Source organism: Gopherus evgoodei, chromosome 2, assembly GCF_007399415.2.
Source record: "Gopherus evgoodei ecotype Sinaloan lineage chromosome 2, rGopEvg1_v1.p, whole genome shotgun sequence".
Taxonomy (NCBI): Eukaryota; Metazoa; Chordata; order Testudines; family Testudinidae; genus Gopherus; species Gopherus evgoodei.
The window spans coordinates 215,784,271-215,928,449 of NC_044323.1; the positions used below are offsets into that span (position 1 = coordinate 215,784,271).

The window sequence follows — 144,179 nt, forward strand, 5'->3', positions numbered from 1 at the left end:
GTTCAGGTAAACTATTGCTTTACAGCACTATACAATGATATGTGGCACCAAATCTTGTCTGGACCCACCCAGATGACCAAGTAGGCACTCATGCACAGTGTGTCTGTCTGTGTAACCTCACTATATTCCCACTCATGTTGTGTCTTCATTCAGATTGTAAACCATTCGAGGCCAAGAAAAACTGGACAAATGCCAAGTTTTGCCAAAAAAAAAGTTGACACATCTGGGACAGAGCTTAAAAAGGGGACTGTCTTGGCCAAAATGGATGTATGGTCACCCTATCTTTATTTACTGCCCGTGAAGTGGCTTGCATGCTTTGAGCACCATCGCAGACACATTGGCATAGGCAGTGCTCTGGTATTACTGTCGTGATGCATTAGTGGTCACAATGGTATAAATTCCTAAGTCCTGTCTACACTACTGTATCCATCGTTGCTACCATGGTGAATTATGGGTAATTTTTATTGTTCATGTTGTGATCTTGACACTTCCTTGTTCAGATTGTCACTGATTAGCTATCACCAAGCGATATACCTCATAGTCAGTGAGCACCATTAAAAACTAGACCCTTCCCACTCAGGGTCATTTACCACAATACTTTTCATTTTAAGATTAGGGAATGCCACCTCTTGTCTATGGAGGGCCTAGCACAATTGGGTCTTCTGTAATACAAATCGAGTAAAGCTAAACAGTGAGGTGTGGTAAATATCCAGTTTTTAATGAAACTCACTATAAGAGGCAATGTGTCATTTATTGGAGCTGTTGTCATGCCATTGTAAAGAAAATATTCAGCCTAAGATATGGCGGACACTGTGTACTAAAGAAAAGAACAACACTGTCAATTATGCGACCAAAAGGGCAGACAGGTCAGGGGATTCCAGAAAATGGGAAAAGGTAACAAAGCAGTACTCACCTACCTGTAGGTGCAGAAACATCTCACTTCACACCTCCTGGCCACAGCACAGACTCGGGTAGGTGTGTAACACTCTCCCTCAAAGGAGATAGTAAGAGGCCTATACAACATAGAATGGGAAAGATACATTTCCTAAGCATTTTACTAAAAACACTTATTTTCCATCAAAATCTGAAATATTCCAGTCCCTTTGATATATCATCTCAGCAGCACTCTTATGCTCGATGGACACATTAACATTAAAAATGTGAGGGCTTAAAATAATTTAATATACAATTTACAGCAAAGTACTAGAACAGATCAATTTATGTTACAGTATCTTGAAAAAGTCAGCAATGTTCTGTTCACTTTATACAAAATTCCAGCGTGTTTAAATGCATCAGTGATAAAGTGTGAAGAAAACAGAAGTGAGTGGATCTCATTATTTAAACTAGTGCAAGGAACAATTTAACCCAATTAGCTTGGACATACAAAGATTGTCAGTGCTCTTGGGAATGAATACTGATTTGCTCACAGAAAAGAGACATGGGTCTTTTTTTTAAAATGTTTCTCCAACAAAGGGGAAGATCAGTCAGAAACAAACATGAATGGATCAGACATGTTAAAAACCTAAGTTATATGGAATATACTTGATTTTTCCTAAACATTGTTTCTTTGTACTTCCCTATTAGCCTTCAAAGTACTCAAAGTCCACTGCTCATGCAGTATCTGGCAAACAGCATGGCAGTTTGCCTGAGTTGAAGAAACATTATTGAAGTCTGTATTCACAGGCGACTTTAACATTCTAAGGAAAGTGCTTGGGTTTTTTTTAGCCTGAAAGGTTGTCACAAACAGGAATAGAATTATAGGCTTGCTCTCCCTAGCCCTCTTTACCTTAGGATAAAATTATACACTTCCAATTACAGGGCCAGTTAAAATCAATACAAAGGTGGGAAAAAATAGATCATTTTTCTTATGGAAGTAACTGTTTTCATTAATTTTTCATTAGTCCTGCTTTTGTTTTGCTATCCATCACTGAAGGAGCTGGTATGAAGTAGATTACATTTAGGTTATCTTACTTGCTTCCAGGATTTAGTAGATATTGCCTGATAAAGCTGCAAGTTTTATGGCATTAACTTATATTTATCAGTAATGCATCAGAAGAGTATTTTTGGCAGTACTGTTATCTCTGAGCCAACCAGTAGAGTATTTTAAAGTTGCATTGGCTAAGGTTATTAATATGGTACTCTTTTTAAGCTACACATCCAAACACAGTACTATTGTGAGAAAGATAAGCAGATACTGAAGGACCATGTTAATGTAGAAGTTTAAACCTCATCTTTTTTATTTCACAATTTCAAATTTTGGATTTTTTTTAAGCTAAAATCAAGCCATGCCTGGAACAAACATATCTATTAGCACCTGTAGCTTGAAAAGACTCCTGTCATTGACAAAAATCAAAACTGAACTGTAATCCCTTTAAGCGGGTATATTTTCCTGGATTTTTTTTTCAGATGGCTAATATGAATTACCAGAATGCTTTCACTTATTATACAGCTTTTTTTCCCCCAATGCCACCTTAGTTCTATGGAAGGGAATTAAAATATCATAAATAGAAGATTATAGATACTAATGAAAGAACTGACCGAGAGGACAAAGATACAGAACCAAATAAAGGTTATTTAAACACTTGGATTTTTTCTTGTTCCAGTTATAAAACAAAAAAACAAAGTGAATATGCAAGATTAACACAGTAATTATTTTAAAAATTGAGACCGAAAGGCAGTGGCTATAAAGCATCTATGCCACATTTGAGCTAACCATAAAGGAATACATCATAGTATATCAATGTTCCCAAAGTGGTTTTGTATTGCAAATGTAACTGAGAAGGAAACTGAAAGGACAGTGATGGCATGGTGGGTCAGTGCCAGGAACACCCGAGTGTGAATTCTAGCACTGCTAACTGCTTTGCTTGCAGCTTCGCACAAATCATTGCTCTCTAATAATTCAGCTTTCCCATCTGTAAGACGAGCATGCTACCACTTACCTCCCTCACAGGCGCGGAGACGTTTAATTAAAGATTTGTACAATCTTCTGAGTAGGTTAAGTACTACTATGGAGCTACCCAAATACACCCAAGCAGAACAAATGCAATACGGAGGAAAAGGCAAATAGATTCACAACCATTTATCTGGCAATAACTGTATTCAATGCAAGACACCAAATACAAATCTGAAATATGTTATTTATTAGGAAATTGTAAGGATTAGTGAAACAGCTGCTACAGATCGAACTAGCATCCCATGTGCTGATTTGTATATCAAGTGTAATTTCTTCTGGATTAATCAATTGAAGCATCAAACATCAATTTATTTGATCCTCACTAATCCATAAATTTGAATGTAATAGAATGGAAAATCAGAACAAATACAACTAACAGTACATTAAGCTAGAGTGTCAATGTAGACTTTATGTATAGATTAAAAAAAGGTTGACACCCAGATTGAGGTGCGTACTTAACATGTTGCATACCTATAAATTAAAGGCTGCTTAATAGTGGTGACTAGGCAAGGTCAGGCATCCAATATTACATATTTTCCTCAGAAAAAAAAAATACTGACAAGCTACATAGTAGAACAGAAACAGAAAGACTATTTGGTCTTATAGATGAACTCATTTATCAGTCCCAACTCAGAGTACAGAGACAAATCACATGGATCTCTCTTTCCTCCTCCACCATCCATCCAAGAAAGCTAATCAAAGCTGTACTCTTAAATGCAAGAGCTGACCAGTGTAGCTCTGCACATGCTCAGCATGACTTGCACGTACAGACACAGGAGCTGGTCACTTCAGGGCAAATTTTTCATACTAATGGGGAAATAGGAGGCATTGTCAGGAATGCAATGTTTAAACTTTGCTGTGAGAGAAGGTGCGTTTCTCTCACTCTTGATCTGATATTAAAATGTAAACTTTAAAAAAAAAAATTTAAATACAGGATTGTGGTCAATTGATCATTTTGGCCCAGATTTTGACCTCCTACTCCCATTACATAGCACCTTACCCCATGAAATAGTCTAATGAAATCCAAAAGAGATTAATTAAAGTGTAAACTGCTATTCAAATGTGAGGAATGGGGAGCAGAATCTGGTTCTTAATAGCTAACTTCAGATTTTCTTTTGATAATTTCTCTTATTTCATGGACATATGGCACAACAACAATAACGTAGTAAACTGCAGGCCAAGAAAGTTATAAAAATATATATATTTACAGAAAACAAAAAGGTATCCAGAATCTCCCATGGGACATTTCTACTTTTGCAAACAAGTGTCTTATCCAAAAGAGGGACAATTTCAAGTGCTAATATTAACATAAAACACTAAAGTTAGTCATTGGCTAATATGAAAACATTGCTCTAGCTCAAGTTACAGCTATAAAATGTTGGGAGGAAACTTTTGTACTATCAATTCAACTATATATCTTGCATCTGTGTTGGAAGAAGGGTGGTGATTTGATTTCAACAGCTTCTATCTCAAATACACAACATCTGACCCAACATACTCAAGTTTATTTCTGGGGGCTTGAATAACCAGCTCAGTGAGGTAATAGCCAAAGACAACACAGAGACTTAATGCAAAGTATTGATTTTGGTGCTGGTGATCCCTGCAGCCCCTCAAGAAATAATAAACCATTCAAACTGAAGTCTGAGAAAAATCAACTGGTCTAAAGGCCCTGAGGGTTTCTTGGTTTCATTTCCACTGTAAATAAACCACAGGCAACAAGAATGCCTGCATTCAAATATCAGTTGTCCACTAGAAATGATTCATAATATAGAATTCCTCAGTAAAGAAGTGACAGATTCGAGTAAATTATTTTATTTCTCTAAAAAATAAACATTGGTCAATAGAATTGCAAGTTCTCTTTTTTTAAAAATGTGGACTTTAAAGTGATAAGTCACTCATGGGAATGCAAAATCTTGTAATTAAAGCATAAATCAATTTGAAAAGGTCTATGGAAAATATGCAGGGTCCACGAACAAGTTATTTCTTTGTAAATTAAAAATCAGCTCATGTTTAGCATAATAATAGGAGCAAGAATAATTGAATGGCTTGCTCAACTTCTATACCTTCAGATGGTCCTCTGTAGCCAGTCAGGCTCCACTGACGTCCCTTCTGCCTTTTATTACATCTTCAGTCATAGGACTTTTCAGCCTATGGATTAACTTCACTGTGCAGCATGACCAACTTAGTCAAATGTCAGTGTGATACAGCCCTCCCTTCCTCCCCCACAAATTGCTTCCCAATTATTCATGCCCCTGCTAGCCAACAATTGAAAATACGAGCCTACTGACTAGTGCAGTTTAAAAGAGACAATTCAGCTTTCTCCTAGATTCATGGCAATGAATTGGGAAAAAAACTGCAGAGTGGACCTGGGCAAAACTCCTGTTATAAGAGGAGTGGGGAACAGAATTACCAAGTACTTTTTGATATGTAGCAATTCTACAAATGTGACTAAAATAGGGACTTAATTGTTTTCCCACCTGACCAAAGGGAGAGAGGATTGATTAGTTCAGTTTAGGGGCTCATCAGATCTGGGACTTTCAAGAGTCACTATATATAAAGACTTGTATTACACAGTGTATATTAAGGTTGAATTTGGGAAAGAACTGTACTAGGCTTCAGAAGTGAAACCTTTGAGAGCTACTTGTAAAAATCCATTGTTAACTTTTCAAAAAGCAACAATGCCGTCACAGTTCTTTGGAAGTCAGAGTTTTTCCTCCCCCTAAGTTTTATTTTAAGGAAGAGTGTGTCACATGGCATTTTCAGAGTACATGCACAGCAGTCCCTTTGATAGTTGCTTAATCAACCTGCCAGACATGTAGAGTTGGAAGCTGGCATTCATTGCAATTTTTCCATTCGGTATAGCTAAATAAAACACACATTGATGGCATAAAATACAGTCATACTAAAAAAATAGATAAATAAACTTATTGTACACGTAAAAATTATTAGCCTCCAGAAACGAGCTGTCCTTATACTCGTCCTTTCTGTTTCTCTTACTGGATATGTCACTCATGTGTCTACTGATCACATTTTCTAAGCAACATTTTAAAGACATTGTTACAAGTGTGACCTTCGTTGCACAAAACTAATCTGTTTCCTCTCTAAAATCTATGTTTTGTTTATTCCTGCATCTCATTATTTTGTCTGTGACCTCTTACTCCATAACTACAACATAATTGCAGTGACATTTACATTCAGGGTCTCAGAATGATTTATGACTCAATTTTAAATGAATGAGCATTCAGTGAAAGCATATCTGGCCATTCAGGGATTTGGAAAGAGCAGGAAGTTATCTCCAGCTTCAGGGAGCTGAACAGGTATGTTGTACAAAGAGCCACAAAACTTCCATCTGAACGAAACCCAGAAACTTGAAAACACAGTAACAAAAATGTTTTGTAGTAGAATTTAAGAGGAAAGATAAAGTGAATTCTTTTGATGCCTGTTTCCCATCCACCCCAATGATCTCTGTGCTTACACAGACCAGAGGATAGGCAGGTGTATTGTAATAAGCCAGAGGCCTCAGCAGCAACACTACACTCACACAGCCTGGCAGAGTTTCCATAACGTATATTCAAGTTTTTCAGATTCACTCTCAACCATTTCAGACTACTTTGCACAAATACAAATATCAATCCCTGGGATGTTTCCTTTCCCACCTCTGTGCAAACTAACAACTAATTTTTTGGAGGGCGGGAGAGAGAAGTACACGCAATTTATTTATTTTGTAAGAGGAGTACTTATTATTAATCGAAAACAAGCATTTAAAATTGATACAGCTATTTCAAGCTTTTCATAAATGTATACCTACAGATCAGCAGGAAACTAAAACCTTATAACTGTCTACCCAACTTAGATTTCCGGAGTTCCTCTCCCCCACTGCTCCACCTCTCCAGTTCCATGACCTGCTCATTTCAAATCACAAAGGGATGCACTGCCAAGAAGATATTAAATATCCCTCCCTCTCCTAAACGTTAATAAAAAACAGAAAAAATGGTTTACTTTTTTCAGTTATCAGAACTATATTAAAAATCTTGTTACATGGAGTATTTACTTTTCACAATGTTTTTTAAATAAATAGCAAGATCTCACTGAAATGAATGGAATGCCTGCACCATTGATTCAATAGGATTTTCCATAGTAATATACAGTCATATAGTGTAATATTGCATAAAGACATACTTTGGATGAAAGATAATGTGGTTGCTGGTGCATCTTATGTGATAAAATCATCAACCCATGAACAGTTTGTGCAGTAGTGTCATTTACGCGTTATGTTTACTTTGCAAAGTCTAACTGACATCAACTGGGCACGTGCACAATTGATTTCAATGAAATGTTGCACAATAAGAATAACTTGCAAGATAACTGTGTACAAAGTTACTGCCTAGTAATAAGAATAATAAGGTTGATGGTGTAGCCAAAGGGTCTCACTTCTAGGCAGAAGCTTATTAGCCCTAAACAAGGGAAATTAACAACATTAAAAACAAACATTCTGAACGAGTCATCAAGGTAATTCAGAGTTACAGCTGCCAACTCCATGTTTAAAAAGGAATGATGTGACTATTATTAGTTATAGGTTTCAAAACATTTACCTGGCATTATTTTCATGACTGAGTTCTCTGGGCCAAACTTATTATTATTATTAAGTTTGACCAGTACTGAAAATGGTCCCCTCACAAGAGCCTCTTTTCAAACTCAAAGCTTAAAAAACTAGTGTTGAATGTAAACCAGCAATGTGGGGTGCACCAGACAGGTTTTCCAATATAGGCCAATGAGAGCATCTATTTCCTGTAACTCACTCTACCATGCCTGGGGATTGCAGCTTGCTTACTGTATGCAAGATAACTTACTATTCTGCAACCTAATAGGACTAGGGGAAGCATAACAGAGTGAGCTACTGACTGATTATTTTAGTTCCATTTCTTTTGCGTTTGTTGGTTTAATCCACACCTTCATTATTTTAAACAGTGTTTATTGTATCCAATATATTATAAAATTTAAAAAATTGTAGGAAAGCAGCAGATTCAAACTAGAGCAACTCTACTGTAAAGTGTTAATTCTGGTCCCATTGCAAAAAACCCAAAAAACTCAACTCATTTAAAACCAAAAAAAATAACTTTTCACATCTGTGAAGGCAGACAAAAGTGTGTGACATCTGTACAGACTATGTTTAAAATCTCAGTCAACTAGCTTTCACTGCAATGGATGGATGTTTCCTGAAGTCCTCCTGCCAGGTTACCTCTAAAAAGACACAAACATAAACCCTCAAACACAAAGAAACTTGAATCAAGATGTACACATGGGAAAGTGGATGGATCTCTGGTAATGGAAAATGTATAGGAGTACTTTGTCTCCCCCCGATGGTAATGGCTTGTTTACCGTTAAGTGGGCCTAAAGAAGGTCTAGGATACTTAACGGCTATCACAGCACCAGCCTTACCTACCCATTTTCCCCCCTTCCTTTGTTTGCATGTCCTATCTTTTGACATATAATTACACCTTGAGGTTATTATTATTACTATTCCAAATGCTCCCACATGAATTCAGGTGTGGTCTCTATATTTCATACAAAGGCGTCTTTATTCAATTTTAGTTCCAGGACTTGTTTGGTGTCCAAACTGCACATGTAACGTCCCTTTTTTGCATAAAGAAACATGTCCATTTAGTCCAGAGGCTCTTGCTTTATTCGAATGACGGAGGGTGCACGAGATGTCCTTCTGAGTTCTCGCCTCAGTACGTATTCACTGAATTGGGAAGAGTCCACCCCCCCTCCACATGAGCCAACAATCTCAAATCCTCTTTGCTGCAACCTCTCAAGTACCTGCAGAGAGAGTAAATAAAGGTAAAAATAAACAACAAAAAAACCCAAGACTGCTACTACTGGTGAAGGATGATCAACTTGCAGTAGCCAAACTGTGACCTCTTGTAAACTATGATCCAGGTGAAGAACAAATAATGCACAGCGCTGCTAACAGGCTTTGCTAGAATGTCTTAATTAGACTTCCTTTAAATACCATTACATCCCCCCCCAACTTTCTAATACCTTTTTTAAAAAAGAGGCTACTTACCTTCCAGTAACTCGAGCTCTTCAATTTGTTTTGGCCCTATGGGTGCTCCACCATAGAACGTGCGCGCCCACGCACAATCAAACAGAGATTTGAATCAACAGTGTCCGCGGGTCTGCATCTGAGCACCTATGCGTCCTTGTGCTTCAGGGTGAAGATATATAGGGAGGAGTGAACCCACTGCTGCTACAGTTCCTTTTCAACTACAGAGTCAGAGAGGTGAAGCAGGAGGTGAAGCATGACCTCCGGAGCTAAACACCCCTTGGGAAGCCAATAGTACTGAGAGAACCTTCATGAAGACCTGTGGGGCCATGGAGAATTAGAAGGGAAGGACATGGTATTGATAGTGTTCTAAGCTGACGATGTAATGTAGAAAATGTTTTTGGGAAGGGTGCATAGCAATGTGAAAAATACATGTCTTGAATGTCAAGGGAAGTAAACCATCCCCCCAGATTCAAGGATGGGATTATGATAGCCAGAGTCACCATTCTCAAGTGCTGCAAAAGAATATAGGTGATTAGTGGGCTTTGGAAATGAGGGCCTGTTACTGCTCCCTCTTGTCTTGTGGCAAGTGATCAATAAAAATGAGTAAATTTTGAATAGTTGTTGAAGTCATATTTTGGCATCAGGGTGCGACAATTTGTTACTCAAAACTGAAGAGCAGCGGACAAGTGACTTCCTGTTGAGGAGGTCTAGGCATTGAGCCTCTTTGTCAGAGGCTGTTAATCTTGAGTGACTTTGGCGGTTTTTCTTGTTGACTGCATCCACCACAAGGGACCTGAGGGGGTGGGGTGAGGGAAGAAATACTCCAGCCCTTTCACTCATACATAATATTTTTGTCTGTCCATTTGAAGGTATGTGCAAGAGTGGCAGGGATCTGCCATAATTTACAGGCTAGAAACAAGAGCGCCTTATTAACAGGCAGAACTCTCTTACTTGAGGGTCGGGGTGGGGGACGCATAGAATGTCCAGAGAGGGCTAAGATATTGTACCTCCTCTGAGGAGATTTGAAGAGTCTGCAGGTGGCTTCATTAGGTCCCGGAATACCGTAAAATTGTCTGCATAGGACGGTGTTGGTGGTGGCAGCATCACCGCACCATCGGGGAGGAGGATTTGTGTGAGGAAGTGTCTCCTCTTCTGCAGGTAGCTCCTGAATGTCCTCCAATATTGAGGAGAAATGTGGTACCAGGGACTGTAGCTGCCATGCCAATGGTTGTTGCAGCACCTGTGGGAAGCCCAAACACGGCTTTTTCTGGGTAGGAACCCTATAGAATTGGTGCCCTTAAAAGGTCCAGGGATTCCAATAAGGTGGGTAAGGTGAGAGTCCCCAGGGATATTCATGTTCAAGAAGCCCAGAGTGCCTTCTGGGCTCTGGTGATTTCTTGCTAGGGTACACTTGCTAGGGTACACTTCAAGCAGCGTAGGATGGTAAGTTAAGGACGAGCCCTGCCCAGACATTTCAGAGTCTGAGGCAGCATCCTATGTCCAGAACAGGAGCTCCTGCTCCTGTGTGTTGCTGCTGGAAACAGTGCTGGGGGCTATCAAGGCACTGAAAGATGGGTGAGTTCTGGGAGCCTGACTCCTAGCGTGAGATGAAAGGAGGAAATAACTGGTGGACATATCGATATCAGCAGGTAACTTCTCTCAGTGCCCCTTAAGAGGTAGGGAATCCAGTTCCTCTGAGATAAGCAGATCCTTCTGCAAGAAGAACTGCTAGGGTGCCAGAGGCCTCTGGCAATGGGCAGTCGGGACTGGGAGAGATAACGAAGCTCTAGCTGGGGACGAGAAGTGAGGGCTGTTGATGTTGGTGGCCACTGGAATGTTCTCTATGCTCCAAGTGCACGCCATTGGTATTGGAGAGGGAGCAGAGGCTTGAAAGGGCTCTATATGGACTTCTTGGAGGGCTTTAGTACCAGTGCCTCAGATTATCCTGAGTCTTTGGATTTAGAGGAGTCCCGATGTCAAGATGGTGCTGGGGAAGGTGCTTATCAGAACTGTCTGCTGGCAGGCTAATCTGAACAGGATCTCTGCTTAGGTGGTACCAAGGCCTCAATGCCAATGTCTGTTCGAGCCTTGGAGGTACTTATTATGGGACATGAGGTCTCCCTGGGATCCATTCTAAGGAGGTGAACTATCCTTTTTTTCTGGAGGTTCTCTCAGAAGAAAGGCTCTCTTTTCTTACAATACTTCATTTCTGAAACAACCTCAGTCACGTCTGAAGTACTGGGGGGAGGGGAGGAAGGACTCGGACCTCACAGACCTTAAGGAGTCTGCCATGAGGAGAACTTCAATCTTGCCTCCCTTTCTTTGTGAAACATGCTTTTAATCCCTGTGCATCTTTGCACTTGGATGGGATGGGAGAGTCTTTGAGACACCAAAGACTCCTAAGAATGCTTGTGAGTCTGATGAAAATTCTATTACAGGTCTGGCAGGATTTGAATACTGGAGCCACTGGCATGCCCCAGAGGTAAAGCCAATGAGAACGGCCAAGGAAACAATGCCAAGGAACCCGGGGTGGAGGTGGTCACAAACACACATAAATTTGTGCAAAATTTAAAAAGGAAAGCAAATATTGAAGCAAAACCAAAACAAATACTGAGTAAATAAAACAACAGGGATAGCTTCCAGGAAGCAGTGGACACTTCAGTTGTTCCGTCTCAAGTGGTTGGCATTTGGGAAGGAAGTGGAATGGTGGTGGTTCTGCTCCTCCCTACATACCATTGTTCTGAAGCACAAGATTGTGTAGTGTGCAGGCACGGACACATAGAACACTGCTGATTCAAATCTCTGGTTGAGAGTGCAGGGGTGTGCGCACATCTTACAGCGGAGCATCTATAGGGACATATACTTGAAGAAGAAGAAGAAAAATTACTTCAGAAAAATTATTCCTAATCTGTCTTTAGCTGGACTGACCTCATCTGACATGGTCACTGAGTGTTACATAGGTAGCATAGTGATGGGTAAATGAGAGAGGAAAATTTGTAGGCCTAATTTAGAATTTTTTGCAGATACAAAGTATCTGTGTCTAAAGCATTGCACGGGTGCATCTAAATAAAATAACAACAAAGGTATTGATAAAAATTCCAGAACTGAAAGGTACTTTACCTCCAAACACTTGTTGAATATGGTGCAGTTGTTAAAAGAAGAAAATTCCTTACTGTCACCAATCCAGGGGATGAGGGAGATAACACTGCAACTGACTGGTTTATTACAAATTTCCTCTAGATCTGCTAAAATTCATCTCCCAGGGTTCCTCAGCCATTTCATGACAGATATATTTTACAATAAGGCTACTCACTTTATGTACTATTGCTTCTCATTATTTCATAATAAAGTGGAAGAAATATGCAAAGAAGAACAGGAAGAAATCAGCATGTTTCCATGGACCCTGAAATAAATATGCCCATTTTCTCAGAAGCAGACACATATCCTCATTTATGTTTCTTCACAGAGCAGGAAGAAAGAATAGATCTCACCATCCAACACAAAGCATATATGGCAACACAACATATGCACCAGGGTGTTCCCGATCAAACACAAAAGACTTGACTAACACTGGAGAAGTTGCATAGTTTTCAAAGTAATTTGTTTCAGCAATGTTTGTTCCTTTGCAAGGATGTTTGGAAAAGATACATGTGAAATAATTAGAGGAAGTCAGCCCTAACTTGTGGAACTAAACTTAATCTTACTAGCCTCTAGTCAAAGTCTCCAATTGCTTTTGCCCACTGAAACCTTCTAGAGTTAAGGTAAAGAGAGTCAGTCCATTGGCACAAAATCAATCATTGGTCTACTTTTAAAATGATGTACTCATGACTTCGTACCTGAACTGAGTTGAGGTGACAGTATCCATTCAATGGAAACCTGATGACATGGGTGGAGTCGTGATTCCAGCCAGCATTGACGGAATTACACATCACGTCGCCAATTTCTGGAAAAACTTCTTCTATCAAAGATTTATCGCCACTCAGTGTAATCCTCTCTCCAAGATCTGGGGCAACACGCACCACCAAGCACTCACAGGACCTTGAAAAACGGCTAGTCTCCCGATCCTGTTTCCACCTTTCCATTTCACCTAGCATGGGCTGGAGCTGAAAATACTTTGCCTCTTCATATAGCAAACTGTAGTCCTGAAAGATATATATTTTACTGTGCACAACTAAATAAGATGCATTGTGAATATACAGTAACTGCTTATGTGTACGGTTATTCTGGCAAAGAGGCTAGGATAGGTCGAGAGTTGAAACCCCTTCTGCATGTTTCATAATTACTACATACACAGTTAAGGAACAAGCAAAAACAAACAGTCTCTTAAAATCTACTGACTGAAATAATACCTAGAAAAAAGCTTTTTACCTTCATTTTTTTCTGAAGTGTGTATTATGGACCACATCAGATTGTCACAGTCCACCTTTCTCTAAATTTTTATCCCCATAGTGATGTCATAAAATGACCTCATTGAACAGATGGAACAGAACTAAATCAGGATTCAGAAAATCCATCATTAGGATCCATCATGTCTTACAGCAATACTAGCAGGGACAGTAACAGGTATAAGCATGTAAATGAGGATGACGGCAATGTTTTTAAAAGTAAAATGATTCTGATATTTACATAATGATTTGCATATATTACTGCATTTTAAAAATTAAGTATTTTGAATATATCCCTTTTTGTCTACAGTATTGTTTCTGCTATGTTGCCTCAAACACAATAGAAAATGCATTCTGAACCATATCAAGTATATGATGCTCTTAAGTTTACTTGCTTCCAAATTTTATATTTCTATTTTGTTGTTGGGTTTTTTTTTTTGGTTTATTTTTTTTGTTTAACGCATGTATTTGGGAAGAAAAGAGTGTCTGTATGAAGAAAACCAATGTGAGAATCAGGGAAGATAGAGGACTGTAATGACAACAAAGGAGCAATAGTAACAAGGTCAATATTGCACTGAAATTGAGCAATAGACTTACTGCTTAATAGGAACGTGATAAATGGATAATTGTCCAGCTGCGTTTATAATTAAAAGAGAGTCATCAACTAACCTGAACATCTGTCTTGAAGAGGGAGAGGTATTCCTTTTAAACATGCATCTTTGCAGAAGACTCAAAATGTGACTGGAAGGGACCTTCTGAACACCACAGTGAATGTGCTGTCAAGAGCTTTTTTTTTTTTTTTTTAAATTTTCAGCAGAGTTATAATATAATTATGTATTAAACTACTCTGCAAGAGTGAACTACTAATGTTATGAAGAAGGCACCTTTAGACATCTATGTTACTTAGGTGGGTCTATATTAGTCATGAAGAAAAATGGATGTGTGTGTTGATACCAGAGATTATTCAAAAGGTTGCTGCAATACAGCTCTTAAACTGAAACTAATGTTCATTTCACCAGTCAGGAAAATTAATTTTCCTGCTACATAGACAATTAGGGCCAGATTTTCAAAAGAGCTCAATATATTACATGCTTTAAAGATGAACAAAAGGTTACAGAACATTCTAAACTGCTTTCCATGTCACCTTTCCTATCCCATCCTAATGTCATGCCTCCTTATGTAAGCTAATGGCGAGACACACTGCATACTCAGCTGTACATTCACAGGGAGAAAGGATGATAAAGATCCCTTCTGAGCCGATCTATGGCCTCCAGCTTGCATTTCACTGACAACCCTCCTCCCACACAGGAAGTTCTAAGATTTTCAAAATTTTTATTAAAAGCGCTCTCTCTCTCTCAAAAAGCTTAGTCCAGACTGATAAATATCTGGTTTAGATAATGAGGCTGAAGAACTCACCCTTGATTTCTCAGGTAAGACACTAAGAATGAGTCACATGTGTGTCTGTCAGGGGTTAAGGGAAAGTGAAACTCTGCAGTTCACCCATTATACACATTTTAACGTTATTTACTTTTGGCTGTCAGGACTCACACATCACTCTTCCAGTGTCAGCCTGTGACCACAGGACAGAGTCCTTTTAACTGAAGGAGAAGGAGAATTGATAGGGAACCCTCTGTAGAGATCATATAGTTTAATGCATAAGCATGCATACTATGCTACGGTCAGGAAGGCAAAGTTTAGCATTAATACCATTCAAGAAAAGGCCAACAGATGTCACTTTAGTGAGACAAAGCTTACTTCTGCCAAGTGACTAAAAGCATTGTCAAATGCTCCAAAACCCACTCCTGCCTCGTAGACTATTTAAATTACACTCCCAAATTATCTCCTCTGAGGAGGCGAGACATTTGCAGAATAATTTCAAACACACGTAAGTCACTTAAAATCTCACCTTGAAATCATCAGGAATTAGGAGTTTTGATGTACGTAGAAAATTCAAGATATATCTGAACATTTGCCCATCTCTGTCAATGAAATAGTGCTGCTTGAGACTGTCCAAAACAATGGGCTCTGTGCCATCAAAAAGCCTTCCAATTCTGGAAAGGAAAAGAGGCAAACACCAAGGTCAAATTACAAACCACATTTTAGCCATTAACCACCAACAGCTACTCATCTTGTTTACTGAATAAGTAGCCCTGATCCAGAAGAGAAAGGCACCCAACAGCCTGATTTTGCACCTCTTCACACTGCAGACAACTCATTTACACAAACAGTTCAATGGCTTCAAAGTAGCTCTTTCACCTCAGGAGGATTATTTTTGCACATAACTACTACTCAATGTAAAGGCTGCAGATTCTGGCCTTTAAGGAATGCTACTGCTTACCAGGGAGAACTACATAACAGAAATGGAAACTTCAAGACACTTCTGTTAAACCATGTACAATTAAATACATTATTAAAATAGTAGGTGAGGAGATTTCATAGTAGAAATTTAATGTGATTGTAGCAGGTGTCCATTAGCTTTTTCTAAAGTTATGGGCACTTTTGTCCACCTTAAAGCACATGAGATTTGGGAGAGAGAGGGTGTTATAATCCTTCTGCAACATTAACATTTAGGTCTGAAATTTTCTAGCGTGACCAGACAGCAAATGTGAAAAATTGGGATGGGGATGGGAGGTAATAGGAACCTATTTAAAAAAAAAAAAAAGACCCAAAAATCAGGACTGTCCCTATAAAATCGGGACATCTGGCCATCCTATCTAGATTTGGTGTCTTAAGATTTTTTTGCAGGGGGGCGGTGGGAGTGTAAAGTTTGAGCTAAATCTCTCATGCTGTTTTTGATTTTTTTTCAAAGAGAAAGAGAGTGAGTGTACATGTCCATACATTTAATCATTAAAACTCATCTAAGGGCATTTTTGTGAACAGGGCTGTATCAAATATTGCATAAGTCTGAAACATCACATGGACAATTTTCAAGGAGGAGGTCGGAGCTTTGCTTGATTTGGGATCCCACAATTTTAGAGCCTTGTTGCAATTTGCTATACTGTATTATGCAAATTCTACCTTTTCATTTTCTTAACTGTCATACCAGGGGATGACACCAATTGAAACAATATTAGTTTCTAATCAGTATAGTTAAATTGGAACAAAACTCTGTAAATCTGGCCAAAGTCTCTTTTTCCAGTTAGAACATACCACAATGTAAACTACAGAGACTATTTTCATACTAAAATAGTAATAGAGGGAACAACCCCCTTCCCCAAACTATTAGAACTCAAATAACTTCCATTGTTGCATGCAGTGTTGTTTTAGATGTGTTCGTTCCTGGATATTAGAGAGACAAGGTGGGTGAGGTAGTATCTTTAGCTGGACTAACGCCTATTGGTCCAATAAAGAAAAGGTCTGCATAAGCTCAAAAGTGCATGTTTTCCCCAACAGAAGTAGGTCCAATAAAAGATATTTCCTCATTCACCTTGTTTCTCTAGATCACGGGTGGGCAAACTTTTTGGACTGAGGGCTGCACTGGGTTTTGTAAATTATATGGAGGGCTGGTTAGGGGAGGGGGTTGTGGCTCCTATCTGCCCCTCCACACCCTGGGACTCCTTCCCCATCCAACCCTCCCGTTCCCTGAAACCCCCCATCCATGGACCCCTGCCTCATCCACACACTCCTTCTCTCTGTTCCCTGACTTCCCCTGGAACCCTTGCCCCTGACTGCCCCCCCCACCAAATCCAACCCCCTCTCCTTCCTGACTGCCCCCCCCATACCCCTGCCCACATTCAGTCCCCTGTTCCTTACCCCAACCACCCCAGCCCCTATCCACACCCCCACCCCGAGCACCACACCAAACTCCCCTGCCCTTTATCCAACCTCTCATGCTCCCTGCCCCCTTATTGGGCTGCCTGGAGCACTGGTGGCTGGCGGTGCTACAGCCATGCCGCCTGGCTGGAGCCGGGCCACACCACCACCACGCAGCACACAGCACCGGGTCAGGCTGGACTCTGTAGCTGCGCTGCCCCAGGAGCTCACAGCTCCACCACCTAGAGCATTACGCTGGAGCAAGCGAGCTGAGGCTGCGGGGGAGGGAGGACAGCGGGGGAGGGGCTGGTGGCTAGCCTCCCGGGCCAGGAGCTTGTGGGCTGGGCAGGATGGTCCCACGGGCCAGATGTGGCCCACGGGCCATTGCTTGCCCACCTCTGCTCTAGATAATAAATAAGACAGAAACAGAAGCATTTCATGATCATAACCCACATTTAAAATCTGTATGTATTCCATTTCAAAATTATGCAAAAAGCAATAAACTGACTTTAAAATGAATCACATACCAGTATAGAATAAGTAGCAAACATCTCAGTAACATACACTATATTCAGGTTAGGATTCAAACTTAACCTACTCTTTCTGATCAGCTTGGGAGATGACAACTTGAAAAAAAACACAGAGGACCATTAACCTCAGATGGTCATATAAAATTCTGCAGGAAATGCCAGAGGCTGAGGTAATCATTGTTATTACAGTTGGGTGAATAATTTGTAACAGATAACTTACTGAATGCATTTTGCTTCTCTCTTTTTGAAGAAAGATTGCACAATGGGAATAAAATTAAATTATTTTTTAAAAATTATATTTTTAATTTAAAATCAGTTTTCTAATTTAAATTGGATTTTTTAATTTAAAGAATATAAATTTTTCTTTTTTAAATTAATTAAAATTACATTTGAAATTACGGCAATCTATATTAATGCCTAACCTTATTATAATCTATTAAAATCACAAATTAAATAAAAAAAATATTCAACAGAACACATTTGCTGGCAAAATTTTAAAGAACGTCAAACCACTGAACTAGTAGAAGCTAAGCACCGGAAACCAGAATTTACCGAAATGCTCAACAAGCTTGTGGTAGCAGTAGCTCTTCTGCAGGCATACAGAGAATATTTTCTTCATTTCAGTTTATTCAACTATTTCAGTTTAATCATTAATTCATTTAAAGTTGAGAAAGCAATTTGGAGCTGAGAAAGCAGGAAAGTGTGCTTTCCTTTTCTAATCTACGAATAAAAACTAGATATGAGAGGGTGAGATCTACTAGTTCTAAAATCTGGAAGGACATGGCGACCAGAAAAAATCAGTTCAGTTTACTAACAAGTACTTCCTTTATTTAATATATCAGTTTTTAACACAAAATATGTTTTGATACAACACTTTCCCCCTTCTGTATCCAGCAGATTTAAGAAAGTTTTACTTAATAAAAAAAAATTAAAATACTGTTTTGAATTTTGATTCAATTTCAGTTTCTACCAAATACAGCTTAGTATAAATCATGAGTAAAACATTTAGTCATTATCTAAGAAATGTGTCATTTACCATCTTTTAACACAATAAAATTGTGAAAGTCAAGAATCTGAATAAAATATTAAGGAATATAATTGCTTGATATAGAGTGCATCCTTCTGGTTAGCAAAAAGTACCACCAATTTAGTGTAAGATCTATATTTAGTTGCAAATCAATATGTTTGAATAATTATAAACTAAATAAGAATCAACTTTTGTTTCTGAAAATAGCTACGAAGTACAAATGTAAAGCAAGATTTGATTTAAATCAATCCACCCTGGGCTGCACACAGCAATTTTCTAGTCACAATTATTCAATAAACTTTTTCATGCATTTTATTTACTAAATGGCTCACTATTCAAAAGTTCAAGTTGTGACTGGTCACACAATGTAGATTCCGTTCACTGATTTGATGAGCATAATTTACAACCAGGTTTGTGACTCTTGGCATGGAAATATGTTGGTGAAAATATGCCTTTACAACTCACTTTCATCAGCATTTTGTGCACATGATCTTAGTATTCACACTGGAATGCACAGTGTGTTTAAACATGGCTAAGTATAACTTTTTTTTTATCAGTCAATCAAACTGATAGTCAGAAACAGCTTTTAAAAATATTTAATTAAAATAATTCTTCAAACTGTCTGGTTTTATTTCATTATTAATTGGTTAGGAAATTACACCTGGTAGCAGAGGACAGAATCTGGCCTGCAAAAATGTTAAATACTGACAATGACGACCAAGGATTAGAAACAGAGAACCTGGCTTGATTTTCAGTTCCTAGGTTCAGTCTGATGGTTAGAAAGGCTATATTATTTACTTAGCACGTTTGATCTACAAGTCTCTTAGAAATAGTAAGCATGGAACCCCAAAGTGCCATTTTTATAATTACTTTCCAGAACAAAACCAGACTTTAAGATTAATAGCGTAGGCCTGCAAACTCCAGTCAGATATATTTCTGTAAGCATTAACAGCTACTTCATTTTTAGATAAAATTTGCAATTTTTCAACTTCCCTCCCTCAAAAATCAAATCAAGGGAGGGGCTTGCAAGCATTGATCTGATAACATGCAGAACAGGAGCCACGAACACAATGCCCCCTAAGCAGCAACTGCAGCAGTTGTGACTAGGAGGAATGCGCTGTGCTTGAGATCAAGGAAAACTCTGTCCCTTTCCTCCTCCCTCTACATTCTAGCTTCCTTGGAAGCTGAGCAGTAAAAATCTTTGCTGTGTCTTGCTTTGCAGACACTGCCACCTCCCAGATACCTAGTAGGTTCAAGCAATGCCTGCTCTCCCCAACCTGTCACAGGGCTTAGAGCAGTGGTTCTCAAAGCCGGTCCGCTGCTTGTTCAGGGAAAGCCCCTGCCAGGCCGGGCCGGTTTGTTTACCCGCCATGTCCTCACGTTTGGCCGATCGCGGCTCCCACTGGCCACGGTTCGCCGCTCCAGGGCGATGAGAGCTGCAGGAAGGACGGACGGCACATCCCCCAGCCCGCGCCCTTCCTGCAGCCCCCATTGGCCTGGAGCGGTGAAACACGGCCAAACAGGAGACCGCGATCAGCCGAACCTGCAGACACGGCAGGTAAAACAAACCAGCCCAGCCTCCCAGGGGCTCTCCCTGAACAAGCGGTGTCCGGCTTTGAGAACCACTGGCTTAGAGGGCCCCTTCTAATAAGATGGCTTACAGGGGAAGGGGACAAAGAAGGAACATTTATTTTACAGTCTTGTCAGCCAGGCCTCCTCTGTTAGTGAATGGTAATGGACGGCTCTTCATCCTACATACACTTTAAATATAGAAGTTATCTGCATTCTCCTTGGGAGCTGCTCTGACAACTTCTGCCTAAAGTTATTTGTAATGCAGTAGCATCTAGGCTCCAAAGCAGGATGAAACACCCATTGGCTAGGCCAGTCGTTCACAAACAGGAGTTCGGGGTCCCCTGGGGGGCTGCGAACAGGTTTCAGGGGATCCACCAAGCAGGGTTGGTATTATACTTGTTGGGGCCAAAGCCCGAAAACCAAAGCCTCACCACATGGGGCTGAAGCCTGGTGACCCCAGGCCCACCACCTGAAGTCTGAGCAACTTAGCATTGCAGGGTCCCATGTGGCATGGGAACTTAGCTTCATAGGGTCCCCTCTGGCTCTTATAAGCAGAAAAACAGTAGTTATGAGCCATGGAGTTTTTATAGTGGGGGGGGGCGCTCCCGCAGTCACCCTAAGTCCCATAACAGAAATTGCAAATTTTACTGTAAAGTAGTAATTAAATTATTTGTATGAAATTACACACACACACACACACACACACACACTAAACATTAAATACGAAAGAATATAGATACGCTAAGAGTCATCCTTTAACAATGCTGTGAAGATTTTGCACCTAAGGTTTTGAATGTAATAGTGTTTGAATAAACTAACTCTCCTTCACCCATAATGCAGCTTCTTCTGCTTGGTCTGACACTGAAATTATAATGCTTAAATGATATTAGTCTGCTGGCATGAAACAGGATTGTGAAGTCATGTTTATTATAATTTCACTTCCAAAGAAAGATTGGAAGATATGCTTTCCTCCCCACGCTCCCTGACATCCTTGGTTTAAAACACACAGATGATGACCAGCAAAGATAGCAAAAATATTATGACAAATTTATAACAGATGAATGGATTTCAAAATACGAAAGTGGTTTGAAGGTAGCTTGCAAAGCAAGTTGATAATATACAGATTTAGCCAAATAGCAAGGATAAAGGGTAAAAACGCTATATTACATTTAGAGGAAAATGTGCTTAAAATATATTTAATTAAAAGTTAGACTGGAATTTTCTGTATATAAGGAAAATTAACGTCTCATGGGTTGAAAAGGTGACCTCCAAAGAGCAATAGTTAATGTCTCTGGCTTTAAGTATCAAATTCCACAGTCAGCAAACTATTGCTTCTAAGGCTGAAAAAAAAATAACTACTCTAAAACTCAACTTCAATCAGAGAATGTTATTTTAAGAGCCTAAAACAGGCACTATTTTTTTTGGAAAGGAAGGATGGGACACAGAAGAGACCAATCTTTTACTCTAGTATGTACTTTAGAGGACATTTTCCCCATAAACAAGAACACAACAGAATTTTCAGTCTGATTCTTGAAAGAAAATCCAGACATTTGAACAATGGAAGGTGACATTACTAAAAAGAACACCTGTCTTCTTCAAAAAACAACCCCCAGTTTGGCTGTCAAATCAAAAGCCTCGCTGATACCCTGCCTGCAGAAAAATTATAAAAAAATTGATTTTCTGCTAGTGTCTTGTGCCTCAGTAGAGAATTCAAGGAAGAAGAAAAAACAGCCAGTGCAAATGAAAAACAGAATATTCCACAGATTTCCTAGTATGTATAGATAACATAATACAATCCTGCTGATTGATGATTAAAGACTTCACTGGATTACAGGTGGCAAAAATTCCCCTATTCTAGATAGAAACATAGGCTGAAATAGGAGCAAACACTGATTGTCTACAGGTATTTGGATCATTATGTTACTTTTGCTCTAAAGTAGAATGAAAACAAAACAAGGACAGCAAAAAGAAAGTATGACATGCAAGTTTATTACTGAATATATTTTTGTTTCCACTGACACTATTAACTAAAAAACAAATAAATCCATCTGACTGAAAATTGTGTGTGTACTATTTTATAGGTAGCAGCGAAGATTATTATGACAAAACAATAAGGGGAAAATTATTTCCTTTGTGTATTTCACAAAAAAATGTGATATAGTCATCATCACTGTTTCCCCTTTCCTTTGTAACTTGCACAGAGAATGGGGAAGAGGGAAAAATGCAAGTCAGAAATGCGACTGTTTGAGCCGCAAAACTGGCAGGCAGAATCCACAGGCAGGTGAGTACAATGAACTACTTGCAACTCTTTTACAAACTGACTAGATCTCAAGCTGACTGTGTCCCTTTGCTAAAGGTTTTCCCTTCGGAGCCTATTTTCTCCTTTTGCTTGCTCCAGCAATGAAGTAATAGTCTTGTGTTTATGACACCACAGCATGCTGATGGCACTGACTGAGAGAGAAATGCACAGCTAGACTATTTAAGCTTGGTACAACCATATGATCCTGAGTTTTTAGTTGTTTTACAGTGGACTGCTTTCAGATTAACAATCTGCTTTTCATCTCACAGACCTTGTGTGAGACATTTCCAGAATCACTGAATGCAAAGGGAGATTTGTTTCAATCTGCTCAACAAAGTTGCCATGTAAACATGATACAACCACAGAAATGTGCATTTTTCAGTGACAAAATATACAACATAACTTTAACCAACCAGATAGTCAGTTGTAACCCTCACTGTGAATACTACGCTAACCCTTTCTATTTTAATCATCTCTGCCTCTATGTGTATAACTGAAAGTTTTAAGTTTGAGAGTGCTGGAGATCTCCTTGGAATACATAGGTCTTACATTATTAGATCGACTAAATCTTAATAGAAGAGGCATGAATGCAATGAGTATAAAAGAGAGTCAGAGCAGTCAGGGAACAGTATATTAAAACTAGCTATCCTAGGGAGGAAGTTTTTATAAAGAAGCCAGCAGAGAGCAAGCAAGCATCAGGTACAGCAAGTCAATTATGGATAGGAAAGGAGTATTAAACAATGAGATACATAGGTGCTGCCACACTCCCTGGCTTGAAGTGGTTTCCATTATATACAGGGCTTACAGTTTGGTTCAGTGGCTCTCAGCACCTCCACTATACAAATTGTTCCAGCAGCCCTGCTGAGATACACAAGAAAATGTTATAGGGAAAACTCAGGGGGAGTTTTTAAAGAATTCTCTACAGAGACATCTTGCTGAAGAACATAAGGGAATAGAATACTTTACATAAAGGCCATTTCAAACATTTTAGGATTGGTATATAAATGTGGAAGCAAAAGTAGTATGAAAATCAAAGGTCAACTCAGGGGGCTATACAATTCTCATTAAAAACTGAGATAGATAAAGGGGCAAGTTATCTTACACGCCGAGTATAGTTTGTAAGCACCAGATTGGGAGATCTGAAATGATGAGCAAGGTGAAAACAGATTAGAGATGATAAAATGAAACAAGGCATTTGCTATAAGCTGCCTTATCACAAGCAGCACCTACAGGAGACAAACACAAACAAAAAAGTTTTATAAAATGAACTAGCAGAACTAACCCACATGGACGAACTGTCACATTAATTGGAAAAAGAATAAATTGAGCAACACACTTGTAATCACAACAGAAGAATGCTCTGTATCCTAAAGAGAGAACAGAAAAGAAGGAATTTTTCATTAGTTGTGGGTAATAAAGACAAGACTGGAGATGTAGAAGTGAGCAAGTAACTAAGTTATACAAAATAGAGAAGGAAAGTTGGGATACAAGACTGGAGCAAATGTTGGGGAGAATTCAAGTGGAACAAAGCAATAATGGGATGAGGCCCCCAAAAAGAAAACTGAAGCACTCTAGTTTCTAGTTGCTTGATAAATAGCTTGTTTTCCTTGATAGGTCAAATTCTTAGTGTCACTGTTTAACACGCGATCTACCAACGGAGGTGAAAGTAAGCCGGTACGCCCTGGTACGGAGTACTGGCAAAAGCCGGTGCACCGTACCAGGGCAGCCCAGCTTCCCCAGGTGGCAATTTAAAGGGTCTTGGGCTCCCAGCAGCATCTGGAGCCCCAGGCCCTTTAAATTGCTGCCAGAGCCCTCCTGCTGGAGCCCTGGGGTAGCAGCAGCAGGGCTCTGGGGGTTATTTAAAGGGCTGGGGCTCCCGCTGCCTCTACTGCCCAGGCCCTTTAAATAGCCGCTGGAGCCCTGCCGCTGCTATCCCAGGGCTCTGGGGGCTATTTAAAGGGCCCAGGATTCCTGCTTCCTCTATGGCCCCAGCCCTTTAAATAGCCACTGGAGGCCTTGGTAGCGGCGAAAGCTGGGGGCTCTGGCAGCAGTTTAAAGGGCCCGGCAGGGGAGCCCCGGGCTCTTTAAGTAGCCACCAGAGCCCTGGGGTAGCAGCGGCAGCTGAGGGCTCCAGCAGTGGTTTAAAGGGCCTGGATGGTAGCGGCAGCAGAGCCCTGGGCCCTTTACATTGCTGCCGGAGCCCTCGGTTGCTGCTGCTACCCTGGTGGAGGAGGGGGTGGGCACTTACCAGTACAAGGCAGGCTGGGGCTGGCTCTGACCCCCCCATCCCTGCCCCTTCCGCCTGAGGCCCCACCCCTTCCGTGGGCCAGAGCCGGCCCCAACCCAGCCGCGTACTGATAAGTCCCTATTTCTACCTTCACCCCTGTCTACCAACCTAGGACACTTACATCACACTGGCAATAACCGCTTAGCTATGCCTTTATTAAGAGCTGAGGCTCTTGATTCAGAAATGTAGATCCAAGCATCAGCGTTGAATGGGAGGGAAGCCCTGCTATGTCAGAGTCACCAGTTTGCTGACAGCTGCTAAGATCCTGCCCAAACTAAAAGGGTGTTTCACTCCAGATAGTGAATTTACTTACTTTTAGGTGCCTGAAATAGAGCAAGTACAGTAATTCTCTTTGGCGTGTGTGACATATTAGTGCATAGCTCACAGGTGGGGGTGTAGTAGCCAAGATAGAAGAATTTCTAGTAGAAGTACATTGCAAAAAGTAGGTTCTGTACAATCGCTACAGGGATATTTCAAATGCCTGTGGCCAAGTAAGGGAATATCATTTACCAGTTCTGATGCCCATTTGTAGAAATGAAATGAGTAGTTGGGAGGGCATGCTAAGAACGAGTGACTCATGGCTGCAATACTACATATGTGGGCAGAAGGAAGCCATCTCCCACCAGCAAGCCATTACATTCAGGGTAAGGCTATAGAGCACTATTCCAAAATTGTTCTGCTGAGTTTCTTTTGGTTCCCATTTGAGTTTCCTCTCTTGTCTCTGTACATTTCAGTCAGTTTCCATGTGTGCCGTACAGATACAGAAATGTAATATAGGAACAAAAGCAAAAGGATGCTACCTGAACATATACAATTACTCTATAAACCAGGCAAGTAAGTAATCGAGAGGCACATTCTATATACTCTGCTATCTATGATCAGCTCTCATGCTCTGTCCCCATCCCCACTAATTTTTCAGGTTTCCTGCACACTGGATCCAAAGAAGAGAAGAACAGAACCAAAACCATAAAAGGTCCACATCTCCTATAACATCTGTTATCTTGCAAATATGCCTCATAAGTTCCTCAGGTTTTAAAAACATATCAAAACATTTTTTCATAAAATTGCTTACACTGATCAATCATGCAAATACTTTCTCCAGCCACATTTTTGTAATCAAGTTCTCTTGGCTACAACAACATTTCACAGAAATTTTAACATATAGTCTGCTTGCCAAAAGAATTTTACTAAACTCAAATCCAATTCCACTGAAGTGTGTTATTTAGAATATAACTTGAGGGAGGCTTCTTAATAACTTAGTAACAACCACCATGTCCTTTTGCCCAGGTTATTACCAAGTTATCAGGAAGTACCCTCCAATTATTCAAGTGGAATGGCAAATTAGCTACTTTGAGGCCCATGAAAGCTTATGCTGAAATAAATTTGTTAGTCTCTAAGGTGCCACAATTACTCCTGTTCTTTTTGCGGATACAGACTAACACGGCTGCTACTCTGAAATTTGTGAAGTGTTTCTTTTATCAGGTTTGTGAAACAGAAATACAGATAGTTAAGTTTGTTGTGAGTATATAGTACAGAGGATGGTAGGGAAATACAAGCGTATATTGTACAATTACTGAAAATCACCAAGCGATTGAGTCACTAACAAATAGCATCCCTGTGCTCTGGCTAGCTGAGACTATTCTAGCCTGTGTATTTTAGGATATTGTGCCACTTTTGAAATCATTGATATTATAACACTGAACTGTGTTTCAGAAATCATATTAAAAAAAATCTTGGTCCAGTCCCTCTCTCATTTTAGTTTACAAAAAACTTTCCTTTAAAAAATGTACACATGACTAACATCTATCTTTAACTAGCTTCAATTCTTGCACACTTAACTTCTACATTGACACAGGGGAGTTAACGTTACTAAACATGAAAGTTAAAAGAGAGTAACAGTTATCTCTGAATCAGCAAAACCACAAAAAAGTCTAAAATTCAAGAACAGTAGATAATGCAGAGTTAAAATAATGCTTCTCACACAACATACACAGATAACCCTGACTTCTGCCCCTTTCGAGGCAGATATTAAAGAACTGGGTGTCACATTGCCTTAGGCAGGAGTTGTGCTGGACAAATAAAATGACAACATTGGTAAGGGAGGCTTAAAGAACTTGACTTTCCTTGTTCCTATTGCCATGCTTCTGTTAACTGGGGCTGCCTAGCCACTCAGCTAGAAATTCCACCTATTACTATTTAAGCAGCAGTTTCCTCTCACTAATCATTGCTTCCTCCTTTCCCCTTCTCTAAAGAGAAGCTTCTACAGATATGGCAAGAATGCACATTCCTTTCCTGTTGTAAGAGTTACACAAACTGTGTCCACAGTTAAACCCATGAGGGTAAGATTTTGCAACCCCTTAGCTCTGTACAACTGATCACAAGCTTGATTTAGCAGTTTATCCTATAGGATTACCCCATACTGGAGGAAAAAAACCCACCTGCTGAATTAAGGCTGCAGCAAAGCCTCTTACTACCTAGCAGATCAAACCAACAAGAAAGGAACTTTTAAAAAACCTTCCCTGGTTAATTACCAAACCTCTGCTCTAGTACTGGCAAGCAAGCAAAGGTGATATTATTACTCAAAGAATTGTATCTTGTACAGAATAAATTACAACAAAAATTATATACTTCAGCACAAAAATGGCCAACCAGTTTAAAGGTCACACATTACATAAATTCTTATTACAAGCAGATCTGGCAGCACAGGCAGCAACTTATTAAAGTTGTCCCATACTTCCCATTATAAGACCCCGTTTTCGGTTGCTCATAATTTTGCCACTTTTAACCATTTAGGCTGAAATTTTCCACACTGGGTGTCTGCCTCCAGCTGATTATTTATTTATTTATTTTAATTTAATCCATTTCTTCAGCCATTTCTGAGAATGAGGCTAGGGAAAATATTTTAAAGATTCTGGCAAACTTTATTTGAAATGCTCTAGTGCATGCGAGCTTTGAAGCAGGAAGTTGAAATTTGGCAAGAGTATGGTCTTACTGTCAGGGATGTGCCTTTTGCCATTCTTATGAAAATCCACCCAAATCTGGCCAAGTTATAAGCCTGGGTGGGAGAATCATAGTTTGCATCAGCTTAGTAGAAACTCTAATTTTCAGCAGCTAAAATCTCTGGATTCTGTACTCACTGAGGATGTTCCATCCTCTTACAGAGTGCTGACCAGACTGCACATACACCATCCCCACAGAGCAACTGAGCAAGCTCCAGCCCAGGCTATAAAGGTGAAGCCAGGCTTTTCCTAAAATTGCTCCCAGCTACTCCAGGTTGAGATAGGACCGGGCACTGTCCTCTTGTGCTGGCCTCCTTGAAAATAACCACTTCCCACCCCCTCCAGTAGCAGCCACACAGTGCAGAGGAGGAAGTCATCTGAGTTGAATGCAGACAGGATGAAAGCTGGATCTGGGGAGAGAGAAAGGAGTAGACTGGGACAAGAAGCCTGGTGAGATGAGGAGCCAGTTGGCTGGTGGTGAGATTGGACAAGGAATCGGAGGGAGGAAGGGAGAGAGGGAAGGAAGGAGACTGGGACTAGGAACCCGTGGGAGGGATGGGGCTCAAGGAGTGAGAGGCAGATATGACAAGGAACTGTAGTGCAAGGGGAGAACTTGGACTGCCTGGGCAAAGAGATTGGGACAAGGAGGTAGTGAGGGGGAGACCCAAGATGGGATGAAGTCCCCAGGGAGGGAGGTTGAGACTGGGAGCCACTGGTGGAGAATGGAGAGACATGCCAGACACTGAAATGAGAAGGGGAACTAGGACTGGCTGGGGAAGGAGGTGTGACTGTTAGGAGGGGAAGAAGAAACTAAGAGTCTGGCAGGGAAGACTAGGACACTCTGGGTAAGGAGACTGGCACTGGGATGAGATGCCTGATGAGTGGAGACTGTGACTGACTAGGTGAGGAGAATGGGATTGGGACAAGTGCCATTGGTGGGGAAGTCACAGGACTGGGACTTGGACAAAAAGGAGGAGAAGAGTCTGTGCCCCATAGAACACACTCCCCTCCAGAGCCTGGAATCGAACCCAAAATTCCCAAGTTTCACCATTCCTCTGCTGTCAGCAAATATCTGTGAAACATACTGGCAAAGCATGTCCTCCCCCACTACTGCAGGTCCACACAGAGGATGACAGCCTCAGCTACTCTGTTAGTTCAAGTAGCAGAGGTCTGGGCAGTGGATCTAAAGGTTCCAACCTTGCTGATGACCCATGTGGATGTCAATATGCCGCCACTGGATGCAATTTAGTTTTTTCCAGTTTGCTTTTTTAAAACCTGGGAAAATTATATCACCCCTCACTCCCCAGTTAGAACATTAAGATTGTAAAATCAAACACTAAGAAGTTAGAAAATATCAGAATTAAGGATTGTTTGTGAACCCTAATTGGGCCCCCCGTGTGCTTGCATTATGATACAGCAGGGATCGGCAGCCTTTGGCACGTGGAAGTGGAAGCAGCGCCAGCTGAGGGATGTGCTGACCGCCAGTGGGAGCCACCCTTGGCTGAACCTGCAGACGTGGCAGGTAAACAAACCAACCCAGCCCACCAGGGTGTTTACCCTATTTTGCATACTATTTTTTCCACAGGACCCTAACCTCCTTCAGTGCACAGCATAGACCTATTCTGGGGATGAATCAGGGGTGTGTAGTGAAGAAAACTGTTTTCTGTAGGACCCTGATAGAACCCATTGGCCTTCAAAGGAATCTGTGGATACTGCCCAGAACGCTGCACAGATGAATGACTTCACAAAGGATCAGAAATAGGCCCCACAATTGCAGAGCACTGCCCCCTAGCCCCTGTCCAGCTTCCTCTTCCTGGAGTGATGGACGGTCATCTTGGCCTGCACTAAGAGGCTGACAAGCAGTCAGCTATGGGTGGGGTGTGCATCACTGAGATGTGGGGAGAAGTGCAGCCAGAACCTCAGTAAGCTGAAACAGGATGTAACCTGATGCACCCTATACAGAGGTGCACCAGGGTCTCCCTCTTGCTGAAGAAAGGGCAGGTGCTGAATTAATGAATCGCACCAGGTACACATCTGTGCTCATGGCTCCACAGAGGAACCGTCAACGAATATCCATGGCAGGTCATTGAACCGGAGTAGAGTACAGACTGGCCCATCCGGGTCCCTCCTTAGGTGGCAGCAGGGCCCACCACTTGATTGGACGAGGCCAGGGAAGCAGGGGGCGTGAAGCACAAGTGTGCACAGATATTTTCTGGGTGCAGTTCTGAGGCAAACCAGCTGGATACTGTTCAGCCAACTTAGCGGGCGTGTCAAGTGCAGCTAGGGAGGCTCGTGGGGCAGAGGACCAATGATGATTTCAGGAAGGTCAGGGGTGAAGGATAGATGGGGAGCACCCTCCCACAGGACCCACTTGAAGAGGAAAAAAAAGAGTAGGGAGAGGCAAGGCTGCTCTCACCTCCTCGAGCACATGACAGGGGACAGTGGGAGACACAGGGTGGGCAGCCCCATGCACCAGCTGAGCCCCCCCCAGGGCAGGGAGGAAGAGGTGGGCTCAGTTCCTCTGACTGTAGTCTGGGAGGTCTCAGATTCTGCTGGCACCAGCAAGTACCACCCTGCGGTGCACTAAAGGGACTTTGCCACCTGCAGTGGCAGAGGTGCGTTCGAGTGAGGTAGGGGACTTCAGGAAGAGAAAGGAGGGTCTCCTTGTTAAGGCAGTCGAATGCTGCACTGGAGAACTGGATTTTATCCCTGCCTGTGTTGCAACATTCGTGTGTGATGCTGAGTATATCACTTAAACTAAACTTTTCACACATGGCCAGAGATTGTATGTTTTCCATTTTTGGGTGTCCAACTTGAGACCCAGGGGCCTGATTTACAGAAATGCTGAGCACTTACAGCTTCAGCTGACGTTAGCAGGAGCAGTACTTTGAATATCTAAAAGTGCTATATAATATTACTTAGACTGAGCAATCACATCCTCATTATCTCATATTGGGCACCTAAAATTAATGGACATGTTTTGGCCTTAATTGCTCTCTATCTCAGTTCCCCTTCTGTAAAACCGAGTTTTACTCTCATCTCACAGAGGTGTCGTGAAGGTAAAATTAATTAATTGTTAATAAAACACTTGGCTATTCTACTGATGAGCACATGAGGAAATTAATAATTCTGTCTTCAGAACTGGGCTTTGAATAGTGTGCAGTAAATAAGGCCTTGGGCCACATAATGAACGAGAGAGAAAAACAAATATTGAATAGCTGCTTATTAATTGAGCACCATCCATTCTATGCACCAAATGAAGCAGAGCTCATATTGGAAAAAAAATAGTATGAGATCAAATAATTAAAGATTGTATCATAATGCACACACATAAGGGCACCAAATTAAGGTTGTAAAGGCATCCTTAATACTGGCATTTCCAGCTTTTCAGTGCTTAAGTTTGCAACCTTAATGATGTTTTTGACGTACTAGTGTGTATAATTTTATTGAACAGAAGCTGTAATGTAGTGTATATATTTGTCACCCTTTCTCACACTATTATAGTGTTGCTTAATTTCTCAGGGCCACAGTCTACAAACCCCTACTCATGCTGTACAGCAGTTTACTAGAGTGTAAAGTCTTAGGGGGCAGGAATTACTTCTAGGTAACAGTATCTAAGAAGGGGGGAGGGAAAGGGAAGGGGGATATATTACCTATACACAAGTAAGCAATAGCAGTTTAAGAGTCTGTCTACACTGTGTATGTACTGCTTTAACTATCTTAGTTTGTACCCATTACAATGAAATTTACATGCTCCCTAGCAAGGGCACAGCTATGCTGGCATGAAGTTGCACAGATCTGAATAACTTATGCCTGTATGCAGGGTAGCTCTGACTGGGTTGGTCCTAGGATATTAGAGAAAGAAGGTGGGTGACGCAATATCTTCTACTGGACTAACTGCTGGTTGAGAGAGTTTTTTGAGCCACAGAGAGCTCCTCCTCAGGTCTGGGAAAGATACTGCCAGCATCAAGTAGTTATGGTGCTGTAAGACTGGGAGTACAAGCTTTGCGTGGCTCGAAAACTTCTCTCTCACCCCCAGAAGTTGGTCCAATAAAAGATATTACCTCAGCCACCTTATCTAACTTATTCCTGTAAATTTACAGAAATATGCTATCCTGATAACTGCATTCATACTAGAGGTTGTACTGCTTTAACTACTTCAGTTTAAAAAAAAAAAAAGTCACCCTCCTAACCAACATTTTTAAGACAGTACAAAACCTGTGTAGACAAAGCCAAAAAGTTTCCAGACACAGGAAATTCCATGTCAGAACAGGTTATAGAGCAGTTACAAGCAGTAAGTAACAACTAATGCATGCAGTAGAAGTGTTAGTCACACCTGCATCCTGCTTATAGGGTAGGTGAAAAATATAATTCTAAAAAGCATATAGATAAGTGTTTCAGTTTACAAACATACACAAAACAACAGTTTTATTGTTGATTAGGTTAGTTGCTGTCATGTGTATAACCCCTACAGAGGTAGATTTCCCTATTGAACTAAGAAGTTATTTGTGTGGGGGAAGGTGAAGACGGAAGAAAGTTATTTAAAATAGGAAAGAAATGAAGATACAAATTATGAAAGCAGTAACATGATTCATAGAGAAGTTACTGGACAACAGTGAGTGGCCAGGTGAGCTGATATCATTAAGGGCTTGTATGCAGGGAGTTTTATTCAGGAAAACTGTTCCACATTTACTCTAGAATAACAGCATCCACAGATGGCGTTAAAGTTGATTTGGAATAAAGTACTCTATCCATTTTGAAGCAGATTAACTCAGAATCAGGCTCTCCGATTCCAGAATAAGGGTATTCACACAGTCAGGGCTGGCTTTAGGAAGTGCGGGACCGAATTCGAACAGTTTCGATGGGGCCCCGGCAGGGATGACTAAAACAAAAGAAAACAAACACTACCACATGTAAAAAAACACGTGGGGCTTGTACTCACCGGGCGGTGCTGCGAGTCTTTGGCAGCACTTTGGTGGCAGGTCTTTCACTCGCTCCAGGTCTTCAGCAGCACTGAAGGACTCACCACCAAAGTGCCACCAAAGACCCAGAGCAAGCGAAGGACCCACCGCCGAACTGCCGCTGGAGATCCAGAGCGCTGCCAGGTGAGTAAAAATTAAAAAGGCACCTCTAGCCAGGGAAGGAATTCTTACTGGGCATGGGGCCCTCTTAGGCACAGGGCCTGATTCGGGGGAATAGGTGGAATAGGCCTAAAGCTGGCCCTGCACACACTTAATCCAGAATAGTTAATCCATTTTAAATTTACTCTCTATCTTATTCCAGATTAATGTTAATGTGCAGACAAGCCCTAAATCTATTGGTCACTCACTAGCTTTCCAGAAAATGCCACATATCAAGTCACTGATTATTACCCTAAAATATGTTTAAAATGTAAGTGGCTCACATGACTTTCAGTAGCTGGAAAATAAGTGTAGTGAAGTATGCATATTAACTACAATACAACATTGTATTTTGATGGACATCAGCATCTGGAAAAAAAGAGAATGGATTTACCTGATAGAAAATGTTAATTTAAATACAAAACAAACAAGCGAGTGGCATTACTAGCATAGATTTAGGGATGTTACTGGTTCTTAGCATCCTCTTGCCCTGCAGATCTTGTCCTCAAGCCTAAGAACTGATTTTTTATGCTCTTTCATAAATCGGCTTTAGCAGAGGCAATTATATAAAAGATTACCAATATGAAGTAATATGAGACAAGCCCATTATATTAATCCCATATTTTGTAAGTGTGTGTACTCCTTTTTGTGTATGACATATACACATTTAAACTGGGGACATGGAAGTGCATCAGTATGATCATACAGGTTAAACGTTATAGGACAATTGTAATCTAGCAACTAAAAAGGATTAATGAATTCTAAAATGTGAGCACATGGGCCAGGTATTCAGTTAAGCAGATAGCACCATTACAGCCTATGGAGTATGTGAATTTACACCAGCCAAGGGTATTGTCCTATATATCTGCTATTTTCTTAGTGGCTGGAAACCTGGCATGACTGAACGGCCAATCACAATCATCTCTAGATTCTAATTTACTAGAGATGCTCGAGTGCTATGCTGAAAGCTGCTTTAAACAGACTGAAGAATAGAGGTCATGGAGCAATCAGATTGCTGTTTTAACCTATACTATTCCTTGTAAACAAGAGTTAGAGGGGCATTCCAGGTTCTTCCAAATTTTCAGATTAAGAAAACAACTGATTTAACTAGACTTGTATCAAACACAAGATATTGTCTAAGGTCTTGTAGACACTGCAGGTTTGCCCAGATCCAAGCTATTTGTGGCTGGATACTGGTGTAGCTGCAATACTGCTAAACCCTCATATATAGACAAGATAAGCTCAATTTGCACTGGTATGGTTTATCCCAGTTTCAGTCAGGGATAATTTGCACTGGTGCAAGTTTACACTAGGAGTTTATTCTGGTGCACCAAAGGCTGGTCACTGATAGTTGGAATATGCAGCAAAACTTGAGCACAGAGAAGGCCTTAGAACAATAAAAGTGGTTAAAAAACGTAGAGTAAATCTTACTCAGAAGCTACAATCTCCAATTAACAGGCAGAAAAAGAAGGAAAAAAAACCCCAAAAAACGTTGGCACCCAAATCAGTGGGAAAAGGTCAGGATTTTGAAGGCCAAATTAGAACTAGGTAAATTTCCAAGAGTTTTCAAGTAAATCAGGTTTGATCTAAAAAAACTTTGTGGTATTTTTACCACTAGATGGTGTCCAGCATTTTCAGAAGATGATAGGATAACCCTGCTCCTGACTTTTTGAGAAATGATGTTTCCCAGTCTCTGTTCTCCTCCTCTACTTCTTCAGTCTACTCTTCGCAGGTGAGTGTCCAGCCCATCCTTCCTCTTGCCCTGAAAACTGAACTCTGCATTAAACTCCACGTAGATTTTTGTCTCCACTAAAATAGTAGTAATAAGAAACACTCACGATTCACAAGGAGTGAACAGGCTCCTCATTCAAACACCAACATCAGTTGTGCCACTCCATGAGGCAGCCACATATTCTGAGATATAGGGCAAACCATGAGTTAGTTTTGCTTTTTGCTAACTCAAGGTATCTGCGATGAAAGTCGAGCGTCAACCAATCATAACAATTGACAAAGTGTCCACTAATCCCTTTCCACAAGCTCCCAGGATACCCAATTCATGTTCTTTATCTTGCTGTCTATCTGGAATCTGTTCCCTGACCACCTATCTTCACTTGGTTCAACTCAGTGTCCTTGGTCCCACATCGGTTGAAGTACTCTCAGCTTCAGTCATCTCTGGTATCCAGTATAGCAGAGAGAAGAATGCCAGATGAGAAGCCCATGTATCAGTGTGCAGCCACTGGGCTGGAGCATGACACCAAAGACTTGATCAACTACTGTGCTGAAGTGAGCAACGCCAATCTCTGGGTCCAGAGAAGTCGCATCCAGCAGCACAATGGCATAGCTCAAACTGCTGGGGACCAATCTGATGAGACAAATGCGTAGGGAGAAGATAAAGGGGCTCAAGGTGAGCTACTAGAAGCTAACAATAACAATTCTGTCCCAAGGAAGTGCTAGTCTTATGAGGAGCTTTACAGCATGCTGAGTGGCACCATAAGCATGGATCCCCATTTCAGTCTGTATCTGGAGTCAGGAGAGGTGCAAATTCAGAACCTGGTTGTCTGCAAAGGCACAGATCCCCTCAACTGTGAGCATCAAGGCCAGAGAGGACCTCTGCCCGGACACTCAGGGTGGTCTCTTCAGCAACAAGCAATTCAGGGTGGAGGAGTTCCACATGGAAGAACCAGAAGATAGCATCTCAGCTAGGTTCATTAATATAAAGGATATTATGCTATAGGTGAGCAGGTGTTGGCCTCTAATCCCAGCTCTCATTTCAGCTGCAGGAAGATGAAGCATCATTCCCCATATCCCTCCATTTCTCACTCCCTACTACACTGTTCAATGAGGCAGACAGGCAGGGAGTAGTTTACAGTGGCTGATGATAGCAGTAATTTATTAACAGAAAATCACAGCATAGAATCATAGGGTTAGAAGGGACCACAAGGGTCAGCTAGTCTAACCCCCTGACAAGATGCAGGATTTGTTCAGTCTAAACCATCCAGGACAGATAGCAATCCAGCCTCCTTTTGAAAACCTCCAATAAAGAAGCTTCCACAACTTCCCTAGGTAATCTGTTCCATTGTCCTACTGTTCTTACAGTTAGCACAGGGGTTTTCAAACTGGGGGTTGGGACCCCTCAAGGAGTCACAAGGTTATTACGTGCGGGGTCGCGAGCTGTCAGCCTCCACCCCAAACTGTGGATTGCATTCAGCATTTATAATGGTGTTAAATATGCAAAAAAAAGTGTTTTTAATTTATAAGAAGGGGTCACACTGAGAGGCTTGCTTTTTGAAAGCGGTCACCAGTACAGAAGAAGTTTGAGAACCACTGAGTTAGCAAGTTTTTCTGAGATTTAATCTAGATCTGCTATGCAGTAGTTTGAACCCATTATCTCTTGTCTTGCCCTCTATGGCAAACGAACAACTTTTCTCCATCTTTTTTATGGCAGCCTTTCAAATATCCAAAGATCGCTATCATATACCACTTAATCTCCTCTTTACCAAACTAACCAGTTCCTTCAGCCATTGCTTGTATGGCTCGCATTCCACTCCTTTGATCATCTTAGTCTTTTCCCTCTGTATCCTTTCTATACATTGGTGACCAAAACTGGACACAGTACTGCAGCTGAGTAGAGTGGTACTATCACCTCCCATGACTTGCATGCTATGCAACTTAAAATTGCATTTTGCTTTTTTTGCAACAGCACCACATTGATGGCATGTTGAGGGTGTGATCCACCATAACTCCCAGATCCTTCTCAGCAGTGCTGCTGCCAAGCCAGTTTTCTCCCATTCTGTATTTTTATATTTGTTTTTTTAAGTGTAGCACCTTACATTTATCTTTGTTGAAGTTAATTTTGTATCTATAGCCCAGTTCTCCAAATTATCAAGATCCCTCTAAATTTTAGCCCTATCCTCCAAACTATGAGTGGGAAGGACTTACAAATTAAAAAATCTGCAGCCAAAGTGACAGCCCTGGCAACGTGTAGCCTGTGTTAACACAGTGCTTAAAGGCACTACCAGAACCCCTCAGGGCTGGACAGCACATAAAGACAACATGTGATACAACCTTTTCATGAGTGTAGTATATCAGATGATGGACTGCAGATCCTATTTTGCTACATTCTTGGGGAGTTATGAAGCCTGACTTTTTCACTCAGGAGGTCTGTTAGATTTCTGGGTAAGACAAGCCTCTCCTGAACTCTCAAACCCACTCCTGTAATTTATCACCTGAACAACCTGATGGTCTCCACACTAAGGCCTGGAATAACTGCTCTCTCTTCTAGGCTCGGATTTCCATCAGAACCACCTTGTCTAAGGGCACAGCAGTCCAGAATAAATTTGAAATAATCACAAAGCTGGTGCTTCTCAACCTTAAAAAGTCTCTCCCATTAAAGCAATCACACAGCACCATCTTGCCTTCAATCACTCTTAGGAAGCTTCTCCTACCATCCTGCACTGCAGTGAGTAGCTTAAAACTGTCTCCTGTTAGGCTGATGGAAGTCAGAATGATCTTTCATCATCCACTGCTGTAGAGGGTAAGCCAGGTCAACTGAAATGGGCACAGAAACCGAAGTGAGGATTACCACTAAGAGAGCATAAAGTCCTAGCTTGCCTACACTGACTGGACCTCCAGAATACTCAGGCATTGTACACTCTACTGTCCTACACAGGTGCCCTCGAATCTGCCAGTTGTTATCCACAAAGGCCTGCATAATGACAGCAGTATCCTTTCCTGTTTACGTACTCGATGCAAACAGTGGACGTAGGTTGGGTACATGCATGCCATCGATAGCACCTGCACAGCTCGGGAACCCTTTCTGCTCAAAGCCTGCAATTATTTGGGGGATAGTTCATAGTCTAGCTATCCTGGGTTGAAGTTGTAGCAGTAAGTGCACTGCAAAACTTCCAGACTGAGCCAACCATGGAATTGACAACCACAAGCTGTTTACCCACAGATCTGTAACAATCTGGGTGTGCCAGGTTCCACAGGGCAATAGAAAAATGGTTCTAGATGGTTATTGCCTCTTAGCTGCTTCTTCTGGCACTGAAGGGCGAGGGTGAGCTTCTCAAGCAGCTCCAGGAATGTTGTTTTCACTCACATGGAAGTTCTGGGCCCAAAAATTGTCATCCCACATTTGTGTCAGGATGTCATTCTGCATTTGTCATCCTAGTCCAGAAGCAGTGGTCTGTATAGGGGTGGGAGGTCTGCCATGAAATACAGCATCTCCTCAGTCCATGCCTCCCTATCTCCATGGGGCCAACCTTTTCTCCTTCTCCTTGTAACAGCAATCCCTCTGCTGTCCTCTCCGGGCAAAAAGCTGCCTCTTAAACACCTGCCACTATCACTTGACAGGAGTGTCTCCAGAGGCATGCTATAGAAACATGCATCCATAAAAACCAGAAGCTATCAGTCCTGATTAGGATGAGTAGGAGATAACAGCATACCAGCTTGGGTCCTACCAAGAAAACAATTTCTTGAACCTAGACCATATCCACTCAGAATTCCTAAACGAGAGAGAGTTGTTCCACAATATACGGTGAAAGAACAGACTGACAGTAAGTTGTAGGATATGCACAGAGAAGTCTCTGCATCTCTCACAATTGACCACAGTGCCAATGTGGACTTCACTGCTATTCTGCAGTGTGGTAATGCTATATCAATTTAGTCATCTTGCTTTAGCCTAACATGTGATTGGCAATTCGAGGCTTCACTTTGAAGACAAAGTCTCATACTTAGTTCCTGCATCCTGATCTTTTTTAAACCCTACCCAGTCTCTGTGGGAGTGGTTTGTCCTGGTCTAAGGGTATGGCTGCACTTACAGTTGTACAGCGCTGTTACAGCTGTCTTCATACAGCTGTGTAGGGAAAGCGCTGCAGTGTGGCCACACTGACAGCTACCAGCGCTGCAGTGTGGCCACATTTGCAGCATTTGCAGTGCTGTTGGGAGTGGTGCATTGTGGGCAGCTATCCCAGTGTTCAAGTGGCTGCAATGTGCTTTTCACAAGAGGGGGGTGAGGGGGAATGTGGGGGAGAGAGAGAGAGAGAGAGAGAGAGAGAGTGGATTTTTGGATCTGTCAGCTCCCTGCCTTGCAAGTTCTAAGGACTGGAACATACACATCACCAACCTGCAATCAATTTAAAAGTTTCGAGCCCTTCCCCCACCCCTCTCTTATTCACTAAATGCAAAATTATGCACTTCTAAATAGCCTTCAGACCACATAAGCAGCTGCTCAACACAGACTCCCCCCTCCTCCTCTGCCGTGAGCGTGCTGTTTCTCTCTTCAAGCAAACAGCTGTGAACCTTCCAAAGAAATTCCCCTGCCTGCCTCCGCTCACTCCAGCAAACAGGAGCTGTGTTTGTTTTTTAAATAAGTAGCTCGGAATTCAGCCATTCTTCTGGTTTGTTGTGAGCAGGCATTCTGGGATACCTCCCCATACCCTGGAGGCCAACAACAGCACTTTTCGTGGCCACACTTGACGAGCAGCGCTGCAATCGTTACACCCCAAGCAGACCAGGTGTATAGCCAGCGCTGCAGCCAGGGAGTTGCAGCGCTGGATGTGCCTTGCAGGTGTGGACAGTTACTACGTTGCAGCGCTGTAAGCCCACCACCAGCGCTGCAACTCTCTAGTGTAGCCAAGCCCTGAGAGTACCAAGTAAGACTAGTTATTAAAGTGAAAAAAATTCAGTAACAAGTTTCATAAGATGGCTTGACTGGAGGGAGCAAAAGAAATGGGTGTAGCATTACTGGCTAGAAGTATCTACATAAATTACCTTTCAGTCTGCCTTTTCATGGATTAAAGAGGCAAACCATTCTCTCTCTCTCTCTCTCATTAGTTTTCAAATGTGTTTCTACTGAGAGACATTTCTTAAGAGACTCTCTTGTGGATCACCCATCCTCATAATACTGTTCCTACATCTTTCCCTGTCCCTATGACAGTGTTTCATTAATACAGACAAATAATATTAGGACTATAAGACGACAAGATGAAAATAAATGTCTACTGATGTGGTCGTGACTGTGCCTCCATTTCACATCCATTCTGTTTATATCACCACTCTAATGGTATTGATTTTATGTTTCTTAGCACTAGATTTCCCTTGCCTGCCTATAGTCCTCACTGCTCCTTTCTCTCTAGTCTCATGCCAGTTTTGTTTTGGCCTGAATTTTTTTGCTACCTCTCCAATTTTGGTGTCATACAGTTTTTCATGACTGTTACATTTAAGTGGAGGAAATATCTTTCTTTGTTGGCTGTTAAGGAGCCAATCAGAGTGCAGAGAGGCGCTCTATTTCTGTCTTCCACATTCTGAGTTTAATTTTTAAGTAAAAACAAAAAACCTCATTAGAAACTCTTAAAAAAAGGTTCTGGACTCAGCTCAGCCAATAGAAGAGCCACTGCTTGAAGACAGGCCTAATGCAATAGAAGGAGTTCTGAGGACTGCCAGCCAGCAGGATTTTGAACATAATGTGAGAACAACTGCCCTATTTCACTTCTACAAAACGGAAGTGTGTTATACGCATTGGATTTTTGTGTGGTGCCAATCATCAGCGTTTTCCATCAGTTCCCGGATCCCTTATATTTGTCACACTTTCAGTGTTTAAGTAATACAAATTGCCTCTGGGATTGAGCTTAGATTAATAGAAATAAAACTGAAGTGACTTGAATGCAATAGTGCCACTGAGGCAGCAGTCGGGCCAGCTGTTCTATTTTCAATCCAATGCTTTTTGCCTTGTAATGGCACCAACCAGCAGCACCTTTCAATAACATCCCCTTTAACTTTCACTTAAGTCAACAGAAGAGAGGAACATGAAACACACCTGATTTAGGCTTTTGTTTCTATTTTAAAGTAAAAATAGAAACATTTACCTGAACCCAGGCCTCTTCAGCTCTTAGAAAGCAGCAACCATTCAGTTATGGAAAGCTATTACATTAATACAAAGAGAAAATCAAAAAGTGATTACAGTTTTGTTGTTCTTAGCCAGCCAGCTAGTAGCCTGATGACTAAACCTATTAGCTAGAAGCTTGTATGAAAGATGAGCCAAAAGCCCAAGGCCCACCTTTGTGAGAAGACCAGCTACTGGGATTTGGAAGAATATGGAGATTCTTATCAGGTTTATACCTGCATTACTCCTCCTTTCACATCACCGTCTAATCAGTAGGTGTCTGATAAATTTGAAACTCTGTATTCTTCTCTTTGGCTGCTGGAAAGCGGCAACACTCTCTCCACTCCCTTCCACTTCCTGGGTGTTGGGGTAGGGGAGTTTGGAAAAGGTGTAGATAGGCATCTCTGCTACTTTCGCCCTCCTCCAAATTACCAGTTCCTGTGACCAGAGTCATCTCCACTTCTCTAATATTGCATCCTTCTCACCACTGATTAGGTCTAATACCTACCTCAGAGCTTTCCTCAGCAGCAATACAGTTTCACAGTAAAAATTAACAAATTTTTTGGGGGGGGAAAAATAATCACTGAGCAGCAAGATTATGAATTGGTACTATGTATGACAATGAAGTCACTGAGCCAAGGAAACCATGAGAATGACTCTATAGCCGGGTGGTTAAGGCACTCATGTAGGATGTGGGACATCTAAATCTTTGCTTCAATAAACTAATTATTTATATACAGTGGAACATGTTCAGCATGAGAGACCCACATCAAAATATTCCATAGCCAGGTGGATAGAGTGCTCTCCTGTAATATGGGAGTCCCAAATTCAAATCCTTTCTCCACATCAAGCAGAGGGGAGAATTTAACTTAGATTTCCCACATGCCAGTGCCCTCACAACTGGACTAAAATGTATAAGGAGGGTATTAACACTTGGGGCAAGGGGGAGACACCATACAGTATTTTTTGGCAAATAAACTACTTGTCAAATTTTTTTTGCCTAGCTCTACTCAGGAGTTACCATCACCATATCATCTCACCCCCACCACCAGTGACAGATTCTGAATCATGTCACTGCAGATGTAGCCTAAATTTCCATGTCAGAAGTGTATCTCCAATTGCATCTGGAAACCTCTAGTGAGAAGAGAGGCTGAATACCATTTGATGAATATTTGAAAGGCTCTATCATTCATGTCAAAGAGACTATAAAACACTTTTAACTAGTCTAAGACACTCGAGGGTGTGTGTTATTGGGTAATAACTAATTAGATTTGTTGACAGCATTCTGCCTTTGGAATCATCATGAGCAACAATGCACCCCGGTGCGTATTACTGTGCAGAAAGCAAAACAAACAGACGAAAAAAAACACCCCACAAAGAGAAAAAGGAAAAAAAAAGAAAATGATTTTTTCATGCCAATATCTCTGATTAAAGAAGAAGAAAGAAACCCAGAATAGACATATTTATTTTTAGAACAGAATAGTTTTCAAAACTTTCCTTATTGTTTAGGTTGTAGCATGCTAACAACAGCCAGGAAATTCATCGGAGAGGCCTAAATCATGATCCTGTATCTAACTCCATAAAACTTTGCCAGCAAGAGCTAAAAATGCAGTGACAGTCAGTTTCCTTTTTTCTTCCTCTGCTTTATCTTTTATCTATCTTTACCAATTTAATCTTGTAAGGATGCTTATGATAAAAATATGAAGGAAAGCAAACGAGGTGTTCTGAGCCAACACAACATGTGTGTTGTTATAAATACTTAACTATATTTTTCATACTGAAAAGAAATGCTTGTAATGCTTCCAAAACAATTACTTTACATTTCAAATATGTAAAATGTAATATGGTTAACTACAAGAAGAGAACACAGTATCAGCTTTCCAGCTCTCAATTCCCTGCTTCTGTTGAGTTTATCCTATTCACTGTGGCACTATATTTAAGCATATTGCAGTATTTTCTCTCAATTTCACCCTCGAATACCACTTAATTCCTTCTGCAATGTATCGTCAAGAGGATGATGTTTTGATGAAGTATCACACATGGGGCCCTCAAGATAATGAATTCAGTGGAATATGCTTAAAAGATCATTTTTCTCTTCTGTATTGACTGCTCACACTGCTCCAAGACAGGAAGGGTCTTCATTTTTTATGTAAGCTGTAAGGCCCCCAGGGTCTCCCAAAGTGTTTAAAAGAAATCAATTTTCAGATGGGTAGAAGGGGCCTAGGAAAGCCTAATGAGCCTGGGCAGCAGTTTTGGAACTCATTCCGCTTGAATCCCAAACAAGTTCAGGCAAGCTTAAACCTACCTTTTAGCCAAGTAGCTCTCCAGCATGGAGAGCTTCTCAGCTCTCAGTATTTGGTACTGTTTAGAACAATGGTTCTCAAACTTTTTTTTTCGTGGACCACTTGAAAATTAATGAGGCTCTTGGAGGACCACTTAATGATCTTTCCAAATGTTGTTTGTACCGTTAGCTGACTATTGTATAGCGCTTTGGATAAAAGCGCTATTTATATATAAAAACATTAAAATTTTTGTTCTACAAATAAAAGCACACAACTCATATTTGAATATCAGTAGTCTTACCTTTCTAAGGCAATGGATGTGCCCTCTCTCCCTCGCCACAGCAGCCCCTGAACTGGGGGCTGGGAAGGAGTGGGCATCTCTCCCTGTCTCCCCAGCCACGGCAGCCCCCAAGCTGGGGAGTGGGGAGAGAAGCGGGGTCTCTTCCTCTCACGTGCCATGGCAGCCCCCCAGCTCTGGCTGGGAAGGAGATGGGTCTCTCCCCTGCCACAGCAGCCACAGAGCTGGGGCTAGGAAGGAGGAGTGTCTCTCCCTGGCAGCTGCAGCCCTGGAGCTGGGGAAAGTCGCCTCTTTCTCTGGCCGCCACAGCCCTGCATGCCCCAAATTCCCCCCTCTTATCACCCCACTCCCCCGTCCTACCTAGCCCCTATTCCCCCCAGGGCCACCACCTCACCTTACTTGTGCGTCTTCTCCAGGGTCCAGTCACCTAATTATTGGAGCCACGCCTGCATGGCTCCACTAATTAGGCCCTTCATTTTCCTGCGTGTGGCTGCCCAGGCATGCACCTTAGAGGGAACTATCTGCAGGCCAATGGAATAGAGCTCACAGACACTGGTGGTCCGTGGATCACAGTTTGAGAACCTCTGGTTTAGAATTTGTGGTTAGGTTTTGTGTAGAGCTATAAATTATAGTATGTATATGGGAAACACAATAAGAGAAGTTGCACAAAAATACAAACAATCACCACTGCTAATGAAGATAAACACCAGTGTAGTTACTAAGCAAGCTAGCATTTGGCATTTATGTAGCAGCAGGAAACTATTATCCTGTGACAATGTTCTAATCTACTGAAGTTGTATCAGAATTATATTCAGGCAGCCCAGAAAAACAGGTTCATTGTCTGGAAGAAAAATATTTCCAATTCAATACTATAACAAATATATAGACATACACACTTTTAAGATGACAATATAGTAAACACTTTAGGGATTTGGGGAGTACATAGTCCATTGTATGTTCTGAAGTGACACTTTTATGGGAAATGTTCTATGTGTTCTAGCATTCTATGTTGCAATAAAGTGTCCATGGGCATATTCTGAGGCAAAAAATGCAAAGAGTTTGGGGGCGAGGGATTGTGGGATGCTGAGTGCCTGCAATCTCCCTTGATGTTAGTGGGAGTACAGTGCAGAACTGGTCCCTTAATCACTAATTTCGGTTTGTGTGTGTGTTTAACACATTGTAGCTTCCTACCTGCAACAATTCTCAGAGGAGAACTTCCAGTCCGTTTGAATATGGACTAATGGAGAATAAATAATGTTTTAATGAAAAGAAACAGCATTTTCATAGGTCATTTCAAGAGCAATAATGTATTGCGTTCTGACTTGCACTGTAACTCTAACACACTAACAAGCTCTATTGTGCTCTAGTAAACACACACCTAAGGTGAGTCTGCAGCCAAGTGCCTTTATATGTTAATAGACCAATAAAATATGCTCTGTCACATTTAATATGATTATGCTTAACTGATTAGATATTAAAAAAATCCTGTCCTTTCACTATTAAAAAAAAAGATAATAGCAGCCATTCTAGCATTTTCTGCAGGGACAGTACAAGCTAAGGAGGGTTAGCTTAGGTAAGTACTTAGATGGAAGACCTTTAAAGCAGTGAGTTTCCAGGTTTGTTACCCCATACTATGGGCTACTTAACAAAAAACAAAAAAAGTGGCTATAAAACAGTCCACCTTCCTTCCCAGCCTCCCCAGTGCTTGGTTCTTAAAATGATCAAGAAGAGCTCTGTGGACCTCAGGTGATCCAAAGACTGTAGTTTGAGATCATCTCTTTCAACTCTGACTACCTAGTTTCTATAAGAAATAGTGTTGATGTTTCAGGAGGTTGACAACTTTTGAAGCAGCATGATTGTTAACGTAGAAAGCGTGGCACTTTACAAAATGAGCTTTTGTCAGGTCACTGCTCAAAAGCAGCTTACAATGAACAAAACTAAACTAAGGTTTAAAACAAGTAGGTGCTGGACAAAACTGGTGAGAAGATCAGCACAGGTAGCATTCTTGGAACACGCAGGTTTTCCCAAGTGGGGGTTTTAAGGAGGCCACTGAAGGCACTTGGTGTACAAGAGATGGAAAGCTGTTCAAGTGCAGGAAACAGTATGAAAGAAGGCACAAAGCAGGAAGGAGATGGAGTAAAATGGAATGCTGGGGAGAGCAGACGAAGAATACATGGATCAAGAAGCGGGAGAAGAAGAAATGAGAGCAGAGAAAGCTCATCTTGAAGTCTTGTCCTCTACTGGTTTTCATGACACAGTCCTCTTCTGCCTCCCTAATCAATCTTCAAAATCTCCCTTCTCTCCTCATTCTCCCTCCAACTTTCTGTGCGGGTTCTTGGTCCTCTTCTGCCTCTATGCCTTATTTCCAGGTAATCTCACCAGCAAACGCAAATTCAGATGCCATGTCTATGCTGACAACTCACAGATCTACCTCTACACTCCAGATCTGTCTGCTGTACAAACTAAAATCTCAGACCGTTATCTTGTGTCAGCTCAAGATGGCTAAAACACCTTCAAACCCCCAACCCTCCTTATTACCTCCTCTCTCGATTGTGGACAGAACCACCCTCCTGTCTGTCACTCAGATCCGTTATCAGGGCATCATTGACTCAGAGCTCTCTCTAAGTCCTCACATCCAGACTATGTCTACATCTTGCAGATTCTTTCTGTGTAAGATCTTTAAAAATCAAGCCTTTCTAATCCATTCCCACAGCTAAAGCTCTCATCCAGTCTCTCATAACCTCACATCTTGATTACTGTAACATCCTTTTCTCTGGCATCAACAAATGCAGTCTTGCACATAGCCATTCAGAATGCTGTTGCAAAGATAATATTCTAGTCCATTTATTTGGCTATGTCACCCCCTCTTTTCATCCCTCCATTGGCTTCCTCTCCTCTATTGTATCAAACCACTGTCTTCACTTTCAAGGCCATTCACAGTATACCTCCACCCTACCTATTGGCTCTCATTCAGTATCACGGGCCTATCAAAAGCAGGAGTTGGCACCATTATGATAAAGCTCCATAACCCACTTGTTAGATTTTCAACCTAGCACTTTTGGGCTTTTTTCCATGATGCACCTCGCTCTTGGGAGGAGCTCCCCATAAACATCTGCAAACCTAGTTCATTATCGTCCTCAAATCCTTCCTCAAAACTCTCCTTTGCCATGTCTACAAATAACTTGACAGTGGTTAGTTTCCTGGTGTGTTGAGACTCATGCTGAACAATACTGTCCCATTGCTTACTTCTACTACTCTGTCAGTACCTATCTGATGCCTCTAGTTTTGTACTTAGACTGTAAACTCTTTGTCTTTTTGTTCTGTTTGTACAGCACCTAGCACAATGAGGTCCTGGTTCATGATTAGGGTTCCTAAGCAGTACGGTACTACAGATAATATAATGAGATTAAACAAGCAAAGAGATGATACTGTGTATGGTCTTCAAGGAGAGGCAATAGGCTGAATTTGATGCAACAAACTACAAAACTTTTTACAGGCTTCTTCAGGCGGGGATCAATGTGGTTAGAGTTGCAGTACAAGAAGATGAATTTTGCAGTAGTATATTGGACAGGCTTCATTGAAAAGAACTGTATTATAGTAACAAGTTTCTTAGATTTCGAGTTCCTTGAAACAGAGACCATCACTCTTGAGTGCTTAGAAAACCTCTAGCACATGGTGCCAATTATGATAAATGAACAGTAACGGAGAGTTCAGAGAGGCAGTGGTCACACTCGTTACAACAAGAAATGGTCACTGCTGGTTTTATCAATACGGATGGGCAAGGAAAGAGGTGTATCATGTTGATGTTACAGAGAAAGAGAGAGAACACTGCCTGGGTATGAAGGGAGAAGGACAGAGTGAAAAAGGTCACTGGGAGATGAGAATAGTATAGCTGTCAAAATGGAGATGGAAGAGGGAGTAGGGAAAGAGATGAGAAGTGCAGTTTAGATAAACTAGGTTGAATTAATATCTTGTGTTTAAGGTATGTTTGTACCTGATAAGTTTGGCCAATTGAATTGAGATAGTGGTGGTACATTCAGAAAGAAGTGTCAGAGAGAGATGGAGATGTGTGGCTAGACTGGGATGGAAGCTGGGGACAAGAAGAGCGATAGATACGGAAGCAAGCTGCAAGAGGACATAGCTGAAATTATGGAAGCAGAGTGTTGATGGAGAAGAAGAGGGTAGATGGAGAAGAGATGACCAAGGTTGGACCACTGAATGATGACATGGAAAAGGAGGGGGGAAAACAAGTTGTCACCAGAAATGGCCCTGAAGGAAAGGTCAAGCAGAAGACCTAGGAGCACACAGCTGAATAACCCCAGGGATTGGGGAGAGGGGAAGAACAACTGATAATATTGTAAGTAGCTAACCAACAAAGTACATCATGAACAGCTATGATTCTTTGATTCTGCTAGGGAGTCACTAGTGACCTTGATAAGAGTGATTTTTGGAACAGAGAAGTAAAAATCCAGATGAGAAAGGGATCAAGACACAAGCTGAAGGAAACCTGGACAGCAGAAATAGGCAGCTGGTGGGAAATCAGGAAAAAGATTTTTTCCAGGATGAAGAACAACAGCATGGATGTAAACTATGGAGAGATTACAGAAAAGAGCGAGAGAGAGAGAGACCCACAGAAGAGCAGGAGAACAGGACGACACTTGGCACTTCCCGGGATTTGGGCCCCACACCTTAGGCGCCTTTTTAATTTTTTTTTTAAACTTACCCGGCACCTATGCGCAGGGTGGTGGTCCGGGTCTTCGGCAGCATTTCGGAGGCAGCGAAGGGTGGGAGGGTGGGGGGGAGGGCGCTCCGGGTCTTCGGTAGCATTTCGGTGGCGGGGGGTCCTTCGGTGCTGCGGAAACCCGGAGCAGACCCCCCGCGGCCGAAGCCCTAGACTGCCGCCAGGTATTTGAATTGGGCCCCGCAGTTCATAAAGCCGGCCCTGCTTGGCAGCAAGGGATGGAGCTGGGTGGGCAGACAAAGAAGTTGGAGATGGACAAGGGAAGGAAACCTCAGAGTTGGACACTGGAGTGAAGGAGGACAGAGTAGAAAGTAGGGATAAGGGAGTATGAAGCTAAGATTACCTCATTTAATAAAATAGCAAAATGGTAAAGTCAAGGGCACTTGCATGCTACAGGAATAGACAACATTCCATTGGCTAGTACCTATGCATTAGAAAGTGTGGTTACCATAAGTCCCTGAGCAATCTTCCCATCCCACTTACCCTCTCTTTAAAAGAGTTCTGCAAAAGGAGTCCCATGAAATAGGAAATGTAAATGGATGCTAATGCAGCAGGAAAGCTGATTACTGCCAGAAAGACACATTCCAGAATTTGGCATCTATAGCCTGAAGCTCCAAACACACCCTATGGGTGGCTGGTGGTGTTGACTCCAAAGGAGTAAGCAGAGTGTGTTTAGATCTGCAATTATATACATAACATATTTGCTTACCAACTACACTGCAATTTAGAAAAGACCAGTATAACATAAGTCAGTTATGTGGGAGTAAGATCATATGCTAGGACAAATATACAGAATTCCATGAATACAGAGACTGAACAGCGTAGGGGCGTAGTGGTGCAATACAAAGTATTTAACCTTGAGATCACTGAAAATACTACTTAGCAGTTATCTGATGACTCTTCAGTGTCTTATGTGAAATCATCAGTCCAGTTCCTAACGGACCTTCATTACATTTCCTTTCTCTGAGTTAAAAGGGCCACAGATCCAACCCTCCCTTGGTTTTGAGTATTTTGTTGGGCAGTAGGGTAAAAAGTCTTATTTGGTTCATTCAAATGAGTACATAAAGTAATACTGTGCAGTAGGAATGAACAGTTTGTTGCTGTGGGAAAATAATGCAGAAGAAGCTTTGAACTATGCAGGATTAAAGTATTTAGTATAATCATCTTAATTCAGCATTCCGATGCTTCCCTTTTATAACTATATATTACTGACAATACCAAGTGTATAGGAGGTTGAAAGTATTTTAGATCCAAAATGACAGAGAGGAAAGTATGTTTTGCACATTATAATGCTATTGGTTTAAAAAGCATATAGTTTTTTTTAAGCTACGTTTGCACTCCATGAGTTTGACAAGAGTCATCAATTGCTCGTCTCAACTACTGGCTTCTTAATACAGTATTTGCACTTACACACTTGCAGGATCTCAAAGCACTTTACGAGGTGGGATTTTCCATTATCTTACATAAAAAGAAAAGAAAAAAGACTCTATAGTTACATAACATGTCTCAGGTCACAGAGCAGGTCAGTGACAGACAACAAACAAACAAGATCTGATTCTTTGCCAGCTTCTAACCTTTAAGTTGTGCTTCCTTCTAAGCCAAAGAACCAGCCAGGGGCCACGTAAAATAAAAGCTAAATAACTAGATGAGCAAATCTGGTTCAGATACACAACCTGAAACTTTGTCAAAAATTGGAATGAAATCAAAAACGTAGAAAGTTCAAAAAAGTTTGATGGGTTTTCTGCCTTCAACAGTCATAGTAGAAAATGCTGAAAAACTGTAACCTAGACCATTGCCATGATATTACATGACCTGGTGAAGTCCAACACTACTAGAAAGCTCATGAGAAATTTTGATCTTTTCAGAACCAGAAACACTTGTGGTTTGCCAATCACTAAATGTAAGACGACTCCTCAAGTTCTTAGCTATTAAATTGTTGTTGTGATTTAAAACAGCCTACAGACTAGACACATGAATGTTCCCATTCTGCAAAGGGTCACCAAAAAGTTTCATAAGTTAAAAAAAAACAACCCACAGGTAAATATAGACTTCTGTTGAGGTTAATTCTAAAATTTAACCAAAGAGGAGAATGCAGACCAAGATTTAAAAAAAAAAAATAAAAAATCCATGTTCACGTTGCAGGAAAATGAAATTGGATGTTGTCTCAAAACAGTAGTTTAACATACACTAAGTTAATTTTTCCCTGCTCTTTGCTGGCATCTCTCTAAAAATAAAGATTGACATTAGCTAGCAATAGCTCATCTTCATCTGAGAGAGAGAGAGAGAGAGAGAACACGAGAACAGTTATCTACCCCATAGCAACTAGCGTTAGAGAGGTGTTGTCCACTCAGACTCTATTCTTGGTATGCGTGAGCTCTGTGTACACAAGATTGGATTCTTTTGGTCAGCAGTGTCTATTGGGACTGCACCTGCCCCATAGAGGTCCTCATGCCTCCTCCATCTGAAGGTATAAAGGATATAGCAGACCCAACCCTTCCTCAGTTCCTTCACCAATATATCAGAGGGCTAGTCGTGTTAGTCTGGATCTGTAAAAGCTGCAAGGAATCCTGTGGCACCTTACAGACTAACAGACGTTTTGGAGCATGAGCTTTTGTGGGTGAATACCCACTTCGTCAGATGCTTTCACCAATATAGAACTTCAGAGCAGGAGGAATCCATAGTAATGGGGAAGGAGAGTGGTTAATAGAATCCATGTGGACAGCACATCTCAATAAACCACAGATGATGTAAAGTAAGCAACCATTCTTCTCCAGAGTAACTGTTCACATGGATTCCATCCTTGATGACTAACAAGCAGTTATTCTTCTACTTGGAGGTGAGTACTAGGAGCAGATGAATAAAACAATGAATGCAGGACAGTCCTATGAAATGGATACCTGATTTGGAAGCTTCTACCAAACAGTAGTGTTGGTAAGTGTGTAAACTGAGCTTCACAGAGCTTCTGTCTGCAGTAGAGATTTCAGAAAGAGAGACATTCTTCAATGGGCAGAAGAGGCGGCTTGCACTCTAGTGAGGAGAGCTCTAACATGGCTAGATGGATTTAACTCAGCTAACTCAGAACATGCTCTTCTACAGCTGAAGATCCACTTAGATAATGTGTGTTAAGATATGGATTGCCTCATAATGATCAGCAAAGCCCACAGACAGTCTGGACGGATTTCTGATTAACTTTGTCCCTCAGGCAGCGCTCTTACTACATGAAGTATGTGATGTTTAGCATCGCCTGGGGTTGAATGAGGCTTGGGAAAGAAAACTGGGAGATGAATGGATAGGTTCATATGGAATTTTCAAAACTTGGGACAGAAACTTAGGGTCCCTTATGAAACACTGTATAAGGAGAACCTGCTGTGAGAGACTGAATCTCCCCTACCTTCTTAGCTGATGTCACAGCTACTAAAAAGATAGTATTCATCAAAAAATGGTACAGGGAACAGGTTAAGAGCACAGAGGGAGGTGGAATCCATCAATCTTGTGAGTATTATTTTGAGATCCCAAGAGGAACGTGTCTTCTGAATTGAGGGGGGGAAACATGAATAAGGCCCTTAAGGAATATTGCCACTGTAGGATGAGAAAATACTGTGTTGCCTTGGATAAGATGGCAGTGTGCAGATATTGCTACTAGCTGAACCCTTATGGAACCAACAGAAAGTGCAAATTGTTTCAGAGCTAGGAAATAGTCCAATAATACTGAAATCGGTGATGTCCAGGGAGACAGCTGGTGTTAAGATACCCAAATAGAAAACTTCTTCCATTTAGCTTTAAGTCAAATCAGGCTGAGGGTATCCTGTTTTGGAACAGAATGTTTCTGAACCTCAGTTGAAGAGCTTCTTCAATGGATGTCAACCAGCCAACATCCAGGATGTCAGATATAAGGAAGTTGGGACGAGGTGTAGGATCTGACAGTTGTTCTAAGAGACTGATGCAGTGGAGAATTGTGTTAAAAGATTCATCATCAGATCTGAATACCAGAACTTCTTGGCCCATGCTGCGATTATCAATCATCAGTCCTTTATCTTGCCACAGTTTCCACAGAAACCTTTGTATCCTGGAGACTGGCGGAAAGGCAGATATCAATCCAGTGTCCAGTGGGTGAGAAAGGTATCCAGCAGAGATCCTAGGCTTGCCTCCTCCGAACACAATGCCTCACACTTCTTGTTCTGGTCTATGGCAAACAGGTCTATTTCTGGAAGGCCTAACTTCTGAAAAAGTTTTGTAGGATTGCATCTTTGACAGCCCACTTGTGGTTGTCCAAGAACTGTCTGCATATTTGATCTACCCATGGTGCTCTGATGGCTGGGAAGATACAGAGAGCCACCAATGCAATTTGGACGTGAATGCACCAATTCCAGCACCACATGGCCTCCTGATAGGGCAGAAAAGATCTTTCTCACTCTTGCCTGTGGGAATAATGCTAGCTGTCATGCTGTCTATCACCACTTGTATTGTGAATACCTAGAGACTGGCAACTGGCTAGAGATACAGGACATTTATGGGAGGCAAATTTCATGAGGGGACCATAGGCCTTGGCTTTCAAATCATCTAGATGCATCCCCGATGCCTGAATAGAAGCATCCATCACGAGAGTCTTGGTAAGTACAGGTGCAGCGAAGAGTACTCTGTTGCACACTGGAAGAGGATCTTTCCATCGACTAACGAGAGGACTTCTTGTGGGTCTGAGACCACTGTGTCTGTGCAGTGTCTGCTGGGTAAATACACTGATTTCAACCACTTCTATATGGAGATTGGTGAAGTCTGGCAAACTGCAACACATAGGTGCACGAGTCCATGTGTCCTAGAAGTCAGAGACATGCTCTCAACGTTTTTGGGTGAGCTTGAAACTAGTTGATGGAGTTTACTATTGTCTGACATTTTCCTGTGGAAGGTAAGCATTTGCTGATCTGAAGTTTAAACCTACTACCATGAAGTCTATACTCTGAGTTGGAGTCAATATAGATTTTTCTTCTCTGTTGACTTTGGGGCTCAGCAAAGCAAAGAATTTGAGAGTTACCTGAATCAAGTTGTTCACCTGTTGGGGTGATTTTCCTCAGGTTAGTAAACTGTCAAGGTATTGATAGGCCTGAATTCCTTGTAGTCTTGGATGAGCTGCCATGATTGCCAAGTACTTGGTGGATAACCTTGCTGTGGAAAAACACAAAAGGCAGGGATCCTGTACTGGTAGCATAAAGTTTTTAACAGGCATCTGAAGTATTTCCTGAGGGCTAGACGGATTAAAGTAAGGAAACGGGTATCTTGTAGGTTGAGAGCCATAAACCAGTCCAGATGCTCTAACAAGAAAATTGTGGAGGCTGGATTGACCTCTGAACTTGAAATGTTGGATAATGATGTTGAGACGCTAAAGGTCCAGGATGGGCCACCAATTCCCTTTCTTCTTCTTTAGGATCAGAAAGTAATGAGGCTAAAAATCCCTGCCCTGAAATGTAAGGGCACCTACTCCACTGCTCCTAAATGTAGAAGGGAATCCACTTTTTGTTTTAACGCTCTTGTGAGAAAGGTCCCTAAAAAGGGACAGGAGGAAAGAGATGAGAAGCGACTGGAACTGGATAGCATATCCCTTGTCTACAATCTCCAGGACCCCACCGCCTGAAGCAATCCCAGTCCACGCTCCCCCAAAATAAGAAGCAGTTGCCAAAGAGTAAGCAGTTAGAATGGGGGAAAAAATCCTGTGGTGATTCTATCAGGCTCTCTACATTAGCATCTAATCTGGTGCTGCTGGGAGCCCTAGACTGTGGGGCAGAAGAGGCCCACATATGGTGGAATCTGTGTCTTCCTCAGTGGCTCTAGGCGCCTCTCTAGCTGATAATATTGAGCAAAGGTGCACTGTCTGAAGGATAACTGCTGGCATGTTTGCTTCCTCCTTGAGACTGGAACCTAAAGGCCCAAAGAGTGTAGAGTCGCCCTTGATTCTTAAGGAACAAAGGATCTGATCCTTTCCAGAGTTAAAGTTTGTTACCTTCAAATGGGGGGGCGGGGGTCATCTCAATTGTGTGGATCTCCCTGGGGAACTCCGAAGTCTGAAGCCATGATGACCATTGTTACTGTTGTGGCCATAGTAACTGCAGCCCTGTCAGACACATCAAGCATAACCTGCTACACAGTGCAGGCAGTCAGCTGAACTCTGCCATAATAGTTTTCATCTTTTCCTGGTGTTTGGGAGCTTGTCTTTAAACAAACAACTTATCCCAATTTACATAGGTCACATCTGGAGAGGAGAGTCTGGTGATTCACCGCCTGTAGCTGGATGCCAGCTGATGAATACACCTTCCATCCAAAAAGAGTTCCAATTTCTTCAGGCCCTTCTTTCTTCACATGGGTTTCTGAGGTCCTTGTTGTTTTGACCTCTCCTGAATAGGAGCCACTACAAGACAACCAAGTGCTGAATGTGAGCAAAAATATTCGAATCCCTGGCAAAGAACCTGGTACCTCCTGTCAGCTCATTTCAGAATGGCTGGAATGGATGATTGCGCGTGTCATATGTTTTTCACTGGCCTCAAGAGTTGCTCATTTATGGGCATGGTGTGGAAGCATATAGAATCTCCAAGAGTTTGATATTATTTTTCTTTAACTACCTCCAGGGGTATACCCAGGGTCTCTGCCATGTGCATTATGAAATCCTGGAACACCCTGAATTCATTCACTGAGGCAGATGTGGTCATTGCCTCATCTGGGAAAGGAGGCGGAGATTACAAAAGGGATAGTTTTTCCTTCTCCTTGCAGCTGATGCTTTTCCTCACTTTCCTTCTCCTTCCTGTCTAGCATCTGAGGCTGTACCAGCTGCTTTTTTGAAATAGTTAACTCTCTCTGTGGGGAGGGTGATCTAGTCTGAGGGTACGTCTACACTACCTGCCGGATCAGTGGGTAGTGATTGATCTATCGGGGATCGATTTATCATGTCTAGTGTAGACGCAATAAAATCAATCCCCGATCGTTCTGCCGTCGACTCTGGAACTCCACCTCGGTGAGAGGTGGGGAGCAGCAGTAGTCGACTCGCCGCCGTCCTCACGGCCAGATAAATCGACCTAAGATATGCCAACTTCAGCTACGAGAGTTGTGTATCTTAGGTCGACAACACCCCCTCGCCCCCAGTGTAGACCTAGCCTTAGAGACAGTGGATAGTGCAGGTTTTCTGGAGTACTGTTGTGCCACAGGCATCCAACAGGGCCTTAGATAGTAAGGATATGAATACTGAAGTGAAGAAAACCTGGAGGGTAGCAGGAGAGCTATGAGCACTATATCTTTTCTTGATACCTATCATTGAATCTCTTCCCATCTCTCACTATACTACCTAGGAAGAGGTGGGAGACTAGTCCCAACTATGCCCAGCGGAGGAGGAGAAAAAGGTGTATTCTTCCTCCCCCCACCATAAGCTATATTGGGAGGACCTTGTGCCCGCATGGAGAAGTCACTACTGGAGACAGGATGCCTCTTTAACCTGACATACAGAAGATTTATAAGAAAAAAAAAAAAGCAAGCAAGCAAGCAAGCAAGCAAGCAAGCAAGCTAGTGCTTTCGATACCACCACCCTCAATCTCTCAAGGAGAGATGACTGATACTGGGCCCACAGTAAGTCACTCTGTGCTGTGTATGGTTTAGATACCAAGATAGCTGGTGCTGAGATACTAGGTACCACAAGACATTGTTCCAAAGCTCCAAGTATTGAAGCATTCTTTGTCAGCGCTCCTGGTACCAATGCACTCTGTGCTGGGGTCTGTATCAAGAGAAGCACAGTCCACCAATTTAATGGGTACTGTATGTGCTCTCCTTGCAGTTGGATGGAGGCACTGGCTGATGCCTTTGCAGGCTTCTGGCCCTTAGAAGATTGTACATGAGACAAATCGTGTCTGATGACTCTCATGTCTCAATCTGCTAGGTGCCAGAGATGGTGACCTGTGCTTGGCTCATCCCTGGAGCAACGCTTCTTTCTGTCGCTGTCAGAGGATAGAAATACCAAGATAGTGGCAGATGAGCAGGGCCTTTGAGGAGATGGGGTTACTCAGGCTGGAATCTCGGCTCTCTGAAGCAATACAGGTATGTGCAAAAAACCAAAACCATCTTGTGGCAGCAAGTCTCAGAGCTTGGGTCAACCGAGTAGGCTCATGCTATGGGGCCAAAAATAGCAGTGTAGGTAGGGTGTTTCCACTTGGGCTGGAGCCCAAAATCTGAGGCCTACCTTCCCTTGTTTGGTTTCGGAGCCCAGGCTCCAGCCTAAGCAAGAACACATACACTTCTATATTTTGCCCTGTAGCACAAACCCCATGAGCCTGACTCATTTGACCCAGGCTTTGAGACTCATTGCTGTGTTTTTTATTTTGTTTTGTTTGCAATGTAGATGTACCCTAAGGGAGTGACTATATGAGTAAGGCCTGGCTGTAGCCTTCCTCTCGATGTTCAAGGAAACTTGCATTGATCTGTCAAGGAGGAACAACTTCACATGAGCTTCCCTGGGTTCGAGTGAGTTTTGAGAAGAATGACATGCCAACATTGCTATTGGATGTGTCTCTCGTCTAGGCAAAATAGGAGCATCAGTAGCCATCAGGCATAGAAGCATAACGCAAGAGACAGGTCCTGAATCTTGGAGATTTAGCTTCTGCCCTGTTGCTAGTACATGTCTACAGGGTGAAAGTAGGATCTATCCTAATTGAAGATTACTTAAAAAGCAATAAGTATTTAGCCAATAAGCTATTAACGATACAACTAATTAAATAAAATAACTAGTTAGGAATCTAGCCAACTAATAGTGTGCAAAGAAAGGATGGACACTGCACAGCTTCCATCTCACAGCTATAGGCAATAAGTAAGAACCAAAGGATGGCTGGGCTTTATGCCCTTAGGTGGAGGGGCTGGGGAAGAAGGACGTATGAGGGTATTGCAGGTCCAAGCTTGGCCACAGGCACTGCTGGCCAAAAAAATCTGATCTTGCGCGCATGTAAGCCTAGAGTGGAATCCACATGGAAAATCATTCAGAGAAGATCTGTTGAACCATGTCAGTTTCATGGTTTATTTTGGGGAGGTGTGAAACTGGTACCATGTGCCTCCAATAATAAAACAAAAACACAGGGCATTTAATAAATAAGGTCCACATTTTTACAAGAATTATGCCTTCTTTCTGTTCATTTCTGTTTTCTACCTTAGCCAAAGTAGAGATCAACAGTAACACAACTTCAAGTTCTGGAATTTTGCCACAAAAAACTGCTAATCCAAGGGACCAGTTATATATGTAAAGTTGAATGTCAGGTTCTTGTCAACTGCTGGGGCTAGAATTTAATGTAGTGTATCACTGGAAAGTTTATATTCCCAACTCACCAATAAATATAAAATTAACAAGTGTGCTGGAAGACTGAGGTATCTGACCTTAAATAAAAATAAAAGTCACATCATGATTACCATCTTATCACCTCACAGCTCTTGACTTGACTTCCAAACTGATTTAGTAATTGCTCTTTTGAGGCTGCCAGTGCTAAAATTTGTGTTTTAAAAACTTTCTAGAAGTGGCTGTGAATCCCCACTATCAAGTATCAGAGGGGTAGCCGTGGATCTGTAAAAGCAGCAGAGTCCTGTGGCACATTATAGACTAACAGACGTATTGGAGCATAAGCTTTTGTGGGTGAATACCCACTTCACTGGATGCATGGGTATTCACCCACAAAAGCTCATGCTCCAATACGTCTATTAGTCTATAAGGTGCCACAGGACTCTGCTGTTTTTACACTATCAAGTAGTTTAATCTGTGTAACTCACTCATCTACTGGTTCAAGAAACATGGACTACTGAAACAAAACAACACAACACAACAAAAAAATTGCAGACTTGAAACAAAAAAGGTTATCACAATGACATGAAACAAGCAGCTGTTACCTAGGGGTTGTGTGTGTGTGTTTTTTTTTAAGTCAGTATTTGTTATTACATTTTAAATTTATTAAATTCCTGATTCTAACATAGGCAGCTGCCATTCCCACTTTCATAAAGTGTCACAATGGCACATTGAACTGAGAGGAGAAAAGATTAACCTGAAATTCTGTCCCACCATATGATTTTTTATTTTGTTCACTGAAATTCGCTGGACCAGCATATTGCCTCTAACTTGGAAACAGTAGCTGCATATATTAGCAGAAATGGCTTCTCAAATTTCCTAGAAGAGCAAAACAAGAGGAGAGCAACTATTTCTTTAAAGTTTCCATGACTTTATCAACAGCCTGATTCCGAGACATGCTTAATTGTCCCAGCTCCACTTTATATGGTTGTTCTGCACTTCCCTAAGAGAGGTTCCCAACAGGGCTAGAACCAGTTTTGCAGACCACTACAAATGCTTTCTGGGTTAAACTTTTCTATACACTGTTCCTGGACCAGGAGAAAAATTTTCAGTTCTTCTTGGATGAATCACACTGCTTGTATTGCTTTTGCCCCTTCATGATGTTTCGGTCTCCCCCTCCTCATACACACAAGAAGTAGTGCTCCTTGTTCTGAAAAGAAGTGCCCTATCAAGTGGGCTAAACTTTTTATTTTCTGTTTTTTTCTTTCTTTCCATAAGTATTCTCTTCGGTCTCTCTCTTGGTGCCTTTAGTATGTATTATAATACTATTGTCACACTAAGACTATAAGCTATATTGCATTAGCAGAGGGAGGGGGGAAAAAGTGGCATTGCAGTGAATTGTATGCTCAAAACAGAACCCTACGCTTTAAAATGGACTGTATGTTATAAAAAAGGGAAGTACAGCTACAGAATCTGAAGATTAAAAAAAAAAGATTAAAGCAAAGAGCTTAAACTGCTAAATGGTTTAACTGCATAATTGTTCCAAGGGTTCTATTATTGTTATTGAACTAGATGAACGGTAGGTGTGAAGTGTGACTCTTTAAAGCAGTCATGTGACAGGGCTGTGATCAGGAAATATGGTAATTTGCAATGTAGAGGGAACTCTATCAAAGCAGAAGCAGTAAACTGACTTGTGCAGTGAATGCACATTTATAGAACTTGTGAAATGCCCCAATTATACCTGTGATTTAAACAGGAGGGATATGATAACACCAACAAGAAATACTATAGCAGAGATGCTTGAATAGCCCAGCTGTGATGTTCTGTATAGAACTGGTCAAAAAAAAAAAAATTTAGTCAATGATTTACTGACAAAAAAATGCCCTTTTGCAAAAATTTTCAGTTTTACTGCAGAATTTTCATTTTCTCTGACTGTCCAGCTCCTGGAACTTGTGGCTCAGGTGCACTGTGCAGCCAGAGTTTTTTGGTTTTACCAAAGCTGATTTTTTTCTTGAAATCCCTTCCTGTGACAAAATTCATGTTTTGATGTTTCATCCCAGTTCAGGACAAAAATGTTGCCTAAACTGAAATGTTCTGTGGAAAGGAATTCCCATTTCTTGGCCAGCTTTAATTATGACCACCACTTTTGTGCATAGCTCCTTTTTTCTGACTTTGAGGTGCGACTTTTTATTTCTTTATCTGTTAGAGTGAGGAATTCAAATCTTGCCCATGTAAAGCTCACCAAGAGTATGTTCAGTGCTCTTAAAAAAAAAAAAAAAAAAAAAGACAAATAGACCCCACCTCTGCGATGGATCTTTACTCCATTGACATCATATAATTTGTCTGTGGATGTGAAAAACTAATAGCACTATTTAATACTCATGATCTACCGGGACCCCGAACTCACTAGAGTATAATTGGGGATATAAAAGAATATTTAGGATTCCACAGATAATTGCAATGGTTTTAAAAATACAAATGATCTAATAAGGTTTTAAGTTAGTGCTATTAGACACAGGTTACAATCTTAACTGTATTTTAAAACTGTGTTGTTTGGGATTACATGTTGACAGTGTGGGAAAGTAAATGTTGCTCAAAATTCTGTTTTCAATTGTATGTACATTTGTAACCATGTCATTAGATTTTTCATATATGAAGTCAGAGAAAACGAGTGCATATTAATGAACTTTATGCAAGGGTTAAGAACATCTGCCTTGGTGCCAACTTTATTTCAGGCCATAAACAAAGGGATTTGTCAAGATATGTCTTTAGTCTGAGGTGTACGGTAGGAGAGGAAGAAAGATCAACCTGCCACCTCCTACCTACTCAGAAACACCAAGCTCATTTTAAAGCAAAGGACAAATGTAACATTTTGAGAATAGAGCCCCATAATGTCTAAGCACAAAACTAAATCAATGAATGGCAAAATACATGAAATGCAATCTTTACAATTACCTGGAGTCAGGGTATTTAGTAAGCGTGGCCAAGCTGCTGGTGTACATGTGCCCACCCACATCAATATGAACCGGTGCGTTGGATTTTGTGAGCTGTGCTGGAGTGGGGATGCCTTGATTGTTCAATGGAGATGCAGGGGATCTAGTGATCAGAGGTCTTGACATATTTGGCCGGCTGTCCTGTAAAGAGACAGACATGAGTCAGGAATTTCCTTAAGGCTGCCTGGCTTTCCCAAAGACACAGATGCCCAGTGAACAGTGAATAGACACCTATCACTAATCTCATCTTCAGCCTGCAACTTTAATTTTATTACATCAGAGACTGGAATTAAGTTTTTTCTTTAAAAATATCAGTTCAACTTTTAAACTTAAATATAGTTATGCTGAATAAAGTATAATTATAAAACCCACTAAAAAAGACATGAAACCATTAGTGTTGAATAAAAAAGGTTGTTTCTGAATACTATTCATTATAAAACTATTCCACAAAAAATAGGAATACTCACTTATTTAAGAGCTATGCTAATAGTTTATATCCTTTCTGACTCCTTTAAAACAATACACACTTTTTAAAATTAAAAAGCACACAGGATTTGGGTTTCTTTCCAAATCCCACTCATTGCTATGTAGTTAACGACAGATAAATACAAACCCTCAGCTCTTCCATTCTGCAAAGGCTTCTCTTGAATTTCCAATCCACATATCACGAAAACAAAAGAGGAAACACCTGGACTAGCCAACTGTTCATGTACTGTAAAACAATGGGCACCGACAGCCTTTGAGAAAGACATTTTCCATTAAAAATTATACTATAATGACAAGTGCCCCTATGTGCCCAAAACAGACTGCTGTTCTGAGCAGCTTCCCAATCCAAAGCAAGCTCTGAAAGTAGAACAGAAACAGATGCTGATGAAACAAACTTTTAGTCAGAGGAGGAATAAGTGCAGTGCAATCTGTGCATGCAATAGGGTGGGGCAGGGTGAAGTGCTTTGCAGAAGCCAGTAAGGCAGGCTATTTTCAAAGCTCTGGGATTCAAACAGAAACTCGGTCTAGATTTGTTTTGAGACAATTTCACTTCTCACCTACAGACAGGATACATTTTCAGTGGAATCCTATTAATACATGCCGAGAACTAGTAATTATTGAATTTTTCATTTAAAAAAATAAGCAAAATAGTGAGAAATCAAAAAACATGCTTTATTCCTTTGGCAAGTCATTTAGTTGTAAAAGATAATGGATTCTTAGTATGATATTAAGTCTTTGAGAAGCAGGGAGAAAATACAGCTGAGTGCAAGAATTATGGGGCATTCAGATTAATGAGGTTCTTTGTGTTTAAAAAAATTTATAAATGTTTACACTGCTCTTAAAGACAAACTATAAAGGCAGCGTGAGGTAGATACTTGTTTAACTGAATTAATGTAGTAGCCACTGTTGCCAATAAATTCAAACACAAGGCTTCTATAAACCATAATATATTCAAACAACTAATTTTCTCTTTCATACATAAAATTGAACTTGGGTCAAATATAGACAAGAGGGGAGGGGATGGAGTAAAAAGTCTGGCTAATTTTTGCTCATAAAATACACCTTAACATTTGCAGAACATCAATTTAAGAACTAGAATTTCTTGAGGACCTGCTTGGGGCAGAACGAAGACGAGTCCTGACAAGATACTAGATATACTCGCTACACAAAACCCTGGCATCTACTATAAATGTGGTGTGGCACAACCACCACCCCAAGATCTGCATAACGAGATTGGGTTAAAAGTATTCAAAATAAAAAAGGCTACAGGAAAGTAGGTGGAGAAGTGACAGGAAAAGGAAAATGCAAAAAATGACACAAACTGGAAATAAGTGTGATAATTAATAGCCAAGACAGGAGTGAAGAAAAGCACATTAAGTAAGAGCTTTAAAAATTAACTAGAAAAGGTGATTAAAACCAAAAACAAATTCTGTGAGGTGAATGCAATGCACTATATTACCTCCCTTACTAGTATCTTTTTTTGTCCAACACACATTCCTCTTACAATTTAGCACACTGCAGCTCCATGGAGTCTGAAATAGTTTTTCAATTGGACATATCATACTACATATCCTGCCTCGGGGTCTTCAGGAGAAAATGAACAGATTTGCAGGGTTAATAATGTAGTTAGACTGGGACCTCATTCAGCATAACTGTGATAGTGCAAGGTGTACAAATCGTAAAAAAAAAAGGTACAGCATAACAGACCATTGCCAGGGTGGTAGATTAGAATGTGGAATTACCACAGTTTTTAGTTAAGTCACAAGAGGAATGAAAGTGGTTTCCAGGCGTAAGCTATAACCAATTAGGCTATCATTCACAAATAACTTTTACCTTAAAATTCCATGAAATAAAGATGTTTTCCTACAAAACTTTGCAATCCTGTTTAACTCTAGAGCATTCTTCCTTTCAAGCCACGTGAATCTGTTGTTCTTGAAGAAAAAATGCCCATAAATCACAAAATTTAGGTGCTAAATAGAACAAGGTTAAAATTTACTCCACCCTTAGCTTATTGTTTGGCACATCTCACTGACGTTTAGTTAGCTATAGTTTTAGGGCCACTCTGGAAGAGGACAATATGACTTGCAGTATGGTGGTGCCTAGAGAACTTAAATCAGGATGGGTTCCCATTGTGCTACATGCCACAATAAAACGTTTATAATCTTAATAGGTAAAACCCTCAAGCATGACATGAAGCAACACCATCCAGAGGACAGAGCACAAGACTATTTTAATAACTGTTAAATTGTTCAGAATTAAAAGGGAAATCAGTGCATGCCATGGGAGAAATGAAGATGTAGATTTGATGACCAAGTGACCAGCCCCTTATAATAGTTCCCCAAGAAATACATTACTTGTACTGGGTTAGTATGAATGAGGAATTGAACAATGAAAGGCAAAGGGGTTGACTGGAAAAAATGTTCATAGCCAGAAATTGTTAATAAAAAGGAAATTATTGATCAAACAAGATGTTTAATTTGGTATTTGTATTGTGTTTGTGCACAATTACAATTCCCATTGTCTAACTGCTTACAAATACAATTGCATTTAAAAATAAAACACAAGAGGGGAAAAAACAAGCAGGTGGTAGAAAAGATCTGAGAACTCTGTGAGCCTGCCCCCACTTCTGTAGTCTCGTGTGGCTATTTCGGACACAATGGGGACACAATGGATGGAACAGTTACTGTTTTAAGACTGGGGATATTTGGACATTGTTCTTGAAGCAGGCAACAATTCGGTTTATAATACTGAGCCCATTCATTACAGGGGACACTGTTAAGCACAGCTATGGCTCCCCACAGACAGCAGCTCCCATATTTTTTTATTCTCTTGTCTTTCACTTTATTCTTGTTCCTTACAGTTTTTTCAATCCTGTTCTAAGTTTAAAAGCCAATGCATATTTCAATTATTTTGATTCACTGAAATATAGTTCAACATGTCTATTTCAGATACCTGTGAATTACTGATCAGCAGCAGAGTGTTTGAAGGGATTTGACTCCAGGCACATTTCAAATGGTGACATTGGCTCCTAAATCCAGAAACACTTTTTAACTGATATTGGGATCAAAAGCACTATGGAAGCCTAGAATGATAGGCAGATCAATTTTTTATAATTTAGCCAAGTTAAAAAAAATTGCAATTTACAGTGTGCCTTTAAAGACTGTGTTTGAGAACACTGAAATTAAAAATATTTAAAACAGTTAAGAGTGTTGCTGCTTCCTTGCTGAAATTTACAGGGGTCTTCTCAACAAAGGACACTAGGTTGTCCAAGAGCTCCACTAAACATGCTTAGACCTGCCCTTCTTTCTCCTCCTCTGTGCCCACTCCTGTCTGCCTATTCAACAATAGCCTAGGATGTGAAACCGTGCAATTTCTAATCTCCTCTCCTGGGACTTACAGAAGTTCTTGGCAGTAAAAAGTCTCTCTCTCAGGCAGGGGTTTGAGGAGTATATGGAAGGGAGTCCGTGGCTCCATCTTTCTTCTCCAATTCTTGCTGCTCCCCAACTCCAGAGGTTTTGAGAAAGAGAGATTTCCCTGGCCCAGATTCAGAAGCAGCAGCAGCCCTTTTGCAGGGATTAGGGAAGAGTGAAGTGAGCTACCCATCGGGGAAGTATATGAGAGTGATGTCAACATGCTGATACATGATAGAGGAAATGCAATTATCATCCATAAAACAGGGAAGAACTATACACAAAGATTGCCAAATGCACCAAGCTAAACCAACTGAAAGACACCGATCCCCCTCCATCTTGGATAATATGCACACGGAAGCATCATTTACCAGTTGACTGTAAACTCCTTTAAGCAGGAAACTGGAATTATTTTACTCAAGTCAGAAACAAAAATATTATGCATCTCACTGTTAAATACTGATAGAAACAGACTGAGGTAATTCACTGGGGGACAGACAGCTAGATATAAAATTCTAGCAGAACCACAGTAGGGATAGATTCACCATGTCATTTTGAGTATGCCAAACCTAGCTATAATCTAGGTAACATTACATATGTTCCACATATTCTTTGTAAACCTTTATTTTCAGGTCCCTCTGACTTCCTTGAAAATATCATTTGGCCTTCAGTTTCATAAATCTGAGACCTACAGTTGCACTGTCTTGCTGTTAAACACGAACATAGGTAACTTTTTTTTAATATTAACCAAGCAGACGATGTTGTCTCTTGTGGGAGAGCTCCACTTGCCAGTAGAGGAACAAAGACAGGAATGGATGGATGGACAGAGTGTTAAGGCTTCCCACCCTAATGGCTGATCTCCACCAGCCCTGGGCTCAGCGAGTCTTTGAGCAGCTCTTCTAGTTTATGCCAATGATATAATGAATCCTATGTAACAAAGCTCTGCTCTGCCATATTCCTCCCTGTCCATTTATTTCACTGGCAGACTCCTACTCCAGGGAAATTCCCTGCTGGCTATTTGTGGCCAGATTCCAGCCCTTTGCACCACAAAGAAGCAAGATATTTCAGAATCCAGCCCTAAGTTTCTTTCCATCTGCCATTTTTGTTTTCTTAACTGAAAGAAGTTTGAAGACTTTCAAATTAAGTTTTCCATGGACTTGGTCCTCATTCAAGATAGCTGACGCTGATCCTCTGAAGATGTCTCATTTACAAACAAAGCTGTGTTTGGAATTTGCACTAGACTGCACACAGAAGTCAGATTTTGCATGATCAAAGGCCATATGGTCAACAGAATTTTGTAGCTATTCTAGAGAAAGCAAAATGTAGATGTACCAAGCATAAGGTGCCAGAGTAAAGACCAACAAATCTGCTGTGACTATTCCAAGGATGTCTAAGTGGGGGAAGGACACCAGTAATTTCAAACCATTTATTCCATTAAAATGCTTATCTCCACTCTTAACTGGCTTCTACTGTTCTGATGTAAAACTGTGCTTTTGGAGAGATTGGGAGGATGTCTGATTTGCTTCATCAGTTTGATCCTTCTGTACTATACAAACTGCCTAATGCAATAGGTTTCAAGGAGTGTATATTCCCAATGATCTCAATTCAGCTGCCACCACCAGCAAGGTAAACGAAGATAAGATTCTGCCGGATACAGCAAGAGAGTCAACATATGTCAACAGATCTCTCATTCTAAATAGGGATACCACTGTATGAAACAGTTAATATTAAGTGCTTTAAAAAAGTTAGAGCCTCCAGAGAATATCACTTTCCGTATCAAAGAGCATCTAAGCTCCTGCCATTAGAAACAGCTTTCCTGTAAGTGAGAGAAATTACCTGAGTTTTATATGAAAGAAGATATACAAGAAGTTGTGTGCAACACGCTTTTAGGAGTTTTTCTGCTGACAATAGGACTGAAAGTACTGCATGCCTACTAAGGTCAAGAGAATTCTTTCCTGGGTGCTGGCTAGTGAGTCTTGCTCACATGCTCAGGGTTTAACTGATTGCCTTATTTGGAGTCGGGAAGGAATTTTCCTCCAGGGCACATTGGCAGAGGCCCTGGAGGTCTTTCACTTTCCTCTGCAGCATGGGGCACAGGTCATTTGCTGGAAGATTCTCTGCAGCTTGAGGTCTTCAAACCACAATTTGAGGACTTCAATAACTCAGACACAGGTTAGGGGTTTGTTTTAGAAGTGGATGGGTGAGATTGTATGGCCTGCGTTGTGCAGGAGGTCAGACTAGATGATCATAATGGTCCCTTCTGACCTTAAAGTCAATGAATCTGAGTTAATTTTCCCTTCTAAGCACCTATCACTGATGTCAATGAGTGGCAGTGCTGATCTGAATATCTTGGACAACTGAACTTGTTGTAGCAGGTGCAACTTGCAATTACTTTAATAGATGCTGCACTTAGAAACATCAGGGCTGAATTTAATCCTTGGATTTTGGATGCTAGCATTATGTTGTCACTGCAGTAAGACAGTGGACAAAGATTAACAATATTAAAGCTTCAAGCTCCTCTTAAGAATCCCTTTTCACTCTGTATTTGGAAGAAAATAAAGCCCTTCCTCTTAAAACAAATTTTTTTTGAAGAATCCTTAAATCAAGGATTTAGATTCCCCTGATTTATCAACTCCAAGTGGAGATTCCTGCCCTAGCAAGAAGTTCCTATTCAATGTTCGTAGTGTCTTCACAAGCAGGGGAATAACAGTCTATTTCATTGATTTAAAAGGGAAGAATTAAAGGTCTTTCTGAGTTGTGTTTGTTCATCTTGAATTTCTAGAAAGATCACTAACTTCCTAAACATGGTGTCAAAATTTGATTAAATACTGGTCAGGCTATTCTTGTACTGAGCTTATGGTCTTAGCCTGTTACTGCTCACCAAGAGGATTAACAAATACCCAAAACAACAACAGCTACTAATTTTCCCCCTCTCCAAATTAAAATTCTCTTTCTTTGCTGGTACGTGAAGGAAGATTAATACCACTTATAAAAAAGTCATGTCTGAAGAGTTAGGCATGCCTATTTTAAAAATCCACCTCTGCTATAGAGAAGTCGTCTTCTGCGGAGACAAAGGAGACGAGGCAGTATCTTTTACTGGACAAACTTCTGTTGGTAAAAGAAAGAGAAGGCTTTCACTGAGGAAGAGCTCTGTGCAGCACAAAAGTTTGTCTCTTTCAGGAACAGAAGAAGCTGGTCCAATAGAATATATTGCCTCATCTACCTTGTCTCTCTCATATCCTGGAGCCAACACAGCTACAACACTGCAAACTTCTTCTAAAGAATCAGTTAACTGTTTATTTGAACAGGATTTTTTTTTTTAAAAATAAAAAACCCAGTAGTTTTTTGTTTTTTTTAAAAGCACAACAAAAATATATACAAATCAACTTTGCATGAGAAAATTTCTACTATAGTTTCTGGAGTACCTCCCCTTGGGAGTGTTCCAGAAGACTGTCTACCTCTTTACAAAGCGAGGCTAACACCCATTGTAAAACTGCCAGAGGCACATTAGATGTTTGTTCTCCCCCTAGCACTTTCAGCCTCAGAAGTAGAAGGAACACTGCCAGTTACATCTCTGCTGAGAAAGCACGAGATACAATTTCACCCTGGGAAAACTGCTGAATGGGGATGTTCTGGAGTGGCATAGGCCTTGCCTGCACAATCCAATGGCTCTTTTGAATCAGAGAGGCCTGAAACAGTGCTGATGAAAAACACAGCATCTCCCTTACAATCAATCAGGTTCCTGCTTCCCTCTGTACTTAAATATGTTTCGTTAATTTGCCCAGCAGTAGAAAGAGATCATTCTAACTCATTTATAGAATACGCATTTTTGGCAGCAGCAAACGAGACATTATCAAATGGAAGTCCATACAATTAAGAAAGGGATTAGCTGTACAGGAGAAACAGTGAAACTTACTATATAGAAAATGCTGTCAAATGCAAAAATTGACCATACTTGGGGGGGGGGGGAGTCTTTTAATGTTTCTTGTAACAATTGTTGGTAAAATCTTTTCAGACTGACATGCAATTTTAAGTGGATTATATCCTTTTAATACTCATGGGAATAAAAAAAATCATACAGAAAGATATTTCTAGCAATAATAATCCAATTACAGAACAACAGAAAGGAAAAAGAATGATCAGAAGTACAGGAAGAAGGTATTTATAATATACGTATTTTGAGGTGAAAAGATAAAACCAGTACCATGAGTAAGGAACTCCAATTCAGAATCTGGTGCAGAATTAAGGAACAGCAGTGTTGACGAACAAGCCTGTATTATAAACTACTCATACCAGCGTTAATACAACACTACTGTCCATGGCCAGAAAGTGTTCTCTGATGAGGGTTTTATTATTGTTTCTGGCACCACCAACCAGGTGATAGATAATGTATAAATATAAAGGAATGCATGATCTCTGTCCCAAAGGAAAATACACTACATGGATAAAAAGTGGTGGAAAGGGGATAAAACATAAGTAAAGTGATCAAGATATAGCAAAATCACCACCTTGACAACACTTCTTGTGTGTGTTTTTTTATTTATTTGAAGTTCTGGTTTGATTGCACAGTTTTGTAACTAGTAAGTGTGTTCTAAATTCAAACTGCATCTGTATGTTTTGATAGTTTGAAAAAAAGTTTTGTGTTAACCATGGGACAGTATTCCTGCCTTCATCCCTAAATGTACCACACATATGACTGTTAGGGATCGTTTGGGGAATAAAGCAGCAGGGGAGGATGAAATAGGGTAAAACATAGTTATTGGCTTACAGAACAGAATAATTCTGTGTTTGGCAAGAAGGAGACCATCTGGCATATGAACAAAGAATATTTTATATTTGGTTCATTTGAATCCATTATGTGTAAAAGATACGTTGAGATCCAAGGCTAAGAAATAGAGTTTTGATGATTACTGTTTTCTGATTTCTTTGAGTGGCTATATGAGCTGCCAAATGGGTATGTGTGTCACATAAGCTAATTTTAGCATTTTTGCCCACAAGGGTGGATGAACCACACATCCATATAACCATGCACTATATAAGGGGGCCAGTGCTGCCACCACTACCAGGCAGCTACTGCTGATCCCATGAAGCTGTGACCAGCTAACTAGTTTAAGGCAGAATTATCTGTCTGAAACTAACTTAGCTACCTAATAATGAGGCATCCTACTGAAAATGTCACAGGAAGCTCTTCCTACTCTGGGATGCTATTTGAGAAAGGCTTTTCGTTGATATCATAGCATGATATATCGTACACATTTTCTTGACAAGTGCAGACAACATTTTTATTCCATAGAGAATTGCAGGAGAGATATGCAATCCAAGCACTTCTAGATCTGGTTCATGCTTCTTTGGTTTTAGATACCTTGTGAAAACAGATGAAAGAGATTCTATGTTTGATTACTTAGTGAAGATTTAAAATGGTCAAGCCTGGAGAAGAAACAAGTAGATTGGCATAAGAGAGACATACAAGACAGTGAACGGCATAAAGAAAGTAAATGGGGCATTCCTATTTAACTCCTTTGATAACTGGCAAGGCAAGAAATAGAGAGACTTAAAAACACATAGAAGACATAACTCATTGCCACAATATTAGAGGGCAAGAGCGAAGGAAGAATCACATGAGGATTAGACAATTTTGAGGAAATCTTAATTTAAAGAAAACCCACAGCAATAGGCAGTACCAATAGACAGGCTAATGTCAAATGTAAAAACACAAAGATTTTAATTAATATGCCTAATTTAAACTTCCCAGGATCCTCACACTACAGAGCAGAAACCAGCAGCTAGCAGAAGCCAATCACTAACTGGTAGGGGTTAGGAATAAATTCTCAATCTGAGCCTGTTACTCCTTAACTGCCACTTCAGAGGAGCATGCACAAGAAGCCCTGAAGAATCTGGTACTGGTCATTTTCAGGCACAAATTATGGACTCGATGGACAACTGGTCTAAAGTGATACAGCAGACATAGGCAAAATTCTCTTTATGTGATAGAATGGTCTTAAGACTTTATAAAAGCTAAACAAAAGTTACATTGAAGCCTTGTCTCATTGATCCGCAACTACAAAAAAAAAAACCCTAAAAACAACAGCCCCCCTAATACATGTATTTGAAGTCAGAGTAATCACAATTACATTGGTGCAAAGCTAGCAGTGTATGAAATTTCTGCTAGGAGCTGTGCAGGTACAGATTCTCTCCAAAGGTTCAAATCTGACAGCTCTGAACTGCCCTTAGCATCTCTGAAGGAAGACACGCTACAAAAGGATGGGGAAATAGACTGACAGAAGCACTGAAAAATACAGTAATCTTCTTAATACTAAACTTAGATGCAGATACTGAAATGCACCTGAACTCCCAGATCCTGCTTAACTTAAAAAAGTCAACTGTAGTTCTGAGACTGAAAAAAATGTCATTTTAAAGAAAGACTGTATACCACATGTGCTAGTTCCTTTGTTTTCTCTGAAAAATTCTGCTTGCTTTTCAGATACCCCTTTATCCTAGGTGTAATATGAAGCATGCCATACTCTCTCATGGAAAGAAGTTAAAACACAATATATTAATAGGAAAATCAATTACAGTACAGTATCTTCGCTCAAGTAACTAAGCTGAACAGAGGAAATACTTGCCTCACTCTTAGAAAGAAGAGTTTGACATTTCTCTTGCAAAAATATTATGCTATAAATCCATTATAGGTAGGCTGTACCTTATCTACTCCATGTTCATAAATTACAATAGAATGACATGTTCAGACCTGATTTTTCTTTAGTCAAAGTTGCATTTTAATTCTATAAAATGGATGCTTTAAATAAAATAAGGGGAAATTACTTGACCTTTAATTATGTTTCTTTGAAGCTACGTTACAGGATTCTCAACTCTTGGGTGTCATGCTCCCAGCATGAGAGAGAGAAGAGCTCCCTTCACACTAAGATCTGTCCTCTGATGTAATGTAGGCCAAGGAACCAACAGTGCCTTCTCTGGAAGATAGGAGACAGAAAGAGAGCACAGACACTGAAGTGCTGCTGCTCCTGCAAGGTGAGGAGGAATCAGAGGCATCAGGTAGAGAAAGAAATGCTGTGAAGCAGACGGCCTCCTGCAGGAACAGCAGAACCCTAGGAGAAAGGATGGGAGGGAGGGGATAGTTAATGCTGTGCCTTCTACAAATTAAATCTAATTTGACTGGAAGGTGGAGTGGGGGGAAGAGTGAGGATGTACCAATGGAAACTAAATAAAGGTGAGTGTTCAGGAATTCCCCACCCTGCCACCCCCGAAGCCCTGTACATATTGTATGCAAGGTATGTAACAATGCCCATTGTTAAGGCTGCACAAGAATTTCCTTTTGAGCAGGCACTCTCTATTTCTTATTACTTTGCTCAACTCATCTTTCAAGCTGAAATTTTTCGTCTCACTCAACTCAGGAGCAAGTATTTGGAAAGCTTTAAATTTAGGAGTAATTCTTAAGTCACAGATTGCTTTTGGTGGTCACGTTTGCTCAAGTTAATTTTAGACACATTTTGAGCACGTACATTGACTTTTGTTGAATGATATTAAAAAAACCCACAACCATTAAACCAGTGGGAAGCAGTAAATGTCATACCACTTTCGTTGGCACTGCCATGCAAAGTAAACATAATTTCTACCACAAGGATTATCTGGGAGGGTATGCATATTCCTCATTTCATATACTATTTGAAGGAACTATGGCATGAGATGTGGCTAATAGAATTTATAAATCCAATCTCAACTAGAAATAGCTACATGGCAGGCCAAGGGGTCTTGTCATCCCGATGTGACAAGAGGCCCTGTTCTTTTGATTCCTCTAGTAATTCAGGAACCAAAGATATTTTTATATGGAGGTGTGCCATAGGTAATAAAAACACTGTTGCAGCTAGAGGGGTTAATAGTCACCATACAGCCTGAGCTGCTGCTTGCTGGCTCTGACAAAACCTCTAGGCAGGTTTTCAAAAGTGCTTAACACCTAGCAGCTTCGTTGAGAATATCCGGTTCCTGTAAAGAGCTCCTCACCAGACCACAAGCAAGAACAAGGTGCCTGGGAATTTCTAGAAGGCTGAGGTAATGGCAGCTGGTGGAATGCAACCAACCGGGGTGGGGAGGTCACATGATGTCATCCATAGCCACTACCTTTGGAGCCAAAAAGATTTAAACAAGGGGAGTTATGCGCTGGGACCATGAAACCCAATAGAGAACACAGCAAGCATGGAATGCTTAGAGCAGTTTAAGTTACATGGAAAAGCAGAGTTTTATTTAAAAGAATTGAGCAGAACCCTGAATTAGCTATAGCGTATATGTACAAACTGGAATCAGTGGATCGTGTTTTTCACTGATACGCATGATAAAGGGTCTAATGATTTACTGCAAGCCACTTCCTTCCATCCAAAATCTGGTGCCACTTGGTATCTTTAGCTTAAGAACTTGAGGATCCATTTTCCTTTCCTTCTGGCTTGTTTGCCACTCTGGTGCTTGGCTGTATTATTCCTGTTTTGAGCTAAATTAAATAGGAGAAGGAAAGCTTTAACTCAGTAGTAGCAATAAATGGGGTTAGCCTGGCATTGATCTGTGTAAAGGGGCCAAAGCTAGGACTGCCAGAAGCAAAATATGGTCAGTGAACTCTACTGCACCAAACACTGACCTGCAGCTGAATTCTTACAGATTACAACAGAAGCAGATTTGCTTCTCAGAACAAAGGATATTTCAGGCAGTACATTAGTAAGTGAAACTGTTTTTATAACAGCGGATGGAGGAGACACTAACCACTTTAAAAAAAAACTAGTATATTTTAGAAAGGTGACTAAGTAAAACAGCACACACCTATGTATCTTGTTCTGCATTTTTGTTGCACTGATCGAACACTAGGACCACACTCCAAAGAAACATCATTATTCTTCATCTTTGATAAATATCTTCAGTAAATGAGTACACCACTGCAGGAGTTAAAAAGCAACTATTTCAAGTGCAGCATGTTTTAAATTTTAATATTTTGCAGAGTGAGGTAAAATAAATGTCAAAACCCTACGGAACCAGGAGTCTCAAGTTTCCTACAAGGGAAGGCCCTTTTTACATTTATTACTTAAAATTCAGTCAACAGCATCTATAGAATGCAGTATTCCCACAATAGTTAAGAAACATGGTCCAAATTAACTTGGTTGCTCTGTGCCACTGTACAATGCAAAGCAGCTAGAGGGGTGCTGGTGAATCTGGCCCCATGACCATCAAGTTTAATCAAAGACTACGCATATGGTTTAGAACAAGATGCTTCTTACCCACATTGTGCTGTGATCACATCTGAGCTCAAGCCAAGCAGGGTCAGTCCAGGTCAGTATTTGAATAGAGAATCTAACACCAAGGCACTACAAGAACTGGCACTGGCCATTTGGGTAGTGGTATTCCAACTCCGTACTGAGTCAATAAACAGGCATGACATTAGGCATTAGACATGACACAATATTTCTGGAAAGGCCAATAAATAAGGTATTGGCCTCTTGTAAAGAGCCAAAGAATCACCTTTGGATCTTTAACCTTACAAAATGTGGTCAAATTTGCTGTTCAAACTCTGTAGGGAGCAGTGAAACTGTCAAAAATCACCGTTAGTTTCATACTGATGTTTGGCAAAACTAAGGGATGATGGATTGTGGACAACCTTTGAATTCACAGCATTTGTTTTCAGACACTGTACCAAGTACCAATCAGTGCTCATTTGCATGATTTAGAATTACAGTCTTAAAGCTCAATCCAATGTCCACCGAAGTCAATAAGGATCTTCCCATTAACTTCAGTGGGAGTGGGACAAGGTCTATTGAGAGTTTCTACCAACAATAAAAGAGGGAGAGAGAGAAAAAAAATGTCCCCCAGGGGTCTGTACTGGGACCAGTCCTATTCAATGCATTCATAAATGATCTGGAAAAAGGGGCAAACAGTGAGGTGGAAAAATCTGCAGATGATACAAAACTACTCAAAATACATAAGTCCCAGGCAGACAGCAAAGAGCTACAAAAAGATCTCTCAAATCTGGGTGACTGGGCAACTAAATGGCAGATGAAATTCAGTGCTGATAAACACAAAGTAATTCACACTGGAAAAACAAAATTCCAACTAGACCCCATCATTTTATATGTATAAGTAGCTGTTACCACTCAAGAAAGATCTTGAAGTCACTGTGGATAGTTCTCTGAAATCATCCACTCAGTGTGCAGCAGCAGCCAAAAAAGCAAACAGAATGTTGGGAATCATTAAGAAAGGGATAGACAGTAAGACAGAAAATATCATATTGCCTCTATATAAATCCATGGTACGCCCACATTTTGAATATTGCGTGCAGATGTGGTCACCCCATCTCAAAAAAGATACATTGGAATTGGAAAAAAGGTTCAGAAAAGGGCAACAAAAATGATTAGGGGTATGGAACAGCTTTCATATGAGGAAAGATTAATAAGACTGGGACTTTACAGCTTGGAAAAGAGACGACTAAGGGGGGATATGATAGAGGTCTATAAAATCATGACTGGTGTGGAGAAAGTAAATAAGGAAATGTTATTTACTCCTGCTCATAACACAAGAGCTGGGGGCACCAAATGAAATTAATAAGCAGCAGGTTTAAAACAAACAAAAGGACTGTGCGTTCTTCACACAACGCACAGTCAACCTGTGGAACTCTTTGCCAGAGGATGTTGTGAAGGCCAAGACTATAACAGGGTTCAAAAAAGAACTAGATAAATTCATGGAGGATAGGTCCATCAAAGGCTATTAGGGATGGTGTACATAGCCTCTGTTTGCCAGAAGCTGGGAATGGGCAACAAGGACTGGATCACTTGATGATTACCTATTCATTCCTTCTGAGGCATTTGGCATTGGCCACTGTTGGAAGACAGGATCCTGGGCTAGATGGACCTTTGGTCTGAGCCAGTATGGCCGTTCTTATGTTCTTAGAAAAGACCATACTAGGTCCCAGATGTTTTAATTTTTTAATCAAATTAACAGGTCCTACAAAGTGCTGTCTTTCTCTGATCAATTTGCATATTTTAACACTACGTGCCAATTAACATGAACATTTATTTTAGAATGACAATAGTAAAATACCCAACCATTGTTGAAACCTTATAAGCAAATTGTAACAGTCCTCCTTTCTCCATGCTGCCCAGGAAGCCTCATTCCAGCACTATTTTTAAATAAAAATTTTGGAAAAAACAAAACAAAAAATACACCACAGAGGAACAGATAGCTCAGTAGGGGGAGGGATAGCCTGCTAAACCCAGGGCTTTGAGTTCAATCCTTGAGGGGGCCATTTAGGGATCTAGGGGCAAAAATCTGTCTGGGGATTGGGCCTGCTTTGAGTAGAGGGTTGGACTAGATGACCTCCTGAGGTCCCTTCCAACCCTGATATTCTATGACAGAATATGGGAGGTCAAGTAAGTTACCTTGAAAGACCATATGGCTCAGATCTGAGACACTTTTGAACTACACTTGAGATATAAAGCTGCAATACTGCACTACACTTAAATGCCACTTGTTTGACCCTCCTCCTCCAAGCCCATTATGGTTTGGTTCCATTCTTCAGTAGCGTTTTGTGGTAGCTATGTCATCAGAGCACGGGACACGTGGTTGACACAAGAGTGGAAACAGGCCAACTGATTCATGAGGACTGACATTAACAAAACCAAAAGTTTTTGATTCACTTATATGCTGAATACCCCTTTAACCTTCTCCACATAGGGAATTCAGCATAGTAACATAGTTACATTTATCTGAAGGTCAGTACTCAGCTCCCTTCAAAGGAAGGGGTAACTAATTCAAGAAGTTATATTAAATTTCACATTCCGTTAAGCAAATCACATTTTCCTCAATGTTCAATAGCAAGATATTCAATTTCTCAGTTCTGTACACCTGTAACAATGTGGCTCTAAATTACCACAAAACTATAACTGAAACAGTAACAGCAAAAGGTGTAGGCCAGGAGTTCTCAAACTGTGGGTCAGGAACCCTCATGGGGTCATGAGGTTACATGGGGAGTAGCGAGCTGTCAGCCTCCACCCCTAACCCTGCTTTGCCTCCAGCATCTATAATGATGTTAAATATATTTTTTAAAAGTGTTTTTAATTTATAAAGAGGGTCACACTCAGAGGTTTGCTATGTGAAAGGGGTCACCAGTAAAAAAGTTTGAGAGCCACTGGTGAAGGCCCGTAAATATTTAATTTAATTACTTAAAGTAGTACATACACCTTTGCCCCAATATAACGCGACTCAATATAACACAAATTCGGATATAACATGGTAAAGCAGCGCTCCAGAGGGGCAAGGCTGTGCACTCTGGTGGATCAAAGCAAGTTTGATATAACGCGGTAAGATTTTTTTGGCTCTCGAGGACAGCGTTATATCGAGGTAGAGATGTATAACTATATATTTACTTCACATTAATTCTATAAGCTTTACAAATGTAATGAACAGAGGGCAGATATGCATTACATAAAAACATCTTAAGTCTAGCATTTTAATTTCTTTAGTCACCTTCCACATTAAATATTTTCAGAAACATTCTAGGACACATATGAAGTTATAGCAATATACGCAACTAAATGCATGGTCATATGCAACATAAAACTAAATGCTATTTCTTCCGCTACTCTAATGATAGAGCTTGGTAAAGGGGGAGGGAGACATGCAGTTTGTATTTCTCCGATAAGTTTGTTAAAGAGAAAGCAGTCATGAAGGAATGCAAGCTCCTAATCATCATTTGAATCCAGCTGTAAACAATGCAGCAGTGTAAGTGTTACTCAAAAAGGCTGGTCAAAACATTACTCCAAGTGAATAAATATGTTCCTAATATGGTAAATTCAGCACAGGATAATTTACCTTTAAAAGAGTCACCTTAATCACACCAATCAATTTAGAAGTGTCCTTAGGAGGGCAATTTTGACAGTGTATTGAACACCACTTACATGTCTCAATCATGTAATATTAAATAATGAAGATTCAATATTGAAGATTAGTGTTCTTACGTTTTAGTACAGTACCTCTTCTTCTGATATAGCATCAGAAACTGTTTCCCCATTAAATACTTATATTATTCTTTTAAACTAGAGTCGTATAAGATTGTATAAATAAACAGTAAGATCTTCCCCCCCATATACTACGTGCCAACATAATTATGTAATACAATGCGCAAGGTTTATATACCCCAGATGGAACTCATTAAGGCCAAGTTTTTTGTTTTTTTTTAAATAATGGTTTATCTGGAATTTTGAAATCACCAAGAACTGCACTTGAAATTACACAAAGAGCTGGTCTACACACAAACACATTGAAATAAGCAGATCTGTTCTAATTCATCCTGCATTATTTATGTTACACTGATTCCTCCCCATACCCCAAGTTAAGGGCACTTATTTGTGACACAGCCAAGCCAATTAAACTTTTCATTGCAATGCATTGTTACAAATAAGCCACATCCACTGTTGGCAAAAAAAAAGATGCTACTCTAATAAAATTGATGCATAAACACAATTTTAAGTGACAAGAAGACTGGAAAAATATAAATAGGAAAATATTTTGAAGGAACCTTGGATACTGTTCCCTAACTAAAGATCTAGACAGAAGCCCAGTTTTAGGCACCAGTGAGATCCACAAACTCCCTGCTTGGCTGCTGCTTAACCCCAGAGGCACCTACATTTTGACTGTAAAAGTTCTCTAGCATATAAGTTTCTGCCTCTGAGCATATGCACTGCTGCATCCTTCTACACATCAGGATACCTAAGCCCCAGTGCAATTTTCAAACCAGGGAAAGACAGACACTCCTCCTCCTAATTGGTATGCAGATCTCAACCATTGGATTGCGCCCCATTCAAAATACTGGCAGCAGTGCAGTCTCCCATAGACAACTTTAGCCCAGCAGTTAGAGCACTTACCAAGTATGTGGAGAGAGCAGTTAATCCCGTTCCTTTTCCTGGCCTAATGAGAAAGGATTTGAACATGGATCTCTTAACCTCTCAGGAAAGTACCTTAATGACCAGTCTATGGGACATCTTTGTGTAGGCCTCTCCTGTTGAAGCTGCTGTTCCACTTTGGAGAAATACTTAGTGTGTCATTGGGCCAGAGAAAGAGAGAATGACTTCATAGCCTAGTGTGTATGGCACCCACATAGGGGGTGGAGGGGAAGATACATGGATTCAAGTCCCTCAGTTCCAATGACCAATTATCCAAAGTGAGACAGCTTCAACAAGAAAGACTGAGGGATCCACCCACCAGAATATTCCATAACCTAGTGGTTAAGACACTTTCCCTGAGGAGTGAGAGACCCCTGTTCAAATTATCTCCCCATCAAGCAGAAGGGGGAGGGAACAGAACTTGGGTCTCCCACATGCCAAGAGAGTGCTCTAACAGCTGGGCTAAAATGTTTAACATAGAGCAAGAAATAGAGGAGATGGTGGTGCCTAATGGCTTAGACAACTATGTTGTCTGACTCTAAGGCCATGTCTTCACTACAGAGCTAACCTGGCACTGCTGCAATTGAAGATTTAGCGGGTCTGGTCAAGACATGCTAAATCAATGGGAGAGCGCACTCCTGTCGATTTCTGTACTCCACTTCTCAAGGAGAGTAAGGCAAGTCAGCGAGAGAACATCTCTCATTGATACAGCACGGTGTAGACACCACTGTAAGTGGATCTAGCTATGTTGACTTCAGTTACATTATTCACGTAACTGAAGTAGCATAGCTTAGATCCATTTCCTGCAGTAGTGTAGACCCGGCCTTTGAGAGGGGTTCCTGGTTGTGGATTGCAAGCAGATATAGGTAACTTCCCTGCAACCGAGATTTAGGTGCCTAACTCCATGAGAGGGGCAGGGACTACAACTCATCCCTCTTGTCAGCATCTGCTATTGGCTATCATAGGCTGCTTCCCACCTCCTGTGCTGGCTTTTGAGGATCCCAGTCTCAAGTCCCTATCTCTTCCCATTCACTATAGAGAGAGTCTAGGCCAGGGGTCAGCAACCTTTCAGCAGTGGTGTGCCGAGACTTCATTTATTCACTGTAATTTAAGGTTTCGCGTGCCAGTAATACATTTTAACATTTTTAGAAGGTCTCTTTCTATAAGTCTATAATATATAAACAAACTATTGTTGTATGTAAAGTAAATAAGGTTTTTAAAATGTTTAAGCTTCATTTAAAATTAAATTAAAATGCAGAGTCTCCTGGACTGGTGGCCAGGACCCAGGCAGCGTGAGTGCCACTGAAAATCAGCTCGAGTGCCATCTTCGGCACACGTGCCATAGGTTACCTACCCCTGGTCTAGGCACTTAATTTAGGCTTTGTTGATCCCACTGTTGTTCCACTGATTTTCTAGGTGCCTAAAACTAGGTGTTAAAACACTGAGCATTGCAACACCTATGTTCCATTGTAGTTCTGGGCCTGAGAAACCAATTGATGCATGAACCCTAAAAATTAAGCAATAAGAGAAAAGGATATTTTAAAATTGCAGAGGATGTGCCAATAAAATTGACAAGGAAGATACTCGAATTTTGCTACCTCTTAAATGGGCTCGTGACCTCTTTGCACAATAGATTATACCAGTTGGAACAAACATTCATGTTCAGCCAAAAGGCAAAAATTGTGATTGAACGAGGCAGGGAATAAATATAAAAAACCCCTTTATTTGTATATTTGATTTTAATTACTGCAACTTAAATAAATCATGCATTACCCTGAGTTTCTTACCTGTGGGGAGGGAAGGAACTTTATAATTTGTATTATTAACGAACAAGATACAAACAAAACTAAGCCTAACTATTACAAACCATTTCTATAGTATTATGATGAGTGTGCCAATACAAGGGACTTAAGAAGGTATTAAAGTGCTGTTATGATATCTTTAAATAATTTATTCTTCGCTTTTACCCTTTTTGAAGATTCAGCCTCACATGTATGTCTTAGACCACAGAAAGAAACTAACACATTTTCTCTGTATACCTTAAGTTCTTTTATGGCACCAGTTATTGTAGTATCTGAGCACCTCACAATCTAGCCACACTCCTAAAAGGGAAACCAGAATACTAGTGGTAGCAAATGCATTACAAGCATTTTTTCATTTGTTTGTTTTAATCAATCAAAATCTGATTTCTAGATGCTAACTTGACTCCTCCGAGTCAGGTTAGAAGGGGCTGTAACACTGATGTGAAAATATTCTTTGCTCCTTCAAAAGTCTTTTATGCTATCTCTGTCTATCTGCATCTATGGACACTCATTTACTTCTGCTCTGGAAGGAGTTGCATCTAGCCCTCCTTAGCTGGAAACAGTTTTTGCCCAAGGCAGGAATCAAAGGGGCGCAGGGAAACAGCAAGGATTTTGGAGGGCAAGAGGACCTCACTCCAAATCCAGACAAATCCCTAAACTGATCTGCTAATTAAGTGATGAGAGAACAAAAACCGTTAATAAAATCAGGTCAATTACATTTCTGAGATGTCCAAAACAGAGCAGGAGCAATTATGCATGTTTTTTATCACTGCCATCAAAAAGTGTAAGGAAAGAGTTAAGATTTGGTAGTTAGTCTTAGACTCCCCTAAAAAAGGGAAAGGAGTCTGCTACTTTTGAAAGGTATCACACTGACAGTCCAGGAGACCATCAATAGAACAAATACACCATGGGCAGAGCACGTTTCCTCACACTGCTGTCAGTGTGCTTTGACCTGAAGAAACAGACCTCTAGGGATGAGTGTGGTTTATTCTCTACGCCCATTTAATCCTTTAACCCTCTGCCGAGACTGCCACCAAGAGTGACAATTAGTGTCAGTTGCGATGGTTTCTTTTGTAGTGTATCCACTAGGAATGGAACTAAGACCACTCATTCTTTCATGTACACCACCAAACAGCTTTCTGAATATCTAACAACTTTCAATCACTACATCTCTTGACTTGCGTTTGAACCAGCAATTAAGAAGTGAAATGCCAGGAATCCCATTACCAATCTCTTAGACCAGCAGTTCTCAACTGGGGGTCAATGTCCTCCTTAGGGGCCACGAACAGATTTCAGGGGGTCCACAAAGCAAGGTCAGCATTAGACTTACTGGGACCCAGGGTAGAAAGCTAAAGCCGGAGCCCTGCCGTAGCAGGGCTGAAACCGAACCCCAAGCCCAAGCAACTTAGCTTCATGGGGCCTCCTTTGGCATGGGGCCACAGGCAACTGCCCTGCTTGATACCCTCTAACGCTGGCTCTGGCTTTTATATGTAGAAAAATGGTTATTGTGGCACAAGTGGGCTGTGGAATTTCATAGCATGTTGGGGGGGTCTCAGAAAGCAAAAGGTTGACAACCCCTGTCTTAGACCACATGGATTATTCCAACTTCACCCCAAACACTTCTATTTCCTGGTTCTATGAGGAACTCTTACTTTAATCCTACAACATTAAAAAACAAAGTTTTTACTACATTGTTCGCTCTAGTGACAAACAATGCAAGACTCGTCCACTTTTATTGCTTATCATAAAATTTTTAAACTCTATTTTCTATCACAACTAAATGGCATCTTCTACAGCAGGGGTTCTCAACCCTTTTTCTTTCTGAGCCCCTTCCCCTCAAACATGCTATAAAAACTCCACTGCCCGCTTATGTCACCACAGTTTTTTTGCATATAAAAGCCAGGACCAGCATTAGTGGGTAGCAAGCAGGGTAACTGCCCAAGGCCCCATGTCATAGAGGGCACTGTGAAGCTAAGTTGCTCAGGCTTCAACTTCAGCCCCAAGTAGCAGGGCTTGGGGCCCCAGGCTACAGCCCCATGCAGCAGGGCTTCGGCTTTCTGTCTTGGGCCCCAGAAAGTCTAATGCCGTCCCTGCTTGATGGACCCCCTGAAACCTGCTCATGGCGCCCTCTCGGTTAAGAGCCAGTATTCTACAGTGACACTCTATTATTCTGCCAAAACACAGTACAGTTTTACATGACTTTACACACAGATCATAAGCACTGTCTGATTTATTACAAACTGTAAATTAAAAAAAAAATAAACCAAAAAAAAACCTTTTGCTTCAATTGCACTTGTAAAATGAGAGTTTAAAAATACATTGAGTCATGCTCTATCTTTGCTTATGGTATGGAGGCAAGTGTGATTTATAATGATTTTTTATTAAGGACTACAAGCTTGAGAAGATGACTTCTCATAACTGAGATAAAAGGAGGGTTAGTTCAGAGTTTAAGAAATGGTTTACAAATAAATTATTAGAGGATTTATACATCATATAGTAGTTACCCTTTTAAAAATAATCAGTTTGACAAAAATATTTTATCAAAGATACCACTGTACCTACTGGAAACTAATATTTCCTTAATTCTAAGGCTCTGAGTTTGCTTCTCAAGGTACAAATAATCAGAACTCTATATTTAATAATAGAACGTACCATGGAAGCATGCAAAGTTGCCACATACTATATAATTGAATGCACAATGAAAATACTGCCTTAAGACAGAATAGCTAGAATACAAAAGAGTTTCTAGAAATATAAGCATTAGAAGGAATAATCTAACAATAACATTAGCATTTCACTAAGAGACACTGGAAGGTGTTTGACCCCCCCAAAAAAAGTGAGCGCTCAAAGAAATTTGCAGATCTTTTTCCCTAACACCGCTGATTCCATCAATCTTGCCCCCGCCATACAACCCCTCCACCCCCCATCCACAAAACAAGTTAAAGAGTTTGTTCAGCTCTCCAGAAGGAATAAGGCTTACTCCGAAACCAAGAAATCACTGAGCTCTTTTCAGGAATTTTACGAAGCAGCTTGAAGAGTAATGGCGTAGATCACCAGTTTATATAGTAGTTTGATCAAAAACATGTTTCCCCTATTTCCTTATGGAGTTTACATTAGATGTGAATGAGAAGCTGATCCAGACACCACTTCACAGGAGATACTGTGAGTAGCTTAGGGATATTAGTTTACTGCGTTTTAGAAATAAAAACAGTGTTGTCCTTAACTGCCACAAACTACATTACTGAAAATTGATTTCTTATTCTTCAGGCACTTATTCAAGAGCCCAGATTTGAAATAAAACTTTGAAATAAAAAAAAACCTTTATGGTGATCCATTGGTTTAATTTCAGCTTTGTTTCAGGTAGGAGAAGACACTCCCTCAACCACACTTTCACATGGACAATAGGAACCCAATATTTCAGTTGGTTTTGTGACAGCATCTCTTAATTAACTGCTTTGATAGCTGAAAGAAAGAAATCAAATGCAAAACCTATTTCAAGTAATCAATTCACTGTTCTTTTGATTTTCCTCTTATGCCTCCACCTTAAAGACAACAATTTGCTCTCTTTCTCCTTCCTCACAACCCATTACTTATCTCTAAATCTTCTCCACACCTTTATTTCAGGGTATGATCTACACTACAGGATTATTCCGATTTTACAGAAATCGATTTTTGAAACAGATTGTATGAAGTCGAGTGAACGCCACCTCACTAAGCACATTAATTCGGCGGTGTGCGTCCATGTACCGAGGCTAGCGTCGACTTCTGGAGCGTTGCACTGTGGGTAGCTATCCCGTAGTTCCCACAGTCTCCCCCACCCATTGGAATTCTGGGCTGAGATCTCAATGCCTGATGGGGCCAAAAGTTTGTTGTGGGTGGTTATGGGTAAATGTTGTCAGACAATCCTCCCTCCCTGAAAGCAACGGCAGACAATCATTTCGCACCCTTTTCCCGGATTGCCCAGGCAGATGCCATAGCACAGCAACTATGGAGACCATTCAGCCTTTTTTCACTGTCACCATGTTTACTGGATGCTGCTGACAGACGCGGTACTGCAGCGCTACACAGTAGCATTCCCTTGCCTTTTGCAAGTTAGCAAAGATGGTTACCAGCCCTACTGTACCGTTTGCTGCTTTGCAAGTTGGCAATGATGGTTACCAGTCATATTGTACCATCTACTACTGTCATTGGTACTCCTGGCTGGCCTCGGTGAGATAGGTCGGGGGCGCTTGGACAAAAATGGGAATGACTCCCCAGGTCATTCTCTTCTTTAAGTTTTGTCTAATGGAGAGTCGGTCCTGCCTAGAGTATCAGGCAAGCCTACTAAAGAACCAGAGAGGCAAATGGCCGCTCTGAGTCAGAGCCCCAGACATCCCACAGAAATGATGAGCTGCATGCCATTCTAGGGGGTGACCCTACAACAACCCCACCCATTGCCTCCCTCCTGTCCCACCCCTCCTGGGCTACTGTGGCAGTTATCCCCCCCATTTGTGTGATGAAGTAATAAAGAATGCAGGAATAAGAAACAACACTGACTTTATTGTAAGGAGAGATCAAAGGGGGGAGGGGAGGGCAGCTGGCTTACAGCGAAGTAGACTGAACCACTGTTTTGCCCGTGCTCAGCCTACAGCTGAAAATGGGAATCTGTGACAATCATTAGGATAGAAGCACAGGCAGGACTGAATCTCCATTAGGGTGGGGGACCTTTGGTTGACACTGGTAAAATACAAAAATGTCCCAGGATATGTATGTTGGGGGACAGTTCTAAACGGCAGCTTAATTTTTTTATTTGCAGCAAAATGTAGAGGTCTAAGTATCTGATTGTGAGCCCTGGTGCAAAGAGTAGGCTGGGGTAGGCGTGACTGCTCGGTGCTGCTGACTAGGAGAGCAACCTGAGGCAGAAGCCTCCAGCTGCCATGATATTCCAGGCAGGACTGAATCTCCATTAGACAAAACTTACAGAAGTGAATGATCTGGAGTCATTCCCATTTTGCCCAGGCGCCCTCTGCCGACCTCACCAAGGCCGGCCAGGAGCACCCATGTCTGCCCAGGTGCCTCCGACTGACCTCACCCAGGCCAGCCAGGAGCACCCACAGGACGATGATGATGGATATCAGTCCTACTGTACCATCTGCTGTTCACAAGGCAAGGCAAGGGGATGCTGCTGTGTAGAGCTACAGCACCGCATCTGCCAGGAGCATCCAGTAGATATACGGTGACATTGAAAAAAAGGGGAGAAATGATTTTTTCCCCTTTGCTTTGCGGGTGGTGGTTGGGAGAGGGCTGACGACATATACCCTGAACCACCCGCAACAATGTTTTTGACCCCTCAGGCTTTGGGAGCTAAGCCCAGAATTCAAATGGTTTTCAGAGAGTGCAGGAATTGTGGGATAGCTAGTCATCAGTCGCCCCTCTCTCCGTGAGCATCCACTTGATTCTTTGGCTTTCTGGTACGCTTGTGTCAGCTCCTTATGTTTCACGCAGCACTGTGTTGAGTCCCTGTTGTGGCCTCTGTCCATCATGGCCTTGGAGATTTTTTCAAATGTTTTGGCATTTCATGTTTTGGAACAGAGTTCTGATAGAACAGATTCATCTCCCCATACATAGATCAGCTTCAGTATCTCCTGTACGGTCCATGCTGAGCTCTTTTTTGATTCTAGGACTGCATGGTCACCTGTGCTGATCGGCACTCCACGCTAGGCAAACAGGAAATTGAAATTCAAAAGTTCGCAGGGCTTTTCCTGTCTACCTGGCCAGTTCATCCGAGTTCAGATTGCTGTCCAGAGTGGTCACAATGGTGCACTGGGAGATAGCTCCCGGAGGCCAATACCATTGAATTGTGGCCACACTAACCCTAATTCGAAATGGCAATACCGATTTCAGAGCTACTCCTCTCGTCGGGGAGGAGTACAGATATCGGTATTAAGAGCCCTTTATATCGAAGTAAAGGGCTTCGTTGTGTGGACGGGTGCAGGGTTAATTCGGTTTAACGCTGCTAAATTCGAGATAAATTCGTAGTGTAGACCAGGTCTCAGTCTCTGCTCCGTTTATATTTGGCTGATTCACACATTTCCCTTCTCTCTTTTCTGGTCACCTTTCTCCTATTATACTCTCACCTCCTGAACATCACACTTGCACAGATACTCCAACACATGGTGCTCAACCACAGGAATGTTTTTATGATTTTTTGAGGTAGCCAGTGCCTCAATTCTTTGGACTCTACCAGTAAGTTACCTCATTTAAAATAAAGGGGATGGAGGTTAGAGAAGGAAGAGCAGGAAGGAAATCACAATGTTAAAATCTCAGTTCTATTTACTGGATTTGTATACATGTTGAAGGTTATTTCAGAGAAAAATCTGAGTTTAGCATGGAGTCTAAGGACACATCTACACAAGGGATCTGCAATCTCTGCCACGTTGCTTGCTAGGGTAAGCACCCTGGTGGGCTGGGCAAGTTTGTTTATCTGCCGCATCGGCAGGTTCACCTAATTGCGGCTCCCACTGGCCGCAGTTCACCGTCCCAGGCCAACAGAGACAACGGGAAGCGGCGTGGGTGAGGGATGTGCTGGCCGCAGCTTCCTGCCACCCCCATTGACCTGGGACGGCGAACCGTGGACAGTGGGAGCCGCGATTGGCTGAACCTGCTGACGTGGCAGGTAAACAAACTGGCCCAGCCCTGGCGAGCCGCGTGCCAGAGGTTGCCAACCCCTGGTCTACATTCAGGGCCAGCTCTAGCTTTTTGCCGTCTCAAGTGGCGAAGCAGGGGAAAAAAAAAAAAAAAAAGATAAAGCCAATCGGCAGCAGCTCAATTGTGCCGCTTCATTCTTCTGCAGCAATTTCGCGGTGGGTCCTTCACTCCCTCTCTTCCTCTTCGGTGGCACTTCAAAGAGGAACAGAGGACCCGCCGCTGAATTGCCGAAGACCCGGACGTGCCGTCCCTTTCCATTGGCCGCCTCAAGCATCTGCTTCCTTCGCTGGTGCCTGGAGCCGGCCCTGCTACGCTGCATTTTAAAATCCACAGTAGCAAACCTCAGAGCCCAAATCTACAGACTTGGGCTTACAGAGGTCATACTACAGCACTAAAAACACGATTGTAGATGATGTGGGTCAGGCAAGGAAGACATCCTCCCCCCAGCCTCCACTAGCCCAAGCTGCAGCTTCTGCACTGCTGTTTTTAGTGTTGGAGTGCCAGCCCAAGTTTGCAGACCTGGGCTCTTACACTCTCTGCCATGGGTTTGAAAATGCAGTGTAGACATATCCTAAAGGCCTCAAAATTCAAAGAAGCCAGATCTACAGGTTCCATAACCTTTAATGTAGTGTCACAGAGTTTGGGTCTACATTTGCACTTCTAATATTTCTATTTATTTGTGTGAGCCAGAACAAAATCAAGATCATGCTCTTATAGCACTGCAGAAAGACACAGCTAGAAGTAATAAAAATGTACATCGCTGAACTAGGCAAATATAACTACAACATAGGAGGAGCATGTACTGTCAATTGAATAATAAGATGCTATTGTTGTGGAGTCAGTTTTTTGACCATAGCTACACTAACAATTTGTTGCTGTCTCCTTCTCCCTATTAAATCTTAGCTGCAGATTTCCTAGTTTTTTTTTAAATCAAGGTCACTGACATCTCAACCCACATAAACAAGGTTTGAAAGAAACATTCCCCTGCTTTACAGTACTTCAAATATTTGGATAGAGAAGTATGTCCAACCACCAAATTAGCAGTGGAAGTTGGGGGAGGATTTTTAAACAATGATTTGGGCATAGTCTACTGTAATATCTGATACATCATTTGCAGAACACCTGCATTCTACCCTTGCAGGAGAACAGACTTCATCTGATGGCTCTGTACCTCTAAATACTATGATCCTAAAAATCTCTAAACAACTGAAATAGTATAAAAAAACTGCTGAAATTTTACAGTCAGTCAACTACCGTGCATCACTGTAACAATTACTACAAATTCTGTGTTCAGTGTGTCAGGTCTGGGACACCTTTTGTATTTATAACACTGCATGTACCCATTAATTGTCAGGGAGTGAGTATATTTATAGAAATTTAACATTACTATAACCATTCGTCTCAGTTTATATTTTGAAGAAACTGAGCATGCTACAGTCACATTTTAAAAGGGTTCCCCTTAGCTGTGTTGCTAACACCATTTTCCTGAACTGAATACAAAAAAATTAAAAAAAAAAATCTGTTCTTTCTGCTAAGTATATTTTTAGTTCCATACACCAGCACAATGCTTGGGTTTAAATAATTAGTGAAAACATTTCTATTTAATATAAGATTTAGTAACATTTTGAAATATTTCTAGTTTTAGGTCCAAGCTACTTGATAACAGCAAGTGGGTAATAGCCTATTTTGACAAATTACATTGCTACTCAGCTATAATGAACCTGGGACACTTCTTAGCTGCTCCTCAACATTCTCTGATTTAGATATTTTCGCAAAATGCTTTAGAATTAATGAAACAGCTTATGTTTAAAGTGCTTTTAATGGAAACAGTCATAACAAAATGTAATCAGCGAGTGTCAAACTCATTTTGGAGAGAGATATCAATACAACATATGACTAGACAACTGACTGTTTTAATTTGAGAAAGTATTTTTTGGCCAAGTTGACAAAATTAAGAGAGGCGCTTTTCAAAAATAATGCATTATTTATGCTGGATATCCAATGGAAGGTGATTTCTAAAGGTTTTTGAAGAGAGAAAAAAATAGGACTGCTTTAAAAACGTACCAAATGCTCAAAAAAAAAAAAATCCAACAAAAACAAAAAAACCTAGGATGAAGAGAAGGAAGCTTTCAGCATGTGTCTAAGAAGTGCCAGATTGGAAGTTCTGTTTATTCACAAAAAAATTCCTTGGCTATACTCTAAATACCATTTTGGATTACCGGAATTAAACATCTTAAAAATCTGATTTGTTTTATCACTAGATCTACTATTGCCAAAGACAGTGACATGAAAAAAGGTAATATAGCAGAGTAGTTAGTTTCATTTTTGTTTATAACTGATATCTGGAAAATTTTACTTGTAGGCTCTTGGGCACCATGTTGCAATGTTTGGGTTGCAATCACTAACGGCGAGTGTTCATTTAAAAATGTTTCCATTGGAATTATTAAAAAATAAAAATTAACTCATGGAAACATTGGCCTTCAGTTTGAAAAAAAGCTTAGTTTTTTACATAGCTGTAGGGCCAATTTAGCTTCACAAGGTCCCTTTAACTGCAAAGGGGGACTTTTTCATCATCATCTTGCAGCCCCATTTTTGCTGGCTCCTATTTGGTGCAACCTCACAGCACGTGTTCTGTTGCTGACATCACACTCAGTACAGAACCCCATTGTAAACGAAGCATGTTCTTATATAAAACAATGCTTTAATGTCTAAAAATTTAGGGTTTGCAATTAGATATTTTAAAAGTCTTTTGAAGCCTGTGAAATAGTATACAGAAAATACTTAGTTATGGGCCTGCTTCAGTGCACAGCAAAGTCCTTGTAGAGTAGGACATCACCAGCAGCACACATGCAGTAATGTCACCAACTGAAAGCCAACCAACAGAAAAATACAATATATGTTAAATATAATGCCCCTGTTTCTTTGGTAATTTAGCACATCACATTTAAAGTCATTTTAATTTTTATACTCCAAAACAATCTCTGCAAGTCATCTTTTGTCTTCAAATTCTTTATAAAAAGGTCTATTGGAAATGTAGGAAAGAGGGGGAAAAAATCAGTTATAAACCTGCTATGGATTCTAGACAGTGCATCCACAAGCAAATTTTAATCAAGACAGAGGATACATTATAATAAAATTCTTGTACCTAGATCCCAATCACAGTTCACTGAATCAAGTTTAAACCAATAATAAAAATCTTTCCAAAAAAGGTCCCTATAAAAAGTGAGATCTTACGTCTATTACAAAAACTTTTTAAAACAGTAGAATCTCTAAGACAATGACTTGCAATGAATGGCAGATTCAACAGTGATGGGCACTGAAGAAAAAAACAAACCTTAATTTTCCATATCAACATATCAAATATTCATAAAATTCAAGAGCTGAATGATTAGAGATAGAGGAGAACTCTTAAACAGGTAACTAATTTGAATATATTCTGCATATTATTATATATATGCCATTCAGTGCCTTTGATTCTTTAGCCTGTGGGATTGTCTATTATGACAGCTAAGACCCCATCTATACTTTCCAACTCATCTGCAGAACTATCACTACTAGATGCCACCTCCCCAAACTAGGTTTCCTTCTAATTATGCATCAAGACTGTATGTGATAATTACAGCACTTACCATCACTTACACATTGCTAAATGGCATGTGATCCTTCCCTTGTATTATGGCAACCACATGAAAAGTAGCTATTTGTCCCTTATTAAAGAGGCAAAGGAAGGAAGGAAACTACCATACTTATCCTATATTTGAAATACAGGGAAGGTTGGGAGAGAGGGGTTAGGTGTAAAACAACCCAAACCAATCCCCCAAACAAAACAGATCATCCCAGCTGAATTAAATTCTTGACAACACTGAAAAGTGAAATCCTCTGTTTATGCACAGGTTTGGAAACCTGTTCATTAGGTTATACTCATCACATTCTACATACAAAAACAAAAAATAATACCATGATAGGAAGATCAGAGCTCTCAATGCTTCTTTCCCAGATGCTCTCTCTATAACCCTGCCATAACACTTGATAATGTACCCATTGTCATCAATGGGTATCACCAATAGAGAAGTTTCCTATTCTAGAGGATGCTTTTGATAACCCTTAACTACCACAACAGATACTCATGTGCATGGTAGCTTACTAATGAAATTAGATTCCTGCCTCTCCCCCTTCCCCCGCACATCAATAACTCAAATCCAAGCTCCCTGTTAGACAACACAGAATGCTATCCATTAAAACTCTATATTCTTTAGCCTACCTCCAGCAACTCAAGACCAAACAACAAAAATTTGACACACTGTTCTTCATTCAGACCCACTGTGCTTTGTTGCTATTTTAAGCCACACTGTAAGAGCACATATTTAACATTATCACACAAAGTAAACACATTCATAAAGGTAGTACAAACTTAAGGATAGAATGCCACTGAAAGTTATGGAGAAATCTTATTTGGAATTTCCCCCCAAACTCTTAAGGATTCTGAATATGGAAGAGTGATCATGCACAGATTAAAAGTAAACATCTTAAAACATGTTGAGGTTATAGATGCACATGAACAAGTTATGTTGTGATTCTCACCGAAATTGTGCTCCAGTCCCCATGTGCATAAGCAGTAGTGTGTGTACTGGAGGGAGAAGATGAAACCTTACTAGTGAAAGGTTAAAACCAGAAATTCCCTTCCACATGGACCCTTGTGTCTTGTCTCCCATCTACAGAATACCTCCTATCAGAGCACTGCCCTCCTCCAAACAGACTGTGGAGCTCCAAACTTTGGGACCCCCCTTATAGGATCAGCAGGAGAAACTTCACTCTTATCCTTATCCTCATAGCTGCTCAGTATTGAAAAGCTACACTCAAATGTTCTTCTTCACCCTACAAGCTACCAGGAGAGGAGGTTGAGAAGACGACACAACTGTTTCCTTCCTGTACCACTAAAGGATTTTTGGGGTTTAGTGTCATCAGGAAAGTGAGTTCCCTTCCTCCTCCAAAGTTGTGTGTTGTATTTTCTTTTAATAAATAAAACATTATGATATAGCACATGAAAGGAAATAAAAGTTATTTTCTAATTAGTGCATTTAATCTTTAACAAGATGAATTCATATAATTTTGTATTTAGTTTCCCTTATTTTTAGAAAGGAGGACTGCAATTGAAATAAATGTGCAATGTGAAATTGAACTGTGTTTTCATGTGTTTATGTAGTCAACATGTAATTCATATAAACATGGAATGTCTATTTAATTAAAATGCATCTGTCTTGATTACAAAAATGCACAGCTGCAAATAGGTATGCATATTTCTGTGCATGCATGTGCCCGTGTGTATTACAAGCACCGTGTCTTGGTACTCGCAAAGTTTAATGAAAAGTTATATACTCCATATGTAGAAAAGGAGTTCAGTTATTTCTAAAACTAAAAATTGTATTCAAACACATTCAAGGTACTTGCCTTCATCAAGAATTAAGTGTTTGGCACATCTGAAGTTTCAGATAAATTTTTCTGAGCTGTCAGAGTGCAAAGATGCATGCAATATTGTAAAAGACATGAAAGGGGTGTTTTTTCATATGGATAGCTGAAAAACAACCAAATGGGATTATATACCTCTCATGTCTGCTCACTATTCCCCCAGAATACATATAGATTGCATTAGCATTAAAAAAACCTCAGGAACAAGAGAGTGTCCCTCAACCATAATTATATACATTTGCTATCACTAATAAATCTATTTTATATCAGAGACAATTCTGTTACTGACATTTATTCACTGAATCCAAAACATTATATAAAAAATTAACTGGCACAAAGATGTGTTACCATATCCTTAATTATTTCTTGAGGGGTGGGGGAGTTTTTGCCTTTCTGTTGTTTCAGAAGCACATAAGGACACCTGGAAGAGAGATGATGAACAAAAGGTCTTCTAAAGTCACTGAAAATCTACAACATAGCTAATTAGGTTCCAGCTTCTAACACAATAGTGGGTGTACCATGGTCTGTTATCAAGTATATAGCCAAGGGCACCAGACAATACAACCCCACATTCAATTTAATTACAGCCCATGGCTTTTGCAGAAGTGGTGTGTTTCAAAGGGTTTAAGCACTCATTTATTTCTAGACCTACATGAAATAAGGCAGCTCACTGTCATACAGACTCACCAATTAGACTGAACAGTTTCTGATCTCTTGCTCTCTGGAAGGAGAACAGTGGGCAACAAGAAGCCTTTTACAGCACAATCCCACAAGCTTTTTAAAAAGCTTTCAGCTTCCTGTAACATTAAAAGTTTGTGCATTTCAGCTTTGATGTTCATAGAACAAGAGTACTGACTTAATCATTTCAGATTCTGTAGAATACTAAAAAAAGCTTTGTCAATGCAACACTCCAGTCATGATGCTCTTTTCTTTCCTTGATTGTATCAAAAAGGTCATCTGTCTGATTTATACAAAATTGATTTCCTTGTTGCTTCTTATCAAAGTCTTCTGAAGGCTTGCCCCATGAAAGTCTACAATAGTTAATTCTGACCAAATGGCATGATGCAATTAGCAGAAAAGCCTGGTCAACTCCTCATCGGTAACTCATACTTTTAACGAGGCTGTTGATTAAATCGCAGTTAACTCACATGATTAACAAAAAAAATTAATCGCAATTAAAAATGTATCACGATTAATCACACTGTTAAGCAATAGAATCCTAACTGAAATTTATGAAATATTTTGGACGTTTTTCTACATTTTCAAATATATCAATTTAAATTACAACACAATACAAAGTGTGCAGTGCTCACTTTATATTATTTTTATTACAAATATTTGCCCTGTAAAAATGATAAAACAAAAGAAATAGTATTTTTCAGTTTAGCTCATACAAGTCCTGCAGTGCAATCTCAAATCATGAAAGTGCAATTTGCAAATGTAATTTTTTTTTATTATATAACTGCACTCAAAAACAAAACAATGTAAAACTTTAGAGCAGACAAGTCCACTGAGTCCTACTTCTTGTTCAACCAATCGCTAAAACAAACAAGTTTGTTTACATTTACGGGAAACAATGCTGCCCACTTAATTAGTCACCTGAAAGTGAAAACAGGCATTCACATGGCACTGTTATAGCGGGCATTGCAAGATACACCTCTACCCCAAAATAACGCAGTCCTCAGGAGCCAAAAAAAAAAAAAATATTTATCTCACTGTGTTATAAGTGAGGCCTTGTTATATCAGGGTAGGGAGAAGAACTGCTCCCCAACCTGGCTCACCTCTGCTCTGCCTCCTCTTTGCTTCTCCCTCCCTCTCCCCCTTCCAGGCTTGCCACACCAATCAGCTGTTTGGCACGACAAGCCTGGGAGGGAGGAAAAGCAGAGCTGAGCAGCGTGCTTGTGGGAGGACGAGACAGAGCAGAGGTGAGCTGGGGCGGGGGGCAGTTCCTCTGTGCCCCCACTTACTGTGGCCCCTCTACTCCAGCTCACCTCCGCTCCGCCTCCTCCCACGAGTGCACCGGAGCTCTGCTTCTCCTCCCTCTGAGGCTTGCCACGCCAAACAGCTGATTGGTGCAGCAAGCCTGGGAGGGAGGAGAAGCAGAGCTGCAGCATGCTCGGGGGAGGAGGCAGAGCAGAGGTGAGCTGGGGCGGGGAGGCCCGGCGAGCGCAGCAGCAAGTAACAGGTGGGCACAGAGGAACCACTTGCGGTAACACAAATTCGGATATAAAGAGATAAAGCAGCCCCATCCCCCGGAGCGCTGCTTTACCACGTTATATCCAAATTTGCATTATATCGGACTACAGGAATATTTATGCACCAGATGTGCAAAAGATTCATATGCCTCTTCATGCTTCAGCTATCGTTCCAGAGGACATGCTTCCATGCTGATGATGCTCGTTAGAAAAAAATGCATTAGTTAAATTTGTGACTTATTTGTGACTTCTTGGGGAAGAATTGTATGTCCCCTGCAAGTAAAAACAGATCATTCTGCCGTATATTCCATGTTATAGCAGTCTTGGATGATGACCCAGCACATGTTGTTCATTTTAAGAACTCTTTCACTGCAAATCTGACAAAACACAAAGAAGATACCAATGTGAAATTTCTAAAGATAGCTACAGCACTCAACCCAAGATTTAAGAATCTGAAGCTCCTTCCAAAATCTGAGAGGGATGAGGTGTGGAGCATGCTTTCAGAAGTCTTAAAAGAGCAACACTTTGATGCAGAAATTACAGAACTTAAACCACCAAAAAAGAAAGTCAACCTTCTGCTGGTGGCATTTGACTCAGATGATGAACATAACTATTACACACACACACACCCCATGTTATTTGCCAATCACTCTTCACTCTGTTTTTGTGTTCCTGCCTTTTTTCTTTTTCTTTTTTTTTTTTTTTGGAGGGGGGGATTAAAGTGGTGCCTGGAGTCCCAGTCCCATTGTGCTATGCACTGTATGAACATATACTAAAGCAAGGGCCCTGCTCTGAAGAGCCTACATTCTAAGTAACTTTGTCATCTTATATGCTTGTACAGCACCAAGCACGAGACTTTGGTTTTACTATGGTACAAACACAAATTTAAAAGCAAACAGAATTCTTTTTCCAGTTTTATAGTAGTTATATTTCTAGTTTCAAGAATTAAACTAAGTGGAAAGGTTCTTACCCCAAAATGAACCAAAAACCCCAGACAGTCTTATCAGCTGTGTCTGCTGCATACTTAAGGAAATAAAGTACTTTTCTTCCCCCCCTACCTCTTCTTGCCTTTTCAAAACTTGAAATCAGAACCAGCTCTCTCATTCTGTCAGCATATGGCTTTTCTTTGAAGCATTTAAGGCAATGAAAACTCACATGCTCTGTAACAGAAAGCTGGCCCTGGTTTCAACTTCGAAAGCCTGAACACTTGCAACATAGAGTGATGACAAATGCAAACACTGCTCATGCTTTAACTATTTTAAGTTTGGTAGGTATATATTTTGCTATTTATGGAATTCTTCAGAAGTACCTAGAACACAACTATGCTACAGAACGACCGTAGCAGAAGCTTTTTCTGAAACTATGGGTAATTTTTTTCCCCCTGGCAGAAGCTGGTCTGTTTTCTCAGACCTATTTTTGGCTATTATAACTGTACTAAGTTCAGTATGTATCAAGTCTATAAATCTCAACAGCTACCACATTGCAACATCAAAAGCTTAAACTTCAGCTATTATTCATCTTTCAATAATACTAGAGGTGAACAACGGCTAAATTACATCCCTCTGTCATCAACTTCAGCTGAAGTACTGTTCTTAGTGGCAAGAAAATTGCTATACTTCAGAGCAAATAAGGACTAAAGGGAACGTGGTGGCATGATGGTGTAGCACTGTATGTTTAAAATATACTCTATAATGTCTCTCAGGACTGCAACCTAAAGCAATAGCTGGATCAAAATGTGTCAAGATGAAGACTTATTTACCTTTCCCTGGCTCAGGAGGAGGCTTCTACAGCAGTTCTGCAAACAGAGCTAGAAGACATCTCAGGTTTAAGAAGAAAGACGAATCAGCAATGATTATCCATAAAATCAAAACCCTTCTCAACTAAATAAATTAAAAGTATTAAACTGGATTTATTTGTTTCACTCCTCTTTTATACCTTGCTTAAAGTCACTAACACCATGAAAAAATGTACATATACACAGTGTAAACACACTATGTAACCCAGTTTTCATGGTGGGCCAGATTCTGCCACTTACTCACACTTAGTCGTACCTTATGCCATTAGGGAGGCAGAATCTGTCCCTTTATAAATACTCATAACAGAGGTCAATAAAATCACCAGTCTGCAATTGTCAAGTTGACAAATATTACTGATTTCTTGATAACAATGGACTTCAGTGTCACATCGCTTGAGGAGATCTAATCAGTTAATAAGGCCTAGAAAGTCTTTTTATAAGCAATAATGATGAAGGGCCATGGCATTTCCTGGGGATTAATGACCAGCTGGGAGAGCTGATGGCTTGAAGCAATGCCTTGGGCCATTAACCCAAGCCAGTCATTAATTTCCCCAGGAAATGCCCTGGACCTTGATCATTATAGCAATATTATACAAAGGTAGCTAAAGGAGAAAAAGTTTAACATTGATTTTCTATTTAAAAAAGGGGGAAAAAAATCTATCCCACATTTATAAAGCAAAGATATTTTCATTCTGTGATATGTCCCATAAGAAGAAAAAAAAAAACGCACTACTGTTCCAGCTGATGCTGGAATGAGCAGTTAACTTCTCCCAACTATCAGTAAGGATTTAAATTAATCAGTCTTGTAAAGAAAGCAAAACGAGTCTTTTCTTCAGAAGTGAGTGTGTAGTTTGTTTACCATTAAATAAACTAAACAAGGATGAATTGGATGTTCCTATATAATTACACCAAAATCAACGCTAACATTGTCACTGAGTGCTCATTTTCTTTCTTGATAAGGACAAGAAGGAAAACATCCTGTCTCTCTTAAAATCTACTTTATATATTTCTGTCTTAATAGACTGGCTTTTTGTCTGTAATTATCATTAGTATTAAAAAAGATGTAGAGCACTTAAACTTCTCCTTAGGTAAACTTTATGTAAGCATTGTAATAAGTAGTAGAAATTTCAAGGTAAGGCCTGGTATCAAACCATACAGCATTAAGACCCAAGGAGAACTACACTAACTAAGATGAATAAAGTGGCCCATATTGTTAAAAGTAAAAGTGTGTTTATTCATACACATCTGTCTGTCAAGCTCAGTTGCCTTATTCCGCCTCTTCCTTACTCATGTACACAGAGCTACTCTAAACTAAGATACCTTAAAAGTTTAAAAATATCTTTCCAAGTCATAAGCCAACGAATGGGTAAGTTTACGGTTAAAAATATAGTGAAGAGAGTTAGCTTATATCTGAAATAATAAGCTAGAACAAAAACACTTTCTGCATCATCATCAACCCTCTAAGCTTATTCAAAGACACCAGATATACACAGCAGGAGATCAAACTACAGTACTACACTCAGGCGACCAAAAACCCCCACGAGTAAGGAGAGGTCACATGTATTTTAGATAACATAAATACTATAATTCACAGAAAGATTCTTTTTTCAATTAGCCTTCAGGCTGGCTGATTAGCTGACAAACTGTTTGAAAGGGTCAGTTTGTCCAGAACTGGTATTTCCACTTTGGAAACCGCTCAGGCATGTCATATACCTGTGTTCACTGAACAGTGCTCTTTCAGGCCTGTGACTGAGATGATTATTGCTTGACACCAGAATGTCAGAGGGTTTTTTTGTAATCACCTATTGCAGCTAACATTAAAAGTATTGCCCGAAACACGGAGTGCAACATAACTGAGGAAAGTTTTACAGATTTAGTTAGAATGAATTCCTACTTCCAACTCAACAGTAAAAGTGCTCTGCAGTATATCTTTTAATTAAGTATCCTAAGGTAACTTTGGGTTCAAATACACAGAAAAATACCCTATACCAACAGGAAAGGATTGGGGAAAGGGGGCATGTGTGCAGGTGGAAAGGTTGTTGATGCATGCACCAAGACCTATACCTATTCAATGGTTTTGACAAGGCTACTTTACTTACGTGAAACATACCTACCCAATCTGATCTCATTCCACAACTACACTATGGTTAACTCAAGGAATTATGCTGTTACTATATATTTTTACATTATGGGACACGGTCTACTTTGATGCAATACTGTGCAAATAAAGCCAATTTACCTTTTTTAAAGAATGGTTGCCAGGAAACAGAGCTATTTTAATAAACACACAAGATGAATGCAATTGTCACATTAACTCTCTTGCAAACTTCTACAGTTTAAAATTACACCCTCCTTAGTAAGGGGTAATTGAGTATTTTCTTGGCTGTTTCCTACATTTATGAGGTTATTTAAACAACTCATTAGCACATCAAGAACACCATGCATGTTAATTATCTTTCAAATTCTTATTTAATAAATGTGACTTGATTTACATAACTCTCACTTCTACTATAAAAAGAACAGGAGCCTGCACAGTCCATTTACTAATCCTATTATTCTGGGAACACAATTCTAAACTTTTGCTTAGCAGCGATTGGGATTTCATACTTCCTTCTTCTTACAAAGAAAGTGATTAACTCTAAGCTTGCTGTAAGTCACAGAGAGCCCAAACTTGCAGCTAACACCAGTGCAGCTACTTAGAGAGCTCCGGGAGAAGAGGGGGCGGGGAGAGGGAGTGGGGAGAGGAGAGCACGGAAGTTTAGTAACTTGCAACAAGACTATTTCATGCCTGTACAGTGAGACTTGCACTAGAGGGCCAAAGAGGCAGCAGCTGCCTGCCTGAAGTGTGGCCGCTCTGGGACTGCTGCCAGGGTGTGCATTGTGCTTTGGTCCTTGCAAAGGGATCTGGTGTTGGCTGGAGCAGGCGGGGGAGGGTTTGGGAAGCGAAGAGGGGGTTATGTATAGAGATGGGTCGGGTTTTCTTGTTACCTGTGTGGGGGAAACAATAGCAGGTGAAACTACTGTGGGTGAGTTGGTGCTTCTGTGCCCATTGGCTTCGGGGAGGAGGAGAGGCAGGGGGTCGTGTTTCACTGACACCACCACCACAGAGGCAGCGGCAGTAGCAGCGTCCAGGGGCTCAGCGGGGCGGAGGCAGAGTCTTTTGGGGGACGAGGAGGGGCCGCAAGCATCCCCCCCGGCCGCGGCCGCCCCAGTGTACACAGCCTCATAGAGGGAGCGCTTGGCCGGTGTCAGAGCGGCCGCTTCTGCCTTCACGTGGGGGAGGTCGCTGTCTTTGGGGAGGATGTAGGTGTTGGCGGGGGCGGGCGGGGGCCGGGGCCGGTGCCCGCCGTTGAGGATGGCCTGGGCGGCGGTGTAGCAGCCCCCTGCCGCCCCGGCGGGGTGCGGGTGGTGTCCGCCCAGCTTGGTGCCGATGCCAGCGATGCTGTTGAGGGTGGCGATGGAGACGGCGCCGATGCAGTGGTTGGTGTAAGTCTTGGAGAGCTTAGCCGCCTTGGAGAGCATCTGCATGCGGGTGCCCAGCAGGTTCTTGCCGATGGCCTTGTTCTCGTACCAGGTGACATCCCCCTCGCTGCAGTGGTCCCGCGGCCGCTGGAAGAAGGCCTTGCACAGCGGGTTGCGCTTGGCCAGGTACTTGACGAAGCTGGAGTAAGGGCAGAACTCGGTGCCCGTCTCGTACATGCGGGGCAGGTTCTCCTCGTCGCTGCTCTCCGCCCGCTTCTTGCTCCAGGAGGAGGAGCGCGACTTGTGGTAGGGTCCCAGGGACTTGAAGTAGACGAACTTGCGGCCGTCCTCGTCCATGGCCAGCCCGAAGGAGTCCTCCTCCAGCTCGCGCTGGTTCTCGCGGCCCCGCGTGCAAAAGTACATGCAGGTCTCGAACCAGACCTTGTTGAGCAGCCCGAAGGGGCTCTGCGTGCTGAACACGCTGCAGGTGTACAGTTTGCGCAGATCCGCCCGGGTGATGGCTTGTTTCTGCACCACCGGCCCCGCGCCCTGCTCCTCCAGCTTGCGGATCACCGCCGCCAGCGTCAGGTTGGCGGCGCGCAGCTCCGGGTCCTTGGTCAGGTCCAGGGTGCGGCAGTAGGGCGGCTCGTTGAGGTAGCGGTTGAGGGAGCTGCGGATGCTGATGAGCGAGGACTTGGAGTAGAGCTGGCCGCTCTTGGAGCGGGCCTCGGCGTAGAAGGAGCGCAGCACCCGGCACAGCGCCCCCTTGTCCATGGTCTCGAAGTCCGGGCTCTGGGACTTCTCGCTCAGGTACTCCCGGAAGATGCGCACCGCGTAGCGGGTGGCCAGCCGGGTGTTCTCGCTCAGCCGGGCCCGCTCGGGGCGCTGCAGCAGCAGGTCGGTCTCCGGGTCCGAGTCCTCCGCGCCCCGGGCGCTAGCGGGCACTGGGGCGCCCCCAACTGCTGCTGCCCCGATGCTGCCGCCACAGCCGCCTCCAAGGCGGCCGCCACCGCCGCCGCAAGAGGAGTCCAGCCCGCCACTGGCCCGGTCCATACTGATCATAAGGACCGGCTCGGGCTCCAGCGGCTCCTCCTCGCCGTCCCACTCCAGCCCCATATCCTCCTCCTCTTCCTCGTCCAGTAGCAGGAGCCCCCCATCGGCGCCGTCCTCCTCGTCCCCCGTTATCTGCACCTCCTGGATCTCATCGTCGTCCTCCCCGTCCTCGTCCTCCCCCGCGCTGCAGTAGTGGTGGGGGCGGTGGGTGCCGCCGCGGCCCGGCGGCCGGTCCCCCCCATTGTTCTCCCCGCCGCCGCCGCTGCCGGTGTTCCAGTCGCCGCCGCTGCCAGGCATTCTCGCCATATTGCCGTCTCCCTGCCAGTCCTCGGGCAGGGCGCATGCGCTATATTGGACCGCAGCGCTGGAGAGCTTTTGTGTTTAATGACCTTCAGCTACCGGGAGGCAAAGCTGGGCTCTTAAAGGGGCCGCGCGCTCCCAGCGGCGGCGGGGGCTGCCGCGCGGCGGGAAAGGGAAGGGGGAGGGCGGGGAGGCATGCGGCGGTGCGCGGTAGAGGAGGGGGAACACCAGCGGAGCGAGCGCCAGCCTCAGCACCCAGGCTGCGCGAGCTACTTACCCTCACTCCCTGCCGGGCAGCCCGCGGGCTCTAAGTGATGCCTGGAGAGCAGCACAGCGGCCCCCGGCCCCTCATCCCCCCGAGCCCCGTGCTGGGCGCTGGAGCAGCCTCCCCAGCGGGTAAGGAAGGGAGAGCGCGGGGAAGCCTGCTCCCCCCCCCCAGTGCAGCGAGAGCGGCAGCAGGTGAGGCACAGGGGGGCAGGCACCGCACACGGGCGGCTCGGCTCCTCCCTGCCTCGCCGCTCTCCCAAGCCCCCAGCAGCAGCAGCGTGTAACTCACTCTCGGACTCCGGCGGGAGTGAAACTTCGTGGCATCACTTCACCCTGGCTCCCCCTTGCCCTGGGAGCCGCTTCGGCCCAGGCTCGGGCTCCTTGACACTACAGCGGCCGGGGAACAGAGGCCCGGCTGGAGCAGGGGCAGAGTTGGCTGTGCAAGCAGTAGGTACAGGTCCCGCTCAAAGTCCCTTCCTAGACCGAGCTGCTCTCCCTGCACTGCTCGCTAAAAACCGGCTCGCAGCCTGGCTGTGTCGGGCTTTGCCAACAGCCCGCTTGTTTCCTGCCTTCTTGTTAAGACACCAGCAAGTAGCACAGGAAGCCGCCGGGGCTAGGAAAACCCACACAACACTCCGCAGGCAAGGAGTCCAGATCTATCCGGACCGCAGGGACAAGGCAGCTGCACACACGCAAAGCACCGCGTCAGCACAGGCACCAACATTTTTCTACACTGCAGCTTTACAAAAAGCCTTAAACTTATTTTCATCATTTTAAAACTAGATTCCCACAATGGCAAAATCCACCAGTTTGATACCCTCTGAGGAGCTCCGAGTCGTGCTCGCTTCCATCATTCGTTCCTTTCAATAACATTTTGAAGATTTCACAAACTTATCTCCCTGTTATTCTGGTCATTTTTCTCCCTTCCTCTTCCTTTTGTTTTCTACATTGTAAGCTCTCAAAAACTTTGTCAAAGCAGCACGAAAACATAAGCAGCTTTTTTTTTTACAACCCCTCCCCCCCCAACAATATGAAAAGGAAGCGATCAGAAACCTTAAACACCATCACTACTTAATATCACAAATCCGGATAGATTAATTGAGGTTTACTCGGTGCTTTTGCTCCTCCCCTATCCTCTTCACTGACCAGAAATACCCTTCCTCCACCCTTTTCTGTAGTTGGTGTATTTTCAACTAGAACAAAGGTGGGAAGGAATCATGTGAAGACACAGACAAGTCAGAACAAGTACCAGAACAGGCCAGATATGATTCATGATAGCAGGGGAGTCTGTGGATATTGTGATCCACAAGGTGATGGGAAGTTATTGACATTCCCCACGTGAACGTTGTTTTTATAATAAGGGGTTGGTTGTAGAGCTATTTTGTTAAACCAGAGCATCTCTTTCTGAGATGGCACAAATGTCAGAAAGAAACCATAACATTTTAACTCTAATAATAATTTTTTATTTGTTTTAAAATGCCCACCTCAGTCTGTTTGCAAGAGTCTATCGCCCTGTTGGCTTACCACTAATAATCCTCTCTTTTATAAACAGGTCATTTCTGGAGCCTTGGTAGGGGGCAGTTTATATGGAGTTCAGTTCAGCAGCACAATGATCCATAAAAACTATGGATGAATAATACAAAGCTAGTCTAAGAGGCAAAATTTGAAGGGGGGAGTGCACATTCTTTAGTATAAGCCAAGATGGTGTTTTGTGTGTGCTTCACCACCAGAAATATTCAGCAGGCCAAATGATGCTTCCAATTACAGTTGTGCGACTGTATTGCCTTCACTTGGGCTGCATAGATAAAACAGGGCATAATTTGAACAAAATGGAGATCCTATTGCAGGGCTACCTGTCTAACTCCGGTAACAGTTCTGTTAATCAATGACAAAAAAAAAATCCAATATTTTCTTATGCTGCTGTGTTTTTGCAGTAAAAACAGGAAAAATTAAAAAAAATCAGAGAAACTGAATACGCAGAGAAAGCAGATCTGTCTAATAAAGCTTTGCCATTTTTGGTCTCTTTTTAGACTACAAATTTACTTTTACAGCCTTTTTAGCCTATGTATAGTCCTATTTCACTGCATGTAACACATACATTTATATTAGAGAATTACTTTGGGATGAGCCCCCGCCCCCCCCCCAAAAAAAAGATTACCATTATTCTGTTCTCTGACCAGAACTCTCTTTATGCTCAACGGAAAGCTGTTTTTCAGACCACCCTCCCAAAATAAATTTGCACTTCCCCTAACAGGTTAGTTATATCCATGTATGGTGCAGTTCGGTTTATAATTCATCAGTAAGAATTTTCTAACTCCAGCTAAATATTTGTAGACAAAGCTTGATATTTCTCACTATACTATGAAGTTCAAATAGGGTTGCATGTTCCTGATATAGATTCAGATTCAATACAAATTTAAGTTCCTCCTCCACTTCACCTCTAGTACTGTGGGAGTTTTGTTGGCTGTTGAACAGTTTGCCGCTATTTTTTGTCAGGTGATTTGATATAGTTTTATAAATTGAAATAAATATTTGCCCTAAGCTGCTACTGTGGGTGGTCATTGCAACTGAAATCAATCTTAACTGCAAAATGTATTGTTGGTGATTAAAGCAGGCATACTAATCTGTAGGAAATTCTTTAATGCTGAGAACCAAGGACTTTTACTCTTTTAGCCTTCTAGAACAATTTTCAGTTTAAGTAATCCATATGGGTCACAGACCAGACAGCCAGTTATTTTACACAAGGCTAAGCTTCAGTATAGCCACTCGAGAAGGAACACATACATGAAGCTCGCCCAAGCGATCGCACTCTTTCTGCTGCACTAAAATTATTAATGATAGTTGCAATAGAGAAATGAGTATGTAGAACTGATGTGCAAATTTTAGAGCAGATTAGACAAATTTGAAATAAGCACAACATGATGCTACAGAAGTGCTTAACTACCATGCCCAAAATATAATTGAAAGGAGTACTGTGTTACACCAGAGTAATTACACAGGAATCAAAGAAGTTACTGTGCTTACACTAATGTAAAAGAGCAGAGTATTAAAGGCAGTCGTCATATAGGGAGATTTTTTTTTAACTATCCAAATAATCTCCTGATACAAATAACTTTCTATCATCTGCTATTTGCAGCCCAGTCCTGAGCCAGAATCTAGCAGACTGTACACTGAGGAAGACTAAGTCATAACAAACATTTACAAAGCTGAGAGACTATGCTCTGGATAAGACCTGAAAGACACAATGAGAATTTCTTCACCTTCGAAAAAATCAGTCTCAAGGGCTAGTGATCTGTGAGTGTCCTAGAGTTTATTTTTAAATATAATTCCCATATGTGCTAAAAACGATTAGCTAATTGACAATTGACTTCCATTTTTAAAAATCATTACTTTTATTGTATAGGAGGATCACAGAAAACACGAACTTATGTATCTAAAAAAATTCAGTACCCTGAGGGCAAAAGGAAATAAAACTTATTTTTAAAATTAAAAAAAAAGCCATCAGCTTGACAGCTTCTACGTCTGGATGTTCTTTCAATCATTGATTCCTGATTACAGGAAATATACACTGTTGAGAGACCTGGAGTTGCATGTGGAGTCAAGTACATAATGTGTAAGTAAGTAAAAGAACTTTGAGTGAGGTTGGAGAGGAGAAAGGACACACCGGGCAACCTCAACATAAACAAACATCACTATATAATTTTAGATACCTCAACAAAATAGGAGGGAATTTAGAGAACAAAAATAGTTTACAAGGGATTGTAATTGGGGAGAAATTAACAGTTCATCTTGAATATCAGGAAAGAAGCCTTCCTGGAGGTGAGACTTAGCCTGCACATGTGTATCCCAAAAGAACTGGAAGTGTTATTGCTCAAGACATTTAAAACTAGATTGGACTGTAGAAAATAATTCCACATTGCCCAACCCTCTTTGCCAAAGTTATCTATTTCTAATTGTCATGGTATTACTTAAACCCTAATCAACGCATCTACTCCACCTTCCATGGGGCTCAAAGCCCCAGTTCTGCAATAAAGCACTGAACATTGTAGGACTGGGGCCTATTCTAACATAAGCCATATGCACACTGAAAAAAAGGTATATTCCAAGCAGCATTAAAACACATTTTAACTAACAGCATGTTAAACACCAAGTAACACAATCAAAGTACCTGCCCCATTGATGTTCACCACTGGCCTCAGTTTCCCTTTTTTCCAATCCCCTTAAGTATTCATATGCCACAGAACTAGTATTCCAAATTAAAATCTCCCGTCTGGGTTCTGATTTATCAATGGTTTTAAACTAAAGGTATTCAACTCTTTGCCTTTGTATCCAGCTCCTGAGTCCTTTGAGGCCTTTTATCACAGCTTCCCGTTAGTCTTGCTCCTGTCCCAATCCCTCTGCACAGGCAGCTTACTAGTTCCACAGTTCTTCCCCAGGTAACTATCCTTTTGTAGGCTTCCATGAAAAGCCCCACACCAGATCTTTTCCAGTTCCTAATCTCCTTCAACCTGAACTCAGTCTACTTCTCATATTAGTCCTTGTACGTAGTCACTGGTCCCCATTATTCTTCCTGGTCTTGTGTCTCTTCTAGTCAGGTGCTTCATGGGGATTTCCCCCCCAAGAGCTAAAAATACCCAGAAGTCCATCCTTAAAAGCCAAATAGTGTAATGGACATGCTAAACCTATTTGAGCCCTCTGTAGTGGGCAGAGCCCATAAGGGGATTCCATTTATGAAAACACTAACATTTTACCCCTTAACAGAGGCTAGGGAGAAACAGAACACAAGGGTCACCTAAGTGGCTTGTGGAAATGAAGAACAAAACTGCAGTGGGGGTGAGAAGATCAAGGTTCAGAATGAGGGATTTGGAAGGGGTCATTAAGAAGACACCCACTATTACCAGAAAAAGAGTGCCATCGAACACCACCCAGAGGAATTCTGCCCAGAGGTGCGATCCAACAAGTGTAAGGGAATAGGTCCCTCCTCCTGCACTGAGAAATGGCTGTTTTGGGAAGTGCTAAAATGACCCTGTTTAATCTTTGAGAAGAAGTGGGTTCCTCCCAGAAAAAAATGATCATCCCTGAAGGGAAGGAAGAGGTTGCAAAACAAAACAAAACAAAAAACAGAACAAGGATCATATGGGGGACAAATAATGCAAAACACAGATATGAGTGAGGTTACAGAGTAAAAACCAATGAATTCAGAGGACACTGAACAAAGAACCACAATGCCCACCACTCAGAGAACAAGCCCTAGGAGTCAGTGGATGCCACTCAGAGAAACTCTGCTTGAATATATGAACAAACAGGTGACAGGAAATAGGTCCCACAGTCACAGATAATCCACCCCCTTGTCTAGCATCCTCTTCCTGGATTAATGTGCGGCCATCTTGGACAATGCTAGAAGCACAGTGATGACGTCTCGTGACTTTGTGGGACCACAGGAGGTACATAAATAAGGGATGTGGGGATAGGCAGCAAAACGTTAATAAAAGATTGTAGAAAAGGCAGAAAAGGGCCTGCAAACTGGCCCACTGTGGGTATGTATACCCAGAGTCTCCCTCTGACTGCAAAAAGGCCAAGTGTTGAGGACTCCATGAACCATACCAAAAACACATACATGGGCACAGCTCCATGGAACGGCCACCAACCCATATTCCTGGCAGGCTATGGAACTAAGGTAGAATGCAAACTGGTTCACCATGGAGTCTCTCCTTTGGAAGGCAGTAACAGGTCTGGTCACTAGGCATCTGGGTGGGGTAGGAGGGTGAGGAAGTGCATGGTATGGAACTATGCGCATAGAGTGGTTTAGGAGGCATGGTTCATTTACAGACTGTCTGGATGTCATTAAGCCAGCTCTGATAGTGTGCTAGAGGGAGCCAGTGAAACAGGCACAATGTGATGCATGTATGCAGTAAGAACAGTGGTTTTCAAAAAATTTTTAAAGACCCAGTTGAAGAAAGTTGATGCCCATAACACAATGGAGCTGGGGATGAGGGGTTTGGAGAGTGGGAGGGGGCTCTGTGTTGGGGCAATGAGTTGGGGTGCAGGAGGGGGTCGGGGCCAGGCATGAGGTGTTTGGGGTGCAGAAAGGTTTGAGGGGGGACTCAGGGCTGGGGCAAGGGGTTGTGGCACGGGCTTACCTCCAGCAGCTCCCGGTCAGCAGAGCAGCTGAGGTGCAGAGCCACTGCATCCCGGAAGCAGCCAGCAGCAGGTCTGGCTCCTAAGTGGAGGCGGGAGCAGCACATGGAAGCCTGTGCCTCCCAGCCTAGGAGGACCACTTCTGGGGCACAGCGTGGTATCAGAACAGGTAGGGACTAGCCTGCCTTAGCTGGGCAGCACCACCAACAGGACTTAACAGCCCGGTCCATTCTGTGACCCAGTACTGAGTCACAATCAACAGTTTGAAAACCACTGGTCTACACATTTAACATTGAGAGAGTTAAAAAACGATGTGTTAAAAAAAAATTAAGACCTTTTGATGCTCCTATTTTCAGCTGTAAAAGGGGATGCATTTTTGCTCCCAAAAATACAGAAGAGCTATACTCTAAGGTCTCTTGAGCTATTTGAAGTAATGTTTTATTGGTGCATTCCCATTTATAGAAGTTTTAGCAGCTTTTTCAGAAGTTGTTTGAGGTTACTATGGAATGCATTATTTAATGTTTAAGTTAATATTAATGTTTCAGCTTATATTTTTCTTTGGTTCTGTGATGTTGACTGCAATTTAAAACAGCTAGCTGGTTTCTAGTATATAACAACAGTTTGTTTAGTGTAGTAATTGTAAAGTGGTTGTCTTTGTTTTGTAGTGCACTTTAAGAGTTCCTTTTGTGGTGTCATTGTTGTGAGGGGTGCACCACTAAAGTAGTGTTGCCAACTTTCTAGTCACACAAAACCAAACACCCTAGCCCCGCCCTTTCCTCAAGCCCATGCCCCTACCCTGCACCCACTGACTATATTTCCCCTTCCCTCAGTGGCTCACTCTCTCCCACCCTCACTCACTTTCACTGGGCTGGGGCTCTAACTGGGGGGTGTGGGCTCCAGGGTGGGGCCAGAACTGAGGGGCTCAAAGTGTAAGAGGGGGCTCCCGCTGGGGATGAGAGGTTTGGGGTGCAGGAGGGGGCTTCAGGCTGAGGAATTTGGAATGAGGGAGGGGACCTGCTGGCCGCTTTGGGGGCACAGCACAGTGCCAGGAAAGGTAGGGACTAGCCTGCCTTAGCGCTGCCAACCAGACCTTTAATGGCCCTGTCAACGGTGCCGACCAGAGCCTCCAGGGTCCCTTTTCAACTGGGCATTCCAGTCAAAACAAAGACACAAAACGGACATTTGGCAACCCTACCACTAAGTGAGTGTCTGTCTATCTGGGTAAAAATGGTGGGTTTTTCCAATCAAATTGGAATTAGAAAAGGTATAGAAAAGGGCAACAAAAATGATTAGGAGTATGGAACAGCTTTCATATGAGGAGTGGTTAATAAGACTGAGACTTTTCAACTTGGAAAAGAGATGACTAAGGTAGGATATGACAGAGGTCTATAAAATCATGACTGGTGTGGAGAAAGTGAACAAGGAAGTGTTATTTACTCCTTCTCATAATACAAGAGCTAAAGGTCACCAAATGAAATTAATAGGCAGCAGGTTTAAAAACGAACAAAAGGAAGTATATCCCCCCCCGCCCCGCCCCGCCCCGACACACACACACACACACACACACTGCACAGTCTACCTGTCGAACACTTTGCCAGAGGATGTTGTGAAAGCCAAGACTATAACAGGCTTTACAAAAAGAAAAAAAAGCCACACACAAACCTAGATAAGTTCCTAGAAGATAGGTCCATCAATGGCTATTAGCCAGGATGGGCAGGGATGGTGTACCTAGCCTCTGTTTGCCAGAAGCTGGGAATGGATCACTTGATGATCACCTGTTCTGTTCATTCCCTCTGGGGCACCCAGCATTGGCTACTGTTGGAAGACAGGATAGCGGGCTAAATGGACTTTTGATCTGACCCAGTATGGCTATTGCTTTCTTAAAGTTCTTGAACTTGCTTGAAAACCACTCCTCAAATTTCTGTAGACACGTTTTAACCCCTTTAAAATTGAATGAACTCAGATGATACACAAAACATTGTCCTTAAAAATTGCTCTAGCTTCCCTCAGACTGATTTAGCAAAGAAAATGTAGATATGGATTGTCATGACTGACATTCAAATACAATTATTTAGTTTCTTTTTTTCTGTCTTAGCTTCATTTAGTATTGTTTTGACAGAGTAGGTTTATATAATTCCTGCACCTACGTCTGCTCTTGGCCAACTCAAGAAGTTTTCTGGCATCATAATAATGGAATGACAATTAATATTGCCTTCTCACTGCAATGTCAAATATATAAAATTTCTAGTTATGCTATAAGATTTACACACACAAACTATATATTAGTAGAGTATGCATCAAGGATTACACCATGATATAAAGTTTATCCTTTGAAAGGGAAAAAAGCATAGCCCCTTATTGAACAAGAATAAACTGCATATCCTTCTTGCTGTCCACAATATAGTATTTTATTCATATCATTAAAAGTTTTAGACTATTAGTGTTAGGCAGTACATTAACGGGAATGAAAATGAGCAGAATTGTTTATGTGCCATGACAATTTGGTTTGGTTGGCACTTGAGAGGGACTAGGACATTATGTTGGTGTATAAAACTATTCATGCAAAGTTTGTGGTGAGATCTGGTCAGAATTTCAGTGCTTGAGTTTTAAAAGGCAGAAGCCAGGATGCAAGACAGATCTTAAGGCATGTACGATGCAGTTGAAATATATTCTATGTTATTTAGGTTAAAGGCTCAAGACAGTAAAAAAAAAAAAACTGAAACAGTTCTACATTTTTAAGTAAAGAAATCACAGAGAGAGACTGAGCGCACGCACTTCTGCTAAAAGCAGAAGAAAAGAATGACTTGCTGATCATTGCAAGTGCATTTTTGTTTGGCATATGGTATGTTTAAAAAAGGATAGTAAAGTATATATTTTTAATATGCAACCCCGTTCAGACATCTATTTCATCATCAGTAAGCTGCCCCTTGTTTTAGTTAGCTGATTGCTCATCGGAGTGAAAGATTAAGTGCCTGATCCAAAGCTGATCAAGGTCGGTGGGAGTGGGGTTTTTTTCATTTGAAGATCACAATTTAGGTTCCTTTCACAACATTTAAATTGCTGATAAAATAAATAAATAAATAAATAAATAAGACAAAATTAGTTTGGCTAGCCAGACTATCTCAGAGCCATCATTTTGCACATTCCAGGGCTGAAATTGTTATAGAATTATTCCTTGGTTCTTAGGACTTCTGAGCTTTTTAAAACAAGCAAACAACAAAAAAAACAAGGTCACAATTAAAATGTGAAAGTGCACAATCTCTCCATGAGCAGCCTTGGAAAATGGTTATCAAGTTATTTCAAATGTTTTTCTCCAAGTTAATGTGGTAGTTACCCTTTTGTGGAGCTGTTCCTACAGTTTAGCTTATTTATTTGTGTACTGTCAGTTTCTTTCTTTCAGAATGGTGTCAAAGCACCCACTGCACAGAAAAACAAGTTACAAAAATCAAAGCCCCAGTGTAGCAGGATACAAAAGTGTGAAATCCAGGCCCATTGCTTTCATTCTGGCTTTAATGATCATAAAAACCTGCTGTAGGGCGGGACTAATCTGCCAAAAAATTATTATTGAGCCCTGGTAACTCAGTTGTATGTGAAGACTTAAAAATGTTGTTTCTTGTGCCAACTGAATGTTCTACAAGAACCTCATGTGGTGTCCTGCACCTGGCTGAGAAATACGAAGCATTACACTGTATAGGAAAGGAAGTGTATTAATTCCCAGGCAGCTGTAAACAATTCAACCACCTCTGTCTCAACAACCTGACATTTTATATCAGTCTGGTTTTCCAAATTTAAGTAAAGTTTCCCAGGGAATGGATGGTTTGGCAAATTCATAAAATGACAGATAAAACCTTTTTTCACCTGTATGAATGCAGCCCATGCAGTAACATCCATGACAGTGCTGCTAACCCTTAAGTCTCACAATGGTGTGTTTCTCGTAAAGCTCCATATGCTGGAATCAAGAGATTGCATGAAAATTTTAACTTTACTTTTGTTTAAATTGAAGCTTCTAGCTCTCATGGCTGCAGAGACAACCTTGAAAATGTTAAGTGAGTGCACCCTAAAGGAAAAGAAAAAGAACCCACATTTAAAAAAAAAGCCCTCATGATTTTTAAACTAATCTCATGATTTTTGAATGCTTGGGGTTGGTAATGCTGTGGTCAAATGATACGAGGCCAGTGTGAAATAAATTGTTGGTTTGGGCCTAATTTCCTAATGGATAGGTCCCCACATCACAAATAGACATCTTGGCAACTTTCTTGACAGTCTCAGAAAAGGGGTCAAAGACTGAGAATGAACTGCGTTTGGCCTCAAAAGGTTCAGGACCAGATTTTCAAGAGTGCCTAGCCCCAATTAGTGGATGCTAAGACCTTTGTAGCCAATACTCTCATTTTGGCACCTAAATGAAGTGGCCAGTTTTTCCACAAAGACTCATTGCCCAGTAGTTACCAGTTTTTTCCAGATGGGATCTAAGAGTTAGTGGGTGCAAAGCTCTTTGGAAAACCAGCACCTGGGCAGAACAGCATGAGAACACTTGCAGAGATTTACCTATTTCTCTGTCTTAGTACTTGTATCTAGTATTATTCACCTGGTTACCTTTAACAAAAAAACCTCAAAAAACTTATTTTATTTCTTCTCAGGGAGGCCTATTTGATATTGATATCTTCAAAAAGTTTTAAAAAATAATAAACTAAATCCAACAGTGTCTGAATGTTTATGGAATCTTAGTAATACGCATAGCACAGAGGTAGAATTAGTTTTGAAAGCAAAGCAGCCATAAAAGAAAGACTCTTTCAAAAGACCAGGATTAGTTTGGGATGATTTAGAGATAGGCAAAACTCTTGTATCTCAAAATAGGAACTAGCTTGAGTTTGTTCATCTCTCCTTCCCAAATGAGCTTGTCAGATCCAAGACAGTTAGGGTTTGTTTTTTAAATAGCTGCTTGACTCCTACTGAATTGTTCTGATTAAGTCAAGGGAGAAGGCACCTCACTACACCACTGAATATACCAGGGAAAACCTAACATTCCTTTGAGGTAATTAGTAATTAACATTCCATTGGCAGCAAATCAATTTTCACATGCACTTCCTAGCTTTGGTCACATCTGAAATAATAGAAGAGAATTCTCATGCCATATTTTGGCTCAAACAAGGAAGCGGTGCATATCTCATGAGTAAGCTTATTCTTTATGGTTTTTGTAATCATCCCCACCTGATGGGGTTGCTGAAGTGCTGTGGCACACTATCCCTTTTTAGTACTTAGAGTGCCAAGTGTACCACAACTCAGAGGCACCTCAGTTGCTGTGTCAAATGGGCTCTGTCATCTGGTGGGTCCCAATAAGCATTCGGACATATGACTGGACTAAGGCTGGAGAAAAGTTTGCCATTAGCTTCTTTTCCCCCCTCTTAGTTCATTTCAGCCCTAGAGGTACTTGGGTATCTTGCAGGTCCCCTGGCCAGGGCTAAGGACTGTCCAACACATTATTTGTGGCCCCTTCATGTTGCTGTTCCACTTTTACACAGCTCCACATCTAGGTCGGGAGCAGCTTTTCTAGCTCCTTACCCACTGGCTCTCAAAACATAACTACCTTCAAATACCACACAGTGCCTCAGCGAATCACTTGACCAACTGTCGTCCCAACTGCCAAAGAATGTTTTCCTTTTCTGCCAACCTGTGACTGCTCAGCAGATTCATCACAGCTCACTCTTGTACAGTATTGTTCGTGCACATCATTTTCTTCCAACATGCCACTATTTCAGCAAGTACAGAGGGGTTCATTGCTAGATAATCACATTAAACAACATGGCAGAACTACATAGGCAGCTCCCATATTCAAGAGGAAAAAAAAATGCTTTTTATAAAGGAACGAGCAGTCATTGCTCAAGGCACTAGTTGGAACAGATCAATAACGGCTCTCCTTCACGCTGGGGGGGAGGGAGGTAGATGTTAGCTTTTTGTATGGTCTCACCATGAACACAAAGTTCATGGAGGATCTCTCAAAATCCAAGGACAGAGAGTATTACCTCACTCTCTAACAAGCCAGAGAATCATACAGTCTTCTTTTGTCATACTTTAATTTTAGCACAGGTATTCTGAACCGCACACCACACTTGTAGGCAGAGGCCTGCTATATCTAGAGCAAGCTAACTTGTTTTCTATTAAAAAGAGTCAACCAAAAAACCATTTAAAACACCTTGAAAAAAACTGGGGGAGAAAAATAAAAATCTATATTTAATTTTTAGTTTCAAAATCACGGGAAAATGTCCACCTTTTCCTCAGTTTTCAGTTTCCTCCTCCCGCCCCTCCTTCACACTGGAAAATGTGATACAAGTTTTTAAAAAGTTAAGTGAGAGACAGTAACACTCTTTCTTCTACTTTTCAACTGGAAAGAAGGGAAAAAAGTGATGGTAGGGAAAAAACACTTGCATTTTTCACTCCCGCCTCTCCCCTCCCTGCTCCGAAAAAGGTCACAAAAATAATAAAGGTGAGAGAAAAAGTTGGAAAAAAAATCCACACATTCTCTCATTCCCCCAATCCCCGCCCCCACACTTCTCCCCGCCACTCCTTTTTTCCAGCTTTTTCCAATTGGAGAGGAAGAAAAAAAAAGGAAGAGATGTTAGAGGAGGGGATTATAATAAATAATAATCTGACAACAGAAACAAAGTGAAAATGAAAAATTTCATTTAATTTTTAAGTTCTTTTCATCAAAAAAAATCAAATGCTCAAATTTTTTTTTTCACCAAAATAAAATTAGAAATTGAATAATCTTATCAGGCAAATCTGTGTATGGTACAGTGATCACCTCCGTTCACCATGTGGCTCTGTTTTTTGACCAAAGTCAGTAATATAGGCCAAAGCTCTGCAGAGTAGCTGATTGAAATGACATTAACAAACAAGTCTTCACTGGTGTAACAGACAAACCAGCACTTGATTGCTATCCAGGTCATCCTCAGAGACCCATTCCTTCCAATAAAAGACATTTATTTCTATTCCTTCTCAAAAGGACAATGTATCAAAAATCAAATCCTAGTCATCTGTTACCTATTCGTGCTGGGGTGGGCTTATGTTTAGGAACTTTTGCCCGCTTTTTAGAACTGAGTAAAAGAGAACCTCCAAAACTAACACAATATGGAGTAGTTAGTTGGTCAGGAAAGAAGCAGGCACTGTATAGCCAGCAATAGCTGTAGTGGAGAACACATGCAATGGTGCAATTCAGTTTCCTACACCGTGTTAAAAAAGACTTCTCCAAGTTCCCCTGAAATCCTATTCAAGTTAAAAAAAAAAAAAAAAAAGACAAGAAATGGACATTAGTATAGTTATTAATGATGTAATCAATCAATCAGTTTTGAAAGAGATTTGCTGGATAACGAAGTGGCTAGGTTTGTCACATGGGCATTACAGACCTACTGCTGATGACTGCAAACCAACACTTCATGAACAAGTCAAAAAAGAAAAACCCAAACAAAATCCCTGGACCCAAATCCCGAAGAATACTCTCTAGCCCAGTGATTAGAGCACACCTGCAGATAGAGAGCTGATCCAAGTTCAAATTCCTTCTCCACATCAGGCAGAGCAGGGAATTGAACCCTGGGCCTCTCACAACCCAGCTGAGTGGCACCACCCCTTTCTGCTCCTCCTGCTGCCATTTTAGACAAAAGAATTGCTTTAGTACAAACAGGAATTATTTGGTCAGAGTCCTGTGGATGTGTTTTACAGGGGGTCCCTTCTGACTTTGGAATCTATGAATCTGTGGAAAAATTCTCTAATAGGACCTGTTCTTTCCTAGCCCCACAGGAACCACCACATCTTTCCATCCTCAGGTACATAGTATTGATCAGCTAATACAGCCCCAAAAGAGGTATTCCACCTCAGCTGTTTGCAGTTGTCTAAGAACTACGATCCATGCTATGCTGTTTATATTCACTGCAAAATGCATAAGCTTTCAGGGAAAATCACTGATAATCTGGGCACCAGAGCTAAACACTTTCCAGTAAAATCAGCCATATCAAACATTTGGCTTTGTTTCTTCAGAGGTTAGACTGGAGATCATGAGACTCCCTCTTGCTCTGCACAATCATAGCGCAACAACTACTTTTTTTAGGTCATTGGCATTAAGCCTCATTAGCACTGATACTGCTGCTGCTCTAACAATATCTGTATCACTTTCATTCAAGAATTTACCATTTCCCAGATGAGAGATTTGTTTACTAGAGGTTTTCCAAAAGGGGCAAATACTCTAAAAATCATTCAACCATATATTTCTAAACTGAACAATAGTGGAAGATGATGGCTCTTGACCTGTGAAAAACTCCACCGTTGCAGAATATGGTGTCCAAAGGCTTTCAACGTAGCTGTGCAATATAGTTTAGCATGTGCAGCTCCATGCTTTCCATTTCTCACTCTAGATAATCACAAGATACTCTAGATAAAAACAAGTCACTATTTTCCCCTCACCTTCTCTCCTCCATTCTTACTATTACCACAATGGAGCAGGGTTGGAAAGGACACAGGACCTCTATTTCTCAGGCCTCAGAAAGTCAGTGTGGGTGTTGGGTTAGCCAGGAGCGACCATGAGAGCCAGTGACAGTAAGAGGCAGGTAGCTTAAGGGAGCCTGTGGTAGCTGGAGGAGGTCAGGATTGTTGAGGAGACAAAGGATTGGAGTGGGGCTTGGAGACTGAGAGACTGAAAATAAGTGTTAGGAGATTCTGGAGCAGCTTTTCCCATTCTGTCCCTGCCTCCCATTTGTCTTCCTTCTTATGTCCCTATCCCCCTGCTACTCATTCTGCCCCCCAGTCTGTGCCCATTTCACCTTCCAACTGCTCCTTGACCTGCAGATCCACCAGGGGAGCACAAAATGGAGGAAGAGGCAGCCTGGCTTCTTGCAGTTTCTCCATCACTGCTAACTCTAATGGACAAGAGGGAACACCATGGGAGAATTCTTACTGCCCTGCTGGATGTACACCTCTACCTCGATAGAACGGTGTCCTCGGGAGCCAAAAAATCTTACTGTATTATAGGTGAAACCGCATTATATCAAACTTGCTTTGATCCATCGGAGTGCTGCTTTAGTGCATTATATCTGAATTTATGTTATATCGGGTCATGTTATATCGAGGTAGAGGTGTAGGACATTCCTGCTGCAGGAAGACAACAGGGCTGCCAGATGCACGTGTCTCACCTGAGATGCATGCCACTTAGCAGCATTGTCTTAGGTCCAAATCCTAGTTCCACAAGCAAAGCCTAGGTAAAGGAGATTTGCTGGCAAAAACTACACAGTGCCCAACTTGCTGGCTTGTAGTGATTCCTCCTTTCCTGCACCCCTCTTCAGCATCTGTACAGTTTCTGCTAGCAAGACTGTTTTGTTTTGGCTTTGCTTGTGGAACCAAGATTTGGACCCTAGACAGGGCTCCCAAGCAGCACACATTTTACGTGACTCATGCCTTATTATGCCTTGGCATCCTTATCCAATAGAGTAATTTTGCCCCAAAAGGGAATGGAGGACAATAGAAAGATCCCTCTAAAAGCACCACAAGTCCACCCTGCCTCCCTTCACTGCTACCCTAAAAAAGGGTCAGCACCATCAGTTTATGTCTGTCAGTCCAAATTGAAGGAAAAAACAAACACAAAAAACCACCTCCCAAGCATTTACTGTGGCCTTCTCCTGCCTTTCCTCTGATGGTGCCATCTTTAACTAGCTCCTGTTTTGCATGGCAGCACTCTTCAGCTAACTTGCTAAGTTCTCACCTTCCCACTAAATGCCCAGGTTCCTCTCTTTTCCCTTCCAGACTTCTACATGAAGGCCTTCCAGGTTCCTCTACTTCCCACCAATTCCTTCGGAGACCCTCCTACCTGTCTCTCCTCAACCTTCCCCAGACTCACCTCATTCTCTTTCACCCCCCAAACACCTAGAACTCTCCTCCTTCTGCTATAATGGAATCTTTTGGAAGGAGGCTGCAACTGCAGTTTGCTCCAGGCTAGTGAGCACAGCTGCTAAATATACATTAGGCATGGGTTGTCATGGAAAGAAAAGACAGGGAGGGGTGAGAGAGAATCCACTGAGCTGTTGCTCAATGTACTGTCAGACTTTGCTCTTCTCTCCTCCCGTGTCGTCTCTTCCCACATCCTAACAACCAGCCAAAACTTGGTGGAAGAACACTGTTGTCCACAACCAATTTGAAAGTTGTGAAAAGGAGATATTCCCCCATCCCATCACCCAGCATAAATCTATAGTCCTGTTGCACCTCCTCACATCCCTGCTTGAATGTCACAACAGCTAGCTACTCCAGTGCCCAATGGCAACTTGGGGCTCAGAGAGCCAGTTGAATAGACACTGTTGGTGTGTATGGGAAAGAGATGATGCAGCCCATTGTCTCCCCTTTTTCTGTGGGCTACATCATCTGAATACAGGTGTACAGACCCATCTGCCAAGTCCTTTCCAAGCCACACTTCAGCCTCTCCACCATGGCAAATGGCATAAAGCCACTGCAAGAGGTCTGGTCAGGGATAGGCATATCACTGCATCACCTCTTTAGTCCTGGGTCCCCCTAACCCTATGAAGCACAACTGCATAGGGTGGTGGCGGTGCTGCTGCTGGGGGACATGACCCTTAGAACTGTTCTAAATATTGCCAGCCTCAAGCATTCAAATATGAGTCAGACCCAAAGAAATCATGAGATTGGCTTAAAAATCATGACTTTAAAAAAAAAAAAACATTTTGGGTTTTTGTTTTACTAGGTTGCATCTACTTCAAGTTTTTCCCTGCACCCATAAGGGCTAAAAAAACCTCACCTTCCTTTAAGTAAATCTGAGATGCTCTTGATTCTAGGGGCTGGGGCTCTAAGAAGTATACTCAAAATCATAAGATTCGATAAAAATAAATAATGAGAGCTGGCAACACTGAACACCACTGTTCCCTCCCAAGGCTAAAATTCTTCACCATAGACATTCCTCATCTTTATGATAGTCTAGTCAAATAGTGAGATGCTCTGAAAAGCATAAGGTGAGTTCCTATGTTTTAACACTGCTATGTTAACAAGAAGCCAACTGGGTGCATTTCTTCCTCCTGCAGCAAACTGGGTTAGCTGAGAGCTTGACAGAATGAGAATAGCAGGTTTTTAAAGTACTGCTTCAGCACTTGTATTGCCATCACCAGTCAGACATCAGAAGCAACACACACTATAGGAAGTGTATGTAATCCAGACAGGCCAATGCAGACCAACAGAAGTAGGGAGCGAAAAAGAGTACTGTATGTGAGGGGAAAGGGGACAGAGAAGAAATCCATGCCCATGAACTTTTTGAAACACTGACTTCAATTTCCTCCATTTTTGAAAAATCAAGTTGCTTCAAAACAAATTTTTATTAAAAAAAATGGAATTCTGTGCTAGGATAATTAGCCAAAGGCAAGTTATTTTCTGTTAATTGCCTTGCACCAAAGCCACAGGTCCCCAAACGCCCTTGCACGTTTCTCATCCAACAAGCACACATACAAAGAACAACATTTAAGCTGTCATTATCAGAACTGTCAAAGCCACCCATAAAACTAAGACAGGTTAGCTTCTTCTCTTTCACAGAAACACTGGTCTCTCATTCCCCTGCTTCCGATCATCTGCCAGGGCTTTGGAAAGTCTGTTGAGCTGCCACTCTCTGTCTGCCCTTGCTTGAAGACAAGGAGTGGGCTCCAGGGACAGCCCATCAGGACCAAGCATACACAGTATTCACACACTGCAAGTCAATAATGAAATTGAGTAGTACTAGACCCGGGACTGACCCCATGAGACCCCACTACATATGCCCTCCCCATTTGAGAGTGAATCATGGATAACTACTCTGAGAATAGTCTTTCAGCTAGTTGTGCGCCCACTTGATAGTAATTTCATCTGGACTGCATTTCCTTAGTTTGCTTATGAGAACATCATGCGGGATGGTGTCAAAAACCTTACTAAAAATTGAGATATAAATGTCCAACTCCAGTCCACAAGCAGTTTTCCCAATTCTGCATCCTTCTATATTACAGTATGCTCTGGACCAGTCTCAGGCCTGGTCTACACTTAATTTTACTGGCTTTTTTTTTTTTAAACCAATGCAGTAATACTTGTATAATCCTTAACATGGACACTGCTATACAACTATAAAGGGGACATATCTGTATAGCTTATTCCTCTTCCCATATGGAAATAACGATACCAATATACATACTTCTACACTGCTATAATTGCCGCCACATTGGAGGGGAGGGAGCCGGGAGGTCATACCACTGTACTATTCTGGTATAAAAGTTTTAGTGTAGACAAAGCCTTTAGAATTGTAGAGACTCCCTCACCTTGAGAAATGAGCTTGCGACTTCAAACATCTAGGTAATAAAAATATTCTGTGCAAAATATACATACATGCAGATCAATATTCACACAAACAAAACCCCTTCCATTACAGTAATGTTCGATTCTGACAGAACTCCATACAAGCTAGGGAAGGGTTAGGTCACACTTACAACAATAACATAGGCAGTGTGTCTGGGTAATGAGATCCAGTTTCCACAAAGATTTCTGCATTCTAACATGCCTTTGTTTCTGAAGTCAGTTAATCATTAATATGGATTAACTCCTGTGCCCTATGGACACTTTAGTAGGGTATTAATAACATGCAAGGATATACAGATATGCAGTGACTTTTTAAAAAGTCTCTAAATTTTTAAAGACTGTGCATAATGATAAAAGTCAAAGGCCCTATGGAATATTAAATGCATACAATTCTGGTATTGCTGACAAAAATCAGCATATTCTTCTAACATGAAGTTTCTTGATATTTTACGCCATGCATATAATATATAGTAGATCCACACAAACATGTAAATGAATGGAAATATAATAAAGCAGTGTGGTAGGGTGACAGCCCATCCCAAATTGGGTGAACGGTCCCCAAATGCAGAGTTCAGCCCAGAACCAGGGCTTAAATGACTCCAAGACAGCATTTGTCCAAGATTCCCTGCAGCCCCACTCTGCACTCCTGCCTGAGCCTCAGGATAGGGTTGCCAACTTTCTAATCCCACAAAACGAAACACCCTAGTCCTGCCCCTTCCCCTGAGGCCACGCCCCTTTCCCCCCACTCACTACCTTTCCCCCTCCTTTGGTGGCTCGCTCTCCTGCACCCTCACTCACTTTCACTGGGCTGGGGCAGGGGTGCAGGAGGGAGTGAGGGCTCTAACTGTGGGTGCAGGCTTGGGGGCAGGGCACCAGGCTGGGGCAGGGGGTTGGGAGGGGGTGAGGGGGTTGTGAGTTGAGGCAGGGGGCTAGGGCTCCGTCTGGGGGTGCAGGCTCTGGAGTGGGGCCAAGGATGAGGAGTTTGGTGGTGGTTAAGGGTTGTGGGGGTGGGTGGGGGGGAAGATGATAGGAGGGAGGGGCCTGAGGTGAGCCTTAGCTCCCTTTTGTACTAAGGCCCTGCCCCCTGCTCCGCCTCTCCCCCAAAGCCCCAGCCAGGCCAGAACTAATAGTCAGGCAGTAGTAAGAGCCACCCAAAGAGACTGGGCCAAGCCCCAGACCCTACAGTTGCCCATGGCAGTGCACCCCAGGAGGTGGGGACACAGGCCAGTGGCTGCTCTCGGGCCCCCTGGGGCAGGTACAGAGTCCAGAGCACCCACAGTGGCCCAGATTCCCAGTGGGGCTCTTACCACTGATTGGCTCCAGCTTTCCGCCTGGCCAAGGCTTCGGAGGAAGAGAAGAAGCAAGGGAAGGGCTCCTGCATGTGTCCCACTCTTACCTTTTGAAAAGATGGTCACCCTAAGCATGGACTGTGATTAAGGTGAGACTTGGGGCTGGATTCTGCTCCTATTGACGTCAATGTGTGAGAGAGAAGCTGAATGACAGCATGGTGAATTAGATTCTATCCCTGCCTCTGCCACAAAATACTTGCACATTGCTGAATAAGTCACTTAAACCAAAACATTTTACATGTGGCCATTAACTGTATGTTAATTGTGCAGCTGTCTCACTTTGGATAAATAATTGAAGAATAATTGGAGCAGGGGGGATTGGATCCTAAGTCTCTGTGAACATGTTAAGCACTAGGCTATAGAATCACTGTTACTTGCTCTCTGGCTGAATAGCTCTTTAATTCTTTATCCAACATGAAACAGCTTCAACAGTAGAGACTAAGGCAACCCCACATCAGCATATGCTGCATCCCAGGGGCTAGTGCACCTACCTGAGAGATGGCAGATCCCTCCACCTGAGCAGAAAGGATTTGAACAGGGGAGACTTGAACTGCAGTCTTTCATATCCCAGATGAGTTCCCTAACCCCTGGACTAAAAGGCATGAGGGAGGTCATCCTAGTCACCACCAAGCCCCTCTTTTGTGAGAGCTTGCATATGGGGGCCCAGTCCAGTAAGTGGGCTCCAAGCTTCCCAATTCATGCATCATACTGAGGCTTAAGAGTCTAGACACCTAGAGAGAGGCAGCAGCAAACATAACCAGAAGCAGAAACATAGGCACCTAGGGAATTTTACTGCAAAAATTTAGGTGCTGAGAGAGTTTAGGTGCCTACCAGGTTCAGCAACAGCTGAGTAGGGGTTTTGTGAATTCCAATAGTGCCTGATTCTGTGATTTAGTCATTTAAGTACCTTTGGGAATCCAGCCCTAGATCTGCAACAACATATCCCACAAGACACAATGCTGGAACAATTTGTATAGTGAGGGTGCTGAGAGCCATTGAACCAGACTGTAAACCTGTATGAGGGAAACCACGTAAAGCCAGGGGGTGCAGCAGCAGCCCCCCGACACCCCTAGTTCCTACACCCATGACAAGACAGATTCCAGACAACATTCACAAGGACTCTCAAGCCCCAGGCAAATCTTCGGACAACTGTTAGATTTTGCCTATGTGACTGTTAGGTTTCATGGATGTATGTTACTTATCTGGACAGACACTGGTGCAAGGCTCACTGAGAATAGTGGGCCAATCCCCCTAGCCAAGTCTCTGTCCCTTGTGAGGTTGTTGTTTCTCTTGTGATTGGTGAAACCAAAACATGCTTGCAAAGACACCTCCTTCATTTCAGCTCCATCATTTGTTGTACCCATGATGGATGCTTCAAAACGTCAAGGGAGCTCAGATGGCTCAACTCACAATTCAAAGCCTCTGGACATGGGTGGAGACCAATCTCCATATAAATACTCTGTAATTCAAGGCAATCTAGCCTGCAAGGCACTCCTACCTCATCTGAAGTACAGTTCTGTTCAGATTTTAAGTGGACAATACAATTGTCCTCTAATATTATTTCAGCTAACAGACATGCTGAGCAGTACAGCCACTCCAGAGCTTTATAGCCTCTTAATGTAGGTATGTTTATCACCACATTACACCTGCAGCAGCTCTCCATTTTCCAGGGAAAGAATGTCTTTGCAGAAAGCAAATCACCTAGCATGAGTGGTCTCTCCAAATCACTAGCTACCATTCTGTTCCTGAGGTGGGGAAACCCTCTGGTGGGCCTCTTTGGCATGGAACACAACTAAACACACAACCTAATCTGATCCAAAGGCAAGAGTCATCCGGGACATCCAACAGATTCATTCCTCTTAGGCAACAGCCAGATGTTTCTATGTGTCTTCCTGCCGACTCCTCTCATTGTCAGGATACTGAGGAAGATCAGATAGGATGACCAACATGGTGGAAGGACGTAGGTAGGTTATGCATGCAACCCCAGGCACAGCTCTCTGAGTCTTGATGTTTTGCACAACACCTACAGTATGGACTCATGCAAGCAGTAAAAAAAGTTACTGTGGTAATAGTTATTTTCTATGATAGGTTACACTCACCCATGCAGTATCGGTGTCAATACCATCCATCTGTTGTAACTGAGTAGATATTTGAGCAGGGTTGCTGAAAGGGACTCATTTATGGTTTGTTTCTATCTTAATCAGGAACTGCAGGGTCAGCCTAGTAATGAGTTCATATTTGTCTTTTTAACATACTCTATATATGTAAGAAAAAAGCACCTTTTTTTTAGGCAGTTTAGAGGATACTGCTCAGGTCTGGGACTCAGGAGACCTAGGTTGTCTTCCTGGTTCTGCCACTGACTTGCTTGGTGACTAAGGACAAGGCACTTCACTGTGCCTCAGCTTGTGCTTGTCTTTCTGTAAAATTGGGATAATGACAGATACCTCTCCTTTGCAAAGTGCTTTGAGATCTGCTGATGAGAAATGACATCTAAGAGCAAGGTTGTATTATTATTTTGATCTTACTGTGTCCAGATGCCATGATGTCCAAACAATACATGGTTCTACCTGGATAACATTGGTAAAAGTGGCATCCACATAGATTATTGCCAGAGTTCAGACAAGAGGACATGCACAACTCAGTCCTAGTTCCTGCTGCTATTGAAGTCCATGGCAAAATTTGCATGGCATTCAGTGAAGCAGGACTGGGTCTTATAGTTTTGTCTTGTTGCCCCTTTGGCCTGAGCAGATAGCCAATATTCAAGGTCTTGCAGGATTGTTTCTCTTGGAGGAAAAAAGGATGATTTGAGTCAAGTATGTTAACAATAACTTTCATCATAGCCTGTAAAGGTGCACATAGGAAAAGTTCCTCCAGTCATGCACTACACTCTCCCTTATATTTCATGGGATTCTCGATAAGGCACTGCATGTTGACACGGTCATTGATTAGAAATTTAGTGTTCAATAGTCTCAGTCTATTAGAACTTTCAAATGCTGCAGCAGAGCAGCTGCACCACTATAGTGCTTATTGAAGTCACTATCTATGCCAACAAAAGAGTTTCTCCTGTTGGCGTAGGTATTCCACCTCCCCGAGAGGTGGTAGCTATGTTGTTGTCAGAAGTCCTCCCGTCGACACAGCGCTGTCTACAGGGGAGGCTAGGTCGGTATACCTGCATTGCTCAGGGGTGTTGATTTTCCACACCCTTGAGCAACGTAGTTATACTGACATAAGTCTGTAGTGTAGTCCAAGCCACCAAAATACTTTGAAATTGAATGGAGGGAAGTATAGATCAGTGCACAATCAGTGAAAAGACCAAAAGGTAGCACAGTGTCCCCCTGAGTAGTTAAAGAACTACAAAATCTAAACAGGGAATATAACCTCAGGAAAAAAAAATTGTTAATACAAGCATAAACTTTAAATTATAGTGGACCTAGTAGTCCACTATAATATTACCCACTAGAGTCAGAGGGGGGTCTAGGAATTCTGTCCTCTTCAGTTGTACGTGTGATTTGATATGCATTAGTGTTAGTCAGATTTTGATTTTAACGTGAAATAAAATCCACATGCTGTATGTGGAAGCACAGTTCAATCTAATGTCTCACCATTGTGATTTGTGTTGTGGCAAGCCTCCTCATTTTAGTTTTTCCTTCTCTAAATAATTTCCCCCCTACAATTCCATTGGTGAGCTTTGGACCCTGAGATTCTGATTCTGTAGCCTGCAATAAGATCAGTATTTTGAACTTTGATTATTCACAAGCAACCTGTAATCCTCACATCCCACAAACATCACATTCGCTGTAAGATTAAAGGAGCTCAGTCTGTGCTTTAATCATATTCTATTCCTTCCCATAAACTAGCATTTCTCCCAATTCAAGCTTCTTCTCAAATTCTTTCTTGGCCCTCCCAGAACATTAAAGATTTCGTGTTAACACATTTTTAAATGAAAATATGTTAGCAGCAGAATAAACTTGTGAGACACTGTGGGAGCAAGGATTTTAAAAAGCCATTGGAATAGGAAAAGTAGCCTCTGAACTGGAAAGTCTCCAAAGGAGGACAATGTGTAGGGCTCGATCCTGTTCGCTTTGAAATCCATGGCATCTTTGCCATTGGCTAGTAGGAGGTAAGATCAAGCTCATAACAATGAACTGGAAATCTGCAGGGAGGTTATCCCTTACCAGATGGATTTCCGACTTCATTATTGCACTGACATGGAACGTAAAATAGATGTCATGAGAACAAACTAGGTTTTCACAAACAGCACATGAACTTTACTTCAAAGTCATAAAATGTACACAAGCTCTCCTCCCTGGTTACTAGAATCTTACATCCTGGAATTATTTTGACAATATTTGCATTGGTTTATAGCTCCATGTTTACTGATCTCCAAAACAATTAAAAATAAGTCACATTTAAAATAGACTAACTTTCTGATTGTTTTACCACCACCCATTAGTGGTTCCCAGGCTTCTTTTTGTGTGGAATCTCCTAGATCCTTCAGATGGCTGGTTGTAAAGACAAATCACCACCCTGCAACTCACACCATATCCTGATGCAGTTGTGGCCATCTCTCCTTTTTCAGTTCATTTTCTCACTTCCACCTGTTCTCTATTTCCTGATCTTTTCTATGCATTTTTCCTTCCCCACTTTTTCTCATTCTTATGTTTGACAACTTTTATATAGTGGTCTCTCTCCCATTAGCACCAATCACATACCTCTGTTCATCAGAAGGCTACACACTGCTTCTTCTAGCATATGGAGTCTGATGGCACAATGAATTAGATGCTGGATAAGTGATGTAGCCATTCTCATTGCAGCATCATGCGGAGACATCAAGCACATCCGTCCACCACCAAGATGCTAAAGAGGGCAGTCCATAACCAAATGGCACGATGTTTGTTCTTGAGCTCCACAGGGGCAGGACAGGGAGCTTAAGCAGTACCAACAGTAAAGATGTAAGTTAAAAACTACCTGCGACAACATATCCTGTTGTAATGAAGAAGGATCTTTTGGTTCATGTGGCGGTTCTAAGAAGTTCTAAGAGTTAATTCAGAGAAACTAGCAGACACAAGTCTAAGTAGTCCAACTACCAAGAAATGAGTTATTGATCTAACCACAGGTTGCTGCTGATCCTTGGAAAGGGTTGTGTATGATGTACTGTCTGAGAGGCTCAACTATTTCAGAAAAGGGGCATCTTGACTTTAGCTGGTGTTTTTGGTGGGGCTTTAAGATGCAATCATGAAGTAAGCCATCTTGATAACTGACTGTGCAATAATGCAGCCAGAGTCCTGACTTCATGCCTAATAGCTTGGGGAGCAATGCCACTCAGCCTTCTGGTCCTGGCATGCTGGTGAAGATAGGTGGCATCCATTGAACTCAGTGAATTATAGTAAGCTCTTGCCCTGAGTGCATGTGTCCAGGAGATCCAGAGGTAAATCATCAAGTGGGTAAGATATATATTTACTTGTATCAGTTTTCAATTTGCTGACATTCCATTGTACTAAATGTCCTCCTGGTGAGAATGTAAACTGTTTCTTTAAATCTATAACAGAAAGTCAGATGTGGGGGAGGGCATGCATGTGAAGGAGTGAGTTCTGGACCAAAGCTTTTCAGGAAAGCAGAGTACTTTTGGGATAATACTAATTTCCATATTTTAATAAAGTTCATGGTCAGAAGAAAGCTACTCTTTAGTAATCTTGCCCATTGTTACCCCACCCCTGTTGTGGTGTTCTAGGAAAGATAAAATGAAGTGCACCTCCTCAACAGCATTCTTCATTTTGTACATATTTGTGTGTCCCCCGCCCTTACAGTCTCCTTCTTGCTAAACTTAACAGCCCCAATATTTAGACTTCCATCTGAGTATTCCTGTGCTTCTAATTTTTTGGGTGGTGCCTCTTAGGTGCAGTACAGAACTCGCAGTCCAGAGGGAGAGCCCTGTGAGAAAAGTGCCAGAGTACTTTCGGTACTTCTGGCACAGAAGTACTGGCATGCCCCCAAAAGTGCTACAACGATTTGAGCCCTGGCTTTAAGCCACCTTTGTGCCCTCCTAATCCTAGGCTGCTCCAGGGACCGGAAAGGCTCCCAGCATCACTTAGACAACTCTGAGGCCTAAGTCACAGCAGCCACCCCAGGCTGCCCTAGGAGATGCAGTGCTATTCAGAATCTCCACAGCCCTGCCAGCAGCACTCCCCCTCCCACCTGCAACCAGGTGCTGGCAGGTCACCTACACCAGAGCTTGCAAGAGGTGCTTGGAAGGCAGCCTAACAGTTGTCTACCTGCACCTAAGAAATCCTTCTCCAGTTGGAACTTTGGCTTTGAGAGCCTCTTTATGCCCATCTTTCCTCTGCTCTGCAACCCCTCCCCCCCCATGGCACTCCAGCCCCTTAAAGCTGTTCCAGCCCCATTAAGTCAGGTTAAGGATCTCACCCCAAGTGAGGGTATGTCTACATCTACAATTTTGCAGCGCTGGTTGTTACAGCTGTATTAGTACAGCTGTATAGGGCCAGCGCTGCAGAGTGGCCACACTTACAGCAACCAGCGCTGCAAATGGTGTCAGATGTGGCCACACTGCAGCGCTGTTGGGCAGCTTCAAGGGGGGTTCGGGGAACGCGAGAGCAAACCGGGGAAGGAGACCAGCTTCGCCGCGGTTTGCTCTCGCGTTCCCCGAACCCCCCTGCAAACCGCAGGGAAGGAGACCTGCTTGCTCGGGGATTCGGGGAACGCGAGAGCAAACCGGGGAAGGAGACCAGCTTCGCCGCGGTTTGTTCTCGCGTTCCCCGAACCCCCCTGCAAACCGCAGGGAAGGAGACCTGCTTGCTCGGGGGTTCGGGGAACGCGAGAGCAAACCGGGGAAGGAGACCTGCTTGATTACCAGAGGCTTCCTCAGGTATGCTGGGATACCTGCTTATTCCACGGAGGTCAAGAAAAGCGCTGGTAAGTGTCTACACTTGATTACCAGCGCTGGCTCACCAGCGCTGGATCCTCTACACCCGAGACAAAACGGGAGTACGGCCAGCGCTGCAAACAGGGAGTTGCAGCGCTGGTGATGCCCTGCAGATGTGTACACCTCCTAAGTTGCAGCGCTGTAACCCCCTCACCAGCGCTGCAACTTTGTGATGTAGACAAGCCCTGAGAGCATATAGTTGAATTAAATGGAACTATTTTCTATCCCACTCTTTATATGCCTTCATGTTTTGTTTGCTTCCACCCACCCCCCCAACTTGAGGTGAGGTTTTAATTGATTTGTTCCCAATGACGCCCAGGTCTTTCCCTCATTCAGTACGTTTCTTTAGAACCCAGTAACATGTAGGAATAGTTCAAATTATTTCTACTTGTCTGTATTACTTTGCATTTGTACACACTGAATTCCACTGTGCTCTGTCACCAAGCTTTGTTAGGTTCCTTTGAAGTTGTTGGGGACGCACTTGGCATAACCCAGTAATTCGGGAGAATGGAAGGCCATGAGAGCTGATGAAGTTCTCTTGTTCTGAGCCATAGTGAACCAGCTCCTCCATTTTGAGTTTTACTCCTCTATGTTTGACCTCAGGTTGCCCTTGTTGGGAGGGGCTACTTCTACTCCCTCAGTTGCTGGGCAGATTTAACCTTTGGGCGGGAAACTGAACTGTTACTAGGCAGACTTAGCCTTGGGTGGGAACAGTGTGAGTGGCAGATCATGTTATAATGTGTATCAGTTTTGGTTCCAGTATAAATAGTTAGGTAAGCTGTTTTGCACGCTTGATCTGAGTCCTGTGTGGCGCCAGGCGTCTTATTTGAGCTCAAATAAAGTGTAGTTATTTCTCCACCCTGGTGTGTTTAATTGGTTGCGAAGCACACCGGGCAATGGACCCAACCGTTGCCACCCTCGGGCACTCTGTGCCTGCAACAAAGTTATCCAGTCTTCTCTGGTCTTGACTAAATAATTATGTCTCATTTGCAAATTTGTCACCTCACCATTAAGATATTTAATACATGTATTAAAAATTAGTCCTAGAACACACTTTTTTGGATGTCCACCTAAAGGATTTATAACTCCATAATTATTTTCAACCAATTTTCCTGGTCAAAAAGATTAGCACCTTTGTAAAAGAGACATTTGTCCTCTCATTCTCTGATACAGCAAGATAATGGATTTTAATGAGAGAGAGAGAGAGAGAACATAATTTTGTTAGCAACTACCAGCTGCCTCATTCCTAAAATTTCTTCAGAATCTTTGGTGAATGTCACCTGCGCTGGATGTCTTGGTACTTTATCATTGTGATCCTCCACTTCCTCTTCCAATACCTCAATCTTAGACAAGGCCCCATTTTTATTATCTGAATAGAGCTGGTATGGGGTGGATATCTTCTCAGCATCCTCCCTGCTTAAGACCAAAGCAAAGAAATAATTTAGCCTCTGCAATGTCCTTGTCATCTACAATTGCACCCTTCAGTCTCATCTAGTCTAGCAGACCAACCAATTCTCTTGAAATATATATTTTTTAAAGCTTATTTAATGTATTTGGGTATTTGCTCTTGAAAATTTCCACCTATATTTCCTACTTCCAATTTTACATTTTTCCTGCCTTAGTTTATGTTCCTTCTTGTGCCAAGGCTAGATTTCCATTTCCTGAAGGTCACTTGTTTGGTTCATCACACTGTTTGTTTGGTCTTGCCTTTCTGCTTCCTTTTTGGTTTCAGGGTATGCATACCTTCTGTGACACAATTATGGTACGCTTAAGTAGTTCCATGCTGAGGCCAAGGGTTTTAATTTAAAAAAAAAACAAAAAACAAAAACAAAACCATCTCTTTCCTCCAAACCCAGGGCATTTATTGGTTTATATTTTTACTTCAATACAGTGCAGGTGTTAGTTGTCATGCTTCTCTTCCTGCCCCAAAAGGCTTTCACTGGGTCCTACTTTGTCTGTTTGGCTTTTTTCTTTTCTTTAATACTAGCCCAGACACAAGACTCTGAAGTTTCAGTTGTGTTTGTCACAGTTGCATTTCACACAGACAGCAAATGCAACCTTAAGCAAAGGTCTTTGCAAGGCATTTAGGGGGAAAATAAGTTATTTAGTGCTGAAATACGCTTCACAAAGGTCAAGGACACTATCAGGATTCTAGAAAAAAGCTGGATGTGTGTGTTATCAAGCTGACATGCTCCAGGGAGTAAGTGGAAAACAAGAGAGAAAAGTCTTGGTTTAAAACCTAAAACCATCACGCGCTTAGTTTTTATCATCTCACAGCTATTTTAGGACAAACCACTTTAATCAGTTAAAAAACCTGGTGCCCAGCATCTAAACCTGGAGAGAGAAAACAAGTTGAGGTAAACAGTGAGGTGGCAAAGTTTGCAGATGATACTAAACTACTCGAGGTAGTTAAGACCAAAGCAGATTGTGAAGAACTTCAAAAAGATCTCACAAAACTAAGTGATTGGGCAACAAAATCACAAATGAAATTTAATGTGGATAAATGTAAAGTAATGCACATTGGAAAAAATAACCCCAACTGTACATACAATATGATTGGGGCTAATTTAGCTACAACGAGTCAGGAAAAAGATCTTGGCGTCATCGTGGATAGTTCTCTGAAGATGTCCACACAGTGCGCAGAGGCGGTCAAAAAAGCAAACAAGATGTTAGGAATCATTAAAAAGGGGATAGAGAATAAGACTGAGAATATATTATTGCCCTTATATAAATCCATGGTACGCCCACATCTCGAATACTGTGTACAGATGTGGTCTCCTCACCTCAAAAAAGATATTCTAGCACTAGAAAAGGTTCAGAAAAGGGCAATTACAATGATTAGAGGTTTGGAGAGGGTCCCATACGAGGAAAAATTAAAGGGGCTAGGCCTCTTCAGTTTGGAAAAGAGGAGACTAAGGGGGGATATGATAGAGGTATATAAAATAATGAGTGATGTAGAGGAAGTGGATAAGGAAAAGTTATTTACTTATTCCCATAATACAGAACTAGGAGTCACCAAATGAAATTCATAGGTAGCAGGTTAAAAACAAATAAAAGGAAGTTCTTCTTCACACAGCGCACAGTTAACTTGTGGAACTCCTTACCTGAGGAGGTTGTGAAGGCTGGGACTACAACAATGTTTAAAAGGGAACTGGATAAATTAATGGTGGCTAAGTCCATAAATGGCTATTAGCCAGGAAGGGTAAAGAATGGTGTCCCGAGCCTCTGTTCATCAGAGGATGGAGATGGATGGCAGGAGAGAGATCACTTGATCATTGCCTGTTAGCTTCACTCCCTCTGGGGCACCTGGCATTGGCCACTGTCGGTAGACAGATACTGGGCTAGATGGACCTTTGGTCTGACCCGGTATGGCCGTTCTTATGTTCTAAGTATTAAGAGAAAAATGCCAAAAGCTTAAGAGAAAGGGGTTGAGAAGGATGGGAGGATCTTTTCCTGTTCCCATTGAGGCCCATGAAAGCAGAGGGACCTGAAGTGGAAAGAGAGAATAAAGACTAGGATCTGAACACAAGCAAGGTGTTTCGATTTGGAGGCTGAGGACTGACAGCTTTACTAAGTGAGAGACTAAAGGATTGAGGCTCCAGAGCTGCAACCTACCAGATCACTATGCGTGTACACTCACTGACTTCACTTGGGCTCTGCAAGGGTACAGGGTCTGCCTGCTTGTGACCTGCAGGATGAGGGGCCATCTGCTCTGATACAGCTATAGGCTTGGGATCAGAGTTGCAGGAAGGAGGAAGAAACAAAGCCACGTTTTTGTACTATATCCTGTGTGGTCCAACAGCATGCATAAGGAAGGAAATGTTACATTCAAATTAGCTGTTTTACTGGGAATCCATGACAGGGAAACATCACAGATCATTTAAAATTACTCTGTGCCTTATAATATATATACACATTTGTGAATATACCCAGCAACTGATCCTTGGAAGCCTGTGTAAAAGAGCTTCAAACTATCTTAACTATACAAAAAGAAATAAAAACATGCCTGCTAGGGCTGAAAAATCACTTCGGCAATAGATGACTTTTAACTTTATGTCAGAAAATGTTTGGAAGGCATAATTTTAAAGTGTTAGAGAAATGTGTGATAACTGCTTGGGTGAAAGAGCAAATATTGTCCATGGTTAGATTTATATAATAGTCACAGCAAGTAGTGAGAGGCTGGCAGAGCCAGCTGCCCATCAAGTGGGGGCAAAGGGGAGCACAGATCTACGTTTCGAAAATCTGATAGATTCCATTGATTTTCACAGGAAATGTTTTACACACACACACCTCCCCCCACAAGCAGCTACATCTGTAGTGGAGGTGGGAGGAGAAGGAAAAAAAAAAAAAACACACCACACCACTGGCTTCCACTGCTAAACAGTACAGTCCAACCGCCTCTTCTTTTAGAGTTGCAGAGAAGATACCAGCCTTGGGGCCAGTTCTGATACCCTTAATCATAGAAGTAGCCCTACTGACTTCATCAGGCTCATGTGAAAAATCTTGCAGGATTGGGCCCCTCCTTAGCATGCACAGAACACAGACCAAACAAACCAGTATGTGTGGGCGGGTGGAGGGGTGAGATATATCCCAACTAAACAGGATCTGAAAGTAGTGCCACTTAGAATTTTTTTGTGAGTGCTACAGGAGAAGAGAGGTGCCAAGGAAGAAGGGAAGGGAGAGAACAGGCAAATATAGAGTAGGTGAGAAATACAAAATTTTGGTCATACTTGAGATATTCACGTTTCACATTAAAAATGAGGTTGTGAACCCCTTTTGTTGTCCCTAGCATCCAACTAGTTTGGTCATCTCTAATAGTGCTTTTGAAGAGCTTTATGTTAATTAATTAGTCTATTTAAACTGGGGACAAGCCAGCAGTCCTTATGGCCTCCTCCTGCAACCTACTAAGCAGGAATGGGAGTGGAGGGTACTTAGCACCTTACAGGATTGGGCCCTGTGCTACTGTATAGGAGATCAAACTACTCCATATTTCATTCCCACCAGGACTTAAATGGGGGCTCTCTTAGGACACATTAAAATCATAAGTCTATTTGTCCTGTCCAATTTGTAATCCGGATTTTCCATTTGATGTTCACCATAAACACCAAAGAGAAAATGACCTGACTGAACATATTTGGAACCTAATGTTGCATTAGTGTAACCAATACAAAACATTCCTATGACATACTATCAAAGAGTTAAAAAGGAATTGCACACCTCAACAGCCAAACACACAACTGCATCTTGGAAAAACAAAAATTAAATTACTATATTTCATATGCTGCACTTCTATAGCCCCTTCCACCCAATGATCAAACAGCACTTTATATTAATTAAGCCTCAACACCCATATGTATAAATTATTATCCCCTCATACAAATGGGGAAACAGAGGTACACAGCAGTTAAACAATAAGCCCAAGGTCACATACCAGGAGATCTGGAAATAGAACTTTTGACTCCCAGTGATGTGCTTTAGCCACAAGACTATCCTTAAATCTCCTTCCTGCTGATGGCTTCTGAACTAGCTTTAAAAGATCAGTGAGACACAGTGAGAGGAGGAGTGACAGATAGCTAGAAGCAATAAAAGTGATTAGAAACATGTGGGGGGGAGTGTCTAAACAGAGAAAGATTAAGACTAGAACTATTTTATTTTACAAGAAGAGTAAAAGATGACAAAATTGAGGTACCTAAAATAATAAATGGTCTGAACAAGGAGAAACCAGATGCCTTTAATAATAGGAGTAGAGGGCACCTGATTGAATTTAAAAGAAGGCATCAGCATTTAAATGAGTAAGAGGGAAACTGTGCATTTACATCTATAGTATATTATTGAGGCAAATAGCTTAAGATTTTAAAATAATTTAAGGTTTATATGAATCTGCAGTTACACTAGCTAGAATAATAGAATAAATGAATTACTACCTAACTCTTACAGAACACTTTTCATCCATAGAGCTCCAAGTGCTTTATGTTTTACAGATAGGAAAACTGAGGCACAGAGGGAAAGCAACTTGTCTAAGGTCACGAGCAGAACCAGGAATAGAATCCAGGTATCCTAAGTCCCAGTTCAGTGGGAGAGCTAGGGGATTACACAGCCCTTTCCCTCAGCTTTTCACAAGATACCTTCTTCCACATGGACCCCTATATTTGGTACAACCTCCCTGACACCATCCACAAGACCCTACAAGGTCCAGCCAGTCTCATATTTCAGACAATACTGATCACAACTCAGATCAGGAAGAAGTTTTCCTCATTACTATCTTGGCTCATGACACTATAGTGTAAAATATGGTAGTGTAGAGAAAACCACATTGGAATCTTCTCTCACATGTGGCACAAGAATCCTTCCAAATGGAATAAAATCCCTCTCTGTGAACAAGTTATAACTATGTTTTAACACAAATGAAAGCTCTTCCTTAAACCACTTTGGTCATCTGGCACTTTGGGATAGGCAGCATATAGATACATACCAAGTGCTACTTTGCACTATGGAGAAATCCTCTCTAAACCTGGAGTTTTCTCCTGTAGCTACCAGCTCTTGCTGGAAGGCATCCAGCCTTATTTATGAATGCCTAATTGGATGATGAGCCTCACCTGCTCTGAGTACTCTAGGTTCAACAGATAACTCAGGCCCATATCCACAAAGGGATTTAGGTACTACTACTATACACAAAACACCCACTCAGCTACCACCTAACCCTGTAGTCACCTAAATTCACTAGGTGCATTTCCCCTGTAAAAGTTCCCTAGGCATCTATGTTTCTGCCAGTGACCATACATACTGCTGCCTCAGGTAAGCATCTGAGCTCCTATTTCACACCTAACCCCCAGCTCAATCTTTAAACTAGGTGAAGATAGGCATTGCCCTGCCTATCTCACCGCAGGTGTGCTCAGTTTACCTAACTCCACCCAAAACAGGGGAGGAGGCTCAGGAACTCATCTGGGACATGGGAGATCCCAATTCAGTGCTTAATTTGTAATGAAAGAGGTGTCGGGGCTCAAGCAATTTTTTTACATTCAGAACTGATGCACCAAGCCTAGAGGTGCTCAGCCCTAGCAAGCCCTGGCCCAAATTAAGCACTGTCCCAATTCACTACTCCCCTCTGCCTGATGAGAAGGGTCTCCCACCTCTCAGGTACAGGGCCGTCCTTAGGATTTATGGTGCCCTAGGCGGGATTATTAAACTGGTGCCCCTGTGCCTGTCTTGCTCTTAGCAACACAAACATAAGCTTACACTATTGGAAAACTTGCCACATGCATGTTATTAAAACCAGTTTAACGTAGTTAAGCACACTGTAATGCTGATGGATTAGCACTAAAGAAATAGCACTATAGAAAAAATTCTAATTTGACAGAATGATGCAAATAATATAATGTTTTTAATTTGTCAACATTTTATTGGAAATTTATATGAAGAGGTATTGAAACAAGGATTTGTTTTTAATTAAAAGCAATCTTTCTGGCTTTTTTAGCTGCAAAATCAGGAATAATGTCATCGTATGACAAAGACAAAGTGATGTCTTGTTCGACTGCAAGAATAGCAAAACCAGTCAAGTGTTCCTGACTCCTTGTAGAGCGGAGATAGTTTTTAATGAGCTTTAGTTTTGAGAAACTCCATTCTCCTGATGTTACTGTTACAGGAACTGTCAGTAGAATACAAGTGGCAATGTACACATTAGGATATATGTCAACAAGTTTGCTGGTATGAGTAAACTGTACAATGTCCGTCATCGATTTTGCATGTGGCAACACAGATGACAGTATACTCAATTCTTCATACAGTTCAAGTCCATTTAAATCAAAATGATAACCATGCTTTAAGAGGCTTTCTAGGTCAGGGGTCTCCAGCGCAGTACCCGTGGGTGCCATGGTGCTCGCAGGAGCCTCTCAGTGCACCTGCGTACTGGCCGGCGGAGAAGCATCTGCTGAAATGCCGGCGAAATTTGGCGGCATTTCAGCGGTAATGCCTCTGGATGACGCCGCTTGCTGCCGATAAGCAGCATCATCCAGAGGCGTCGCCGCTGAAATGCCGCCGAATTTCGGTGGCATTTTGGCGGATGCTCGTCCACTGCCACAGTCCTTTGTCTGGCAGGTGCCAGACGAAAAATGTTGGTGACCACTGTACTAGGTTCTTGCATTTTGTCATTAGTTGCTCTTGTTTTCCTATTTCGTTGAATTTAGTCCTGCTCAGCCCGCTACCAGCTGAGTGAATGGAACCCCAGGCCGACAGCGGGTTGAGTGGCTCAGCCAGGGTCTCAGCCGCCAGCCTTCTCAGCCCGCTGCCAGCCTGGGGTTCCTTGGGGGTCCCCAGGCCAGCAGTGGGTGCTGAGTGGGGCCAGCGGCCAGGACCCCGGGTGGCAATGGGGCAGCTGCCAGAACCCCAGAGCAGTGGTGGGCTCAGCCACTCAGCCTGCCGCTGTGTGCCATCAAAAATCAGCTTGCGTGCCATCTTTGGCACGTGTGCCATCTTTGGCACGTGTGCTGTAGGTTGCCGACCCATTCTCTATATGTTAGTGAGGAGATGAGCATATTACAGTTGTTGGAGAGCTCTATTTAGCAGTAACAGGGCTATAGGAAAGTCAGTCAACATTTTTTGTTTCTCTGATGAAAACTGGCCCACTCCCTTCCCCATACCAAACTTGTCACAAATAATTGTCAACTTAATTTTCTGTTTTTGGCTAAGATATTGATTTTAAAAAAAATATTGAAATTGAATTCAGGATTGTTAGCAAGTATTTTTGGGGACCAAATTTGTTAAATGACAATCTAAATGGAAACAAAGTACTGCTTTCATGCTTAGTTCACCTCCCAGCCTGCTGGTCCAACAGCTGCAGTAGAGGAGGAGATAGGTGGAAAACTGCAGGACCCCAAAATTCACCTCTTGGGGTGCAGAGTGGCAACAGCAGCAGCAAACCCTCAGGTCCGATCACATGCCAATGGGCACCACTGCCAGCCCAACTGAGCATGGTGAAATTGGCACAGCATCTGATCTCAGGGACGGGGCACCCATGAAGCCACAGCAGCTCATCCTGCCCTGTGCAGCTCCCCCTGGATGAGATGGATCAGTGCCAGCCCGGCGGACAGACTCATTTTCATGCTAGGGTGTCCAGATCCAGATGTCCTGATTTTATAGGGCCAGTCCCGATATTTGGGGCTTTGTCTTATATAGGTACCAATTGCCACCAGCTAGGGTGACCAGATAGCAAGTGTGAAAAACCAGGACGGGGGTAGGGGAGAATAGAAGCCTATATAAGAAAAAGACCCCCAAATCAGGACTGTCCCTATAAAATCAGGACATCTGGTCACCCTACAGGTGAGTTCCTTCCCTCACCCCTTCCCAGAGACCCCAGCAGCCAATCCCCTCCCTCAGACTGTGCTGCATTCATCTCTCTCTAGGACCCAGCAGCCCTGCTCTTACATGCTCCATTGCTTCCCATCTGTCCAGGCTCCCAGGAGAGTGGTGCCCCCAGACCTAGTGGTGCCCTAGGCAGCTGCCTGTTCTGCCTATGGCTAAGGACGGCCCTGCTCAGGTAAGTACCCTAGCCACTTGACTATACAAGAGTCTAATATGGAGCTCTCTCAATCTCTTCTGTTGAAGCTATTCATCTTGGCATTAACTAATTTAATACTAATTGGGCCAGCAAAAGAGCAAAATGACTCTGTAGTCCAAGGGTTGAGATGTTTATCTGAGAGATGGGAAATCCCTGTTCAAATCACTTCTCCTCAGTGGGCAGAGAGAGAAACTGAAACAGGGTCTCTCACATCCTAGATGAGTACGTTAAAACCACTGAGCTAAAGACAAAGAGAGCACCCCTCTCCAGCCCCAGCTGTGTGTGGAGACAGGCATGCACATAAACTGCTTTTGCAAGAATGGCTGAGGCACCTAACTCAAGGAGAGCATTGCCAGTTGTGGATAGTAAGCAGAGATAAGTGTTTCTTTTCAGTCTGGACTTAAGTACTTAGCTTGGTGACAGGAGTGGAACTTATGACTTACCCTTCTCATTGGTATCTCCCATCAGCTGTCTTAAGCAGCTCCATGCCTCTTGTGCTGGCTTTTGTGGATGCCATTTTCAGGCACCTGTCTCTCCCTATACCTTCATTTAGCCTTATGACCTCACTCCGGATCCTATTTTTTTCATTAGTTGTCCCCCGTATTTATTTGGTATCACAGACCTGTGGATCCTCCCCTTAGGCTGGGGGGAGGTCCTTTAGCAGTGGACGGGCTTCGCTCGCCCACTTCCTGGATACCAACAGGACTACTCTGCTGTACCCAACTGGCCTGAGTCTATCACTATATATATATATATAAACACACATAGTATAGGGAGCTTAGGTGCCTAACACAGGGTTTGCGGATTTCTAGTGATTTTAAAGGCACCTATAAGTTACACATTGCAACACCTAAGTCCCTATTGACGTTTGGGTCTCAGCTGTTTTGTCTCACCTCCACAGAACTGAAAGAACTGCCCAGACACACATATTGCTTCTTTTCAATCCACACAAAAAAGAGCCACTAAACTCATTTTCCTTGCTTCCCAATTTGATTAGGTAACTTCCATCTTAGAACCTCTCAGCTGGCTCCTCATCTGCCATTGCATATTTACATTTTAACCACCCAGAAGGCTCTATGTAACTGTTCCCATCCTGATCCTGCTCCCTTGTCAAGCTTCAGGTTGCTCCCTGTCTCTTCTGCCCTGCCAATGTTCATAGCTTTGTTTACCCCTTTCTCAGCTTCTCTATGCCTTCTTCCACGTGGCCTCCTACGTTTGGTACAACTTTCCTGACATCATCCAGATTTAAATCGCTCTTAAAAACCCTCTATGCCATGCTGCTTATAGTGAATCAAGCTGCTATATATAAATTAGGCTTTGCCTGCCTTTTATTGTTCCCTTTTCCTCTTTCCTCTGGTAAATTGTCTGTCTACTTGTTAGTCCAAGAGGTCCTTGGAACAGGGACCGTCTGTCTTCACTGTTTGGAAAGTGCCTGGTATATAGTGGGCACATAGTGAATTAAAGTATGTTTTGAGGCATTCAAGTTTGGTCACTGATAGAGGCAAAATGTCAGATTAGAGACGGATCATTGATCTATTCTGGTAGGACAACTTAAATAAACCTCTAGTTCAATTCTTATGGAGAAATAAAGGTGCTCTGACTCTACAATATTGCTTTACCCTAATTTTGAGCTCCTCTAGTAAGCCCTAAAAGTCTTGGCCTCTGAGGATTATCAATATTTTCAATGTCTGCTACTCCTCCCTTCTCTCCCTCCCTGCCTCTGGCAACACTGGTTCCTGAGCAGCAGCAGTTATTATTATTAATTATTTGTTGTTTGCCAGCAGTATGCCCTGTTTTATGCACAACAATGAGAAGGCTTGGGCCCTTCCTCAAAAGAGTTTATAATTTAGTTTTACAAATAAACCAATTCTCACAGAGAGCATACCAGGTGATCAGCAGATCAAAGGGAAGTTCCGGCTGCCGAAGGTTTGGGAGGCTGGGGCAAGAGACTTTTTATTTATATTTCTTGATTAAATCTTTATTCATTTTTTACAGAGTAAGATGGAAATGAAAATAATACAGACAAATAGACCAAAGAAACATCAAATAATATAACCAAGTAATCAACAGTAATGTTGTTATATTGCAAGAAGGAAGACAGAAAGAGAAAAGTCTAGAAGAAAATAAAGATCCTATCAATGGGGCAGATTGCAAACCTCCTGCATTGGTGAGTACATGTTCACCCAAGCAGTCCTCTTTATTTTAGTGATAGCGCTGATCAGTATGTTGTGGGTTTTTTTACTGTGAAAAATGTAGACAAATGTTCCTGTTTTCATCAAATTCTCTTTGAAATTGTTTGGGTTGTTGCCTAAATGAAATTTAAAACCAAAGAATTTTGGGTTTGAGTTATGAAAAACTGTGGTTTTCAGTTTGATGAAAACCCAAAACATTTATTTGAAAAATGGGCATTTTTCATGAAAATTTGTTTTGTTAAAGAAGGTATTTTCCATTCACAAAATGGTGTGATAGATAATTTTGACCAGTTCTATTGAGTGAGACTGCTCAGGTGAGTAACTTCTCACCAATATAAGGGGTTCACCATGTGGCCCTGTATATTTATTTTGTGTAACACTTTTGTTGAGTAGCCTAGGTTTTACAGGCTTGCACAAAGAAAAATATTTTAAGGCTGTAAACATCCCACAATGAGCTCACAATGCCACATCTTTTGGATTTCATGACAGAAGGCATTCTTTGAAACTTTATAAATAATTTTATTGATAGGAAGGAATTAGCTGTGGGACTTATACAGTGTTTCTTCACTGTGTCTGTCCATTTCTACATCACTTAAAACTGACTTACACATAAAACAGTTTGGCCCAGATCTTTGGAATATTAGGCACTTCACTCTCATTGATATTAATAAGAGTTAAACATCCAAATACCTTTGAGAATATGGGATTACTTTTGTCAGTAATAACTCCCCAATTTTCAAATAGGTTATCTAGGACAGAGCAACCTAACAACTGTTGGAGAACTCAACTGATACCTTGAGGTCCTGATCCAAAGTCTACTGAAATCCATATTCTCAGAGGTTTGAGACTCATAGACTGAAAGAGCCACTTGATTGTCACAATTCTGGATATAAGCGAGAATCCCCTTCCCCATCGCATGGAGGTGATCAGGCATTGCAGTTTTAATTTAGTTTTTAAAGGCTCCTATCCAGAAGGTGTATTAATTCCCATTCAAGTTTGTTCAGGATAGTGGGGAGGAAAGACCAAGAGGCATAGAAGAATGTCAGCATTTTGAGAGTTTTCTCCTTCATAACAGACTTGAACTGCATATGCATCACCTATCTACAGAGCTGCATTTCCAATAACGTGCTAACCACCTCTAGCTCCAAACTTTTGCTGTCAACTGGAATATTCAAATGAACAGTATTCAGAAAAAGGATATTAGGATATTATTCTGCATTGGCTCACAGCAACTGAACAGGCATCAAAAGCAAATTTGGGTCAATCTGATATGGAGTGTTAATTGATTTTTGAATCAAAAGCATGATTAAAATACTACAAAACCTAAACATGTTAGTATGTTTGTTAGTGTTGTATTAGCATACATCATATATGCAAAACTGGCTTATGACATTCATAAGCTTGCCTTTTAATTTTAAGGTATCAGTTTAAAAAAGGAACCAGTTACAGCTTTCTCCCTCTCTCTCTCTCTCTCTCTATATATATACACACTCATATCACCAGAGAAGTAGAGCAATGAATGTTGCTATAAATTGCACAAACAGTAAAGCAGATAAAATTAAAATAAAATGAAGATGTGCATTTTATCTGTTTTTCTTCCAAACGGTAAAAGTGAGATTATATTCTACAGAAAGTAGGACAATATATACTTTAATATAGTAAGGCAAATTAATTCTTGGTGCAACAGCATAGAAGTCAATGGAATTATCTCAGAGCTTAGTTTCACCCAATTGTAAAGATGACAAAATAAAATGCAGACCAACAGAAAAGATGTATTAAATTAAGAATTGTGTGTTTTGAAAACAACACTCCCCTCCCTCCTTAAATTTGTTTCCTGGAAGGAGATCCAACTTGGCTATACTGCAACTGTGCACCAGGGATCCAAAATAAGGCATCTTTGCAAATAGTCACTTCTGATTGGCATCTGGGAGCAGGGCAGTTGCACACATTGCAAGTGAGGCAGTGTTGTTTACTGGATTGAGCGTGGAACTGGGACCTAGGACTTCGTTCGTTTTAAAAACTAGCTCTGCCACTGTATGCAGTGTTGTTGTAACTGTCAGTCCCAGAATATTAAGAAATACCACATGCGTGAGGCAATATCTTTTATGAATTTATTGAACCAACTTCTGTTGGTGAGAGACACAAGCTTTCAAGCTCTACAGAGCTCTCCCTCAGGCCAGGTCCACACTACAGCGTTAAATCGATTTAACGCTGTAACCGTCCACACTACAAGGCACTTAAAATCGATTTTAAGGGATCTTAAAATCGATTTCTGTACTCCAGCTAAACGAAAGGAGTAACCCTAAAATCGATATTACTAAATCGATTTAGGATTAGTGTGGATGGATATCGAAGTTATTGGTCCTATTCTTTTACTGAGCTACCCAGAGTGCACAGCTCCGGAAATCGATGGTACCCTGGGACCATGGACGCACACCACCGAAATAATGTGCCCTAGTGTGGACGCGTAAAATCGATTTTATAAAACCTGTTTTATAAAATCGATTTTACTAATATCGATTTAAAGCTGTAGTGTGGACGTAGGCTCAGAGTGGTTACAGGTAAGCCACATACATTCCATGGGCCTGATTCTGTTCTTTCTTACAACAGTTTTATAATTATCCATTAACTTCAGATAAATTACTCTTGATTTACATGGCATAAAGCCTTCTGTATATGTTTTCTGACCTTACAGAAGTGTTAATCACTGATTAATTATCAATACCTTGAAGATGTAAAATGCTCCATAAGTGCTAAGTATGATTATTAAGGAAGTTTTAGATTAACTGATCGTCAGCTTCATGAAATTAGAAACTTTCCATTATATTTTGGTGATGTCATGTATCTACTAACATACAATAGTGACAAAAAATTAACAGTGAAGACATTAGGCAAAACCCAAATGCATGTATTTTGCAGTATCATGACATTTTCTAAAGCAGTAAGGATGGAAATGGACAAAAACATCACTCCTGTCCATTTGAGCTCATTTGAAATGCTGTCTGAGAGTGTGAGTGGCAGCTATGATATTCTTGTAATTGTGAAAGATTCTGATTTTAAATCATGCACCCAGATGTGTTATGATCGCTGTGTATTTCCCTTCACATTACATTTTCTGCATACATAAACTCATCCTAATCCTATCAATGAGAATGTGTATGCGGGTTATTTGCATGTTGCAGTTCCTCTGTGAATGAAATGAGCAATCATTTTTGTACCCAATAAAGTCACTTAATTTTTCATTTCTGCATGAGTAAGATTTTTAATGAATGGAAGTCTTGATCTTGCAAAATAATTTATTCCCCATTTCCTCCACCCTAAAACACAAGGTTTCATCCAGTGAAACCTAAGTGTTACTTCTGAGAAACCAACAATAAAAACAAAACTAGACCGGAACAATTAGTTCATTTTAAAAACAAACAAAACATCCCAATTTTTGAATCACGCTGATACAAAAAACTGGAACAGAAAATAAAAAAAGTCTTGATAGCAAAAGTAGTCCTAAAGTTTCAAATGTTTATAGCAGAACACAGTAATTTGTCTTTTCAAAAAGTACTTACAAAAATCCACTAAGAACCACTACTAAACTTTTACTTCTAATTTGGCCCCATTCAAAACTGAATGTCAAATCAGAGGGGATTGAGCACTGAGTGGACATCTAAATCTGATTTAAATCGAGGTAACTGCTGGAGTCAATGGTTACACCATCTTAAATTGGCAAGAGATTAGAATCTGTCCCATTAATCCCAGCTCTATCGTTTCCATGCTAAGGGGCCTCTGGCAAATCACTGAACTAATTTGTATCTCAGTTTCTTCACCTGTAAAATAGTGATAATTCTTGCTTACATTACATGGAGGTTGTGAGATTTAGTTAATGTTTGTAAGGTTTTTGAGTATGCAAACTGATAAAGGTACTGTTATTTTCATCACCTTCCCTTACTTAATACTCAGCTCTTTACTCACTTTAACATTTCAATATTTTTCCCTTACTAACCATGAACTAAAACTTGGGATCCTTATTTATTTTTAGACTTCAGTGGGAGTTTTACCTGAGTAAAGATTAAGTAACACTAAGAAATTTAGGATTTGGGACTGACATTTCTTGGAACAAAGACATTTAATTCATAGATATTAAATCACTTTTCCCTTCTCTTAAAATCAATGCCTAACACAGGTTCTCAAATTGGGGGTCATGACTCCTCAGGGGGTTACAAGATTATTACATGGAGGGGTTGTAAGCTAGCTGCCTCCACCCACAAACCCCACTTCACCTTCAGCATTTATAATAGTGTTAAATATAAAAAAGTGTTTTAAATTGGGGGGGAGGGGTGACACTCATAGGT

General features: G+C 41.7%; 1 protein-coding gene across 3 annotated transcripts; it reads right to left on the bottom strand.

Moving 5' to 3' along the window:
- Positions 1-8,513: 8,513 nt before the first annotated feature.
- On the bottom strand, positions 8,514-101,388 carry KCTD1 (potassium channel tetramerization domain containing 1). Of its 3 annotated transcripts, none has more exons than XM_030552959.1 (5): positions 101,321-101,388; positions 60,422-60,600; positions 15,294-15,438; positions 12,839-13,144; positions 8,514-8,773 (listed from the first exon to the last, which is right to left on the bottom strand). In XM_030552959.1, exons 2-5 carry the CDS (start codon positions 60,583-60,585, stop codon positions 8,615-8,617), a joined length of 774 nt encoding a protein of 257 aa, XP_030408819.1. In that variant the 5' UTR covers positions 60,586-60,600; positions 101,321-101,388; the 3' UTR covers positions 8,514-8,614. The 3 variants fall into 3 exon arrangements, with proteins under 3 accessions (XP_030408819.1, XP_030408817.1, XP_030408818.1); XM_030552957.1 differs by lacking the exon at positions 101,321-101,388 and adding an exon at positions 99,217-101,049; XM_030552958.1 differs by lacking the exon at positions 101,321-101,388 and adding an exon at positions 61,073-61,145.
- Positions 101,389-144,179: the final 42,791 nt, after the last annotated feature.

Excerpts from the sequence above, each read along its gene's own strand:
- KCTD1 (XM_030552957.1), bottom strand. The coding sequence starts at position 101,049 with ATGGCGAGAATGCCTGGCAGCGGCGGCGACTGGAACACCGGCAGCGGC. Across the intron at positions 15,439-60,421 it reads ACTAAATACCCTGACTCCAG|AATTGGAAGGCTTTTTGATG; the intron begins GTAATTGTAAAG and ends TTTCCTTTCCAG. Across the intron at positions 13,145-15,293 it reads TAATTCCTGATGATTTCAAG|GACTACAGTTTGCTATATGA; the intron begins GTGAGATTTTAA and ends TATATCTTTCAG.